The sequence below is a fragment of the Lissotriton vulgaris genome, chromosome 6 (assembly GCF_964263255.1).
Source record: "Lissotriton vulgaris chromosome 6, aLisVul1.2, whole genome shotgun sequence".
NCBI classification, from domain to species: Eukaryota; Metazoa; Chordata; class Amphibia; order Caudata; family Salamandridae; genus Lissotriton; species Lissotriton vulgaris.
The window spans coordinates 1,135,283,493-1,135,427,671 of NC_141694.1; positions in this window are offsets into that span (position 1 = coordinate 1,135,283,493).

A 144,179-nucleotide genomic window follows, 5' to 3' on the forward strand; every position below is an offset into this window, starting at 1 on the left:
CTCATGCTCCCCCTAGTAGCATTTGTTTTATCAACACTGAGGGGATGATAGTCTGAGTCAGCCCAGCCTTACTTGGAATCTCTGCCCTCCGGATTACACCTAATCTCTGCTGCAGCGGTCCAGCTGGCTCTCGTGCACCCTCTACATTAGGGTGTCATTACTAATGTGCTGCAGATTTTGGGAAGGCTGTGGAAGGTGGCTCGATGTGTGCAGCAAAGAGCTCTTGCTTTTCGTGATATTTCAGAGGCGTCACTAGTGGGGTGCGGACAGCACATGGGGTAACACCACATCAATCTGGTTATGCTGTGTAAGCTCTGGCAGTATTTCCAGCAGTCAAACACCTTGACTAGTCTCCCGTCCTCATCGCACACGTGCAAACACACTTCCGAATCAGCTCGTCTCCCTAACAAAGCCAATCCCTTCAGATGCAGCGGTGAGAAGCTCCCCTCCAATTTGAGAGCATCACTCAGAGCTTAAGTGTTGCACAGAAGGAGATAGACGCGCATCTTTAGGCATCCTTGGGCGATCTGCTTCAGGAAGCACCCAGGAGAGCGAAGCTTGGTGTGTGAACACGGAGGTCATTTAACCAATCATGCAACATCGACAATGCCTTTAAATATGCGGTGTATACAATGCGGTGAACAACCTTTTCAACGCAACTTTTACAACGCACTACCATTACAACAAAACTTTTACAACGCCAGTGTATTTACAATGCATGTTTTTACAACGCAAGTACCTTTACAACGCAAGTACCTTTACATCGTAAGTATTATGTTTCTTTATTATTATTTTTTATTTTAGTTGTTTTTTATTTATTGTAATATTAATAATATTATAATATTATAATAATATGTAATATATAATAAAATTATAATAATATTTAAATATTTTTGTATTAGATATATTAATTTTATTTAAAAATAATACTTTAGTATTAATATATAATATAGATTATTTATTTTTTCTATTTATAGATTATTTTGAAAATTGTTATAGGGTTCAAGGATAGGTTTGTGTTTTGGGGTACAGGGGTATTTTTAGGGTTCAGGGCTAGGTTTGGGTTTTTGGGTACAGGGCTATTTTAGGGTTCAGGGGTAGGTTTGTGTTTTGGGGTACAGGGGTATTTTTAGGGTTCAGGGGTAGGTTTGGGTTTTGGGGTACAGGGGTATTTTAGGGTTCAGGGGTAGTTTTGGGTTTTGGGGTACAGGGTATATTTATAGGGTTAAGGGGTAGGTTTGGGTTTTGGGGTACAGGGGTATTTTTAAGGTTCAGGGCTAGGTTTGGGTTTTTGGGTACAGGACTATTTTAGGGTTCAGGGGTAGGTTTGTGTTTTGGGGTACAGGGGTATTTTTAGGGTTCAAGGGTAGGTTTGGGTTTTGAGGCACAGGGGTATTTATAGGGTTCAGGGCTAGGTTTGGGTTATGGGGTACAGGGATATTTTTAGGGTTTAGGGATAGGTTTGGGTTTTTGGGGGTATAGGGGTATTTTTAGGGTTTAGGGATAGGTTTGGGTTTTGGGGTACAGGGTATATTTATAGGGTTAAGATGGGTTAGTGTTTAAGGGTGTTTAATGATCAGTTTTTCTCTACATTTTAAAACACTTCCCCACCCAAAACCCCTATTTTTCCTGCATCCCGTGCCAGGATTTATTTAACAAAAAAAAAAACGACATTTATGCGTTGTAAAGGTATGCGTTGTAATTGTATTCGTTGTAATGGCACTTTTCAATTAATAATACTATCTCGCGTTGTAACAGTTTTCGATGTAAAAACATGCGTTGTAAAAGTATTTGCGTTGTAAAAAATGCGCTGTAAATACATGCGTTGTATTAGCCTGCGTTGTATCGTCATACATCCATACAATGCATACATGTTACGACAACTTCCTCACGACATATTAAAACCTATCTGAGTAGGATAAGTGAGCCACTATGCAATAACATTTTAAAAAACACACAGTTTGAAAAACCTTTTATTTCACAAGTCTATTCGGTGGGTGAAGGGTACAGTCAAAATGTGTGTATGTTGGGGGGTAGCGGCTATGCATCATACTGTGCAAGCTCTTTCTCGGGTTAGTTAATTAATAAGGATTCCAACCGTAGCCCACCCCTCACTCTGAGTTTCTAGTGAACCAGGGTTCCTACCTCATGCAAATAAGTCACTGTTACGAGAAACCCTTCCCTAAAGCAAGGAGTGTCATTAATCGCAAATCTGCAGACGCTTGCATTATCCCGTCCGTCCCCGCCGTTCTCTAAGCGCTGTGAAGCAGCAGGGGATGTCTGACTATTAAGGGCTGTGGTGCGCTGTCCAGTATACGGCAGCTCCCGGGGGCACTATAAGACAGCGCCCCACACGCATGCAGCAGGGACTGAAGCCCCTTATCTCTTCTGTGTTTATCTGCACTTAAAGAATGTTGCTGATGCTGACCCATGTGGACTTCTTCTTCGAGGGAGGGAGAGACAGGGGAGGGCGTGGGAGGGGTCGAGGGAGGGAGAGACAGAGGGAGGGCGAGGGAGGGAGGGAGAGACAGGGCAGAGCGAGGGAGGGAGAGACTGAGGGAGGGAGAGTCAGGGGAGGGTGAGGGAGGGAGGGAGAGAGTCAAGGGAGGACGAGGGAGAGAGTCTAGGGAGGACGAGGGAGGGAGAGAGTCAAGGGAGGGAGACAGGGAGATAGAGGGAGGGAGACGGAAGGAGGGAGAGAGGGAGGGAGACAGAAAGAGTGAAGGATACAGAGCGGGGGAGGGAGGGAGAGAGGGAGGAAGACAGAGGGAGGGATGGGGACAGGGAGGGAGACAGAGGGTGAGAAGGAGGGAGACAGAGAGAGAGGGAGGGAATGACAGGGAGGGAGACGGAGAGGGAGCGTGACAGAGAGGGAGAGAGAGAGTGAGAGGGAGAGAGACAGAGGGAGGGATAGAGACAGAGGGAGGGAGACAGAGAGAGAGAGAGAGAGAGAGAGAGGGGGAAGACAGAGAGAGGGAGGGAGACAGGGAGGGGGACAGAGAGAGAGGGGGAGGGAGACAGAGAGATAGGGAGGGAGACAGAGAGAGAGATGTGTGTATGCTGGGTCTGGTGGCTCCGTGGACGAAGACACACGCAGCAGGGGCCTGTGTTCAACCTCATGGTCACAGGTTTTTTTGGCTCTAGCCCCGCCCCCTCTCTCACTGACCCCGCCCCCACAATTCCGGCCCTCGGCCACAAACCACACTGTAAATTTGGCCCTTGAGAGAAAGTTTGTGAGTACCCATGACCTACACAGATCTCTGGACGAAGGCCAGGCCTGCCTCTTAGTCCAAGTCCTCCTGGACCTCTCAGCTGCCGTTGTATCTGGCTTGACGGCCTCGGTGCATTAAACTGCACATTATCCATCTCTAACTCTGTAAAATCTCTGAGGATTACACTTGACAAAACCCTGACTATGAAAGAGTATATTAATGCCTCAGTTAAACGTGCCTTCTGCCCGTTAAAACACGTTAAAAAAATTAAAAAAACATTCATCCCCATCAAAGACCTAAAGACAGTGGTACAAGTCTTCGTCTTCTCCAAACTGTACTATGGTAACGCAACGATTACGGGCGCCTCAAATACACACTTAGCTCCTTTGAAATCTACACTGCTGTTGGGAAAGAGCCACTTCGACCACATTACTTCCACTCTTTGTACCTCAACAGGCTACCAATCTAGTCAAGATGTATATTCAAAAGTGCTTGATTAACACTCAAAGCTCTGTACATGAAGAAAACAGTTTATCTTGCAAACAATTCATCAAAGCCAGCCACAAGAGACCTATTTGAAGCTCCAAGAGTCTACTCCTGATTCCGCCATGATTCAAGAAAGAAAAATAGTACACCTGCTCCTTCTCTGGGAACGCTCTCAGAATCTGGAACTCGTTGCCTCAAGATTTACGTGACAATCACTCATTCCCTCACTTTAAGAAGAAACTTAAACTTCTTCTTATTAATAAATATTTAAACCCTTGCCACTAAATGACCAGATTGGCCTAATGCTCCTACCCCACAACCTCCATTGAAATGTCAGTAACATTGCCCTTGGCAAAAACTGTTTCTCTATTCTCACCATCTTCGCAACACCCAACCGTAACTACCTCAGAACTATATAATTTGCATAAGCTACTGTCTAGTATATACTTTTTTTTATACAGTTACTAGGTACTTCTACTTACTCTTTTTATGTACACTTTGTGTAATTGCTGCTATATCATTCACATATCCTGCTGTCTATCGTATGCTACTTTTTATACGGTTACTATGTACTTTCATTTGCCCTTTATGTAAATTGTGTAATTGCTGCTGTGCTAACTCTGTAAAGCGTTCTGATGCCTTCGGTTCTAGTTCCTGCTATACAAAACTCTAAAGATAAATAATACATTCTAAAGTTGGACTCAGAGTATTTAGCATCCATTTTAGCGCCATACCATCAAAAGTCCCTGCTGTGAATGAAGTGCCATGAAGCCACCTGAGCAAGAAATGTTAAGAGCAGCTGGTTCTGGCCAGGGTAAAGGACGAACTCTAGGGAGTTGGCAATTGAGTGAGGCTGTGCTGTGTGTTCAACAATAAATTAGTGTGTGCACAGTATCAAACTGTTTAGTAAACTGAAAAGTCAAACACAGATCTAGCTCAGCCAGGCATATAAATGTTGTTCCATTGGGATATTTATTAAAAACGTTTAGCCCCAAAACCCAGGAGACTCAATGAAATACAACCGCACAGCCACTACCAACACACAGCTAAGCTGCCACATGTGGATAGGTTTCAGGTTCTATCTAGCTTGGAAGATAACAATTGACAACTGATTGGGAAGTGTGACCTGGATACAGTTCAGATTAGCGGGGGCTTTGTACGACAATCTTGGACTCCCCCTAGATTCCCCCCTGTCTCAAGTCCCCGAGCAAGTATTAATAATATAGGGCTACTCCAAGAAGTGCTAAATCTTTCACCTACAGTGGACATGTTCAGAGGCTCTCAAGCGTCATGATACACTTTTGGGCCCCAGCTTACCCATGTTTAGTTTGGGTACTCAGTTTGATGGTTTTAAACGCCCAGATACCATCTATACTAACAGGGTCAGCTTGAATACTCATGACTTATCTGCCCACTCCCAAATTTACAATATTGGCATACCTTGGTTATTGTGTACTGGTAATGATTCTCCAGTTCTAGAAGTCTCAAATAGCACACTAACTGAATCCGAAGGCACTTTGGGCCCGATGTAGGTAAATCCCATTTACCGATTTTGAAATACCGAATTTCACCGATTCGGTATTTCAAAATCGGTAAATGGGATGTAGGTCCCAACATCTGGATTCGTTACCGAATCCTTAACAATTCTTTAATTACCGATTCGGTAAATACCGAATCGGTAATGCCCATTCATTCCTATGGGCTTTGAAGCCCATAGGAATGATTAGGCATTACCGATTCGGTATTTACCGATTCGGTAATTAAAGAATTCACAAGGGTGCAGGGGGTGTCACTTTGACACCCTCTAGCACCCCCAAAACGGGCATGTGTGCAATGTGGCACACAGACATGCCCTAAGGGCACGTCTGTCTGTCACATGGCACATGTGTACATGCACAGATGTGCATGTACACAGGAATCGGTATTTTACCATGGATTTGTATTCCATGGTAAAATACCGATTCTGTAAGCCATTTGCCAATAGAAAATTGGCTACCCACGTAGCATTTTCGGTAATTTTACCGAATCGGTAAATATTACCGATTCGGTAATGATAACGATTCGGTAAAATTACCGAATATGTGCACCTACATCTCCCTAGCCCTTTACCGATCGGAAACGGCCGAAAATCGGTATTTTTGGCCGATTCCGATAGGTAAAGGGCTACCTATATCTGGCCCTTTGTCCCCTCCCAAAGTGATTCTTTAAAAATCATGAATTACCACTGATCTTTGTGGTTTCTTGTAATGTGGCTGGCCTCAAAGCCAGGATGAGGCAGCCACCATGGGGTGAATTTGTCGACAAGCATGACATATGCCACTTCCAGAAACTTGGTCAACAGAATCTCTACATAAAGTGGGGTACTTGTGAAGGAAGGTAGGATCCTTCTGCATGTGTACCCCCACGTTTGCCTGGTGCTAAGCTGGTTTACGACTAGTCTGACTGGGATCCTGCTAATCAGGACCCCAGTCTATCTGCTTTCTCCCTAAACAGTTATATTATGTACTTAGGTATACTCCAGATTGGATAATGGTGTACCCTTGTCAGTCCCTAGTATATGGTACCCATGTACCCCAGAGGCCTCCCATTAAGCATGTATAATGCCCCCCATGAAAGGCCATGCAAAATGGAACTACAGGTCTGCCAATGCATCCTGTGTAAGTCGGTGCATGCACCACTTACTTCAGACATAGGTTTACTGTATCTAAGGTTCACTGCAGTTAAAACATATCAGTCACCCCTATAGCAGGCCTTTGCAATCCTGAAGGCAGTGTGCTTGGTTCTAAGTGAGAGGGTGCCACTGCATGAGCAGGACACCCCTGCAGCCTACGGAGTCCATTCTCCCGGGTTGTCAGTGAAGCAGCCATATCCAATATATAGAGGGGCATTACGCGACTGCGTGATGACCAACTCTAAAATGGCTGAAACTAACCCTATTGTGTTAGGTATCAAACATTTTGGAATCATACCCCCACACTGGTAACCGGTGTGGGAGGTATGATTCCACCCCTCAGAAGGGAGCTTCGTGGGGTCCCTGGTGTTCCCGGTACCCGCCTTTTAGTCCTGGACAGCACAAAATGGTTGCTGTCGACCAGAGACACATTTCTGCCCTCCTGCTGCTGAGCCAAGCTCAAGCAGAGGAAGGCAGAATAGGCATCCTGTACAAGGAGGTGTGACCACCTCCCAGACACGGTTTCGGGGATTAGGGCTAGGTGGGTGCGCTTGCCAGTGACTGAAAGCCTGCATGAGGGCCACACTTGGTGTCCCTGTTCATAGCCCAGTTCAAACCAGTCCTGGAAGCTGTTGGCTCCCAATCTGGCACAAAACTAGACAAAGGACATGGGAGTAACCTCCACACTGTCCAGACCATCCCCTGAGAAGGTCCACGGAATCTTTCCAACCTTCTTCCATGGGTACATATGGGCTTACTTGGCTGTTGGACCTTTGATTCGATGTGGACAAGATTCTGAACGAAAATCCACACAACTTTGACCATCTGGACACTGTGAACTTCGCTGGACTTCGTTTGGGACGACTTTGTCTCCCACTCAGTCTGCTGCATCGTCTGTGCCCGTGCACCATACAGGACACATGCAGGACCTGTGGAGCATCAAGGACAACCAAAAAATATCTACCTCGGAGTGAAGGAGTCCCTCCCCTGCATTCACGGGTCACCTCATCACTGTTGACCAGTCTGTTGATCCCAAGCTCCTACGTTCTCTGAAGGGTCCAGCAACACAGGAGGTGGGTTTCTATGTCCCTCGAGGCCCAATCTGCCCTCTTACCAATTTTGAGGCTAGTATCTCTCATGGGGGCTGCAATACCCGAACCTCTGTGCACTGTCTTCATTTGCAAGTACATTGGGCTCTGAGTAGCCCCAACCTCTGGCACCATTTCCTACCAAGAGCTTTGACCTCCTCACACCGAAAGCTCTGTGGGCTGTTGTTTGGTGAAACGCTTGAGGTCCTCTCGCGACTCCTGTGCCTCCGGCCTTTGGGTCCACTTGATGGTCCACTTTTCTTTTCTTGGGGTCCCCTGGTTGCTCCAGGCCTGCCAGGACTCCTCTAGCTGTGGTGAGACTACTGGATCTTGCTAGTCTGAGCCGTACCCATTCTTGACCTTCTGCGTGGGTTGCAGTTGCCAAGGCTTGTTGGTGCTCCTACCAGACACCGACCCCTCAGCACTCTACATCTTTGATGGGACAGCTCATATCCAGCTCCTGGTTGTCCTTGATGTCTCCTGGTCCCAGTAGCTACAGAGTCAAGGACTCCATCCACTCACCTGAAGCACCCGACATCGGTGAGCATTCGTCTACCAAGCCCCTGGTCAATCAAAAGTGACCCAGACTCTGTCCCCTCTGCTTTCAGGTACTTCTCGACAAGAATCCACCTTTGGATTCCAACTGACACTTTTCTTCCTTCCAGCAGCAGCTCTTCTTCCAAGTCCTCCATTGGGTTTGACTGCGGTTTCCGACACCACTTCAGACCTATGCACCCGGCTTCCCTGGGATAGGTAACTTGGGTTTCTCAGTATCCACAGGTAGGGTGGCTCTACAACCTTCTGTCTTCCACTGGGTTTCTTTGAAGTCCAGTGGGAAGGGTCCTTAAACCACAAAACTTCCACTGCGACTTTCCCGTACAATTGTGCAGAGTTCCCAAACTGCACCCGACCTCAGTGGGGTCCCTATGTACTCTCCTTGGGTGGTTCCTTGGGGTCCCAGCGATTCTACGTTCTCTCGACACTGTCTTGACTTGAGTTGTGGTTATTATACCACTCACTTAGTATATGGTTTGGTCCCCCACTGGGGCCCACTGTGAATTAGTGCTATTTACAGTCATTTATGTGCTTAAGTAGTGTGTGCTTTGTGATTATCTCCATGTAGGAGATACTGTGTCATACTAGATAGTGTTATATTAATAAATACATATTTGTATAACTACTGTGTGGTTCTCCTTTCCTTTAACCAATACTATAATACTGCATTCTGGTAAAATAAGCTACTTAACATTCCTTGAAGACTAAGCCTGAAGGCTGCTCTCAACAGCTACTACTTGGAAAGCTTTCTAAGGTCCTCTTTGACCTCTTAAATCACCATAAAGGTTGTTTGGACTGGTGCAAGTTGCCCACTTTAATTAGTGGACAGCATATACCAGGCCAACTTCTCACAACTTGTCTTTTCAATTTTTCAGCTAAGCCTAATAAGTTTGTAAGACCTATGGGTGGTCTAACAATATGGGTGAATTCCTTCCCAAATTGTAAGATTTTCCGATTAACAATTGATTGTACTGACATACTAGGCATTGAAGTAAGTAGGGCGAGGGACCATAGTGTGATGATCTTCAACACATATGCACATGTGGTTAAGGGTAGACAAACTTCGGTGACAATTCAAGCCCTAGAGTCTCATCTGGCTAAGTCTTGTTCAAGTTTATATATGATCATTGCTCTTTCGGGGTTAGATTTTAATGACTGTTTCCCCGGCCTATACTCGAATAGGGAACTCTCACAACCCTCCAATACAGAGATGACTCTACCATCTATAACATGTATTATCCCTGAAAAAAAGGCAACCCAGTCTATTTTAACCCCTGATATAGCTAACTGTCCAATAACAAAATATCATAAGATAGATGCTTTGGTAACGGAACTACCGGCTTCCGCTACCCAGGAAGCTGTAGATCTGATATCTGACATAAACAACCCTGCTGACCCCATACCAAATACCTTGCAGATCCATTTTTTATTTTGGAATATTGCAGGCCTTTCCGCAAAAAAGACAAACCCTGGTTTCCTGAGACAGATCAATTTGAGCGGTTGTATCTGCCTTCAGGAAACTTGGGCTATAAGCCCAATACACATGGTGGGCTTTAAAACTTACTGGTCACCTGCAAAGAAATCAATCTCTGGCAGAAACAGTGGAGGCTTAGGGCCAGATGTAGGTAAGTAACATTTACCGAATCTTAATTACCGAAAATTACCGATTTTTACCGATTCGGTAATTAAGATTCGGTAAATGTGAGGGGTTGGTATGTAGGGAATCCAGATGTTCCCTTTTACCGAATCGGTAAAATTCGGTATTTACCGATTCGGTAAATACCGAATCGGTATTTGCTATTGAATCCTATGGGCCTTGAAGCCCATAGGATTCAATATCAAATACCGATTCGGTATTTACCGAATCGGTAAATACCGAATTTTGCAAGGGTGCAGGGGGTGTCACTTTGACACCCTCTGGCACCCCTGTTTTAGGCTTGTGTGCCATGTGGCACACATACATGCCCTAAGGGCATGTATGTGTGCCACATGGCACAGGTGTACATGCACAGATGTGCATGTACACCTGAATCGGTATTTTACCATGCAATTGTATTGCATGGTAAAATACCGATTTTCAAAGCCCTGTGTCAATGTTAAAATTGGCACCTACATACCAAACATGCATTTTCGGTAATTTTACCGACCGGTATATTTACCGATTCGGTAAAATATACAGAATCGGTAATTTTACCGATTCTGTAATTTTACCGAATCTGTATAATTACCGATTCGGTAAAATTAACGAAAATGCATGTTTTTTATCCCCCTACATCTCCATGGCCATTTACCGGTCGGTAACGGCCGAATTCGGCCGTTACCGGCCGGTAAATGGCCAAAATCTCCCACCTACATCTGGCCCTTTGTTACTTATATTACAAACACCCTTCCTGTGGATGAGGTATTCCCCCTAACATTAGATGTGAACTTCCAGATCATAGTAATAAAGGTCAATAAACAAAGACTTTATCTAATTGTTAATTTTTATAATAATCTTTCTGAGGTAGATATGATTTCCCTTCTCCCAGAGATTTCGGCAATACTACAAGAACAACGTACAAAATACATTAAACAGTCATTCACGGTAATCTGGGGAGGAGTTTTCAATCTTCACTTATGTAGTAATAGTAATAACAATAAATGTGGGATCAGTAATGAGGCTGACGTAAATCTCACGCACTTCACGCACTCTAATGTGGGGGAAAAAATGACTGAACTCATGGCTGAACTAGACCTAAGTTTCGCTAATGAAATAAAAATTCCATCTGTTTCTTTTCAGCCTACATTCAATGGAAGAGGTTTAACAAGCCTTATTGACTTTATACTAATCTCAACACCCGCAGGACGTGCCATAGAAGAATTTGAGGTCCTTAAAAATCCTTTAAGTGACCATTTTCCAATAGCCATGGGTCTTGTTGAAATAAAAACAAATAAATCATACGATATCATGACCGCCTTAAACCAACGTGAGCTAGTACTAGGCTCCTTGAATGGCTATACACTGAAGTGGGGTAGTATTGATAAGGAAACAACAACCAGAAAAATAGTCACACGCAATCAAGTTGACATTATAAACTGTCTGGACCCCACTACACAACCAAGGGAAGTCATAAAGAGTTTCCTGGTAATCCTAAAAAGTATACAAAAGGAACTAACCAGGACGTACAAATTAAATCCTAACACAAAGAAAGGCTGGTTCAATACAGCATGTACAAATGCATCTTCACGTTTAAAGGAAGCTCTGAATAGTGACCATAGGGACAGAGCCAAACTTAGTAGACTCAGAAAGGAGTACACGATTGCCCTAAACAACAGGAAAAAAGAAATAAAAGCTGAACTATGGTTACGCCTTACCCAAAGCTCGGAACTAAAAGACAGTACCACGTTCTGGCAAGTAGTCCGCTCCCCATTTCTAACAGATAAAGACAACTCCCCCTCTATTGATGTCGCAATAAGTGAACAAGAATGGGTGAGACACTTCACAAAAGTCTTCTCTAAAGATCAGAGAGAAGACACAGACCAACTTGAACCCACGTTACACATCACTTACCCAATAAATCTTCAGCTCTCTCATGAAGAGGTTCAAAAAGCTTTAAAATCTTCAAAAACAGCCAAAGCCCCTGGCCCGGACGGCGTTCCCGTCGATATTTTCAAACACCTCCCAGATCTATGGACTCCCTTACTAACCAACGTCCTGATTGCCACTACTGAAGTGGGCCTTCTAGATTCTTGGAGAACATCGACGTTGGTACCGAGATTCAAAAAAGGAGATCGAAACAGTCCATCATGCTACAGACCGATCTCCCTCCTGGACTCGCTAGGAAAGATGGCAGGAAGAATACTCCTTGAGCGTCTCCAGGAATGGGCCACCGACCATAGAATCATTTCAGACTTACAATATGGTTTCCGGGAGGGGCTAGGAACCGTTGACCAGGCCTTAAATCTGTCTCTATTGGCGGGCAAATATGTGGAAGCTAAAGGCTCTACTCTTCATATGGTATATGTAGATCTCTCCGCAGCGTTTGATTGCGTGGCACATTCAACGTTGTGGAGTATCATTTTGAAGATGGGAGTTCCCACTCCAATAGTGGACTTTCTTCGAGAACTGTACACAGGTACTACAGGCAGGGTAAGATTCGGGGTGAGAGGCGAGCTCACGGACACTTTTAGGGTGAAAAAGGGGGTCAGGCAGGGGTGTGTACTGGCCCCCTTTCTATTCACCCTTTATACGAATGGCTTGGAGGCTGCCATGCTCCAAGGCAGTAAAGATCTTCCTTTGATAGCTCGTCGGCAGATACCAGCGCTCCTATATGCCGATGACGCTGTTATTTTAGCAAGAACACTAATTGAATTACAGCAGGCTCTGAATCGATACTCCACCTTCATGGCAAGCCTGAATCTGAAGTTAAACGTAAAAAAAACTTACACAATGCATGCAGGGGAGAAAAGAAACGCAAAAAACAGGAAACTGTATGTACAGGGTGAACAGGTGGATAGGACTACAACCTATCCCTACTTAGGGATTGTCATTGATGAAAAATTCAACTGGAATCCAGCTGTCAACGCAAGGAAACTGTCATTTCTCCGAGAGACATCATCTCTAAAAAGCTTCTCACAAAGACTGGGGCAGCGACCACCGACTGTTACAAATTTACAACTCAAAATGTATAAGTACGGCAACATACGGGGCGGGGATATGGGGTTTCGCAAATGTGGACTCAATATAAAAAATTGAGAACTCTTTTCTGAGATATCTGCTGGCGGTACCAAAAAGTTGTTCCACTTTTGCCTGCCACAAAGAGCTCGGCATTGACTACATCACAGACATTATAAAATTGCAGCCAATAATGCTGTGGCGTAGAATATGGGTCACTGAGCAGTGTCAACTGACTAGGGCGATCATTCAAGACATCTTAAAACTGGATCAATGTAAGAAAATCAAATGGTTGTCCTATGTCAAAGTGCTATTAACAGATTTAGGTTACAGGAAGTATTTTGACCATCCACTACTGATAAAAGAAATCCCAAAAAAGAACTTAAAAAGGGAATGTCTTCTTTACTTGGGTCAGGTACGATTACTATCGGAGATCCACAAACCATCTGTTCAACACTCATTACTAGCGCAGACTGTGTTTACCGCAGAACCCTATTTGAACTTCAAATTAACACAGTATGAAAAAATGCTGCTCACCAGTTTCAGATTTGATCTCTTTCATTTACTGGTTGCATTTCCAAAGCAAAACGTCTGGTCATCTACACTTTCTATGTGCCCCTGTGATCTGCAGTCCCCACAAACAACGATTCATACACTGTTATTCTGCAAGTTCTTTACTGAACCCCGTAAGCGTTGGATATTGCCCATCTTGAAACTCTGGGGCCTACGACAGTGCCGTCCTGCATACCTGGCACTTCAGTACCTTGAAAACGAAAACTATGCCAAAGCGATTGCACTTTTTCTCAAATTTTGTATACGTCATCGTACAAACCTCTGAGTATAAACTATACCGCTGCTTTGCACAACTGAAAGAAAGCTAGCTAACAGGAAAACAGTAGGCCAATTTAAAGTTGAAAAACTCACATAAATTGAGCTGTTGCTGCTCGTTTTTAATTACTTTTTAACAAACGCATTTTTTTAATGATTTTATATTTTGTAATTCTTGTATTTTGCTCATTGTGAACTTTTATGGTGTTTTTCTTAAAACTACCGAATAAAGTTATTATTGAATTGAATTGAATTGAATATGATCATTGCAGGGGACTTAATTCTTCATTTGAGGCCCTAGTCATGGATAATATTGAAATCACTGCTGAGGAGAAAGAATCTTGGGCTATCCCCCAGCTGGAGCCTCACTCAATCACAAGATGGACCCAAGCCATTTTTCAGATGATAGCGCTCTCCATTGAATTGGGGGTCGTACTAATTCCGATACCAAGGGGGCATACACTTTTAAAAACCATTTGCCCAAAATCCGAATTGATTACATCCTAATCGACTTAAGATTGTGGTCCAGAGTGGGTGACATGGTAGTACAGGTAGTAGGAAAGAGTGAAGAGAGACTATGACCCTCTATGTCTTAGGCTGCTAGCTTTCTTTGATAAGTATACAATAGTTGTACATATATATGGGAGATGTCGCCTCAAATGGCATCAGGTTATGGAAAGCCAGAAATCTTGTCAAACATCGACAAATATGTTCAGGCAACTCGGAGTACCATTGCAAAAAGTATGGAAAAGGAAGAAGACCAACTAGACTTTAGTGTGTTGCAAAAAGACTTTTTGCGAGGATTGCACTTTATTTTAGGATTTAAGAAGAAGCCCCCCAAATAAAAGACAATGGATGGTCTAACAGGGAGTGTGGGCACCTGAGGCACACTCTAGCTAGGGCGATCAAGTTGAAAAGGCCATCCATGATTGCAGCCATCAGAAAGTAATACAAACTTAGCATATTGAATGCAAAGAAGGAGTGTGACAATAATGGATAGCAGGAGTTAGCGGAAGCATGTCAATCAAGAGGCTGTTCGCACTTCACTTGGTTACCAGTGGTACAAATCCCAGGGGGGGGGGGGGAGAACCGCAAAACCATGTTCCACCCTCAGAATAGGTTAATCATTTTACTGCCCTGTACTATGAGAAGGTAGTTCCTGGCACCAAAGTTACTCTGTTGTATAGTAGCCTCCAGAATGTTACCTCTTCCCCATTCACTAGAGAGAAAGTTCTAGACTCACTGTCTACATTTGCGAGGAAAAGGGCTCCAGGCCCAGTTGCCATTCCTCTTTATTTGTTTGCTCATAATGCTGATGCCTAGGCTGACAATATACTAGCTTTATCAAATGTGATTGCTCTGGGAAACTTCTATTCAGGAATCTTGGCTGGGTGCCTTAAGTTATACCAATATATATGAAGGGCGACATTATGTCATTATATATGAACATCTATTCCAAAATCTTTGGCAGGGCGCCAAAGTTATACCAGTATATATGAATTATAGGTTCATTAGTCTTATTGTTGTGTTAAAAAAGTCTATTCTTGTTTGGTTCTGGTATGAAATCAAATGTGGATATCAGGTTGGGATATTATAAGCCAACTTCAAGTGGGATTCAGAGCCAAAACCTCTACGATTGAGCAGGAATTTAGGTTTATCCTAATTGTTTTGGAAGATTGATCTGATCAGCAAGGGCAACTTATTTGTCGCTTCTGTCAATCTAAAATGTGTCTTTGACCTGGTTCTATGCTTGAGGCTGTTGCAGGTTTTGAAGGCGATGGGTATAACTCACAATATTCCGTCAATACTGATTAAGCTACATGAGAATAACTTTGCCTGTGTCAGAGAGGGGTAACAGGGCCAACTGATCGACAAGATCCCAGTGCTGAAAGGTATTCTGCACGGGTGTGTACTAGTTCCCACTCTCTTCACTTTGTATCTAAATGGATTGGGCGACTATCTTTCTGACTGCCCAGTGGATGTCCCTGTGATAGCTAACACCAAGATCTGTATATTTGACACTCTTTTAATATTGAAAACTCTGAGTGACCTGAACATTCTTCAAATTTGCTGCCTTTTGTCAAGTTGTGGCTTAGAAATCAGCGCAGACAAAACAAAATGTATGCTGTTTAGCAACCATAAAAAGGTAAGGAAAAGCTGATGCCAGGCGATAAGGTCCTAGAGAGGGTTGATGTGTTTAATTACCTAGGAATCAAATTGTCAGCCAATATGTCATGGTGTCCACATATCAGTAGTGCTTTCTTGAAGCACAGACAGACTATTGGTGCCGTCCTGAAAGAACACCAGGCTTCTTTCACTACGCCAATAGTGCCAGCTTCACAGGTGTATGAGCCCAAGGCCCTTGGCTCAGCACTATATGGTGGTTAGCTGTGGGGCTTTGGTGACGTCTCGGTTGTGGAGCAATTGGAGAATTTTTTAAGATCACTGATTTCCCTTCCACGAAGTACACCATTGCACCTTCTATTTTTTGAAATGGGAGATAAAAAGGTAGCCCGTAATGTCCCACTTTGGTCTCTGTTATTCTGATGAAGATGATGGGCTACCCCAGAGCTTGCTCAATATGCTGCTACCTTACAAGTCATCATTAGGTTAGATAGAATTTAAAACATTCTCTGGTTGACCGCAACCAAAACATTGTCTGTTTTGTTAGGCTTTAGGGATATTTGACACTACTGAACCCCTACTGAACTCCAAATACCCTCCTAGGAGACACAAAAAAACAGTATTGGTCATTTATGCTGCAGAGGGAAGAGCAAAATGTTGCAGGCACTTCACTGACAGGGGAATTTATTATGTTTAACTCAGTGTATGGCCTAGAGAAGTACTAGGACTTAATTATGGGGCCTTTAGACACAATCAATGTAAAGTAGGGACGCTCCATCTGAAATCATTCACTGCAAGATGGTTGGAATCTGTCTCTCGGAATTACCCCTTCTGTCTTGATCAAAAAGAGTCTTTGCCACATTTGCTGTTTACATGCCCAGCTTATATCCAGTCACACTCTGCACTGCTGTCTCCCATTTGCAGACAATTGGACACATCTAGCCACTGCATTGCTTTGAGGCTATTTAAATCGGAGCCTTCAGTTAATGTATACCTGTGCAGTCGTAAAAATTTTAGGGCGGAGGTGGGCGAAGATCAGAACTGTCATAAAATGATTATGTCTTTTATATTGATTTTAGGATTGTGATGCACTGGTATTGGTGTTATCAATTTTTGAATGTTATGTTATTTTTAACAGTTTGGGGGTTCCAATGTTGATTGATACTTGGCATTGTGACAACTTCCACATTAACAATGTAATAATGTGTCACACTTTTCTTTTACCTATATATTTCTTGTATTTCATCAAACTTTTATGGCTTTGCTGAAATAGAGTTATATTTGACGTGAAAATTCAGGATTAAAATTGAGGTGATCTCTAACAAAGAAGGTAGTGTTAACCTTTTTACTGACAGAAATGATGTCATACCGTGGATTATTGGAAATTTTGTAGTGAGTGTTGATCCCTTTGTATTCCCTGTTTGATGAAAAAATCAGACCAAAGGGATCTGGCATTACATCATAGCGCCGACTTTGCAACTGGGAATCAGCTGTGAGTCTCGGCGTCAGGGCTCAGCATCCTGTGATTCTCGGCAAATCTCTTAATCTCCCTGTGCAACCCCTCCCCCCCCCAAAAAAAAAATCATTGCATAGTACAGCTAGTGCTCATATGAAGGACTTGTGTGCCTTCGGGTGTAGTTTACGCTATATAAATATACCAGAATAAACATTTTAAAAATACGACGTTGGAAGCTGTTTACAACTGTGCACTGTCAGTAATTGATGACTGGCTGTAACATAAGAGTAAATAAATTACATTGGAATACCGTTAGGTACCAGATGTTTCTCATGTCTGAGCATCATCTCAAGTCTCTTGTTTTATGCGTTTTGTCTTTGGCATTCTGAAGTTTTCAGGATGATGATTTGCATAGAAACGTACATCATTTTTTCTATGGAGGTAGGTTTGTTTTTGCTCAAATATAAAGGTTCTAAACTACAATATGAGCAGTTTTACCAACAGTGCTTCTTGGTTGATGGGAGATGGGCCATGCAGCACCTGGATATCTTTAGTGAGTCTACTGCTCGCCGAAGGTGACTAGGTATAATACTAAGGAAAGAACTACTCGAGGACTTGGTGAATCTATTTTCTCAAATGCCTGGGGAGCAAAAAAGAAAGTTGCAATAATGTATATTGTAGGTGGTACCAATTGCACATTGCAACTCAGAAAAGAAAAAACAATTAAACATAGTGAAAGCTGTTTAATATTTAACAGTTTGAAGACTCACTCTTTTGATACCTTAGGATGAAAAAGCGAAGGGCAGGGAAAGCGCGGTGCATGCCCCTGTGTGAGAGTCAGGCCCTGACTGAGTTCCAGTCTGTCCCAAGCAATGCCTGCTTTCTCAGCCTTCCAGTCTCTAGTTCCTTGCTCCCCAGCAGTGGTTGCTCTTACTCTTTATATTCCCTTTCGGCCTGGACATTCTTTCCTCAGCAGTCATTGATCTCCCTCTTCCTCCAAAAATTCTTGCCTACAAATCTCCTGCTCTAATGCGTTTCCTCCTTTGGCCCCCTCTATGCGCAGCAGTGCATGCTCTCTCACTGTCTCTCCCCCTGCCTGCTCTGTATTTCCTTATCTTATTTCCTCACTCTCCTTGGCCACTCTCCTCTCAACAGTGCCTTCTTTCTATCCTGTCCCTTCTCCTGAGCACTACTTTCTCTGACGTTTTGCTCTGCGTTGTAAAACAGGGTGCTCCACTTTTCCTGGTGAGACTGACCACAGCCACATCCCAGATCTTGGTGTCACGTATCTACAAAATGAATGTTATAAGGCTGTTGTGGGAAATTGGGTTGTTGGTTGAGGGGAAGGAACAGTCACAATACCGGTCAGAGAAAACCTTAAAAGTTACTAAATTAATCTTCTTTAACCTTCTGGTAGCTTGGCAAAAAACACAGTCAGGCTTAACTTAGAGGCAATGTGTAAAGTATTTATGTAGCATATAAACAGTAATAAAGTGAAACACAAGACAAGAAAAATCCCAACCCAATGTAGAAAATTTAGATACATTTTAATAAATGTAATTACACCAAAACAAATCCAATCAGCACAACTGAAGTTATGATGTTTAAAAGTTTTCAGTAAAATCTAGAGCCTAAAAGATCAAAGTGCCAACCATGGGTATTTGGTTGCGCAAGACCGGTATAAAGTCAAAAGTTAGGGTTTACTGCAATGGAGCACATGTCAGATACACAAGGTGGATTGGATCTGGTCTTGGCTTACCTTTGGACTGAGAAGAAAGTTTGAAGAAAAGAAGAAGGAAAAGGTGAGGTTCAATGGGGCAAGGCAGCATGCTGTGCCAAAAGAGGATTCATCATCGCTGGGGAGCGCTGGACAAAGTCTTGGTGAAGCAAATGACAATGCCAGGAAAAAGCTCTGAGCAGAAAAAGCTGAATTTCCAGGCTAAGGAGTTTGGCATTGTTGATGGAGAGTTGATTGACATTGAGCCAGGTGAAGACTATTTCCTTTCAGCTTAGACAACTTTTTGGGAGCTGAAAACCTCCAGCGGGACAAAGCTACAAGATGTAAGCAAAGAGGGCTCCACAAGGCCAGATGCCATCACTGAGAAATCCAGGTGAACAGGATTTGCTGCTGAGGTGAAGAAATTAGCTGGAGCTACTGCATAGTTAAACCAACTAGCAATGCACCTTGGGTGGCTCGATTGGCTGGTCGGTTCCAGTCTTCTGCAGGTTCTTCTAGCACTTTATGGTGAAAGGTTTTTGAAGTCAAAAGATTTAAGGGTAGGTGGGAGCAGCACCTCTAACACCACTTCTAAAGGTGCAGGATGGGGGAAGGGCAGCATTTAGAGGCTGTAAGGACTAACTCTAGCAGAGTGACCAGGTGAGGGTTCACGGTCTCTGGAGCTCGTTATGCTCCTGTAGCTCACACAGGAGGCCCAATTAAACCATAGAGTCAGATCTAGCTGTCCTGCTTTCAAGGAGATGGTGCAGTTCTCTTCTAGCAGAGAGGTTGGGCTCTAGAAGCAGGGCCATCTTCTGGGAAGCAAGGCGGGTCTCAACCAGCAGTGCAGTATTTTGGTAGCAACGTGGCAGTCCTCTGGGGATCACGGCAGGCCTCAAGCAGCAGGGCAGTAATCTGGCGGTCCATGAAATCCTTCTAAAGTCTTCCACACGTTCAGAAACATACTGAAAAGATGATCCGAGGTTCCAATAGTTATACCTGGTGACGGCCTAGGAAGTGGAGGCATTTCTTATGCTACCCCCACATCTGGTTCTAAGGCTCTAACAATTCTGGGGTGAAAAAGACTAGTGCCAGGTTTGATTGGGTGTGTATGCTAAAGTCAGCCCTTTTGAATCGTAGGTGTGGCATGAAACAGCTCCATCCCCAGCTATCCCGGCAGCATGGCACAACCTGCCAACACCTAATCCCCTTGTGTCTCACTTGGAGTAATATACGAATCCAAACAGCTAAATTACTCACAGTCTTGTGACCCAGAACACTGGCAGCAGGCACCAAATGGCCAGGACAAGAAAAAGTAATCTTTCTAAAAGTGGCAGTCTCTGAATTTTTACTAAAAATCTAACTTTACCATTAAAGAGGATTTTAAGTTACAATTCTTTTGCGTCCAAATTTGACATCCTTACCTGTTCCCCATCAAAAAGCACATTTTAAATGTACTACAGTAACATAATGTTATCAAATGGGCGAGACAGTCCTAACAGTAATGAAAAATTAATGTAAGAGTTTTTTCACGACCAGGAAATGCAAACTTAAAAACATATGCCCTACTTTGTATTTACAATGCACCATGCCCTGTGGGTTTTTTAGGGACTAAACAAGGAATGCCATATGTATTAAAAAAGAAGGTTTTGGCCTGGCAAAAAGTTATTTCACCAGGTCAGATTGGCAGTTTAAAACTGCCATGGCAGGTTAGAGTTCTGTTTTAAAGTGCTACTTTAGTGGGTTGCAAAATCAATGCTGCAAGCCCACTGACAGCATTTCAGGTCAGATTTCTCAAAATGTCATGCAACACAGTGGAGCAAGAAACCTTGCAGTGCTGCGTGACAGTTAGACAGTATGAATGCACCATATTTACCATTACATTGTGCATTCCTGTTCTTTGCTTGCGCTGGTGCACTTGTCGCTGCCTACCCCAGACGTAGATACCCTTGTACCATGGTGCAATGGGCCCTTTGGGGATAGCAAGATTGTTTTTGTGCAGGAGGGGACATCTTCCTGCAGAAATACAATACTGTGAGGCTTGTCCCTCTTTCTACATGTGCTGCATTCTGCAGCACACATTGATAGAGGAACAAACAAGTCGAAATATAGATATTTCTCCTTATTATGCCTCCCCTGGATTTTGACGCATTCCCAGGCCTGCCACTCATGGTAAATCTGGGAAGGCACCCAAATTCATGGGTGGGTTCGCAGGAACTCCCATGCTCCACCCATTGAATTCCTCCCTGGGACAGAGTAATGCAAGACAGCGACTTGAGCTGCTTTGCGTTACTCCAGATTTACCAAGTCACTCAGGCTCATGTAAGCTGACCTTGATTGGCTTCTTAAATCTCAGCCTAGATTTGCATCACCCTGTGTCCCGTTGCGTGGCTCTAGAATGACGCAAAACCTTTGATAAATATGACCCTTAATTTACAGGTCATTGGTACATGTAGTACCATATAGTCAGGGCCGGACTGACCTTAGCCGGCACCAGGCTTTCCCCCAATGGGCCACCAGGACGGGGGCCGTATTTGGACGCGGGTGGGGGGCGTTTTTGTTACCGAGGGCTGGTTTTGCAGCATAGCTGCAATATCGGTAAACTGTAAAAAAAAAAGTGGCCAAAACTGACCCTGACAAACAGCTCCTCCGTCCCCTCTCCCCCTGGTATGCCAGCCGAGCTAGTTGCCAAGGCCGGTTTTGGTTCCCAGTCCGGCCGTGCATATACTAGGGACATACAAAAATAAATTAAATGTACCACTCAGATGTATCATGTTTTAAAGAGAAATCACAAGCATTTAAACACTGGTTGGAAGTAGTAAAGTTGAGAGTCCTAACACCAACAAAAACTAATTAAGAAACATAAGAGATAAAAGCAAAAAAGGTTTAGGAGTGGCCCCGCAAAGAGGGCCAGGTCCAACAGGTACCTTGATTAAGAGAGGACTTTAGTGAAGTCATTAGGCGGCTGACCATACTCGCTTTCTCAATATGGAAGGGCAAAGGTCTAGCAGAGGACCATATTTAATTCTCAAAAATAATTTGGTCAGAGTATCAATGCCAACTGGATGAAATTCTGATCTTAATGTAACATAGAACAGATCAAGCTTTGAATTCACTTATAAAAACATCTTTTTTGGGGGCAGGGCCAAGAATGCACTCGCTAGGTCGTGTCTCTCTGTCTCTTCGCAGCCCGCTGTGGTGAGAAGCAGACTGTGAGGACCCGGCGTTAAAGATACTGGGTGGCCCGAGAACTAGTCCACGAGGGGCCGGGGGAGCAGCAGCGTGGCTGAGAGAGGCCCCGTATAATGCCGCACCAGCTATTGAGCAACACAGACCGCAGACGGAAGAGCTGTGCTGAGTCTGGGGGTTGCGGCCTCCAGTGAGCCTGGTGCACAGGCAGCTGTGGAAGAGAAGCTGTGCCAGGAGAGTTGGTGCTGGGGTTTTGGCGGTGCAGGGTCGCTGAAACCTTGGTGCTGTCCAGCAATGAGGCCAGGGCCAATGAGCACCCACAACGGGCCAGTCGCATCGATGAGGAGCACCACAGGCTGCGGGGCAGTGCCACCATTGCCTGGGGAGGAACTCTGGCCAGCATCCGGGCCGAGCTGATGGCCAGAAAACCTTGAGCCAAAGGGCAGGGGTAAAACAAGGCCTACAGACGAAGAGGAATGCAGATGGTGCAGGGGACTGTGGCGGCTGAGGAGAGCAGCGGAACGGCTGAGTCCTCGTTCCGTGAATTCCTGGAGAAGCAGGCAACACAAGGCCAAGGAGGTGAGGGGCTGTGGTGGGCTGAAATAAGGAGCACAGAGATGGCCGCAGCCTGAAAAACTTTGCAGCGCAACGGCGATGCCACCCCCCAACCCAACTCAAAAGGAAGTCCTTCCATGGACAAGTTCCACTGAAGAGCACCTTGCGGGCCTGGGATCCCCCACCATAACTAGGAGGGCAGTGACACCTTCAGTTATGCTCAACGAGTGGGGAGTGCCAAAGGGGAGAGCGGAGGCAGCAGAAGGGGGACAGACCCAGGCCTGGACTCCACCACACGATCTAGAGGACCGCCTCGTCCCCCCTGAGGGCCCCTTGATTACTGGCGATTCCCCACTGAGCCGAAGCCCTGCGAAGGACATTGCTGCTCCCCTAACTCAAGCTCCTCAACCCCCAGGCAACCTATCTAACATGCAGAGTGCTATAAGCTACCAAGGAGCCTGTGGTTTGGCCAATCTTCTAACTACACGCATACCAAGATGAGGTGGACTATAGCCTGCAAGACGGGGTGTGAACCTGGTCATGGCCTCCGGTAGAGTAAAGAAGGATAGATCGGTAAAGGACATGCTTCTCAAGACAACCCAATCGCAATCTGAGAATCACCCTCCCCTGTAACCCGCAACAGAAGTGGAGGGAGCTGAGGACACGGAGACGCGGTCAGCCGCCCCTTTCTGGAATCCCTTTTTGCTTCCCTTCAAGAAGACCTCACCTCTATGAAGGGTGACTAATCAGCAGACCTCAGGGAGGGGCGCCGGGACTTAGATTCACTAAGAGAGAGAGTCAACTCCCTGTAAGATAATGAATCCAGCAGGGTTAAGGAGTTAGAGGGCCTGTAACAAGAGGTTCTTCGCCTGTGAGAACCAAACCTTGACCTCCAGGCGCACACATAGGACCTCGAAAAATAGGTCCCGGTTCAACAACATACATAGCAGAGGTATTGCATCTGGGATGGAGGATGCAACCATCCAGCCCATGGTGACAGACCTTTTCCACACGCTTCTCAGGGAGCCGAAGGACTTCCACATTAAACTCGATCGTACACATAGAGTCGGTCCTTGGAGGCATGCCCACCCCCTCCCGGCCTATATCCTAACTTGTGTACACGATTAGCAGCAATAAAGAGCAGATCTTATGTGCTGCTAGAGACGATCCCACATTTAAATACAAGGACCAGAAACCTGCTCTATACCAACACCTGGCCGCCTCAACCGTGCTGAAATGCAAAGCTTTCAGGCCTTTTACCATGCATCTCAGATCAGCTGGCAACTCTTACTCCTGGGATCATCCATTTAAATTAGAATCCTGCGTATTGAGGTCCAGTGGGAGGAAGAACCTTAACGAAGCAAGACAAACAGAAACCAAAGTAGCAGCCATGGATGGACTACAATTAAAGCCCCAGCAAGCAAACTGCCCCCCTGACCCAGATACCATGGCCAAGGAATGGCAAGCCATGGGACCCCTCCAGTGAATGCAGTGAATGAAGACTGGCATAAGTGGGAGGAAATAGTGGACATTCTGCAGATACCTCCTCCTGATCCTTTTTTTTAATGGCTGTTGGGGCTGGGTTCAGGCGGGGGCAGGGTGAAACTGGTCACAAGTACCCATTCATTGTTTCTTCTTTGGAGCACACTGCTCCAAACTGAGGTTCACTCCATGATGCTGGACATTTGCCTCATGGGTTCAATTGTTGGGGTTCATTATGCTTCTTTTTTTTTTACTTTGTTTGTCCCACAAATCTCTGTCCTTACCTATAGACACTGCTTCCCACAGGGTGAGACTCCTAGATCTCAAGGGAAGGCTCACAGGGGGGGCGCTGGGAGGACACTGGCGTCCCGCATGGTTTTCAATTGATATCATAGTTACATGCTGGAGAACATTAATAGCCTCAAGCTAAATGTAAAAGGGCTGAATAACCCGATAAAGCAGAAAACTATTCTAACTTACTTACAACCTTCAGGCCCACACATATGCTCATTACAGGAAACTCACATCCTGGCCAGGGACATGCGCAGACTTAGATTGAGGGCTTTCCCACAACAATATTTCTCTTCTCACTCAGCTAAACCAGTCGGAGTTGCTATCCTCATCTCATGCCCGTTTAGGGGCAAAATAGGCAGGAAACAGGCTGAAATTAAGGGGAGACTCCTGGCCCTCTTGGTTACCATTAATGCGCATACTTATACTCTAGGCACCATTTGCGCCCCTACGAGGGGAAGGAGGCATTCCTAAGACGGGCAGTGATGGAACTATCAGCTTTGCCAGACCAGCAACTTATACTAAGGAGAGATATTAGCTCAATTTTTGACTATCAGTTAGACCGTTCAGCGCAACAACATGGGCAGGCCAGGGCTTTCTCACAGGCGGGGCAGGAGTGGCTGCGGGATCTAGGACTATTGGACATCTGGTGCACTATATGTCCCCAGGCAACAGATTACACATTCTACTCTCATGCTCATAAAACCTATGCCACAATTGATTATTTCTTCAGGTCCAGTTCGCCCCTTCAGCACACGCTGACCTCAGATATTGAACCTCGTTCCCACTCTGATCAAGCCGCATTGACACTTACGCTTGTGATTCCCTCCCCAGACAGACCATCATACACATGGCAGCTGCCCAACACACTTTTACATGTCCAGGGGTGATCACACACCTCAATAAGGCACTGAAGGAATTCCTGATTTTTAATGATATCCCCGGCACCTCCATCACTATGCCTTGGGAAACACTCAAAGTATTCGCTAGAGGGGAACTCATCACTATATCCACAGCGGACAATCTAATTAGATGGGACAAAAGAGAGGGCCTCAACAGGCAGGTGCAGGAGCTAGAATGCATTCATAAATGAACCGGGACCCCTGGGTATGGCGACAGTTAGAGGCAATGCGCCTGCAACTCACTCGCCTAGATTTGAATAAGGCGGAGTTTGCAGCCCTTAAGCTGCGACATTCTTTCTACATGGGGGAGATAGGTGCGGACGCCTTTTGGCTAATGAGCTCCGCGCCCAACGCCAAGCAGCCTCCGTGCATACAGTATTCAACGATTCTGGCAATGAGTTCTCAGATGACACAGCCATAACGTGCGCATTCCGTGATTTTCATGCAAAACTATACACAGCCCAACACCTTTCAGAACAAGATTCTCTCACCTACACACAGGGGGCAATTCTCCCCAGACTAACACCGGATCAGGCAGCCAGCATGGAGAGCCCTATTCACATAGAGGAGGTGATAACAGCTATAGCCTCTTAAGTCCCAGGGCCCTGATGGTTTCCCCATCATCTTCTACAAGACCTTTTGCACAACATTGACGCCAATTCTCACCAAGCTTTTCAACGAGGTAGGCAATACCTCGGACATTCCCCCCCATGATGCTAATGGCCTCGGTTGTAGTGATTCCAAAACCTGTCAAGGATGTTCGACTCTGTGCCTCTTACAGACCGATATCCATTTTAAACATTGATTTAAAGCTCTTTACAGGGCTAGGTCCAATGATGGCAGGATTGCTGGATCCCGAACAGTCTGGCTTTGTGGCCACCAGACAGTGAAGTGACAACACATGGAGGCTACTTCACCTTCTCGACAAAGCTGAACACCAGAAAGAGGAACGTGTGGTGCTGTATGTTGATGCTGAAAAAGCATTCGACCGAGTACATTGGAAGAGTCTGGAGACCATCCTTGCGCAGTTTGGGATGGGCGACTGTTTTTGTAAATGGATATTGAGCAGCTGTAGCCACCCCATGGCCATGGTGCGGGTGAATGATTGCTCCTCCGACTCTTTCCCAATCGCCCGCGGCACGAGGCAGGAGTGTCCACTCTGTCCCCTGCTCTTTGCTCTTTACATGGAGCCTGTGGCCCAGAGGGTTCAGGAGAACCCCCTGTTCTCTGAGGTTAGAATCAGGGGGGACCTTCCCACTATCAGTCTGTAAGCTGACGACGCAGAAGCTACACTGGAGAAACCCCAGACTTCCATCCCCGTGTTTTTCGCTTAACTCGAGAGCTTTACGAAGGGCTCTGGGTTCCAGGTCAACGTTACGAAATCGTGAGTCCTAGGGATTTCCCAACGGCCTTCCACCCGGGAGACCCTTGCGCGTCCTGTTCCACTTCAGTGGGAGACGGAATCAATTCCATATCTTGGGATCATGCTGACGCTGTCCACGTGTGCTACGGCTAACCTGAACTATCAGCATCTTCTCTCCCAGGTTCATAAAGATCTGCGGCTCTGGAAGGCATTCGGCCTTTCCTTGCTTAGCCGAGTATCAGCACTCATCTCATCTCACCTAGGTTCCTGAGGCCGAGATTCACTTTGGCGCCTCGCTGCTGGTCCCGCTGGTCGCCCGCTCGTCTGCTCACTGTAAAATTTTTAAAATCCTCGTTTTTTGGATTTAATTTATTTTTAATCACTGCCTTCTCCCCTGGTCTTAATTTTGTTCTGGCCCTTACCTGCACCGTAATTTGTGGAAACATCACCGCTGTTTGGCGGGTCCGGGTTACCGGGAGGTTGTGGGTGTCAGCGCCATCTTGGATTGGGGAAGAAGCGCGAGCGCCATCTTGGAGCGTCCAGGTGACCTGGGACGCCGAGACGACGCTATTTAGGGCGAGCTGGTCGTGAGGTGAGCCCGTTTAGGTTCCTGAGGCCGAGATTCACTTTGGCGCCTCGCTGCTGGTCGCGCTGGTCGCTCGCTCGTCTGCTCACTGTAAAATTTTTAAAATCCCCGTTTTTTGGATTTAATTTATTTTTAATCACTGCCTTCTCCCCTGGTCTTAATTTTGTTCTGGCCCTTACCTGCACCGTAATTTGTGGAAACATCACCGCTGTTTGGCGGGTCCGGGTTACCGGGAGGTTGTGGGTGTCAGCGCCATCTTGGATTGGGGAAGAAGCGCGAGCGCCATCGTGGAGCGTCCAGGTGACCTGGGACGCCGAGACGACGCTATTTAGGGCGAGCTGGTCGTGAGGTGAGCCTGTTTAGGTTCCCGAGGCCGAGATTCACTTCGGCGCCTCGCTGCTGGTCGCGCTGGTCGCGCGCTCGTCTGCTCACTGTAAAATTTTAAAAATCCTCGTTTTTTGGATTTAATTTATTTTTAATCACTGCCTTCTCCCCTGGTCTTAATTTTGTTCTGGCCCTTACCTGCACCGTAATTTGTGGAAACATCACCGCTGTTTGGCGGGTCCGGGTTACCGGGAGGTTGTGGGTGTCAGCGCCATCTTGGATTGGGGAAGAAGCGCGAGCGCCATCTTGGAGCGTCCAGGTGACCTGGGCCGCCGAGACGACGCTATTTAGGGCGAGCTGATCGTGAGGTGAGCCTGTTTAGGTTCCTGAGGCCGAGATTCACTTCGGCGCCTCGCTGCTGGTCGCGCTGGTCGCGCGCTCGTCTGCTCACTGTAAAATTTTAAAAATCCCCGTTTTTTGGATTTAATTTATTTTTAATCACTGCCTTCTCCCCTGGTCTTAATTTTGTTCTGGCCCTTACCTGCACCGTAATTTGTGGAAACATCACCGCTGTTTGGCGGGTCCGGGTTACCGGGAGGTTGTGGGTGTCAGCGCCATCTTGGATTGGGGAAGGAGCGCGAGCGCCATCTTGGAGCGTCCAGGTGACCTGGGACGCCGAGACGACGCTATTTAAAGCTCGCCTGCTGAGCGCAGCGGTGAAGCGCATCGGTCACGCCTTCCCTGCGCCTGAGTCGTGCCAGAGTCCTGCCGGTCTGCGCTCGTCAGTGTCTCGGAGGCGTGCGAGGCGGGACTCTGGCATTCGGCCCATACATCTAGCAGTGGGGCCTCATTGTTCCGGAGGCTGGTGTCGTTTACTGCCGCTCCGGGATGATCACTTACAGCGCTGCTGTTCTGTCAGCTCTGCGCTCTCATCTGCCGGGCTGCCAATGTCTCTTCCCCGGAGGAAGCCTTCTGGGGAAAGGCTGTCCTGCGTGTGGCTGGCGCCCTACGGCTTCGCCAATTCCTGCTCCGCCATCTCCCACTCAGCACTGTCACTGCGCCCTATTGAACACCAGGTCCCTGGCCTGCCATTCCACGGACATTTGGAATCTTCTTGCAGACTCCAATACATCATGTCTATTTCTAACTGAGACTTGGTTGGGGGCAGGTTCTGAACCGGATATTGTCTGTGCCCTTCCCTCCAATTATACTATCCTAAGGAAAGACAGAATCGGGGGCAGAGGAGGTGGAGTGGCCCTGATTGTGGATAAGGCCTTTGGGTGCTCCTCCTTCCCTGTGGAGAATATAGCAGGATGTGAAGCTCTAGGCTTCACTCTTAGTCTATCTGCCTCGCAGACTTGCACAGGTATTCTCGTCTATAGACCACCTGGGCCCATTGGCTCCTTTTTCGAGGACCTGCAGGCAGCTCTTTCCGTACCCTGCATGCGATCAGCGCACTGTATGCTGCTGGGTGACTTAAATTTGCATATGGACTCGATAGCAGACGCTGAAGCGTCCAAACTGCGGGATATCACTGCACTGTTGGGGCTCGCCCCTTTCATCGACAGTCCTACCCATGTTAAAGGCCACACGTTAGATTTAATTTTTTCTACGGTGCCGATTGAGGTGTCCCCGCCGCTTCCAGTCCTTTGGTCAGACCACTTTTTAATAAACTTCGCTATCGCTCATGAGTCAAGGACTAGCCAAAGAACACAGAAGGATGTGACTCGACACTCCAGAGCGTTTCATTTAGTGACAGTAGACATGCTATCTGATGCTCTCTGTCAATACCCATGTAAACTTACAGGGAACCTAGATGCTGATCTGACTTTGGTTCAGAATTGGTTGCAAACAAGATTCGATGAGCTAGCCCCAGTGAAGTCAGCTAGAATAGTCCCCTGCCATGACTCCGCTCCTTGGTTTACCTCCACTCTACGTAAAATGCGCCAAGACTGTAAAAAGGCGGAAAGACTCTGGCGTCGCAAATACGACCCAGTGGAGAAATTAAAGTACTGTGACGCCCTAAAACTGTACCACAAACATATTTCTGAAGCTAAAAAGGAATATCTTGAGCACAGAATAGATCAGGCGGGTAACATGAGTAGGGAACTTTTTAGAATTGTTAAAGAGTTTGTTGATCCTGCCGTAGGTGCCCTCTCACACTCTCATACTGAAGAGTGGATTAGGCAGCTTGCTGACTTCTTTGTCACAAAAATTAAAAATATTCAAGACTCCTTCCCCCCCCTGGATTCTTCCATGGATGCCGACGCCTCAGGTTGCAAATGGAGGCCGGCACCATCCTTAGAGGCAGAGCCTGGGCCCACACTATCGGTCTTTCCCCAGATGTCCTATGCAACATCGCTTGAGCTATTGTCCCGGCTTCAATCTGGCTCACCCCTGGATGCATGTCCAGCAAAGTGCTTGGGCAAGGTGGCATCGGCAGTAAACAGCTTGCTGAATCCCCTGCTCAATCTGTCTTTGAGCTCCGGAGTGGTGCCTCGGGAATGGAAGCACGCACTCATCCTGCCGCTGATCAAAAAACCTCTGTTAGATCCCTTGCAGCTGGCTAACTATAGACCGATCTCCCTCCTCCCTGCTCTGGCGAAGGTGGTTGAGAAACATGTTCAGCATACCCTTACCACCTTTATTGAGAATAACAACATTCTCCATGATTCTCAATCTGGTTTCCGTGCTAACTATAGCACGGAGACAGCCCTCGTGGAGGTGACCGACGCCATCAGGGAGACGCTCGATCTGGGGGGAAAGGCTATGTTAGTCATGCTGGACCTGTCGGCGGCTTTCGACACCGTCCCACACGCAGGTCTCCTTTCAAGACTCAGGGAGATAGGACTGCGGGGGACGGTGTTGGATTGGTTCCAATCCTTTCTATCCGACCGTCGACAGGTGATCTGGGCTCCACCGTTCTCCGCTGAAATGCCATCGCTAGAGGTTGGGGTTCCTCAAGGGTCCATTCTGAGCCCCACCATCTTTAACATCTATATGGCCCCTCTGGCGATGGTAGCGGAGGCTTATGGGGCCCGGGTCATCTCATATGCTGATGACACCCAGCTCCTGTTTACTTGCAGGAAGGGAGAGGTTTTTGACGGCGACAGGATAAAAGACTGTCTGAGTGCAGTCTTTGCGTGCTTTCAGCGGCACAGCCTGAAATGCAACTCGGATAAGTCTGAGTTGCTCTTCTTTGGCTGTGCCCCTGATCCTGGCTGGAAGTCGTGGTGGCCCCAGGACATGTTCCCTCCTGAGAAGTCATCCTCCCAAGTGAAAAATCTTGGAGTTGTGTTTGATGACGACCTTTCTTTTCGACCCCATATTATGGGGCTATCAGGGAAGTGCTTCGGCATCCTCAAGATGCTTAGGAAATTTCTTCCACTGCTTTCCATGCAATATCGTAAAACTGTAGTCCAGGCGCTTGTGGGGTCTCGGCTAGACTACGCAAATACGCTTTTTGCAGGTCTGCCCAAGTACCTTCTGGCTAGACTGCAAATTGTCCAAAATTCGGCGGCCAGAGCCATATTTGGCCTGCCAAGGAGAGCCAGTGCCTCATTGCTGCTAAAAAGGTTGCATTGGCTACCTATCTCTAGTAGAATTAGGTTTAAAATTCTCACGCTAGCATTTAAAGCCCTTCACTCTGTTGGTCCCAACTACATCAGAAAGCGTACCGCTTTCTATGTGCCGCGGAGGATGTTGCGGTCAGCCGATTTGGCTAAAATGGTGGTGCCTGCTGTCAAACGAGTTCGGATGGGAGGACGTTCTTTTCAATATGTGGCAGCTCGCTTTTGGAATGAGCTTCATCTTTCCCTCCGCAAAGCTAACAGCCTCCTAGCTTTCAGGAAGGAGCTGAAGACCACGCTCTTCTCCATGTAATCACTGTGACTGTAGCGTTTCTGCCTTTGTGTCTCTGGGTTTTTTTTGGGCCTCTTTGTCAAAGCGCCGGGACACCCCCTGGGGTAGCCGTGCGCTCTAAAAGTACGGCTTTAACATTACATAACATAACATGATGAACGTGTTACCCAAGATACTATACATCTTTAAAATGCTCCCAGTGAAGCCTCCGACTGGTATTATTAAATCGCTTCAGCTGGAATTCTGTTTGTTCGTGTGGGCTGACAAAAAAGGCTAGAATGAGCAGGAATTGAGCTACAGGCCCTCCCGAGAGGGAGGACTGGGAGTCCCCAATATAGCGTGTTACTACCAAGCTACCCAATTGCGTGTTTTTGTAGAATGGTCCCGTAGTGAGTTGGAGAAACATTGACTGTTTATGGAAAGAGCGATCTCAGGTCATGCGCTGTGGGGGATCCCTTTCCTTCACAAGAATCAATGCCCAGCTGGTTTATATGGCTCGCCAATCACTCACATGACTTTGAGGGTATAGAACAACACTGCAACAAGATATGTCTTAACTTCCTTCCCATCACCCCTCAGACCTATAGTCAAAAATGCAGAATTCACCCCAGATCTAGATCAGAGGGCTTTCGAATGCTGGGATAGAGAAGGGTGTAGGTCAATAGGACACCTTTTTGACTTGGAGGGTCCTTTGACCTTTGAAGATCTTCGTTCCGAACTCGTCTCTGCCATGGTCCGAGCGGTACCACTTACATCAGGTACGACATTGGCTGATGCACCCCTCAATGCTACTAGGGGCAATGTCTACTTGTGCAACAGTAATAGAGTGAAAACACTCCACAAAAGGATTCCACACCAGTTTAGAAAATTACAGTACATTTTTATAAATAAAAGAAGATAAAATCAACAAAAATCAAATAAATAGAACCAGAGATATGCAGGTTTTAAGATTTCAGCAAAAATAGAATCAAAAGTCACTAAGTGTCAACTTTGGATACCTGGTTGCACCAGACCAGGACAAAGTAACAGGTTCAGGCCAACCCTTGATGGAGCGTGGGCCAGCTACAAGAACCCAGTTAGGCCTTCTGAACAAGGTACCTTCAATCCTGGTTTGCACAGCATTGTGTGGTTCTGAGTCAAAGATGCATCGCCCAACTGAAGGGATTCGTCAGTTCTGAGGTGCAGCAACATTGCGGTGCAAGTTCCTGCGCGGTCTTTGACGATACTATTGATGAGGGCTTGCATGCAAATTCCATATTCAAGATAAGGTTGCACTGTCTGGGCAATGCACCAGTTCTGAGGAGCTAAGAGGCTGCGATGCTCCACTCTGCATCGTATTCGAGGCTGCTGTCCATTAGGGATGAGAAGCCCTGCACCAAGAATGCATCGCACATTGGCAGTTCCGATGCGTCAATGGGCTGAGATGCAATACAGCTCTTTGTCGCGGTACTGATCCACTCAGCAGTGGCAAACATCGGTTCTGCTCAGAGTTGTGCTTGGATGCAGTGGAGATGAATCCATTCCACTGGATTCGCAAAACCTGGCAGAGCACCTTAGGCCCATTTACAAGGGTTCGGGACTGAGGTGGCACCACTTTAGAGGGTAGACTCACAAATGGCACAGTCCAAGAGCTGAGTTCAAGATTACTGGAGGCTACTGTCCCTGAGTCAGGATGACCGCCAACTGGCCCATTCAATCAATCAATCAATCAGAGTACTTGTAAAGCGCACTACTTACCCGTGAGGGTCTCAAGGCGCTGAGGGGAAGGGGGGTGCCGCTACTGCTCGAAGAGCCAGGTCTTGAGGAGTCTTCAGAAGGCGAGTAGGTCTTGGGTCTGCCGTAGGTGGGTAGGGAGGGTGTTCCAGGTCTTGGAGGTGAGGTAGGAGAAGGATCTGCCGCCGGAGGTCGTTCGTTGGCTGCGGGGGACAGCGGCGAGGGCGAGGCTGGCGGGTGTAGAAGCTGAGTCTGCTGTTCAGGTAGGCTTGTCCGGCGTTGTGGAGTGCTTTGTGTGCGTGGGTGAGGAGCTTGAAAGTGATCCTCTTGTTGACCGGAGCCAGTGTAGGTCTCTCAGGTGGGGGGTGATGTGGCTGCGGCGGGGGACATTGACGATCAGTCAGGCGGAGGCGTTTCGGATGTATTGTAGTCGTCGTAGGTGTTTGGCTGGGATTCCTGCGTAGAGTGTTGTAGCAGGAGGAGGAAACGGCGTTGACCTGCTTAGACATGGAGAGGGAGGAATCGAGAATGAATCCTAGGTTGCGTGCATGGTCGGTGGGTGTCGGTGCTGTTCCCAGTGTGGTCGGCCACCAGAAGTTGTCCCAGGCAGAGGGGGTGCGTCCGAGGATGAGGACCTCCATCTTGCCCGAGTTCAGCTTCAGACTGCTGCTCCACATCCAGTCGGCGACGGCCTTCATTACCTCGTGGAGGTTGGTTTTGGCGGTGTGTGGGTCCTTGGTGAGGGAGAGGATAAGCTGGGTGTCATCGGCGTAGGAGATGATGTTGAGGTCGTGATGGCGGGCCACTTGTGCGAGGGGGGCCATGTAGATGTGGAACAGCATCTGGCTGAGGGATGAGCCCTGGGGGATGCCGCAGATGATGTCGTTGGCTTCGGATCGGAAGGGTAGGAGGCAGACACTCTGGGTTCTGCCGGAGAGGAAGGACGTGGTCTAGTCAAGGGCCTTCTCATGGATTCCGGCTTCTAGGAGGCGTGCCTTTAGAGTGTGATGGCAGACCCTGTCGAAGGCGGCTGACAGGTCCAGGAGGATGAGGGCTCGCCGTTGTCTAGTTGGCGCCTGATGTCGTCTGTGACGGCGATGAGGGCTGTCTCGGTGCTGTGGTTTCGTCTGAATCCGGACTGGGATGGGTCCAAGATGTTGTTGTCTTCGAGACGGCGGGCCAATTGCATGTTGACTATTTTCTCGATGACCTTCGCCAGGAATGGGAGCAGGGAGATGGGCTGGAAGTTCTTGAGGTCCTTGGGGTCCGCCTTGGGCTTCTTGAGGAGGACGTGGATTTTGGCGTGCTTCCAGCTTTCCAGGAATGTCACTGTTTCGAAGGAGATGTTGATGACCTTCCGTAGTTGGGGTGCGATGGCTGCGTCTTCTTTGTTGAATACGTGGTGTGGGCACGGGTCTGACGGAGATCCTGAGTAGATGGAGTTCATGACCTTGCGTGTCTCGTCGTCGTTGACGTTGGACCAGGAGGTCAGGCGGTTGGCGCTGGTGGTGTTCACAGGGGAGGTGGAGTCTGGCGTAGTCGGGCGGTCGTGGTGTTGAAGCTGTTGTGGATGTCAGCGATCTTGCGATGGAAGAAGATGGCTAGTGAGTCGCACAGTTCTTGTGATGGCAGGATGTCGTTGGTGTTGGTGCTGGGGTTGGAGAGCTCTTTGCTTTCATGTGCGTTGTTATCCAGGCGGTCTTTGAAGGAGGATCTCTTGGCTAATCTGATGAGGTGGTGATGTCTGCGGGTGGCGTCCTTGTGGGCTGCGTGGTTGTCCGGTGTGCGTTTGTGGAGCCATATCTTCTCCAGTTTCCGGCATGCGTGTTTGGAGGTCTGGAGTTTGTCGGTGAACCAGGTGGCTCTCTTGCTGGTGTGGCTGTTGGAGGGTCTCTTGAGCGGGGCGAGGGTGATGGCGCAGTCGTCGATCCACTGTCTGAGGGTGCGGGCTGCGGCGTCTGGGTTGGTGGGGTCGGTGGGTGGGTTCTGAGGTGGTGATCAGCTGGTCTTCTTTGACTTTGCTCCAGCAGCAGCGAGGCAGCTCTTGGGTGCGGTGGTGCGTGGTTGGCTTCTTGAAGGTTAAATGGATGCAGCAGTGGTCGGTCCAGTGGAGTTCGGTGGTGTGGTCGAAGGTGACGTGGGTGCCTGTGGAGAAGATGTGGTCCAGCGTGTGGCCGGCGGCGTGGGTGGGTGCAGTGACAAGTTGTCTGAGGCCGAGGTTGGCGAGGATGTTGATCAGGGTGGCGGAGTTGGCGTTGTTGTTGTTCTCGAGGTGGAAGTCCAGGTCCCCGAGGAGGATGTAGTCCGTGGAGGCGAGTGCGTGGGTGCTGGCGAGGTCGGCGATGAAGTCGCTGAACTGAGCCCAGGGTCAAGGGGGTCTGTAGATGAGTGCTCCTCTGAGGGGGATGTTGCGGTCGGTGTGGATCCGGAAGTGCAGGTGTTCGGCGGTGTTGAGGGTGTCGTCTGTGTGGGTGGTGACCTTGAGGGTGGACTTGTGAATGATGGCTATTGCTCCTCCGATTCCATTGGCACGATCCATGCGAGTGATTTTGAAGCCGTCCGGGATGACTATGGCGATGTCGGGCACCGAGGAGTCTTTCCACCAGGTCTCGGTCAAGAAGGCAATGTCTGGGGTGGAGGTGTCGAGCAGGTCCCAGAGCTCGATGGCATGTTTGCGTGCAGAGCGGGTGTTTAGGAGTAAGCAGCGGAGGTGGTTGGGTCCGGTCCTTGGTGGTTTGGTGGCTCTGTTGCAGGTGAAGCTGCAGTTGCGGCATGAGAAAGGTCCCTGGGTGCGTTTCGGGGCGGCCCGGAAGCAGCTGCGGTCTCGGCCGGCGTTGAGTGCATGGAGGGTGCTGGTGTCGTATCAGAGTCTGGTGTTGTGGCGTTCGCGGGGGCCAGGGGTTCTGGTGCTGGGCGCGGTCCAGGCGCAGACAGGCACAGACGGGCTTGCCTGCGGTGCGCCTTTGGCGCGCTAGCGGCACAGCCGTGCAACGTCCAGCATATATGGAGAGGTGGTAGGGAGGAGCAGCTGGGAGGCGGGAGCAGTGAGTGGGCAGGGGGCGGGGTCGCAAGGGGCACAGCAGCAGGGAGAACGAGTGGCACAGAAAGAAAAATGGGGCAGAAAAGAGGGGGAAATAGTGGCACAGAGCAGAGAAAACGGGGCACAAAGGAGGGGAAACCGAGTGACACAGAAGAAAGACGGGGCAGAAAAGGCAGAAGCAGTGGCACAGAGCAGAAAAAAATGGGGCGCAAAGGAGGGGGAAAAACGAGTGACAGAAAGAAAAAAGGGGCAGAAAAGAGGGGGAAACAGAGGCACAGAGCAGAAAAAAACAGGACATAATGGAGGGGGGAAAACGAGTGGCACAGAAAGAAAAACGGGGCACAAAGGAGGGGAAAAACGAGTGACACAGAAAGAAAAGAAAACGGATGGGCACAGCGAGTCTTTAGCAGCGGCAGCAGGGGCAGGGGCACACAGGCAGAGCTGCGTGGAGGGGGAGCAACCTATGAGGAGGGTCAGGGGCTGCTCTATTAAGACCATTTAATCACTTTGTGGCCCTGGGTTCAACAGATGCAGATCCAGTCCTTCTCACTCTGGCAAGATGACAGCAGGTCAGCATAGCAGGGCAGTGGTCCGTCTTCCTGGCACAGTATCTACAGCTCCAGAAGTGTACTGAAGAGTTTGGTTCTGAAGTCCAGTATTTATATCAAACTGTGCATTAGAAGTGGGGAGGAGCTTCTAGATGTTTACCTCTAAAGTCCTCAGTGATCCTGCCTTCCCTGCCTTGACTAACTACAGGGGGTATGCAGCCCTTAGTGTGGAGTCAGGACACAGCCTATTCAAGTGTAACTAGGGCTGGGTCCAGCCCCACCCTCCAATCCTGCCAGTGATGGAAACTACTAGGCACACCGTAGCTCTCTAGTGTGTGTGCTTGTCTTGGAGGAACATACAAAGCTCATCTGTCAGCTACACCCAGTCATGTGACCAAGAGAAATGTTACAGGCACTAAATGGCTAGGCAAGGAAAATGCCAACTTTCCAAAAGTGGTATTTTCAAAATTGTAACCTAAAATCTGACTTAATCATAAGTTAGGATTTTTCAATACAATTCCAAAACCACCAAACATGAACTGGGTACCTGCTCCCATTTAGACATTACAGCTTAATAAAAGTAATAGAGTAACAGCAATGCTATCCTGTGGAAGAGGTATGCCTTGCAGAAGAAAAAAAGTGAATTTAAGGGTTTTTGACCACCCGGACATGTCAACACTGCACCCTGCCCTCAGGGCTGTCCACGGTCTACCCTGAGGGTGTCTTATATGTATTAAACAGGAAGGTTTGGACCTAGATAAAAGGTTTATTTTGCCAGGTTCAAATGGAAGTTTAAATGAGCTTCCACATTTTGTGATGACAGCCTTAGAAATGTTCAGAGGGCTATTTCAGTGGGTGTCCCAATCAGTGATGTAGTCCTATGAGTAGCATTTAATTTACAGACCCTGAGCAAAGGTGCCACTTTACTAGGGAATTAAAGGATATTAAATATGCCAATTGGGGATAAGACAACGTGACCATGTTTGAAGGATTGAGCACATGCACTTTAGCACCGGTTAGCAGAGGTAAAGTGCGCAGAATCCATGAAGGAGGAAAGCCAAATGTTTGGGGAAATTCCACCTGATGGCTGGCAGATCTATCAGAGCTTCTCACTTCATAACTACTCAAGAGGTAAACTAGGGTAGATGCTTCATGGTGGAGGTGGAAGATGTTTGACCCATCCATCATTTGGTGTAATGTTTGAAATTTCCAAACTAAGACATATGTAAGATTTATTAGAATGTCAGATGCATCTTTCTGAGTCATTATTAGAATACATTTACTAATACAAGGATCACCACACAAAAAAGTAATAACCCACTGAGATGTCCACTTAAAACACAAAGCTATCACACAAGAAAACATACTTGCATGTTACACACTGTGCTTTGCAATAGGCATATTAACCCTTAATAAGATTTAAAAACAATCTTTTATTGTGTATTTAAAGTGAAAAATACAATGAATACACAATAATGCATTTGAGTCACGATTCATTATACAACGCAGCATACGTATCAAGGTGTAAACATCTTGGGGGGGGGAGGGTCATGCCCTCTGCTGGTAGTGTTGGAGCAAGATCTGGTGAGAAGTCTATGCTATTTTATGATAAATGAAACCTGTAACTAGGCTGTACACAAATCTGTTCAGCAAGGACATTAACCTTCATAGATATCTCATCAATGTTATACATAGGAATTTGCTTACACAGTGATCTCAACAGCAAGTGCCTTATTGAGAGGTAATATAAAATGTAGACTATTTTTGACCGAAAAAGTACACATTTACTGTAATATGTCAATTTCTTTGGATCTGATTATATATATAGCAGCATCAGTGTTTATTGAGGAGATCAATGTCAACAGTCTCAATCTGAATTTTACTGGCCATGTCACCAAGGTTTCTATAACCTTTTTGGATGTTGAGGTGTGTTTCCGACAATTGCCTGGCAACTCGGTTACACCACAAAGCTACCGCCGGCAATACGGTCCTTCATGCCTCTAGCCATCATCCGGATCACCTTATACGCAGCATCCCCTACGGGGAGATGTTGTGTATCAGACGCATCTGCAGTGTTGACTCTGAGTGTGTGAAAGCACAGGGTGAGAGCAAGCTTAGATTCCTAGCCAGGGGTTATTCTGCCAACGCATTGGACATAGCAATCAGAAAAGCGAACAATGTCCCCCCGTGCAACAGCTCTCAGCCCGAAACCGGTAGGGTCACCTGCGAGTCAAAGTGATATCTTAGAACCCCCCAGGTTAATCACACAATTCAGTCGCCAGCACAACAAATTGCGTACAATCATTAACAGCAATTGGTCGGTTGTTCAGAGAGATCCGGTCATTGGACATACCCTTCCTAGGAATCCGGAGTTAACTTTCTGTAGGGCACGCTCCATGAGCGATATGCTCGTTAAGAGCAGCCCAGAGGCAACCCCTGCCAGTTCTTGGTTACAGCAAACTAAAGGCTTTATTAAATGTGCTTCTTGTAAAGCATGTAAGCTGGGAAAGAACAAAATGACGTACAAGAGCCCCTTTAGTGATGTCCCTAGGGTGATCAGCAAGAAACTCACATGCAAATCTGATTATGCTGTGTACGTGCTGGAGTGCACGTGTGGCCTGCAATATGTTGGTAGCACCAAGTTGTAGGTCCACAAACATGTACTCCAGCACATGAGGGCCATTAGCAACAACGATGCCACGTATCGGGTGGCCAGACATTTTAAAGAGACCCACAGGAGTAGCTTGGAACATCTTAGCTACTTTGTGGTGGATATGGTGCCCCCTCTTCGTCGAGGTGGAGACCGTGAGGCCCTACTCAGGAAACTGGAAACCAGATATATCCTCTAGATGAATACTAAGAGCCCCAATGGTCTCAACTCGAGTGAGGATTTTTCCCGTTCCCAAAAGAGATGCCATTGAGTTTTTTCTGTATCACAGTAGCCAGTGTGCCCGCATCAAGCACAGATTGCGGCTGAGGTGATCACAGAGTCACCAGATACACTTGCAACACATGCAGTGTACTAAGAATCATCAGTGTGCTTACAACTGGCAGACTATCTGCAGGAGAGGTGACAGGCCTAGTCAGCATGCTTTCCTTCCGAGCAGGATATAGTACGCAAAAGAGTGCTGGCATGGCAGGACTAGTCAGCATCTTATCCTTCCAACCTTGATGTAGTACGCATGGGAGTGATGGCACGAAGGGCCTAATCAGCATCTTACTGTTCCTAGCTCAATAGAGTGTGCATCAGAGTTCTGGCACGAGGGGCCTAATTAGCATCTTGTCCTTCTGAGCTCTAAATAGTATGCATCAGAGTGCTGGCACGAGTAGCCTAGTCAGCATCTTAACCTTTGGAGCTGGATATAGTATACATTAGAGTGCTGGTACGACAGGCCTAGTCAGCCCTCTGTCTTTCCAAGGTCGATACAGTGTGCTTCAGAGTTCTGACACGATGGGCCTAGTCAGCATCTTATCCTTCCCTGCTGGATATAGTGTGAATCAGAATGCTGGCACAAGGGGCATAGTCAGCATCATATCCTTCCGACCTTGGTATAGTACGCATGAGAGTGATGGCTGGAGGGACCTAATCAGCATCTTATCCTCCAGAGCGTGATAGAGTGTACACCAGAGTGCTGGCACAAGGGGCCTAATCAGCATCTTATCCTTCCGAACTCGATATAGTAAGCATCAGAGCGCTGGCACGGGTGGCCTAGTCAGCATCTTATCCTTTGGAGTTGGATATAGTATACATCAGAGTGCTGGTACTACGGACCTAGTCAGCCCTCTGTCCTTCCAAGGTCGATAGTGTGCTTCAGATTGCTTGGACGAGGGTCCTAGTCAGCATATTATCCTTCTGAGCTTAATGTAGTATGCATCAAAGTGCTGGCAAGAGGGGTCTAGTCAGCAACTTGTCCTTCCGAGTTGGATATAGTACACATCACAGTGCTGGCACGAGGGGCCTAGTCAGCATCTTGTCCTTCAGAGCTGGATATAGTAAACAGCGGAGTTCTGGTACGATGGGTCCAGTAAGCCCTCCATCCTTCCAAGGTTGATGTGCTTCAGATTGCTGGGACAAGGGGCCTAGTCAGCATTTTATCCTTACAAGCTTAATAGAGTATGCATCAGACTGCTGACACAAGGAGTTTGATCAGCATCCAAGGTCGATATAGTGTGCTTCAGATTGCAGGGACGAGGGGGCCTAGTCAGCATATTATCCTTCTTCGCTGAATGTAGTATACATCAGAGTGCTGGCACGAGGCGCCTAGTCAGCATCTTATCCTTCCCAGCTGGATATAGTACGCATCAGATTGCTGGCACGAGGGAAATCGTCAGCATCTTATCCTTCCGAGCTTGCTATAGTATGCATGAAAGTGCTGGCACAAGGGGCCTAATCAGAATCTTATCATTCTGAGCTGGATATACTGTGCATCAGAGTGATGGCACAATGGCCTAATCAGAATATTAACCTTCCGAGCTGGATATAGTACACATCATCAGAGTGCTGGCACGAGGGGCCTAATCAGCAAATTATCCCTCCGAGCTGGATCTAGTACGGATCAAAGTGCTGGCACGAGGGCCCTAATTGGCATCTTATACTTCCGAGCTGTTTATAGTATGCATCAGAATGCTGGCACAAGGGCCTAATCAGCATCTTATGCTTCTGAGCTGTATATAGTACGCATCAGAGTGCCGACACGAAGGGCCCAGTCAGCTCTCCGTCCTTCCAGTGTGCTTCAGAATGCTGAGACGAGGGTGATAGTCAGGACCTTATCCTTCAGAGCTGAATGTAGTACGCATCAGGCTGCTGGCACAAGGGGCCTAGTCAGCATCTTATCCTTCCAAGTTGAATGTAGTACACATCTGAGTGCTGGCACGAGGGGCCTATTCAGCATCTTATCCTTCCCAGCTGAATATAGTATGCATCGAAGAGCTGACATGAGGGGAATTTTCAGAATCTGATCTTTCTGAGGTCAATAGAGTGTGCATCGGAGTGCTGGCATGAGGGGCCTAATCAGCATCTTATCCTTCTGAGCAGAATATAGTACACATTAGAGTTCTGGCTCGAGGGCATAATCAGCATATTATCATTCTGAGCTGAATATAGTACGCATCAGAGTGCTGGCATGAAGGGCCTAATGAGCATTTTATCATTCTGAGCGGAATTTAGTATGCCTCAGAGTGCTGGCACAAAGGGCCTAGTCAGCCCTCCGTCCTTCCAACAGTGTGTTTCAGAGTACTAGGATGAGGGGGCTAGTCAGCATCTTATCCTTCTGAGTTCGATAGAGTGTAGATCAGAGTGCTGGCATGAGGGGCCTAGTCAGCAACTTATCCTTCTGAGCTCAATAGAGTGTGCATCAGAGTGCTGGCACGAGTGGCCTAGTCAGCATCTTATCCTTCCGAGCTTGATATAGTATGCATCAGAGTGCTGGCAAGAGGAGCCTAGTCAGCATCTTATCCTTCTGAGATCGATAGAGTGTGCATCAGAGTGCTGGCATGAGGGGCCTAGTCAGCATCTTATCCTTCCGAGCTTGATATAGTATGCATCAGAGTGCTGGCAAGAGGAGCCTAGTCAGCATCTTATCCTTCTGAGATCGATAGAGTGTGCATCAGAGTGCTGGCACGAGTGGCCTAGTCAGCATCCTATCCTTCTGAGCTGAATGTAGTACGCATCAGAGTGCAAGTATGAGGGGCCTCGTCAGCATCTTATCCTTCTGAGTTCAATAGAGTGTAGATTAGAGTGCTGGCATGAAGGGCCTAGTCAGCAACGTATCCTTCTGAGCTCGATAGAGTGTGCATCAAGGTATTGGCATGAGGGGCCTAGTCAGCATCTTATCCTTCCGAGCTTGATATAGTATGCATCAGAGTGCTGGCAAGAGGAGCCTAGTCAGCATCTTATCCTTCTGAGATCGATAGAGTGTGCATCAGAGTGCTGGCATGAGGAGCCTAGTCAGCATCTTATCCTTTGGAGTTGGATATAGTATACATCAGAGTGCTGGTACGATGGGCCTAGTCAGCCCTCTGCCTTTCCAAGGTCGATAGTGTGCTTCAGATTGCTGGGAAGAGGGTCCTAGTCAGCATATTATCCTTCTGACCTTAATGTAGTATGCCACAGAGTGCTGGCAAGAGGGGTCTAGTCATCATCTTGTCCTTCCGAGCTGGATATAGTAAACATCACAGTTGCTGTGATGTGGCAAGGGGCCTTGTCAGCATCTTATCCTTCGGAGCTGGACATAGTATACAGCAGAGTGCTGGTACGGTGGACCCAGTAAGCCCTCCATCCTTCCAAGGTCGATGTGCTTCAGTTTGCTTGGACGAGGGGCCTAGTCAGCATTGTATCCTTCCAAGCTCAATAGAGTGTGCATAAGACTGCTGACACGAGGGGCTTGATCAGCATTGTATCCTTCTGAGCTGGATACAGTACACATCAGAGTGCTGACACTAGGGGCCTAGTCAGCATCTTATCCTTCCAAGCTGGATAGAATATGGATTAGAGTGCTGGCATGAGGGGCCTAATCAGCATCTTATCCTTTGAAGCTGGATATAGTATGCATCAGAGTGCAGGCACGAGGGGTCTTATTAGCATCTTATCCTTCCAAGCTGGATATAGTATACATCTGAGTGCTGGCATGAGGTGCCTAGTCAGCATCTTATCCTTCTGAGCTGGATATAGTACGCATCAGAGTGCTGTCACGATGGGCCTAGTCAGCCCTTCGTCCTTCCAAGGTTGATACAGTTGGCATCAGTGTGCTGGCGTGAGGGGCCTAGTCAGCATCTTATCCTTCTGAGCTCAATAGAGTGTTCATCAGAGTGCTGGCACGATGGGCCTAGTCAGCCTTCCAACCTTCCAAGGTTGATACAGTTTGCATCAGAGTGGTGGCACGAGGGTCCTAGTCAGCATCTTATCCTTCTGAGCTCAATAGAGTGTGCATCAGAGTGGTGGCACGAGGGGCTTGGTAAGCATTTTATCCTTCCAAGCTGGATATAGTACGCATTAGATTGCTGGTACGAGGGGCCTAGTCAACATCTTACCTTACAAGCTGGATATAGTATGCATCAGAGTGCTGGCATGAGGTGCGTAATAAGCATCTTACCCTTCCAAGCTGGATATAGTATGCATCAGAGTGCTGGCAAGCAGGCCCGGACTGGCCATAGTGGGCACCAGGCAATCCCCCGGTGTGCCGCATGGGTAGGGGCCGGTTTTGGGCCCCTAGGTGCCATTTTTGTTACAGGGCCGTTTTTGCAGCCCAGCTGCAAAATCGGCCCTGTACCAAAATCGGCCGAAAACCAGCCCCGGCAAAGAGCTTGGCGGCACCTCCAACCTCCCGAGTTGGGAGGGGGGGGGGGCTGGTCAAGCACTTTGCCAGGGCTGGTTGGGGTTCCCAGTCCGGCCCTGCTGGCAAGAGGGACTTACTCAGCAACTTATCCTTTTGAGCTCAATAGAGTGTGCATCAGAGTGCTGGCACGATGGGCCTAGTCAGCATCTTATACTTCTAAGTTCGATAGAGTGTGCATCAGAGTGGTGGTACAAGGGGCCTAATCAGCATCTTATCATTCTGAGCTCGATAGAGTGTGCTTCAGAGTGCTGGCACGACAGGCCTAGTCAGCCCTCCATCCTTCCAAGGTTGATAGAGTATGCATCAGAGTGCTGGTACAAAGGGCCTAGTCAGCATCTTAACATTCTGAGCTCAATAGAGTGTGCATCAGTGTGCTGGCACAAGGGCTAGTCAGACCACCTTCATTCCAAGGTACAGTGTGCATGGGTGTTCCGGAAATCTTCTGCATACTGACAACAGCCAGATTGTCTGCAGACTAGCTAGCCTCCCATTCTTCCGAGCTTGATACATTGTGCCTCTAAGTACCGGCACGATGGGCCTGGTGAGTCTCCCATCCTTCTGAGCTCGATACGGTGGTCTGTGCCGTGATGACTAGATAGTTAGATGGATAGATAGATAGATAGATAGATAGATAGATAGATAGATAGATAGATAGATAGATAGATAGATAGATAGATAGATAGATAGATAGATAGATAGATAGATAGATAGATAGATAGATAGATAGACAGATACACACTGCACACCTTAGACACACCACCCTAGTTTTTTAAAATCTTCATAACTTTATAAAGGAACAATGGTTCTAAAGTACTGGCAGCATTTTGACTTGCTGTCTTCAAATAAACATCAGGGACGTGGTTCTTCATGGATTTGCAATGTTATCTTCCTTGAGAATCCCTTACCCCATAGTCTACCTGCGTCTCATGAAAGAGCTCGACCTTAGGACCGCTTATTTTGTACATGCCAGGCGCGCAGCGCCCATAGGACTGAAAGGGCTTCAGCCCTTCCCGTCGTGTGTCCCAGCCAGTGCTGCTGCAGCTCGAGCTGCTGTAGGCTAGGCTAGGAAGTGTCTGGAGTGTCCGGCACGCCCGAGTTTTTCACAGGTCTTTAAAGACCATTTGCATATATACATACCTTTGTAAACTGGTCACCAACGCTTCGTTTATTTTCTGGTTTCAGTACCCCCTGGGCCCCCTTACATTTGTAAGCTGCAGCTTACAAATGTAACGCTTCGTTTATTTTCTGGTTTCAGTACCCCCTGGGCCCCCTTACATTTGTAAGCGGCAGCTGCAGCGCTCTATAAGTCACATTTTCATTTCATTTCATTTCATTTCATTTTACATTTACTGTCGTAGTGTAAGAATGCATTTCATGAAAAGGAATGCAATGTAGGGTTGCCGAAAGAAAAATGCCAGCCATGTGTTGCTTAAAGAGCCTGCAAAGACATTGTCTTGACCCTAAATAGGGTTATAAATAAAAAAGTATGTATTCATTTGCAATGTGACTTCTCTGTCTTTGTTCCCTTTAATTATCAGTCATGGATCATTCAGGCAGCCCTAGAACACAATTAAAAGTGCTTCCTATATATATTTGCTGTTTGAAGTATGCACAGATAAATGCTGAAAATACAGCGTTAAGTGACTGTTCATTTTTGTACCGTCTGGGACATCAAAATAATGAGCTGGCAACCTTAATCATAAGACTGGACGTTTGTTGCAGGATCAGCACATTATTTATTTCCTCCTCCCTTGATCCCTGGTTAAGGCCATAATAGCAGGGCTTTAAGTGGGCCAGGACCTGCCGGTGCTCAGCACTGCAGTTCTTAAAAGCAGGTGCCGAGACGGTGTCTATATGGCTCTATATTTTCACCTTCATACTCAGAGTGGAAAAAAATCTTAACTCTGCAGCAGTTCACTGTTTTGATGTAACTTTTATTTTTTTGCTGTTCTGTATTGCCAAACTCAAAGTGCTTTACATCAACACCAACATGGACGTCTTCATTTAATTTTTGGTGGGCACAGACGATTAAGTGATTTGCCTTTATAACGCACGTTGAGCCGATGTTGAGACCCAAACCTGCTTACTCAGCACCAAAGTTGACAGCTCTAGCCATTACGCCATAACTGCTTGCGCAAGAACTAAATCATTTTCTATTATAATATACCAAAAAGCCATAGTTGTATGTATGCATGTAGTATATTTATCTTATGCAACTAACAACCTTTGACAAAGCCAATAGTCCTGGCTTATTGTAGGTGCAATGTTACCTATTTAGAGGCAATAACAGAAGCAGTGAAATACCAGTTGGGCGGCACATTATGCTGAGCACAGACTTTTAGCATAAATGTTTTCATCATATCATCCCCGCCCCTTTGAGAGACCCCCCATTTTTTTACCCCACTCAAAGCCCTGCATATTAGCAATAGTTTAACTTTTATCTGAAACCCTACGCCGCCATCAATAATATGCTAAGTTACTCCAAGTGTCTGGGAATGCACCCTGCATTCAGACAACTCACTCCTCATTCTCGCCCCTTCACTTTCATGCTCACCCTGCACTCATAGCGATCACAATGCACTCACACTGATCACCATGCACTCACACCATTTACCCACTCACCCTGCACTCACAGTGATCACTCTGCACTCATAATGCACTTGCGCTGTTCACCCTGTACCTCACCCTGCAGTCACACAAGCACACTACACCCTGCACTTATGTGACACTTTACTCACCTTTCAGCCTCAATCCTCTCTTTGCAATCTAACTCAAACAAGCCCGTCACTAACCATGCATTCATCAGTCCCACTTTGCACTAACATGCGCGCCCAAATTCATATGGTCACCTCACTCACCCTACTCTCACACCATCGCTTCGCTCACAGTGCACTCACATGGGCACTATTGCCAACCACACAGCGCAGAGGATTAATGTGCCTGCTACCAAGAAAATGTACCATGCAGATCATAGAACTGAGTGTAAGTAAACTATAAGTATCGCTATAAAAAATGAAATTTTTGTCAGAAAGGTGCTACAGCGAGATGAGGTGCATTGTTGGTGAGTGGTAGTGAGGGAATTCATGAAGAAGGAGGAAATGGGGCAAGGGGCCCCCAAAAAAACGGTTACACTGTGCCAACCCCTCCCTCCCCCGCCTCCCGAAGTTCGGGTCTTGTTGTGCCCAGGTGCGCAACGCCCATTGGACTCAAAGGGCTTCAGTGCACCCCCCCCCAGCCAGGGATGAGACACCTTCCCGGGCACACACACAGTAGCCCGAGTACTTTAAAGGTCTTTAAAATACCTTTTGCTTGTTAATGAGGCTTTGATGTTTTTCACCCCTTCTTAGAGCCCCTGCAGCTCGCCTCTGCCTTTTGCTTGAAGAATCAACTCCCCAGAATTTTTTTCCTAACCCTCCCCCTCCCCCTCCCCCCCCCCTTCGCTCCCCCCCCCACCCCCACCGGAATTTGGCTCTAGTTGCGCCTTTGGTTGTGCCCCTGGTACATGTCCACACCCAAAGCGCACTGGGGCAGGGATCTTGTGTCTAGTAGCGCTTTACCAAAACCCTTATTAGTACAATAAACTAAAACATTATCATTCTGCAAATGACAATATACAACATAGCGCTGTGCTTACAAAGATGTAAAACCCTCTATTAATAAAAAAAAAAACGAATGTCTGCCAGAGAGTTTCAAAATTGGAGCAAGGTACACGCATTTCACTGTACTAGTAATGCCACGTTTCTGTTGCTTTTAAATGAGTAAAAGCGTGTCCTAAATACAAGTTAGAGGGAAAACAACTCGTACAACAAGGGCTCATAGTGAAAATAATACGAACATGCCACCAAGCCTTTCAGGTCATGTGCACTGTTTTAATCATCCTGTTTACGTACTACTTCCAATCATACGATTTCTGTTCATTTGTAAACTGGTGGTTTCCTTTTACAATTGCATTGAGAGAATCAACATACGGCGTCTTAACCCTGTATGAATGAAATGGCTCCTCGGCTTTAGAGCAGAAAGGTCCAGTCCCAACAGCAGTTTGGCTCGGCACGCTGCTGCTTCTGCCTGCTAAAGCCGAGGCTCGCGTCTCCAGCGGTGGGCGGGGCTTCCGTGGGCTCGTCCGAGGTGTCCAATAGACAGGACCTCCGGAGGTTGCCGAAGGCCAGGGGATACCCGATCCCAAGGGGATACCTGATATTACACAACACCGGCACAATGAAAGTGCAATGTTGGGCAGCAGGGTTATAGTGTGCCTACCGGGTGCAGTCGCCCCCCATTCCCATAAAAGACATGAAACAGGTTGTTGTCATTCACCGCGTAGTCTTTTATTTATTAAACTTAAACTTCAAGCAGTGACATTCATCTTTTATTCCTCTTGATTGAGGTTTAAGGTAAATCTTCAAAATTACTTGCTTATCAACACATATTATTAGATAACCTCAAAGTTATAGATTGCCATTATATTTAGACCCCACTCTCCAAGGGGGCCTTTTGCTTGTCCTTCGGGCTGTGCCAGCAGGCCACAACCAAAATAGCCTGCTCTCCTTAAGTTGACCGCCCTCCGGTCAACAGAGCCGCAGGTAAATAATCTGTCACTACTGGTGACCAACATACCGGGGTATACCCCCTCCAATGTTTATAAACCGACACCCCGTCATACGGGTAGGGCAGGAGTGGTCAGGACCACCAGCAGGTCAGTCCCGCCTCTCCCGCCAGCCCAGAGTCCCACAACGACTGCTTGCCCTTTTCCATGGGCAGCCAGTCCATACCAAAAGGGGAAGTCCACACCCTTTTCTTGCCTGGGACCCCGCCGTTCTCTTCCTTGTTGCAGGGATGGGTGGGTGGGTAATTCTTCTGCTGGTCTGCTGCCGCCGGAGCTGGAAGAGGACAAAGAGGATTAGTTCAGCCTCCCCCGGGGCTTTGTACCCTCGGGGGAGGGACGGTCAGCCCTGCCTCCCTGACGTCGCATGCTGGCTCTTCCCTGCCCTGATTGGCTACCACTTTTTAAAACTTCCCTGCTGGCTCTGCCCCCGGATGCCACTAAGGGCGCCACGCCTCTAGGCGCGGGTGTCGCCGCTCATAGTGTGCCTACCGGGTGCAGTCGCCCCCCATTCCCATAAAAGACATGAAACAGGTTGTTGTCATTCACCGCGTAGTCTTTTATTTATTAAACTTAAACTTCAAGCAGTGACATTCATCTTTTATTCCTCTTGATTGAGGTTTAAGGTAAATCTTCAAAATTACTTGCTTATCAACACATATTATTAGATAACCTCAAAGTTATAGATTGCCATTATATTTAGACCCCACTCTCCAAGGGGGCCTTTTGCTTGTCCTTCGGGCTGTGCCAGCAGGCCACAACCAAAATAGCCTGCTCTCCTTAAGTTGACCGCCCTCCGGTCAACAGAGCCGCAGGTAAATAATCTGTCACTACTGGTGACCAACATACCGGGGTATACCCCCTCCAATGTTTATAAACCGACACCCCGTCATACGGGTAGGGCAGGAGTGGTCAGGACCACCAGCAGGTCAGTCCCGCCTCTCCCGCCAGCCCAGAGTCCCACAACGACTGCTTGCCCTTTTCCATGGGCAGCCAGTCCATACCAAAAGGGGAAGTCCACACCCTTTTCTTGCCTGGGACCCCGCCACAGGGCGAGTAGCTTACTGGCGGGCTCGCCCTCCCCCGACCTACCAGCCTTCTCAGTCGGCACCGCACACTTGTTCATGTAAGCCTGGGAACCCTGGACCCATGGTGCTTGCGGATCAACCCCCGCTCTTACCAAAACATGACAATACACAGCTGATGGCATACTGGGCCATCCATCAGCCCTTCCCATAGGCTGCAGGTGATGCTTTTCGATCCTTTCACAGTCATGCTTGAGCATTGAATCTATCTCTTTAGGCAGTAGTAACTCAATTAGTCACTCTTATCTTTCCAAGTGAGAATCATATACTTCTGGTATAACGGAAGAACTACCTTAGTGTTTCACGTTCCCCTGCCTGGAATACTTGTACCGTTCGAGCAGAATTCTATACAATTGCTACTATTTTTAAGAAGCGATATAATTGAATGGCGTATTCCCGCCTTAACAATTTCCTCGGCTAGTACTAGGTCAACCTACTGGCTTTACCGACGCTGTTGCTCCTTAACGCAACTAGCAATGGATCTAGGGAGGGGCTTTTAGCCCACAGAATTACTCATACAAGGAACCATAATTACCTTGTGTGTCAATTCACTTTCTAGCGACCCAAACTACGACATTAGGACTGTTGGAAAAAGATAAAGGTGATGCGAGTGGCATGCCGTATGCCGTCCCGAAATTTCCCTGGAGTATATTCATAGTGGTGACTTAGCTGTGCAATTCCACTGTGATAAGCGAGGTTTAGAATGAACACCACACGTCCATACTATATACTAGGAGCCAACCTGTCTTGTCTGGCAATGTAGATCTTCCTAGCGCAAAGGGTGCCATTAAGGGGGGACGGCCCTGACCTAAAACACATACCTCTGTTTTCAAAATTAAATGCAATTGGTTCTCCCTAGATTGTCCGATTTCCTTTGTTTGGTTTTCTAATGAGTGCGCCACTGAGTATGAAACACGGGGAGTCAACAAGAAAGCCATTCACCGAACGTGACCTGGACCTTTCAGAAAGGCGCATTAGACAAATTTTTTTTTAACAATTGCTGGATACTATGAGTCATGCAAAATAGCTGTCACAGTTTAGCAGGGAGCCTCACTTAGGTATACAAAACATGCCAGATAACTGACTTATGCAGACGGATAGGTGGGGTGATGCCGGGGGGCGAGGCTACCAGGGAGGGATTTAGAACGCCAGTCTTTATTAAGGAGAAGAATTTTTTTTTTTTTTTTTTTTTTTTTTTTTTTTGAGTTCGACTGATTACTGCAGAGCTTTAAGGAGGGCATTCCAAATAAGGCAATATATGGCGAGGTCAGGCAGGACCAAAGGTTGCCGTGCCTGCTTGAGATATGTATCAATTATGTTACTTCAGGGAGTGGCATCATGAGAGCTGCTGCACACCTGTAGCATATAAAAAACAGGCTCCAAGTTCATGTTGAACCACCTAATAAGGACTAATAAGCCTACCGAGGTCCTCGTGTGTCTGCCAATTCCTGACTCAAGGGATATGATTACCAAAGAAAACATGGATTGGAGTCGAAACATCGGTAGCAATAACTCGTCCCGGTTTCCCCGGTGTAACCGAATAATAGAATGCATAGCAATACTGAACTTGAAACTGGGAAACAATGGAATCCCTTCACCTGTTACGTGATTGTTCACCCATTTGTAATGAATCGGATAGCCGTGAGCCTATGGGTACTTACTGTGCCTAATAAATTGTCATCTTACGCCAAGACATTAAATGACACCAGGAAAAACGTTATAATAATGGCAGTTATAAACATTTGCAATATTGAGAAAAAGTCTACTGCTATGCTGCTGTAAAGGGTGTCTAACCGCCCGTTAGTTCTGGTCATGCAACCTGTCTTAAATCGCTAGTTATTGGCATTATGCCCCAATGTTTTCTTAAGCTGCTCTGTTATGCTAAATGTTTCGCATCATATATTAGGTATCAGGTAAAGGCTGCCCCTAATCTTACCCGTACACCTCCAAAGGTTCTTTCCAATCACCGTACTTTGTGATAATGCTTTATGCTTAATGGTTTAACCAAGGGCGTATCCTTTTTTTTTTACACAAAAACGCAACTCATTGTGCAATAATAAGTGGCAACCTTCACTGAAGTAATTCATACATCGTTAAGCGAACACTATTAATACGATCCCCCAGATCACACATGATTGTTTGAAAGTAGGAGACAAGGCAGATAAACAGTTCACCGATTGTGTAGACAATACATCAGCGTCACGGCCTTCCTCTACTGAGGAACATTTCAAAGGTTCATGGCAAGTGCCAGCAGGCCCCTTACCTTATCCATATTAATAACTTCCAGGGCCCCGCAGCGCGGTCCATCCCTGGCAGAGTTACCTACCACTCGGTAACTCCCCCAAAAAATTCATTTTATAGGTATCCCGGGGTAGGGCCGAAAGGTCCGGGACCACCAGCAGGCCAGTCCCTCCCCTCCTGCCAGCCCGGTGCACATACTAAACCCCCTTCTCAGGGGAAAATTCAAGTAAATCCGTCCCTATTTGGAGTATCCCCATTTCTGCTGCAAGAAATTACGCCACCTTCTGCCTTCTTGCCCGGGTGGGGAGTGGTTGTGCGAACCGGAGTAAATTGCTCCTGGAGCTCGGTGGAGAGAGATCGGACTGTATTTATTTATTTTATTTTATCTTGAGAGTTTTATATAGCGCGGACAAGATCTTTGCAGATATCAGAGCGCTTTACATAGTAGGGGTTCATGAAGGAGGATAGATTACGGGTAAGTCAATAAGGCTAACAGTACAAATGGTGGCCAAAGGAACAAATATGCCCTTCCACGCACCCAGACCCAGTAGCGGGCCGCAAGCGCACCATGTATGCATCACAATTAAGCTCGTGACACTAGACTGGGAGCTGCAGAAGTAATCAACAAATTGCTGCGCATCTTGAGAAAACATTAAATATGCACTGCAAATCTTAGGCTATTCGGCATTCATGGGAAATCTTAGCGCATGTATTTAGGTCACTTCAATTGAAACCTGTAGTGGGTTGTTTATCTCATTTGTAAATCCTTAGCGTGATGTGCGCTTCACTCTTGCTTATGGAGTTCTCTTCTTTATTACGTCTTGCCGGTGTCGCGCTGAGAAGGGTAATACTTCCGGGTTTTAAATTCTAACATGCCCTTTCCCACACGCTGTAGAGAGCCGGAAAGATAACTAGGTTTGGTCGGGCTGCGTGTGAGTCATGACAAGAAATAATTGAATTACGATTCAGAGGCAAGCAGCCGTGCCTCCTCCGACTGAGCCCAATACTAAATGTGTCTTCTTGCATGGACCTGCACTTAGGCGCAACAGCCCAAGTTCTGTAGCTTTAATTTCATGCATGCTTGTGCATCTAGTTACGTGACTGAAAAATTATGTGTGTGCTTCGCTGCTCTAGGGCAACATAATTATAGCAGAAGCATTTGAAGCTCTCCACAATAATAAGCTTCTCCTGAAATAGTCAAGAGTGAGCTGTACGTGCACCACTAGCGTATACCTTTTAAAAAACCTTTTTGAAGCACACAATAGAAGAAAACCGCGACAGTTCAGCTGGAGACGTAAATTAAGTTGTTGATAGTTAACACTAAGGATGCAAGTTGTAAACAAAAAAGAACACTTTGCCTAAAACCGGCATAACCAGAAATATTCGTTCTTTGGTTACTTTAGGACGAAGAGTAACAAAGCGTTGCTTTGGCAGCTCTGACTATGATGATAGTTTCTCCAAATAGGAGCCCGAATATAATTCTTGCCCAAGGCCCCCAAAATGCTTAAGATGAGACTGGTTGCTATCCCAGCCCAAAGTTTAAAGCAAACGGTCACAATTGCCGCTTTGCATCAAGTAGTTTAACGATTGTTTCAAAATTGTTTTATTGTCGTTTCCCCTGTGACATCAGCCGTGACTGGCGGGCCCATGTGATCCGATCCTCTGCTATCTATCTAACATTCCCCCTCGGTCATTGCATAGCACAGAGGCACTGGTGCGCTACCTAAAGCACGGGAGGAAGCCTGCCCTTATCTAACCCCCGGGTTTTAAATTCCACAGCCATCGTCTATTTCAGGTCACACACGGCCACCGGCACTTACTACCAACAGATGTTGGTTATGGCTGCCCTGAACTGCAAGAGACACTGAATATCACAGCTGCTGGGTGGGTGGGGTGTTCCATTAGTAGCAACCATGTGGCCGGCAATTCAAAGCTAGGCAGCACCCGAAGCAGCTTAATTCATTTATCGGTGTGTTAGCCATACTCGGCCCTGTAGGTAGGACACGTGGCCATTGCTGACAAGTAACATTTTTTAACATGCCTGCCTTCTTCGAAGGGTATTTAACGCACAAAGGTAAGGTCCCTCGCGACAGAGCTTATTCTGTTCGAGGACCACATGTCATGACAAGTCGATATATAGCTCCTGGCCCCCGAGGGTACTGGCGAAGAAATATCCAATAAGGAGACAAAGGCTTTGCAGGGTATTCACAAAATTAGCATTGCTGTACCTATCCATATAAGACCGGGTATCAAGCTTAACAATTTCGTTTCAAAAGGTGGATAGTTTAATAGCGACCCCTGGTGGACACAGACTGCGTAAGTTATGATCGGTTCTAAAGTACGTGCTACCAGATGCATCCTTTTTCACGGGCCACAGTCATTTTTATTCATTGTGTGTAAACGTGAAAAATATTGCCGTATAAATCAAAATCTTGTTCATTTTACGCTATTTTTTCAATCCTAGAGCGCCTCCGCCCTGCGCATTCGTGTGCTCACCATTCCGTGCTCTGGAAACGGATTTGACCTGACCTTATGTAATGTTACTGTCACTCTTGCGAAGCGCTTCAATACCTTTGGGTCAGTCGAACTCGCGCTTTATAAAATTTGCCAAAACGTAAAACCAGCATGGTGTATTGTAACTAGTGCTCATGAAAAAACGCTCCAACAATTAAATCTAACAAAGCGAAAGTGCATGACTACTAAATTTAAATTAATGCGTGGTTCTTAACCCACTAACTGTAACGATCCCTGTGTTTAACGCCTGCAGTTTTCATACCCTTTGTCATTGCTGTCCCCGCAGTGGACATCTTCCGAAGTTCGCTGGCCGGACTCTCCATGACTGTATTCCCTTCTGTGAAGCGTGTCCTCGAAGGGAAGGAAAACAGAAAAAAAATCGATTAGGGCTAAATAATCTCGCACTACTGACCGTGTACCGCTGCTGGTGCTCGGTGAGCGTTCTTCGTAACCAACATACAGACATATACTAACACTCGCCTAATGACTACGCTGTGAGGCCCTCTCCTTTCCTCCACGTGCAGTAACCCAGCTACCACCTTAATTCTTCTGCTGGTCTGCTGCCGCCGGAGCTGGAAGAGGACAAAGAGGATTAGTTCAGCCTCCCCCGGGGCTTTGTACCCTCGGGGGAGGGACGGTCAGCCCTGCCTCCCTGACGTCGCATGCTGGCTCTTCCCTGCCCTGATTGGCTACCACTTTTTAAAACTTCCCTGCTGGCTCTGCCCCCGGATGCCACTAAGGGCGCCACGCCTCTAGGCGCGGGTGTCGCCGCTCAGTACTAGGGGTAGAGAGGTAAAAAGTTGGCAAGAGAAATGAAACACCCATAGATCGTGAGGTGCAGGTCATAGAACCATAGGAGGTTAGAAGAAAAGCAGGTGACTAGAATGTGGCACGAAGGGGTAGGTCAGAGCATCGGAAACTGAGAAGGGGAAGGGACTGACAAAATACTGCATTGTCTTTCCTCTGACATTTGGTGTGACCTTTAAATTGTGAGCTTAAATTATCGGACAGAAGCTTTACCTGCCACCCTCCAGAGAATGGTAAGTGGAGAACTGTTATATTGAGCAGTAGTTGCATCTGTTATTTCCAGTGCTTTGTAACTGCAAGAGTGTGGCATGGAGCTCTTTTGAAAATAAGTTATTAGGATTACTAATCATAAAGAACTCTAGTGAGGGATGTGTGTGGCAGAACTGGGAAGAGAATAGTACAGTGAGGAAGCAAGGGACTGGTATCGGGCAAGGTTATGGAGGTACAGAACAACATGAAGAAAGTTATGGGAGGACAGGAATTTGTAAAGGGGTCAACCAGAGTCAGCAGTGCAGTGTCTAAGGTAGGCGCAGAAATACTAGAGAGGCCAAGCAAAACAGGCTAGCACAAAGCTATACCCAATATCTGCAAATCAGGTCCAGTGTGGGCAGTGAGAGCAGGGCTTTTAATAGCCAGCCAGCCAGCAGCGGACCGTACTTGGGGGTAGAGAGGAAAAAACATACAGTGCTTTATGCAAACTGTTACCGTTTCCTGGCCCTTACACAATCTCAAATCCACAGGAATGTCTAAAATGTTTCTCTGAGGAACGGGGCAGCGCTTCCTGCAAATGTTCAAGTAAGACAGGGTATCAAGTGGATGCTCACGATCCTGGTTAGAACCCACAACCCGATGCACTCCAATGGCACCAATGGACAGGTACACAATAGTGGGTGTGATTTTTGCTTCTGAAACATGAGGGGTAGCTTCAGGGCAAGTTTCTCTCCCTCAAAGAATAGGTACAGCACATCAGCAACAGTGCAAGTATCACTCACAGAACCAACACGTAGTGGCATTAGCAGTGCAAGCTTTCCTCTCACACAGAACAGCTACACAAGATGCATCAGTTGACAAGTTTCCAAGGTCCATAGAAGTATGCCTCACCATCCCTCAAATAACAGGCACAGCTCAGCATCACCATTGCAGGCTTCCATTCCTAATAGAATGGATATGGCAAAGGGCATGAGTGCAAGCTTCCCTCCTTTGCAGAACTGGCACAGCATGGTGAGAGCAGTGGGAGCTTTACTCTGTGACAGAAAACCTTTATAACAGTATATCAGTGCAGACTTCCTACAGTCACAGAACCAGTAAAGCTTAGGAATTATCAGTGAAGCTGTCTCTCTCATGTAACGGGGGCAGCACAGTCTGCAACAGCAGGGAAAACACCCTTTCTGTTTGATGCGTATGTTTTAGTATGATTGTGTGGATTGTTAGGTGCTTTGATGGTTGAGCAAGTAAATGGCCCACCCCATATTTATGTGAAAAGGCATTCTTAAATCTTATGTACCTAAAAAATAGGTACAGAAATCGCTTGGTAAATGTTGAATCTGACCTGAGGATTCAACTTTCTGGAATAAAACTAAACATTGAAAAATAAGTCGCCGAGACGCAGCATCATTCTTCCCATTAAAATGTTTTGATTTTTGCATATTTTTCAATATAAAATATTAAACACTTTAGTAATGCAAGTATTTGTTTGGTATGTACTTGTATGTGTATTTTTTGTAAATTACTGTTTAGTGTTTTAAAACTTAAATTGTACAAATTGTTTGGGGGTCCCCGGCTTCCAGTAGTGATTCCGTGGGGGTCCTCAGGAGTCAAAAGTTTGGGAACCGCTGACGTAGCTCATTAGATGTCCTGAGATGTTTAATTTTGGATAAAGGAATAAACATGACAACTTCCAAACATTCAAGTCAAAACAGCAGAGAGGTAACGCGTAGTTAACCATTCCAAGGTCTAGCTGTGTACAACATGTGATCGCACCACTTGGTTATATATTTCGCAGTAGTCATTATGTGAGCAGTGCAGTGTAAATGGGTCACTTGCCACTTCTAATTAGCTGAGTTAACTTCATGCCTCACAAATATTTGAGCCACACACTTGGTATGGTGTCACTAATTGCATCAATTGTTTCAGTTGAGGAGACCAGGACAAAATAAAACAAAGTCAGCAGACGTGTCTCTGAGTAGAGCATTGTATGGAGATTGCTCACTCCATTAGAAATGAATATCAGTGGTAATACATCAGACTAGCGAGAATGGGCAAAATCACAATTTCATATTGTTCTCAGTTACAGAAAAGGGGCTTCATAGCAATTCTAGTAATTTCAATCTCTACTTGCCAACACTTGCAAAAGGAGTAAAACCATGGGAAAGGAACACCAATTATATTATTTCAGACAATTGAGAATGGGCTCAATTACAATTTTATCTTTTTGTGACTTACAGAAACAGGCCCTAATGATAGTTGTAGTCATTTCTACCTCTACTTGCCAACACTTGCAAAAGGGTTATTATAACATACTTGTTGACAAAATGATGCTAATATGGACCATACATTCGCATATTAACACATATAGTCCAGGAATTACATTTTTATAGAAATACCCTTATACGCCATTACCACGCGTGGTATGTAATGGAGAGTGACACATGTGATCTTATATGCAACAATAGACATTAACCCAGATAGTACAACATCTATGATACTTTGAGGATTGCATATTATAAATTAGGGACACAACATGATGGTAAAATCTGAGTTGAGAGCAAGAGGACATTGAGGTATTGTGACAGTTAGTGAGGCTTAACTTACCAAACTCCACTCCCCTAGGTATTTTGACCTGCAAGACCTTCTCCTCCCATGGAAACATTCTTATTGAGGTATTGGGAGGACCAGGTGTTTCTTGGAGGCCAGGGAATGCACCTTCGCCCTTGGGTCATTCCACCTCTTCCTAATCTCTTCCTGTGTGCACAGGCTGGTACCCACATAACTCACTCTATCTACTATTCTGGAGCACATGTCCCCTTTCTAACTGATAATAGTAATTTGGACCTGGGATCCAACAAATTATGGATCTAATCCTATGATTTAATCCATCATGACAGACAAGTCTGCCTCTGAAAAATGTGGACTTTTTTGTCTGACTATTTCCCAAAATTAAAGTCAGTGACAGCACAACCAAAAATACACCAGGGGATGAAAAGAAAATGTGCTGTGAAAGTGTGTGGAGAGTGGTAAAAGGATAGGGCAAAAAGGCTTGACTTCTCTCACCAAAATGTCACCTCAGAATTGCTGTGCTGCAGTTGACTTTCAAGGGATTATGGCCTGAAATAGGATGTGTTTTATAGTGTGATTTGCAGGTGTAACCGTTTGGCCAATGAACATTAGGTGTGCTGTATTAGTATCTATCCAACGACTACTACCCCGATAAGTGAAGTGCCAGACAGCATTTTTTGTCCCAGGGAGACCCTTGCACATTGGTTACAGATACATCTTAAATTTGATATGGGATTGTCTATTACACATTTAATTTAGAAACAAGAATCTGAGAATAAACAATAGACTGTTGTTGAATTTACAAACTCAAACAGCCGTCTCACTTGTATGTATATATCATTGTAAAAAATGCACAATATCACACATTTGAACACTGTGCCATCTGCACTTTTTGATTTAATGTACATGCCGATCTGTACCTGTTGTTGGAGAACAAATGTTGATCAGTGATTAATATAAAACATTTCAGTCACATTGACCATAAATTAAAAAAGTACTATGGAACCATTTTGTTTTTTTACATTGGAAACTCCAGTTCCCAGTTTGGGCATAAGATACTGTGTTTTGAGTATACATGTTTTGAGTGATGCACAATATTTTCAATGATGAAATAGATGCACCCAGATAGAGCACATTTCTGTAGTCCAGATGGGGTGTAAACATTGCATGGACTACTATTTTCTGGGTGGAGTCAAGGAGAATTACAATAATATTTATCAGAGTTCAAAGAAGGGCAAAACAGCATGCTGGGAGATTCTTCACATGGACTTTAAATTAAAGTTTATCATCCAGACTCCTAAGTTTTTATTAGCAGTTGTCGACTGTGGCAGAGGCCTTAAACTAATTGGCCAACAATTAGGGGTCCAATATTGAACATTGTTACCTACTAGTATGAACTCTGTTTGGCTGTGGTTAAGCTTTATGATGCTGTTACCGATCCATTTTGTAACCACTCTAATGAGGTCCTTTACCTCACCAGCATTGGATTCATGGTTGGGCTATAGAGATATAACCATGAGGGTGTCATCAACATTTGAAAACAAAGGTAAAATTGAAGGCCCATAAAATAGCTACTAATAGCGGAACATAAATGTTGAACAGGGTTGGGCTCAAGGAACACTACTGAGGGACCCCATACATCACAGGTTTATCATCCAAGAAAGAAAGGCTTATCAAAGACTTGAAAGCTGCAGTTCTGTTGAAAGGAAGCAATTAACTCCCATGGCTTGTCTGTTACTCTGCAAAGTGGGTCTGAGGTTACAACTACCCTGTCGACTACAGTGGATATTGCTAGCAAATTGGTAGGGGTTCCTGAATTTGCCACAAACTCTGTCTGGTTCATTGGCAATAGCTTATTGTCCTTTACCCATAACCTTAGGTCCTCTAATAGAAGACCTGCATAGTGCTTTGCTTCAATGTCCAGAAGGGCAATGAGTCTGTAATTGCTCGGTTGTGCATGGGATCCGGATTTATAAATCGGGTGTATTATGGCTCCCCGCCATGACTCTGGGATTGTGGCTGTTCTTAATGCGTAGTTGAATAAATTGGCCAATGTTCCTGACCAGAGGGCAATATCTGAGTTAAACAAAGTCTGTGGCAGGCCATTTGGGCCTGGCGCCCCATCCGATCTTGCTTTTGACAATAATTTCGAGACCCTTTCCTGTGTTATACTCCACGTGGGGCCATGTCCATGGCTAGTCTCAGTTACCGTGATGTTTCCAATGGAGCTTGGATAATCAGGGGACTTGAAGTGATGGGATAAGAAATTGGCCCAGACTGATCCCGGGATATTAGCCGATCCCGTACACACTGTTCCTAGGCTGGTGTGGTTAATAAGCGCCCAGAATTTCCTTGATTTTTTTTGCTTACTTTCCCACACCAGTTTACTCCAAAATTGAATTTCATGTGCCCGTTTGTCCTTTTGAATCGCTCGATTGAGTGATTTTTGCCTGCTTTGATAATTGGATATGCACTCACTATTTCTAATACTATCACTATTAAGAATAGCATCCTATATGAGCAAAAAAGTGATGTGCATTCTATCAAAATCAGTTCCAGAAAGACATTAGCACTGTCATTTGATGGGCTGTTCTAAATTTTCCAGGTAATAAATACATACACTCATTGACATCACCTAGAGACCCATAGTGCAATAAACACATTACTTAAGCGCTTTGTGTATGTTCACTGCAGCAAGAAAATGGGAAAAGGAAGGAAGGAAAAAATCAAACATTTTATAGCAGATGCGCACAAGACTTTTGCAATTCATTTAAGGAAATGGTTGCGAATAATATGCAGTCTCTTCCCTTTTTATTTGTGGGAGTCATGTTACATTAACAAATAAACACATAATGTAAAGTTAAAAAATGCAAAACCCATGAGTATCTAAGAACTACAAGCCTCATGAGATGAGCAACAGCAGACAATCAACTCTGAGATGTTCATTTAAAGAATGATGAGTAATTAAGATCTGTGTAGTGATGAGGTCCGTAGCCAAGATATAGTTTTATGTAGATTTATTAAGTTCAGTTAGAAATAGATGAGTTGTAGAGATACATCCCCACGAGGAGCAGTCTGCCTGCTGCTCAGCCCATACTCAAACTGTCACACTCAAGCATCCAGGCACCCAAACATTCCATTCACGCCCATCACACCAACATTCCATGCATCACATTCACACTGGCTGAGTAGCTGGGGAGTAAGTAACCAGATAACTACAACACAGGATACAACATACCTTCCCTTCTTCTACAAAACGAAAATAGAAACCACAAAGAAGAACAAGGAGAACTCCACGAAATAGAAAAATAGAGAAAAAGCAAGAAGAGAGTGAACTCAAACGTGAAAGGATCATAGCAAAGATACCAAGAAAATCAAGCGTGAGCAAGGAAGAAAATACACCAGAGATATGCAAGAGTAAGTGCAAGAGAAAATGAAATAAAAAAGGTTAAGATCAAAGAACAAGAAAAATGTAAAGAAAATTAAGAGAAAATATAAAAGAGATGTACAAGAAATACATATAAGATGAAAACGCAATGTATAGGAGATGCATAGACAAATATAGATAATATGTATATCACCCACTCATCATCCTCCTATAAAATGATTTAAAGAACATTAGAAATGGGTGACAGACACCCAAACTGACTTTCCCCAAAAGACAGGTGAATACATAGGCCAGAAACATGTAGCATCTACACCCAACAACAACCTTAAAAAACATAGTTACGGGGAAAGAAAGAAACAAATATTGACTGCCAGCCATGCAGCCACAAAAAGGCCTAGGGGCAGACAAACTTGAGTGTGGCACACAGTGAAAATGATATACCAACGCATATATATTGTGAAGCACAGAACAAATTTAACACCGTTAGCAAACAAAAGTAAACATGTGCCATAGTGTGAGCAAAACAAAGGCACACACGGAACTAAACACATTGAAACCCCTATGCGGAGGTTAAAGTGTGAACGAAAGAAAAGAATACTTGGGACTAGTACTTATTAGAACCCCTGCGAGGAGGTCAGAAACGTATGCAGAAACATAGTACACATGGGACTCGTACCCACTAGAACCCCTATTTGGAGAGTAGAAACATGCAAAGAAAAATGAAACACATGGGACTCATGCCCACTAGAACCCCTATGTGGAGGCTACAAATATGCAGAGAAAAATGGAGCACATGGGACTTGTACCTATTAGAACTATAAGGATGGGATTAACACCCACTAAAAATTGCGTAGATGGGACTAACACCCTCTACAAACAACAAAGTGTGAAGCACAAAGTGACCACACTCATGAACTGTGAACATTACGTTGAAAAGGACTCAAAAAAATTAACAACTGTGACAAGGTAGAGACACCCCTTAAAACACCCCTCTTGTAAGGGTATAGACTAACTGTCTATCTCTCTTGTATATTTTATTCCATTAAACTAACCCTTCGCCGGTGAGTGGCCCCTCATCCGAGTAGTACTGCCCTGGGCACACTCTGGTATTGTGCACCCCACTAAAAAAGAAGATGGAAAACCATGGAAGCAGATTGAAGACTGATAATGCTACCTGAAAAACCTAAATAACCACCAAAAGTCCCAAGTGAGCAACATAATACAGCATTTTACAGATGTGTTGCATTCCTCTTGTGTGACCCTCTCACATGTAATATAGCCTGTAACTTGTTCCACATGAAACCGATCATTAGTGTTTAAGAGACCAGTCTAGTTATATGCCCCACGCCTCACTTCAAAGTAATCTGTTCCACGCTTCTGTCCCATGACGTTGCCTGCCTACTTGATAAGTGTGCTGATTGGCACAGCTTGACTGCATATTTCCATTCAGACTAACCGTGGTGGCACCCACAGATAAAACCAATGCAAAACACTGTTAACAGGTGTGAGCCCAAAATAAGACTGAATCACAAAATGTACTCACGTAATTCACCAAGCGTTCAGCTTAAAAACATGTTCAGCTCCTCAGATGCGACAGCGTTCAATAACAAAGAAACACAGTGATTTAGTGCGGCACCACAAAGGAATGCGACTGGTGTTTTTGGGGCTGCGACAAATTGCCAAAACAGGACATATCTAGACCTGCTCCGAATGTGATACAACAAAATCCAAGATGGCGTCACGCAGATATGCCAGGACCGAGTGGCTCAAGGTATGTGAATGCACCAAACAGTTGCACTAAGGAAGTTTGGACGACATGTCACAATGAATCCTTGAGAAGCTCTGCGTGGCATAATACAGGTAAGATTGCGCATGCTGTGATCTTCACGCACCCCAGTTTTTTTTTATATTGCAAGGCAGCGGTTAAACTACCACAAGTCAAGTGGGCTGCAAGAGGCTAAACAACAATAAAAACAAGGATTGTCTCACCCCCAAAAGTCTACAGTAGCAGTCGACTGGCCGATCCTTCCTGTAGTACAATGCGTACAAATGTAGAATCCACAGCAATGACCCCAACGTAAAAAAATCACACCGGTGGAGCAAACACAGTGACCCAAACACCAGAAAAGCCAGCTGTAGATTTTGAGCCCTAGTTCTGCCGGCACCTTGGGAAACCTAACAAACCTATACATTTTTGAAAAATAAACACCCAGGGAAATCCAGGATGGGGTGACTTTACTGGCCCTCATCAGGTTCTGTTACCCAGAATCCCTTGCAAACCTAAAATATTGTCAAAAAAATCAAATTTTTCGCACATTTCTGTGGTGGATAGTTTTGGAATCTGTGTGGATCCATAAAGTTCCACCCACCGCACGTTCCCCAAAGTATTCCAATAAAATTAGAACCTCACTTGTGTGGGTAGCCTAGTGCCCCCAGTTGAAAACTGCCCATAACGCAACATGGACACACCACATTTTCACAGTAAAAACGGACCCTTTTTTCTGAAGTGCCTAGCTGTAGATTTTGAACCCTAGCTCTGCCCGCACCTAGGGAAACTTAGCAAACCTATGTATTTTTAAAAACTAGACACCCAGGGAAATCAAGGATGGGGTGACTTGACTGGCTCGCACCAGGTTCTGTTATCCAGAATCCCTTGCATACCTAAAAATATGTCAAAAAGACCACATTTTCCTCATATTTCTGTAGTGGAAAGTTTTGGAATCTCTGTGGATCCACACAACTCCACTCACTGGGCATTCCACCAAGGTCTTTTGAGAAAAATAGTACCTCACTTGTGTGGGTAGGCCTACTGTCCACAACTGGAAGCGGCCAAAAACTCAACCTGGTCACACCATATAGTCACAATGAAAGCTGACCCTTTTTTTCAAAAGTGCCTAGCAGTAGCCTTTGAACCCTAGCTCTGCCGGCACCTGAGGAAACCTTGCAAACCTATACATTTTTTAAAACTAGATATCCAGGAAAATTCAGGATGGGGTAACTTGACTGGCTTTCACCAGGTTTTGTTACCCAGAATCCCTTGCAAACCTAAAAATATGTTTAAAAAAACACATTTTCCTCACATTTCTGTGGTGGAAAGTTTTGGAATCTGCATGGATCCACAAAATTCCACTCACCACGCATTCCCCAATGTCTTACGTGCCCGCAGGAGGAAACTGCCCAAAACGCAATGTGCACATTTTCACAGTGAAAACGGACCCTTTTTTGTGAAGTGCCTAGCTGTGGATTTTGAACCCTAGCTCTGCCGGCACCTAGGGTAACCTAGCAAACCTATACATTTTTTAAAACTAGACACCCAGGGTAATCAAGGATGTAGTGACTTGACTGGCTCTCATTAGGTTATGTTACCCAGAATCCCTTGCAAACCCCAACTTTTGTCAAAAAAGTTTTTTCACATTTCTGTGGTTGAATGTTCTAGAATCAGCGTGGATCCACAAAATTCCACGCACCCTACGTTCCCCAAAGTCTACCAAGAAAAATGGTACCTCACTTGTGTGGGTAGGCTTAGTGCGCGCGCTAGGAAACGGACCAAAACCAACATGGACGCACCACATTTTCACAGTGAAAACAGACCCATTTTTTGAAAAGTGCCTAGATGTAGATTTTGAACGCTAGGTCTGCGGGCACCTAGGGAAACCTAGTAAACTTACACATTTTTAAAAACTAGATACCCAGGGAAATGCAGGATGGGGTGACTTGACTGGCTTTCACCAGGTTATGTTACCCAGAATCCCTTGCAAACCTAAAAGAATGTCAAAAAACCCACATTTTCCTTATATTTCTCTGGTGGAAAGGTTTGGAATCTGCGTGGTTCCACACAACTCCACTCACTACGCATTTCCCAACGTCTTCTGAGAAAAATAGTACCTCCCTTGTGTGGGTAGGCCTCGTGCCCGTGACAGGAAACGCCCCAAAACGCCCCAAAACGCAACACGGACACGCCATATTTTCACTGTGAAAACTGACCCTTTTTCTGCAAAGTGCCTAGCTGTGGATTTTGTACCCTAGCTCTGCTGGCACCGAGTGAAACCTAGCAAACCTATACATATTTTTTAAACTACACATCCAGGGGAATCCACAGCGTGGTGACTTGACTGGCTCTAACCAGGTTCTGTATCCCAGAATCCCTTGCAAACCTAAAAATGCCACTAAGCCTGCATTCCCCAAAGTCATCCAAGAAAAATGGTACCTCACTTGTGTCGGTAGGCCTAGTGCCCATGCCAGGAAATGGCCCAAAACGGAACGTGGACACACCACATTTTCACAGTGAAAACGGACCCTTTTTTTGCAAAGTGCCTAGCGGTAAATTTTGAGCCGTAGCTCTGCTGGCACCTTGGTAAACCTAGAAAACCTATATATGTTTTGAAAACTAGATACCCAGAGAAATTCAGGATGGGGTGACTTGACTGGCTCTCACCAGGTTATGTTATCCAGAATCCCATGCAAACCTAAAAGTATGTCAAAAAGACCACATTTTCCTCCCATTTCTGTGGTGGAAAATTCTGGAATCTGCGTGGTTCCACAAACATCCACCCACCCCGCATTTCCCAAAGTCTTCCGAGAAAAGTTGTACCTCACTTGTGTATGTAGGCCTAGTGCCCGCACTAGAAAAAGCCCAAAACGCAACGTGGACACACCACCTTTTCAAAGTGAAAACTGACCTTTTTTTTGCAAAGTGCCTAGCTGTAGGTTTTGAACCCTAGCTCTGCCTGCATCTAGGGAATCCTAGCAAACCCATACATTTTTTAAAACTAGACATCCAGAGGAATCAAGGATGGGGTGACTTGACTGTCTCTCATGAACCCCTGGGTGTCTAGTTTTCAGAAATGTATGGGTTTGGTAGGTTTTCCTAGATGGCTACTGAGCCAGGGCCAAAAACTCATGGAACCCTCTTGCAAAACCAGGTTGTTTTGCGATAGGTAATTTCAAAGTGGCCGCAATAGGTTTTGGGCCCTTGCCTGTCGCGGTTACTTGACCCACCCATGCGAGTGAGGTACCATTTTTATTGGGAGACCTGAGGGGAATGCAGGGTGGTAGGAAAATTGTAGTTTTTCTGACAACAGAATATTATGACACAGTAATGCCATGAAAATGAGTGACTATAGTTACATTTTGAGGTGTGCATGGCGTGAGTAAAAAACATGCTGGGATCCATGACAGGCAGGCCACCCAGTACTTTTTTGTAAAGTAAAAAAAAATGGGGAGTGGTGTGCCTTAGCACCTGTTCCTCAAGTACACACACATACTGATTGGATTTGGCAGGAAGGTGAGTGAACGGTTCAAAATTTATATTTTATTAACAAGGGAGTTCACATAAATGAAATGCACTGTCAATAATTAAAAGGTTAAAAAACAGAACCAATGACTCACAGCTTGTGAGCTGTAAAGCCACGACAAGGCATCAACACCTTTACATGCCATTTACAAGCCTTTCATACTTGACACACACTTTCACACCACCAACTGCGGCCCCAGCACATTACAAACACTCACATTCACAGACAATGTACACCCTGGCAGAGAGAGACAAAAAAGACAAATATTCCTTCAAAATGAACAATTCCTTAAGTAGTCATACATACTGGTTGGATTTGGCATGTGGGTAAGTGAAGGTTCACAGCAAAAAATTCTATTAACAAGAGATTTCACAAAAACAAAATACACTGTTAATAGTTAAAAGGTTAAAAACCTGAACCGATGACTCACAGCTCGTTGGCTGTATAGCCACGGCAAGGCACCAACAAATTTAGAGGCCCTTCACACACCTTTCATAAGTGACACACAAGACCATTCACACTGCCAGCCGTGGGTCAAACACATTACAACATTCACATCAACAGACAGTGCCCTTCAAGGGCCCATCACTTTCATACACCCACATGACTGACACAGCAATCACACAAGCTGGTGGTTGACGTAGTCTCTGCAGTGGCATTTGACTAGCAGAGTGTGTAATAACCAGCAGCAAGTCACTACTCACACACTGCCAGCCAAATGCCAGCCCATGAACACAGCCAGCCAGGCACCATCTTACCCACACTGCCAGCCAAGCACCAGCCCATGCGCACTGCCAGCCAAGCGCCAGCCCACGCACACCGCCAGCCAAGCACCAGTCCATACACACCACCAGCCAAGTTCCTGTCCACACATACCGCCAGCCAAGCAACAGTTCACACATACCAACAGCCAAGCGCCAGTCCACACACACCGCCAGCCCAGCACCAGGTCACGCACACTGCCAGCCAAGTGCCAGTCCACTGAAACTGCGAGCCAAGCACCAGTCCATGCACATCGCCAGCCAAGCACAGTTCACACACACACACCGCCAGCCAAGCACCAGTCCATGCACACCGCCAGCCAAGCACCAGTCCATGCACACCGCCAGCCAAGCGCCAGTACACGTACACTGCCAGCCAAGCACCAGTCCACGCACAACGCCAGACAAGTGCCAGTCCACTGACACTGCCAGCCAAGCACCTGTCCACGCACATCACCAGCCAAGCACAGTCCACACACACCACCAGCCAAGCACCAGTCCACACACACCGCCAGCCAAGCGCCAGTCCACACACACCACAACCAAGTGCCAGTCCACGCACATCACCAGCCAAGAGCCAGTCCACGCACATCGCCAGCCAAGAACCAGTCCATGCACACCGCCAGCCAAGCACCAGTACACGCACACAGCCAGCCAAGTGCTAGTCCACTCACACCATCTTTAAAAAAAAATGACAAGAGAGAAAACACAAACCAATTGCAACTAGATACAAAAATACTACAAAAACAACAGTAGTATTTAAATACATAATTCTATTGCCAAACATGAAACTGAACAACAACTGTATAAATCCATACAGACCAGGCAGTACACTATTAGACTTGTGGTTGCTCCCAAAAACTCTTTTGAGTGTGATACAATCTGAAACATGTGGACACACACATCCCAGGATTAGAAGGACAATCGGCACAGTGCATATGACTCTCCTTCTGCATACCTCTTTGCAACCAAATGCTACATCTCTTTCAGGGATTGCTTTTTGGGGGCATGGGAGGAATTAAATCAGGAAAGTGGTGATCTTTCAATCTAGCCACATCCTCCTCCACTCCACTACTCCAACCCTAGGAACACTTGCCTTTTCCACAACAACAAGGCTGCCTATCACAGACTCCTGAAACTGAACAAAAGTCATCTTTGACGCAGGAGAACACTCCTTAAACACAATAAAAGCATTGAAAGTTACTAAATTGAACGGATGGATGGCCAACTTCTTATATCAAATGTAAGCCTTATGAACAGCAGTGTAAGGTTCCAACCTCTGATCTACTCCATCAACAACACCTATGTGCTTATTGTAGTCTACAATGCATACAGGTTGGAGCACTTCAGCAACCTGACCCCAAACAGTCACAGGTGAAGTATTCTCATCAAGAATGGTAGTCAGCATCCCTCCTGTCAACAAATTTCACAGCTAGCAGGTCCACTTTGAACAATTTCTTAAACAATTGCACAGCAGTTTAGAAGTTATCAAGGTACAAATGGTGGCCTCTGTTAACAGTCCTCTAGCAAGATCCCCCAAATTTTCTCTAAAACTCCAAAAGTGGACGGACAACCAGGGGGGTCAATATTTGAATCCCTGCCAGTGTATGCCCAGAAATTATAGACATATCCTGTCCTACTCTCAGACAACATATACATCTTAATACCTCTTGCTAGGACTGTACTGCCTAAAAACCAAACAGCCCTTGAACAGGACCAAAGACTAATCAACAGCTATTTCTTTGCCTGCAGTATAGACGATCACAGTCAGGCTGATCTTGTGGCAACGCCAAAGCATTATCAACAAAATGCAGCATCTGAAGCAAAAGTAAGTGTTGATCACAACTCATAACTGCAGGAAATATGGCAGTTGCCATCAAGGGACTAGTAGACCAATATGAAGCCATGGATGGCTTCCTTATCAAGCCTATAAAAAAAAAGTCAAACACAAAAACTTCTTAATCTCATCCAGATTTGTGGGAGTCCATCGGGTGGCTCTAGAGCAGGGCGTGGGTCTGGCACTATTGGTCCTCAAAAACTGTTCAGCATACAAATTAGTCTGCTCAACAATCTCAGCCAAAAATACATCATCCATGAACGACTGAAAAAACTGTAAATGCAAAAACTTTCACAATCCACTCTACACCCTGCATCACCACTAAAGGCAGGCAACACCGGCTGCACCATATTTGAAGCAACCCAGAGTCCAGCGCTTCCAATGGAAAGCCTTAAAGCCCCAGGCTGCATTCCAGCTGCCTCTTGCACCATCAGCACATCAGTGTCCTCCTCTAAAACGAACACTTCATCCCCACTGAGAGTAGTTTCATCCGCACTGAGAGTAGCTTCATCATCCAATGATTCCATGTGGAGAGAAAACTCACTGCCTGAATCTCCCCCCCTCCTTCCCCTCATGACCCGAGCAGGATTATGAGACCATCAGTCTCATAATCCTGCTCAGAGGAAGATTCAAAAAGCATACCAACCACCTGCTGAGCAGTAAATCTACGGTCAGCCATAATGCTCACTAATAAAGGTAACTTGTCAAACAAGTCAACAACAACAAACCCTTTATAAAAAAAAATAGGCAAAATGTAGCTTTATCACAAATACCTACATACTCCAACACTATACCACCCACTTGCCAGAAGCAGCTAGACTCACGACCACCTACTATGCACAGACACAGTAAAGACCAACAGTAGCCCACTAAAAAGAAAAAAAAGAAAATTACACATAAGACAATGCAAAACACAATGCAAAAAATTACATGCACAGAACACTAACTAAATATGCTGCTATTATGACACCACTTACAAAAAATTCATTCACATATGACATTAATTCTCATTTGGAGTAAACAAGGCAAAAATATATTTCTTACTAAAAAAATACAACTACGCAAAACTGCAGATCAACCACTGCCGAAAACCGCAAACAAGAATCAAAAACTTTGCACTAGAATAAAAAGGAGAAATAAAACATTACAATCAAATATGCAAATGATACACTAGTCCACACACAGGGGGGCCTAAAAGCATAAGGCCAATCTGTCCCCACAGGGAGCAAAAACTGTCAAAAAATTCAACCTCATAAAGGGGGAGCGACCCTTGCCCAAGGGGTCACTCCCCAACACCAACATATAAAAATGGTGTCTAATGGCTTCTGCCCCTCTAGGGGACAGATGGGCCTGAAAATGTATGGCCGATCTGCCCCAAGGGGGGCAGAAACGGCCAAAATTAATGATTCCGAAAGGGAGCAACCCTTGCTCAAGGGGCCACTCCCCAACAACACAAACAATCCCTGGTGTCTAATGGCTTTGGGCCTAGAATAACAAGGCCGATCTGCCCAAGGGGGGCCGAAACGGCCACAATAAATGATTCTCAAAGGGGAGCGGCCCTTGCCTAACAGGCCACTCTCCAAAAACATATTTTTTTTAAATGATTATCCCTGGTGGCCTAGTGGGCCCACAGCAACTCATTTATGAATAAATATTAATTCAATCTGCCCCTTCCCCCGGGGAGCAGTCCCATACACAAAAATGTATCCCCTAAGGGGAGCAGCCCATGCCCAAGGGACCGCTCCCTGACACAAAAGGCCCTTTAACAACAAAAAAAAGCATTCCTGGTGCACAATCGCGCCCCATGTGTGATTGTGCGTCAAGAATGCTTGAAAAAGACATCGCAGGAAAGGAAACTGCTTTCCTTTCCTCCAAAGCCTTTTTAAAAGCCCCCCCCCACCCTCCCTGAGGACAAACTTTCCACTTGCTCGCCAGACGCACAAGGAAGCAAATTGCTTCCTGTGCGTCTGGTATCATGTTATGATGTCAGCGCGCGAGGCACGCTGATGTCATTACATGATGTGGTGGGGGCGTGGGAAAGTGGAAGGGCTTCCCCTTTGATTGTGGGTGGGGGCAGCTTAAGGGGGGCCCACGGGATGAGTGACAGTGCTTCCGCCATGGGTGGGAGCTAGGACGGCCGGGAGCTTGCCAATGCACACACCCACAGTGAAGTTGGACGGCTCCCGGCTGTCCGATGCATGGAAAGGGTTAAGTTCACTTACAAATATATGAGTTGTAGAGATACAGCCCCACCAGGAGCAGTCTGTCTGCTGCTCAGCCCATACTCCAACTGTCACACTCAAGCATCCAGGTACCCAAACATTCTATTCATGTCCATCACACCAACATTCCATGCATCACATTCACACTGGCTGAGCAGTTGGGTAGTAAGTAACTAGATAAACACAACACAGGTTACAACGATCTGCTTCTTCTTGCTACAATGACTTATTCTCATATGGAAACTGTAACTTTTCTTATAATTCTTGCTTCTGTTCGGAAACTGAGGAAACACAGTTTTAAGTAGACTCTTTCAAGGTGTGTTTAACTATCAAATTGAAGGTAGGCAACAGTATGCAGACATATTTCATATCAAATGAGTATTTCCTAAACTACAGTAAGAAAGGTTTGTGGGTTGTGATAATTATCAAATCTGTGCCCTTAATAGAATTAATAATTCTTGTTTATGTGTGCTATAAAATATTTGATTCTATGAAATTGGAGATAGGCTTCATATTATGCCAGTTTGACACTGATTGACAACCGTAGAAAAATGATTACTTACTGTTTTGTAATAGAATTCCTTAAACATCCTATCTGGTGACTAATCTGCCATACAGATGATGTCTTCAAGACATGTGCCAGCATTAAAGAATTTGGAGACTAATGCACCTTTAACTGAATGAGCTCCAAAACACAGAAGTATCAATCCCTGCTTCAGATAAAATCCATCCAAACTATTGAGATAAAGTAGGACAGGAGACCAGGCCATAAGGCAAACCAAGGAAATAAGCAATTGACCTGTAGACTTCAATCTGAGTTCTGCAGGGACAGATTCCTACGCTAATAAAAACTGTACCAAACACATTTATCTCCTGGGAAGGCATGCAAGCAAACTTGTTGGGATGCAGACTTTGTCCTCCTAAATATGAGAAAGGAAACTAATTTCAAAGTAAACTACCTGCGAAATCTAATGCTCAAACAGCTGACATTCTTTTTGCAAGCGGCTAAGCAAAAGAGAATTACAAGTTTGCCATATAATTGTTTTTTTTAATAAACATTTATTATCAGGCCATGCTTGGAGGAATTTTAGGACCAGAGAAACATCCTGTAAGCCATAGTATTTTGGGCGAAAAAAAACTCAGATACCCTGCAACAACTTTGAAACTTGGAAACAAGAGACTGCTCTCCAATAGCGTGATCTGCCACTGGAATATGACGTGCAGAAATAGCTGAGCTATCCAAATTCACAATCATATAGACAGGCCTTCAGCTGGCATCTAGAAACTCACTCCAAAAATTACATCCAAAGCCATGAATTTCAAATCCATTTCCAAGCAACAGCGAGGTCATCAGCCCCATGCGATTGGTATCTCTTGTGAGTACAATTAGACGAGGCCTCATCAATATGATTGAGTGCATGCTCTGAATGTCCTAGCCCTTACCATTGTCTCCAAAAGTCTCCAAGCTACTAGCAGGAGTTGTTGATGAATGATCAGCAAGTGAGTATAGTTGGAAAAGTTGGAAGTATCCAGGGTTTTTGGTAGGAAAGTTCAAGAAGGGATGGAAACCAACTATGAGTCCTCCACAAAGGATAAATAAAACCATGTCTCTTTTCTGTTTCCTTATCTGAGGACCTACTCTTGACACAGAAAATAAGGGAATGCATAGTTCAAATCTTTCCAGTTTTGATGAAATGCATCAGTCACCACAGTTAAAAAGCCTGGTCTCCAACTGTAGAATAGTGGTAGTTGGAAGTTCAGGCAACATACAGAGAGATCTGTTTGGCATGGCTATCATGTCTCCATTAACTTGGCAGACTTGATGACTTTAACTTTATGTCACTAGAATCTCTGAGATGTTGGGAATTCCAGTCTGCTATGCTGTATCTCTTTGCTTGGGAGATTAACCAATCGATCAGATACGTTGTGGGTCTGGCAGTATTGACGAAAGTCTTTGTGACTCTCTGCCAGAAGGCATGAACTCATCCCTCTCAAAAAGTTGACGTACAGCAGTACGGAAGATTGGCCATTTTCCAAAGAATACAGCAATGAGATGTGTGGGAGGAATATATGGTGGTGTCACGATATGCCTTCACAGCACCATCATTAGAATGAACCTTGTTTTCAGTATGCTTTCTTTGAGCGCACAAGTCGTTATATCGTCTTACCTTAGAGGGCACTGGAGTTTGGAATAGGTCAATTTATACTAATCCAATTCCAGTCTGCACAGCAGTAGGGAAGGTGTTGGACTTCAAATTCAACACATTCCACTAATGCACCCCCCTCAAGCAAGTTGTTATAACAACTTACATGCTTAATGAGTGCGTACTAATGACGCGTTCATTGTATTGCCTATGCTGTGAAGGCACAGAGGCATTCTGGCTTTGTTCTAATAGATGTTTCACATCTGGGTCTGAACACTTAACTCCCTTCCTCATCCTTTATTCTATAAAGTGAAGATGCTAGGATGCATACTATTCTAGCTACCCAGCTGAGAGTGACCCTGTCCTTCATTAGAACTGTATGAATCTCTTTCTGGATGTCGCCTATCTTTTGAAGTGGTAAGAATGGAAATGCTGAAATGGAACCTATGACAAAGCCTAGGAAAGGTTATTTCATTTGAGGAAAAAAAGATCTAAATTGTCTTGAATGAATCTAAGATTCCGAAGGGGAGTGATTGTCAAGTTCCATTACTACGGCAGGATGAGTGGGTCTTGAGACTTGATCAAGATATTGCCTAAACGGTCGCATGAATCACACAAGCTCAGAAAAATTCCATCTCTGATTTCAGCAACTTTGTGAAACCCCAAAAAGCTGTAAATAGCTCTATTAGCAGAGCCAGAAACTTGTAGGTTATCCAGCATAACTAGAACTGAACAAACCATTGGTCAGGAGAATAGACAGGAACAGCTAGATTGGTATTCTTTAGGTCCAATTGAACCATGAAGTGAACTGCTCTTATTAATAGGACTTTCATTAGATGGAGTCCTTCCATCTTGAAGTATTTGATAAGGATCCAGGATCTGAATATTTTATGATTGCTTATAAGACGAAAACCTAAGCCTTTTTTGTATGACAAAATGATGTTTCCGAGGAAACCTTCAGGATGTTGAGTAGATTGTTTGGTGGCTTGTTTCTGAAGAAGTAAAGAACTCTCTTGATCAATACATTTTTGCTGCTTTGGTGTGGAAAACCAAAATTATTTTGAAGGATTGGTCTGAGATTGGGTGGAGTATACCTTGAGGTGGAATTTCAAAACTGTTTTGAGAATCCACTCATCCTGTGCAATTTGATGCTAATCTTGATAATATTGACACACCCTTCCACCAAATACAAAAGGAGATTAAAAAAAGGAGATAAAGATTGATGGCTTACCTTGAAAGGTAACGTTCTTTGGATTTCCATGGTAATATCCATGTAGGAAATAAACCCCAAATCCAAAAGAAAAGGAGTAGCTCTTTGGATGTTGTTCAAACCCTTTATCAGGAATTTCTTGAATGAGGAGCTTGGTGTGTTAAGTGACCGGATGAGGAGCACCGGTTTCTGCCAGCTTTTGTGAAAAGGTGTGGTCGAAATACTTTTGTAAGGGAAGTTTGGACTTTGCTGAGGGATGAGAAGGTACTCATATATCTAGCCACCTCTTTTACAAATGCGTCTTTAAATAGTAGACCTTCAGTTGAAGGACCCGCCTAAGACATTCAGGGGAAAGGGAGCATTCATTGCCCAACAAAGAAATGGCTCATTAAGTCCAACATGCCACAAAATCAGGGTCAAAATAGTGCCTTGCACTTTAGCTGTGAATACTAAGTCTAGAATGTTTGAACATGCACATGGCAAATCAAGAAGTTTATCTTGTAATGTATTCCAATATCTGTCAATGCCGTTCATAGGATCTTTTATGAATTTTCCCAAATGGGTTGCTAACTTGCAGTCAGTGTCTGGCATTTGAGTTACTTGCCTGGAAGAGTAGGTTGGCATTCCACTCAAAGTCTTTCTTGTTCTTGTTTAAGGAAAGACTTTCTCAGACTGCTTTACATGTATATTGCCATTACTGGTGGAGATATTCGCTCAATAGAGAGGGTATTGACAATCTCTTCCTGAAAGTATTATGAAGCAGAGTTGGGCTTAAAAGGGGTTTAGAGGAGCCCTCTCCTGCCTCATAATCTATTAGCTTTCTCTTCTTTGGCATGGGACACCAGGATCTTTTCTCCTCCTTTTCCGAGGCATCAGAATTGAAGTTCTCCCTTGGGATATCTGGGTTTGAGAAACATTTGTCTGTTCCCTCTCTCTGATGAAAGGGTTAAATATAAAGTTATTGTGGCTCAGGCAAAAGGTCACGAAAATATTGGGGTGGAAAACTCCATTAACAGAACAGACTCCGCTCTGGGAATGCGACCTTCTGGGTCAGGTTGGGCGCCTGCAGGGCTTTCGTAAGTAGGAGCTCATTGAGATAGAACATTTGGGAGATGTGTGGTGTGGTGGGATTAAGATCTCTTTAGAAGAGTTACAGATGGAAACAAGATGGCAAACGGGGTGCGATTACCTCACCTGCATTTGAGACAAGCCCTCTAACGCCATATGCCGGAGGGAGATGAAATACCAGTGTATTCCCCACTACCGGACAGGCTCCTTCTCAACCCAATGATTGACAAATCTCCCTGACGTATCGAAAAATTATGAATACCTCTCCTGACCCACTGGGCGCTCTGAGGGAAGCATGGAAAAAAGACATTGGGCTCCAAGAGGTCGCAGTTGGGTGGAGGATACACAATGCTCGAGGGAGATTGCCATACAGCGCGGTTTCAATGGATTCAACTGCAAATTCTGCACAGAGCCTATGTCCCTCGGACACTTCAGCATCATATGGGCTGCTGCAACCAGTGCGCTAGGGGATGCGGGGAGATGGGTACTTTATTTTACATACTTTGGACTTGTCCCAAAATTATGTCATATTGGGTGGGAGTAGCCAGAGTCATGTCAGCCGTAATTGGTCTCCAGGTCCCAATGAAGTCACAATAGCACCTACTGGGAGTGATAGGGAAGACAGATTGGCCGAAATACAATCAAACTTGGCTTAGACTGCTAGAAGGGGTGGCGAAGAGGAGCATTGCGTAGACTTGGGGGGCTGCGGCTGCTCCAAAGATCCGAGATAGGAAGCATTATGTGGCTTGGTGCCAACAGCCGAAAAAATTATTTACCAAAGAAGAGGCTGCATCAAAAGTGGGAAAATATATGGGTTGCACGGGTACAGTATAGAACGTAGCCATGGGGGGCCCGAAATGGATGGAATAGGCAGGGGGTGTAAGTAAGTGGTATAGAGCTTAAAGCCGATAGTCTCCTTTACCTACTGTATGCTTTTCTGTATGTGATCTATATATGAATTACTCAAATTACTGCCTGCCATATTCCACCATGTAACTGTACTAAATCGAAGGTGTATGAAGCAATTGCTTAATAAATAGAATGTTTAAAAAAAAATATAAAACTTGACCAACACCACTCCCAAAAGGCAAGGCTACTGCCTGCGGTGCAGCTGCAGTCCGCACAGGTAACAGCGGTGGGGCCGTGTAAGGGGCGAATCCGATGGACAATGCGAAGGGAAAATGAATTAATAATTTCATTATCCCTCTGCATCGTCCCTCAGAATCCCCCCTTACACAGCCCCAGCGCCCCACCGCCTCACTGCTGTTACATGCACGACTGCGGCTGCTGAGGCGGCATGAAGAAATGAGTATTTCTAAATAATAAGCCCTTCCTTGAGGGCTCAGAAAGGAGGGGCGGGGGTAGGGCTGAAGAAGGGTTAAGGATGGGCTTGAGAATTGAGGCGGTCTGGAGAGATTTTAGCCAGTTACACTGATATGAGTTCTTCGGAACAGAAAGCAACAGTCAAGAGCAGAAAATTCTGTGAGAGTAGTGTGGGCCAGCATGAAATCTGAGAGGAGGAGACCACCGTTGGCTGTTAGGACAGGGTCTAAATGTGTGTGCACTAGCTGAAGTAAATCAACAAAATGGGGGCAGAGTGATGACCCAGTGCCAGAATTGATTAAGAATAACCTGCCCAGCAACGACCAGACGTATCACTAAGGTGAAAGGGGATGCTGCTGATCTTGACCTTTGCAGAGCCACTGCTCCAATAAAAAATGTGTAAAAATAAGTGAGCATAAGCAAACAATGGGAAGAATGAAATAATAAAAGGTGTACTTAACACGGACACCGAGCAGTAAAGAAGAGGTGGCCTTTAACTTGTAATCATTGTTTAATGGGCATCTGTAAATTGATTGCCCTCTGCTTACTGGTGTCTTGGGATATGTAGTTCATAGTTATTCAAGGGTATTGTTGTTTTTTAATCTATATTACGTTCTTATATCTTAATGTAACATGGCCCCTAGAAACAAAAAAGTGAGGAAAAGACTGCATAATTGTCACCTTTATGCCATTAATAGAACTGAATATTCATTTTCAATTCTTTATTCATTTCCCATCCGCTTTTGTTTCTTTTTTTATGAACATACACAGAATATACGAAAGGTGCTGATACAGTATATAACAATCACAAAAAATCCAAGTAAAGTGTTCATGGCACTATTGGGTCTATAGGTGATGTCAATGATTTGTGGGCATTTCTTACTTGGAAAATCTAAAACAGCACTTCAAAGTTCTTATGGTTTTGTGGTAGTTAATTAAGAGAGGCTGTGCATCCCATTTTTATCAGGCAGGATACTAATGTTAACATAAATTTGTGGAAGTGGCAAGAAAAAAAAGTATTATGTGTTCATGTAGACAAGTGGTGTTTGAGGGGCATTCTTCAAAATTTAAGAGATGCCATATTTGCCAATTTTGTGGGTTCCACGTCTGATTTAGAGATAGGTCAACCACTTTGTTGATAACAGTGGAACCCCAGGAGGCTAAGCTCAAACGCCAGCTTGAAAACTTCAGATGAATCATCTCTTATGTAGTTCTTTTCACTGATCACGATCTTCATGTAAACCATTATTTCAGAAACAACCCAGCTTCTGGAGTTTGTTGTGGCTAACTAGAGAAACATGCTGGCTGATCCCTGGCAAAAGTTATAGTTTTGCTGAAAGTGCTCCTGCTATGTCGGTTGGAGCACTTTCTGACAAATTATCCCCCACCAAGGCAATGGAGGTAAGGCATTCTGCAGCACACATATTTATTTATTTATTTAGCTAGTATTTTACAGAGTGCGAACCAGACCCGTGAGGGTATCAGAGCACTTTACAGTAATATCAGGTGGGATACAGAACAAAGGGGGGAGGAGAGCCAAGGGATAGGGAAACAAATAGATACAGAAGGTGGCAAAACAAACAATTATAATATCAGACTACTATAAGGGATAGGAGCAAAAACGATGCAATAAACTAGAAAAGCAGTCTCATCACCCTGAAAGATTGTACAGAAGTGCAGGGTGGGTAACATTAGGGGAGGCAGCCAAGGAATAGTGCAGGGACGATAGGTAAAGTCAGGTTGAGGGGGTAATTGTAACGTGATGTTTTAGTAAAGGAATTTGCCCATTAGGAAATTTTTGGCCTCCTTTTTGAAGTGAGCTAGAGACGGTAATCTTCTGATTGGCGGATGGGAGTGAGTTCCATATTCTTGGGGCGCCCCAGAGAAAGCCCGATTGAATGTTCTTTCTTTCTTGAAGCGTGCGGGTTGGAGCAAAAAGGGCTCTGGCGGACCGGGAGTTTCTGGTTCCTCCGGATAACACAAGTTTCTGTATGTGAAAAGCAGGGGAACTGGAATAGAGAGCCTTGTGGGTGATGCAAGCCAGCTTGAATTGGATTCTGGCCTCAAGAGGAAGCAGTTTAGAGCTTTAAGGTGGGGCGAGATGTGGTCGAACTTCTTAGAGCCAGTTAGAAGTCTGACGGCGACGTTGAGGTAGACTTTTTTTTTTGGCACTGCCTCTGATTCACAGAACCTTGTAATTCTGGGGCAGCATAAAAAAAACAAAGGGTTTTGCGGTGGAACGCCCACAGCAACACACACTGCATGTCTCCCTTTCATGTAGAAAACTGCGTTAAAGGGTACCATATTTCCAAGCGGTGTTAAGCCATGCATTGTGGCTTAATGCCACTTTGCAAATTAGGAAAGTTTTGGCCTCCTTTTTGAAGTGAGCTAGAGACGGTAATCTTCTGATTGGCGGATGGGAGTGAGTTCCATATTCTTGGGGCGCCCCAGAGAAAGCCCGATTGAATGTTCTTTCTTTCTTGAAGCGTGCGGGTTGGAGCAAAAAGGGCTCTGGCGGACCGGGAGTTTCTGGTTCCTCCGGATAACACAAGTTTCTGTACGTGAAAAGCAGGGGAACTGGAATAGAGAGCCTTGTGAGTGATGCAAGCCAGCTTGAATTGGATTCTGGCCTCAAGAGGAAGCAGTTTAGAGCTTTAAGGTGGGGCGAGATGTGGTCGAACTTCTTAGAGCCAGTTAGAAGTCTGACGGCGACGTTGAGGTAGACTTTTTTTTTTGGCACTGCCTCTGATTCACAGAACCTTGTAATTCTGGGGCAGCATAAAAAAACAAAGGGTTTTGCGGTGGAACGGCCACAGCAACACACACTACATGTCTCCCTTTCATGTAGAAAACTGCGTTAAAGGGTACCATATTTCCAAGCGGTGTTAAGCCATGCATTGTGGCTTAATGCCACTTTGTAAATTAGGAAAGTTTTGGCCTCCTTTTTGAAGTGAGCTAGAGATGGTAATCTTCTGATTGGCGGATGGGAGTGAGTTCCATATTCTTGGGGCGCCCCAGAGAAAGCCCGATTGAATGTTCTTTCTTTCTTGAAGCGTGCGGGTTGGAGCAAAAAGGGCTCTGGCGGACCGGGAGTTTCTGGTTCCTCCGGATAACACAAGTTTCTGTACGTGAAAAGCAGGGGAACTGGAATAGAGAGCCTTGTGGGTGATGCAAGCCAGCTTGAATTGGATTCTGGCCTCAAGAGGAAGCAGTTTAGAGCTTTAAGGTGGGGCGAGATGTGGTCGAACTTCTTAGAGCCAGTTAGAAGTCTGACGGCGACGTTGAGGTAGACTTTTTTTTTTGGCACTGCCTCTGATTCACAGAACCTTGTAATTCTGGGGCAGCATAAAAAAAACAAAGGGTTTTGAGGTGGAACGGCCACAGCAACACACACTGCATGTCTCCCTTTCATGTAGAAAACTGCGTTAAAGGGTACCATATTTCCAAGCGGTGTTAAGCCATGCATTGTGGCTTAATGCCACTTTGTAAATTAGGAAAGTTTTGGCCTCCTTTTTGAAGTGAGCTAGAGACGGTAATCTTCTGATTGGCGGATGGGAGTGAGTTCCATATTCTTGGGGCGCCCCAGAGAAAGCCCGATTGAATGTTCTTTCTTTCTTGAAGCGTGCGGGTTGGAGCAAAAAGGGCTCTGGCGGACCGGGAGTTTCTGGTTCCTCCGGATAACACAAGTTTCTGTACGTGAAAAGCAGGGGAACTGGAATAGAGAGCCTTGTGGGTGATGCAAGCCAGCTTGAATTGGATTCTGGCCTCAAGAGGAAGCAGTTTAGAGCTTTAAGGTGGGGCAAGATGTGGTCGAACTTCTTAGAGCCAGTTAGAAGTCTGACGGCGACCTTGAGGTAGACTTTCAAGGATGCCTGAGAGATCTTGGGTAGGCCTGTGAGGGTGGAGCAACCCTATTCTAGTCTAGAGATGACTAAGGCTGGATTGCCTATTTTAGATCAAGGAGGGTCGAGGAAAGATTTCAGGCTTCGTAGGTAGTTCTGACCATCGCGTTGATATGGCCCGCATGTTCAGGTTGCTGTCTAAAGTAATTCCCAGGGATTTAGCAGAGTCCACAATGGTGGGAGAGCAGTTTAGTGCTGTGATAGCCTTGGTCCAAACTTGAATGTCTGCATTGGCGTTGGGTGGGGAGATTAAGAGGAGCTCTGTTTTTTTGGCATTGAGATTTATCTGGTTAGATGTGAGCCAGTGAACAGTTAGTTTCAAGGCCTCATTCAGGGAACAGATATCCTCTGGAGAAGAGATATTGATTTAGAGCTGTGTGTCATCAGCATACATGTGGTAGGAGATATTGGCAGTGCGCAGCACCTCTGAGAGCAGTTTGAGGTAAATATTAAAGAGGGTAGGGGATAAGGTTGATCCTTGAGGAACTCCAACGGTGATTGGAGAGGAAGCGGATAGCTTGCTATTGATCAGGACTCTCTGAGAGCGGTTCTGGAGGGAGGATTGAAACCAGGCCAGAACGGTGCCATCCAGGCCCATCCTAAGTTTGAGGTGATTCAGGAGAATCAAGAGGCAGGTTTTGCCTTGGTCAAGGTCTTGTAGGGCAACATCCACAATGTGAAGGAGTGTGGTTTCTGTGCTGTGCCCAGGTCAGAAACCAGACTGCAAGTCATCTTCAAGGTGGAAGTTGGAGATGTGTTGGCTCAGCTGTTGCTGTACACATTTTTCCAGCACTTTAGCTGGGAGAGGGATGTTAGCGATAGGTCTGAAATTGTCAGGATAGGCAGAATCTAAAGTGTTTTTTTTACAATGGGGACCACATGGCTGGCTTTGAGAGAGTCAGGAATCGATCCCTGTAGGAGAGAGGAGTTGATTATAGTCGTTCAAGAAGAGATGATAGCCTGAGAAGCAGAGGCAAGGCAGTTTAAGGGGAGAGGCTCGTTGAAGTGAATGTTCGAGCTTAAGGAGGAAAGAATTTTTGAGATTGAGTGTTCATCATAGACTTTGAAGTTGGACCACAATGCCTGGTTTTTGGGGGAGGTCTCGGAGGGCAGATATTTTATCACAGAAGAAGAAGGAGAATTGCTCGCATGGGACTGTAGAAGTAGGTGTTACTTTGGAAGATTTAGCAAGTTTGTTTGATTGGCGTTTGATCAACTTGAATATTTTGCGAGGTCTATTCTTAGTGTTTTCCAGTTCAGCTCTGAAGCATTCTTTTTTAGAGTTGATGATTTTTTTGTTATAGGCGTTTCTGGCCTGACGGAGAAGTTTAAGTTGGTCTGTGGAAGGGTGCTTTTTCCAGTTCTGCTCTGTTTGTCGGAGGGACCTCCTCTCATTGTTAAGGGATCTGTTGAACAATGGGTTCCTGTCTTTAATCTGTGTTCTTTTCAGTTTTAGCGGGGCAAGGTCATCGATTATATTGGCTATCGTAGTGGAATAATTTTCAGTGAGGTGGTCGACGGTCTGCAGAAGGGTGCTTTTTCCAGTTCCGCTCTGTTTGTCGGAGGGACCTCCTCTCATTGTTAAGGGATCTGTAGAACTATGGGTTCCTGTCTTTGATCTGTGTTCTTTTCAGTTTTAGCGGGGCAAGGTCATCGATTATATTGGTTATCGTTGTGGAATAATGTTCAGTGAGGTTGTCGACGGAGGTGATATGGGCGGGAGGGGGGAAGTCAGTTGCACAGCGGGCAGCCAATTTCTCATGATCAAGGTTCTTGGTGTCCATGATCCATCTTTTGGGGATCCCCAGTTGCAGTGTCCATGTCTTGTGAGTGTCAGGAAGATGGAAGGTGATTGCGTGGTGGTCAGACCAGTCGTAGGGATCTAAGGAAATGAGTTTGACCACAGATTACTTGGAGATGATCCAGTCTACAATGGTACCTTTTGAGTGAGTAGGGAGGGAGCAGGCTTGGGTAAAGGCCTGGTCAGCCAGGAAGTCTCTGATGGCGTTGACCTGCAGGTCCTTGGGGTCGTTCCAGTGCAAGTTGAAGTCACCAAGAATAATGTCATTGGTGTTCTGGGAGGCCTTGGCTGTGATGATTTCCATGTGGTAGTCCGTGAAGGTGTCATTCTTGCCTGGCGGGTGGTAAAAGATGTGCAGTCTGCACTGAAGGGAGATTTTGTTGCAGACAGATAGGGCAAGATATTCGCAGGAATCAGTAGGTTTGGCCAGAAGTTCAGTGATAAGGAGGATGGAGCGGTAGATGCAGGCAATGCCACCTCCTTTTTTTTGTGATTGCCTGTCCAGCCTTACGATGATGTAGTTGGGCGGGACTAAAAGGTCTAGGCAGGGTGAAGAGGCTTCATTTAGCCAGGATTCCATCAGGATCGCTACATCTCTGATTAGGTTCAGGATGAGATTGGCGACATCGGCAGCAGGTTTTACAGCAGAGCAGCAGTTGAGAAGGAGACCGAATACCGGACAGAGATTGGGACTAGCGGTAGGTTACTGTTGACTATTTCTCTGTTGTGGAGAGTGGTGATCTATAGGGATTGATTGCAATCATGCTCATAGGATGATCTTTCTTCGGGTCTGAGGAGCATGAGTGTTGATAGCTAATGAGGAGGTCAGCAATTTCATCCTCCGAGAGTTCCATAGTGCTAGTCATTGCAGGGGTAGGTTTGTAGGTAGCACATTGCCATTATTGAAGGATTTCTTATGTGCAGTAAGGGACACCCTGCACATAAACCATCATTAAAGGTATTTTGCATTCTGCTGCACACATAGAAAAAATAATATGAGGATAGAGTATTTCTCCATGTTGCGCCAATTTAACACCTGCTTTTGCATGGTGTTTTTGGCACTGCCTCTGATTCACAGATCCTTGTAATTCTGGGGCAGCATAAAAAAACAAAGGGTTTTGCGGTGGAATGCCCACAGCAACTCACACTGCATGTCTCCCTTTCATGTAGAAAACTGCGTTAAAGGGTACCATATTTGCAAAGCGGGGTTAAGCCATGCATTGTGGCTTAATGCCACTTTGTAAATACGATGAAGGGCATGGCACCACATAAACATCGTAAAAAGTAATATTCCAGTGGCACCATCCACCTAGAAATATGCTCCATAATCTCATACCACGATGTCTACATAATTTGAAAGAAATCAATTAAATGTACTAATGCCTTTGTGCTTTGTGTTCTCGAGCACACATTCGTCAATGTCCAATTTAATGGAACCAGCTGAAAGAAACATATCACAGAATTCTGTCAAAGTACAGTTTGAAAAATTGCAATTGATTTCTTATACTAAAGTTATTAAAACAAAATTTCCTACACTGAAACCTACTGTGCCAAACAAAACATTTTTCTTTTTGCAATTTTTTGGTTAAAATACGCTAATTGCTTTTAACTCATTTTGCTTCCACCGACCAAGAATCTTTCTTTCTACTTCATTCTATTTGTAGAGCATTATTTTAAAAATAGCACGAATACATTTTTGAAAGGACAGTTTGAAGGAAAATAAGACTTGATGTTCCCAATGCAACTGGAAAAAAAGCTTGTATAACTCATCTCAAAGCACCAAGCATATTCTATTATATGGAAACAATAATTCTACTTTGAACATGGTGAACTAGACTACATTCCATATTGCTACAAGCAAGATTAAATCCTTTGCTGTTTATGAATAACCTTCAGAAGTAGCATTGCTTAAACCTTTCCAATCTGAATGTTAAAAGACTGGGGCAGTGCTTAATTTGTAAAATATCAAGTGCCAGGGCTCTGACCAGGAGGCCACTGCAGCTTGCACCAACCATCGCCCTTGTCATCACTGCCAAAACAACTACTAACCATCTCTCTTGCATGTAAATGCGACCGTTCACATTATCCCACCTATCCAAAACAAAAGGAATGGCTGGGAAGGCAGGTAGTAGCAATTTTATTGTGTATTGTAGTCTTAAACTACCGTTGTTCTGCTCATCTTTAAATGAGCAGCGCCACCATGTGGTGGACTGTTCCATGTATGGCGTTGACAATAGGTGCCAGTGCAGAGCACCGGAAACTATTTAAGTGCCAGTGGTGAGCAACGCAAAGCCCCGGCTCAAATTAAGCCCTGCCTGCATTCCAACTGCTTAATGTCCTAGAGTGCAAGGCGCAGTTTTAAAGCGCAATGTGCTATCTACTCGGGCCAGATGTTTTAATTTAGCTGCCGGTCAGTGCTCACCAGTAAGATTATTGAATCGTAATCTAATCTGATGCTCTTGTGCAACTGGAGGATGGCCCTTACTGTGCACTTCTTCTGTGCTTAAAGTGAGGTATGCAGTGCCGCCACACATTAATAATAAAAAAACCTAATGCTGATTAGAATTGCTTGTGTTGATTTATTGATGGCCTGAGTCCAGCTGCTCATTGTTAGGTTCGGGTTAAGAGGCACTATGCTGGTTTTGATTTTCTATGTTTTTGTCTGCCGAGGGAATATGTGATCTCTGGCGATCATTGAGTGCTAATCTGATTAAATGTGTAAACCTTAACACTCTTGTGAGATTGCAAACCTTTGTTTTTGTAAACCACAAGTCTGAGGCCTCCTTTCAGGTTCTCACACCCATGGCCTTGAAAATGGGCGAAGCAAACAATGGCGATCTTCAGCCAATTTGGGACAGCAACATAAGTGCAACCAAGATTCACTAGGATATGAGCATAACCTGCAAGAGGACACGTCCCAGCATGCCCAAGCTGGATTTAAATCACCAATTCTTGATGTAATGAGTACCATGTACAGAATTTTCCTACGGGCCTGAGCTGACAGTGCTCAGAGATTTCTCCAGGATATTTGACATGTCCAGTGTCGCAGTGATTGAATTGTGGTGAAATGTCGCCAAGTACTCTTCAAATGAAATGGTCAATACCTGCCTCTTCATTGCAATTTTCCAGGCAGATACCAGGATATCAAATAAGTGAAAGCTTAATGCTTCGATCTTAAAATTGCCAATTGCCTGCCCCAGCTTGGAATGCCAGGGGGAATCTACTTCCTTGAAGATAGTTTCGAATTGATGTTTAAGTGTGTTTTCTTGGGGTCTCAAGAACCTGATGTAGAGTTTAATTAGGTCCCTCTGTAGTGCCAGGTCTGGTCAGCCAAGACCGAGCTTCAGCCTTAACCTTGCGTTCCTGGCTTGTCTCGGAGCTAGCAGCACTTATTTGTATGCTTTGACCTGTGTAGCTACTATGAACTTATCCATGGCACCTTGGAAGGCCAGATGGACATAATTAACAGCCGGTATTAATTTCACCTTTAGGACTGTCTACAGTGGCATGGCGGTTGGGCTTGTCAGAAGCAGACTCAGTTGCTCCGGTGTGTGGATTTCACAGTTTGCCTGTGCGCTGGGTGTTGTAGGTGAGTAGCCGGTTTAGCCTTCGACGAGAGCCAAACCCCAAGGTAGCTCCAAGCAATTGTTGTCCCTATTTGATATTTACCCAGTTGCCAGTGGGTTTGCCATTTTTGTAGGCATTTACTAGACACAACTATCTTGATTTTACTCTTGTTAACTTGCAGTTGTTGTTCCTAATTATAACCGTAGAGTGCACTGAGGGTTCTCAGGAGGAATACCCTGGCATGGTCCAAAATTCCTGTGTCATATATTGTAGGAAGGGGAGTCTCACCTTACCCAACCTTGGGGTGACTAAGCTGGCTCCTTGAAGGGTGACCCCCAGGTCAGTAGTGGAAAGATCAAAAAGTAGTCTGGCCAAAATGCAGCCCTGCTTGAGCCCATTATTACTGGCGACTCTTGATGTTACTGTGGTGGGCTTGTTGTGACCTAGAACCATGTTCCCTGATATAAGGATACAATATCCCACATGCAGTCATCTTTTCCAAAATCCTACCTCAGTCCACACTGTCAAATGCCTTGCTGTAAACTAAGAAGCAGCAACACAAGGGTGGGTGTTTTTCTTTGGCCACTTGTTTGGAAAGATATGCTAATGCAATGATGGTATCCATGCTTAAACTGTGGCCTGAATCCAGACTGAAAAAATAGGGGGATTCTATTGTTTTTTTACCCATGACTCTAGTTCCTTCAATATGATTCAGGTGTAAGCCTTAGCTTGTAGGTCAGCAGGGCAACACGCCTATAGTTTGCTGGATTAGAGGAGTTGCCTTTTTTTATGAATAGGGAATAGGATGGATCTTCTCTAGGACTGCGACATCATTGCAGTAATAAAAACATGGCTGAAAAGTTGTGTCAAGTTCGAAGAAAGTAATGCCTGAGTGGATTAACATACTGGTGTGGGGATCATGTTAGGTCCTGGATCTCTTGTCATTTCTCATTTTGCTAATGACCTTGATTACTTCCCTCTCAGTGAATGGGGACCTGTGGTGGTGAATCAGACTTCTTCTGGGCTGCTCTTTTCGATGGAGCCATCGTCTGGTAAGACTTTTGAGTACAGATGTTTTTCGTACCTTCCCCAGTCACTTTCAGCGACTCCATTCTCTTTTGTTGTTCCCTGGTTATCGAGCTGGTTACTGAACCTCTACAATCTGGAATGGTTATTTCTTTCAGCTAGGCAAACACGTTAAGCCATCTCCCTTCCTTGTATTTCCTTTTGCACTCCCATGCTTTCTTTCTATATGCTGCCATCAGAGTGGCTTTGGAGTAGCCGTCAGGCAATTGGCTGCCTCTTTTCTTGACTTCCAGTGCCTTTCGGAGGGCATGTTTGCACTGAATTAAGCTCTTAGGATGACATAGCACCTGAGGTGTCATTTCAAAACTTATTCTCTTGGTCTTGCATTGAAACTTCCCCAAGTTGTGTTGTAATTCGGCAATGAGGGCTTCCCAGTCTCTTATTACTGTTGTTGGAGTGGCTACCTTTGGACTGTTTTTTCTCTTTTCCACCCACTCAGTCAGGGTACACATATACCGCATATAAATATATTTTCTTTACCCATGCACCATATGTGAAAGGTGTGATTCCCTGTTCAAGCCTGATCTTTTTGGCAAAAAACTCAATATTAAATTAAAAAGCAGAGAGAGAAAGGTCAGCCCGGCCTGGTTTTTATTGTTATTTTCAAGCTTAGTGTAAGGTTGCCTTTCAGCAAATTTTTTGACAATAGTCCCCTTATAGATGCCTTGTATGGCCCTACAGAACTTATTACCCATTTTATAATGGTCTACAAGTGTGTATAGATACTACCAATTTATCCTGTGGAGTTGAGCGTTATGATCACCAATATTACTTTATTTGCCAATGCCAAGTCAATAGTCCCTATTAACTGATGAGTTAAGTGATGCATAAACCTCTCTTTCATGAAGCCTTATCGATTTTCTGTAATCAGCCCTCCAATTACTTTATTCAACCTATTGGCGAAGAACTTATCATAACAGTTCAAAAGTGAGTTTGGCCTATAAGATTCACAAACTAGTGGGTATGTTACTTGTAACTTGTTTTAAAATTAAGGTAACCGCTGCTTCCTCTCAAGATTTCAGGAGAGAGGCTCCTTCTTCCCAAATTTCTGCAAATAGCTGGGTCATTTCTGGGTATATTATTTTGGGCAATATTAAGTCAAATTCATTAGGAAGCCTGTCGGGTCCCGCTGCCTTCCCTCCCTTACTTTGATTAATCAGCAACATTATCTCGCTTTGAATTATCACCTCATTGAGGGTTTCCTTATCCTCCACTGAGCGTTTCCCAATTGCCTGCCCTTCCAGCCACTCACTGACCTGAGTCTCAGACACATTAAAAATACTCTGTATATAGAGTCTCCGAGAATTCAACGAGGGCTTGCTCCTCCTCTTGAGATTTTACTAATGTGTTCCCTGTTCTTCCACATTTCATTTCTCTGATCTAATTTCCCGCAAACTCTGTTTTAGATTTCCATGCGAGGAGTTTTCCCGCATTCTCAGTATCCTCAAGGTGTGCAGCTTTACTGGCTTCCCAAGGCACCCTGTCCCATTTCATCCAAATGGCACTAAAGTTAAGTTTCTGCCCCTAAATTTCTTTCAGCCAGCTCACTATAGATTCTTGCTCCCATCGCTTTTTTTCCTAACATGACAGTCGCATATTCCAAGTCTTCTACCACTTACTTGCACTGCTTAGCCTTAGGAGCAGAAAGGCCAATCAAGACACCCATATATAGATTTTGAAAGCATCACATACAATATGTGTAGTGACTGACTCACTATTAATTTAGAAAACATCTACTGTCCTTGTCCTTAAAATCTCTATTAAGCCCGGATCTTTTAGTGGGGAGCAGTCTAATGTCTGTCTGTCTTCTCTCCTTTTTACACGAGGCTACTTTAAAATGTAATTGCCAAAGCCACATGATCTGATAAATGGACGTACAAATGCAGTATATCTTTGGTGTCCTCTCTGAGTGACTGATCTATAAAAAAATAATCAATCCTTGCACGACGGTTATATTTCTTATTGTGATAAGTATCACCCTTTGTAGCGCCATTTATCTCTTCTCAAATGTCAGAAAAGGTCTACCTGTTTCATCAGAGATCAATTGCACACATGCATTTTGGGACAGAAATATGATCTGCTGTAACTTGACCTGTCCAGATGGGAGTCCATTATGATATTAACCACTTCACTGCTGGCCCTAACTGCCAGTTTGATAGCATCCTTAAATCCCAGGCAGTGGACTGGTTCTGACCACCTAGCCAGGGTAGTCGCACCACACCCCTTTGCCGATGCTGAGGTTGACTCTCGTCCACCCAATGAATTTTGCTGTTTCACCCTTAACTGCTGCTCTCTACCCGAACATCAGCTTCATTTATTTAACTTTCTTGTTGATACTGATCCAGATGTGTTTTTTTTACTGAAACCTGGCTTCATGATGGATCCTTGCCTGACGTGATTGCTGCACTCCATGCCAACTTTGCATTGCTGGGAATAAATAAACCCCATAAAATAGGCAGTGGTAATGGCAATATTTTAAATAAATTCTACAATTGTAAAATAGAGGAACTACAGATCCTTAATTGTGAAGCCTTGCTCTTCTCTATTCCTTTATCTCCTAGATTCACCTTCTCTGGTGCTCTTATTTATTGTCCCCCGGGGCCTTCTAACAACTTGGGCTCAGTTCTTTCTGACTCACTGCCCCCCTTTTTGTATGGGTAGGCAATATTTCTGTGCTTGGTTATCTCAACTTTCATCTTGAGGACTTCTACAATAAATCAGCATTAGCTCTCATAGACAACCTGAACACTCTTAACCTTTAGCTTCTAAATTCATCGCCTTCTCCTCACTTAGCGTGGCACCTTTTGGACCCCATGTTCTCCAATCTTTTAACCTTGTCTACTGTACCTTAGATCCAACTCTGCTGGACTGATCACTTTGCAGTACCCTTTACCATCAAATATTTCTTATCCACTCTCACCCGGTTGACTTTACCACCTAAATCTAGGAACTGATCCAACCTCGATGTGTCGGCACTTATTGAACAGCTCTTAAATAAAACTCCTATCCTTACATCCCAACCTGACTCAGACCAAATCTCAGTGCATCAATGGCTTTCGTAGGCTGTTGATTCAACCCTTCCACTGTTAGTAAAACCTCAACACAGAATGCATCCTCCTGCCCCATGGGTGACCTACTCCATGAATCAAGACAAAAACATTGCAAAGTTTTAGAGAGTCAATGGAGGAAGCACTATGTGCCAAAGGCTAATTTAGTTTACTTGGCAGCATTGAAAAAATACCACGATCTCTGTAGATATGCTCATGCCAACTTCTTTACCAAAAGGATCACAGATTCCCGACATTTCCAGAAAACTGTTTAAAGTTGTGAAGGAACTTTCAGCAGCTAGTACTTTCCTGCCTTCTCTCTTACTTTCGCAACATCAATGTAAGGAGCTAGAGACATTTTTCTTAATAAAGTAGAGTCCATTCACTGCCAACTTGACTAGGACATATCCCATCAAGGTAACTTTACTTTTCCCGTTACTTTAAAATGTGGACCAGGCTGACACATCTTCCCAGGCCTCCTCTGCTGATGAGCTTTGACAATTCAAGGCTAGGCTTTCACTTCTGGATGAATCGGCCCTTATCGTGATTCGTAACCTTCTTAATACCTCTCTAAGCTCAGACCTCCTACCTCAGAAGTGGAAATACCCTCTTGTGCTTCCTTTACCGAAAAAGACCGATCTTGATCCTCTCTGCTGGACAAATTACCATCCAATATCCTTCCTTTCTGTCTTCTCTAAGGTATTGTAAAGACAAATCAATTCCCAACTCTGTTCTTTTGTTTCAATTCGCAATTTATTTCATGCATCACAGTCTGACTTCAGATCTGGCTACAGCCCCTCTGCTTGGGGTAACTGAATGTCTCAGGCAGCATCTCAATTGTGGATGTATGACAGCTCTCATTCTTCTGGACTTGAGTGTGACATTTGATACAGTGTCATATTCCATCTTGGCAGATAGTCTTGAATCTGTTAGTATTGAGGGTGTGGCTCTAAGGTGGCTGATCTCTTTTTTTAAAAGAGCTCTCGTTTCAAGTTTATTCTCAAACCACAAAGTCAAATCCTGTAGCATTATCTTCAGGAGCACTGCAGGGTTTGATATTAGGCCATCTCCTTTTTAATTTTCATGTGCACTCTCTGGCGGACATTGCTGAAAAGTCAGGACTGACAATTTTTTCTATGCAGATGATACCAAGATCATATTTTCTCTCTCCGCTGCTCAACATCAGGACCCTTCCTTGCTCCAGCTTGGACTGTGTAATATCTCTCTGTGGATGACCAGAAATGCCTTGAAGTTGAACAGTACTAAAACAGAGGTCCTTGTTCTGGGAAACAACCCCGAACTGTGGGGAATTAACCATTGGCCTGACACTTTGGGACCTTAACCTGCTTCAGGCCCTAAAGTTAAGAACCTGGGTTTTACTCTTGATAACAACCTCTCCCTTAAAGCCCAGGTGTCTGTGGTTACATCAACCGGCTTCACGATTCTCAACTGGCCTAACAAAATTCTCTGGAAATTCCACCAGCAGCCCAGAGAACGGTAATGGAGGCGCTGGTGATTTTCAGACTAGATTATGGAAATCTATTGTACTTGAGTGCTGATAAAACTTCAGTGCATCGCTTGCAGCTCATAGAAAATGTGGCTATTCACCTCTTTTTACCTCAACATGTTTCAGTCTCACCTTTGCTTCATAAACTTAATTGGCTCATGGTGAACAAACGCATCGAATTTAAAGCCTTATTTTACATGTTCTGGGCCAAACATGGTTTGGCGCCTCCCTAAATAAAAGTCTAATCAAAACTTATTTGCCCATCCGACAGCTAAGCTCAGGTAACATTCACTTTTTTTCTGTACCCAGATTCTGTCTTACTCATATGAGAGGCCGCTCATTTTCTTACCTTGGTCCAAAACTGTGGAACTCTCTTCCAATTGAACTTAGGATGTGTCACTCATTCCTAGCCTTTTGCAAGAATTTCAAGACTTTCCTTTGTAGCCAAGTATAACTCCTTATCCTGTGCTATCATTTGCAGTCTGTGGCTTTTTTGTTGTCCTGCTCAGTGCCAGAAAACCCTTTTGGGTAGCTGTGCGCTCTATAAAACTAAAATGATAATAATAACAGGCTCCCCCACCCCCCCCCCCCGCTGAGCCTTTTTTGGGATGATTGGGATAGTTGCCCTTAGGCCCTTGTAACTTTTTGTCAACATAAGGTATTCATGCCAAATTTGCGTCCTTTTTTCCGAACATCCTGAGACTTCTAAAGGCACCCAGGGTTTGTGGATTCCTGCAAAGGGGACCGAACATTTGCCAAAATATGGGGGGAAATGGTGTAAAAGTGATGCAGAAGAAACCATCTGATTAATCCCCTGTAAATGGTATCAACAAATGGCTTGTGGTGCAAATACCACCATCTTCCCAGCTTTCAGGAACAGGCAGACTTTTGTCAGAAAACTAAACTTTTCTATACAGTTTTGGTATTTTACTGGGACATAGCCTATTTTTCCTATTTTATGTGCTTTCAATCTCCTTCCAGTTAGTGGTAGAAATGGGTGCGAAAGCAATAATGGATCCTGGGTAGCTATTGATTTCCACAACATAGACAAACGTCTGAATTCAGCAAGGGTTGATTTCTGTGGATTCTTCAAGGTTTTCCTATAAAAACTAGCACTTATAAAAGATATTTGAAATTGAGTTGAAAAAAACCCACCAATTGTGCCAATGTTTTCACCTGTAACCGCATGTAAGTATGACAGACTTTTAAAATCAATATACCGTTATGTCTGCTGGACACTTCTGGTTGCAGTGATATATAGGACATGTAGGTTTAGCAAGATCCCAAGTTGTCCAGAGCCAATAACTGAGCTGAGCCTTGCAATGTTTTTTTCATTTTGTACTGGGTATAGGGAAATTCTTTTGGTAAAATATAAATAGTGAATAGTGAAAAATAGGTATCAAGGATAGATATGTATTTCCTAAATGTGAAAAAATATAGAGTCTAGAAGCAGTGGTTTTTTAACAACCCTGAAATTGTGGGTACCCGTACTAGCATTTGAATTTCAGGACATTATTCAAAATTACTTCTTGTTTATACATTGTCTTACATTTGGAAGGCATAATGCATAGAAACTTAATTGGTAATAGCACTTATTCTACTCTTCTCTGTTCCCTAAGTCTCTTGATAAAAATGGTACCTTACTTGTGTGGGTGGCCTAGTTCCCATGAAATTAAACTGCCCAAAACGCAACATAGACCCATCATATTTTTTCAGTGAAAATTTACTTTTTTCGTAAATGTGACTAGTTGTTGATTTTGAACACTCACTCAACTGGCAAAAAGGGAAACCTAGCAAACCTATACATGTTTTACAACTAGACACCCAGAGAAATCCAGGATGAGGTGACTTGTGTGGCTCTCACCAGGTTCTGTTCCCAGAATTCCTTGCAAACGTCAAACTTTGTGAAAAAAAACTCATTTTCCTCACTTTTCCGTGATGAAAAGTTATGGAATCTGTGGGGAGCCACAAACGTCCATGCACCTAGCGTTTCCCAAAGTCTACCTACAAAAATGGAACCTCACTTTTTTCCACCCTTTTCTCACAATGGATTTTGGACTCTAGCTTAGCCGGCACATTTTGGAAAACTAGACACCTAGGGAATTCAGGATGGGGTGAAGTGTGTGGCTCTCACCAGGTTATGTTACCCAGAATCTCTCACAAACCTCAAACTTTGTAAAAACAAATTATTTTCCTAACATTTTGGTGATGTTAAGTTCTGGAATCTGTGGAAAGTCACACATTTCCACCTATGCAGTATTCCCACAAGCCTACCAATTAAGATGGTACCTCACTTGTGTGGGTAATGCCAAAAGAACAATTGATGGATAGAATGCAGAACAATGTCATACATTCACCCCAGTACCGAGATCTGGACCTAAATCCATTGTTTTTTTGCTCACCATGCCATTCCAGTTTGGGCCCAGCCATATGCAAATCAGCCTTGACCCTGCGCTCAATGGGAACAGCCCAGCCTGAACGACCAGGCCAGGTCCTCCCTGGATTGGGAACAAGCATCTTAGCACCAGTTTTGGACTTTCATCCCTCATCAGCCAGGATAGCTTGACTCCAGTGGCATGGAGAGCACAGGACCCATGTCTGGGCATACCCATCCCACTCAGAGTGGCAAAAAGAATAAGTGATGGACAGAATACAGAACAATGTCATACATTCACTCCGGTGCAGAGACCTGGGCCTAAATCCATTGGTTTTTTAATCACCATGCCTTTTCACTTTGGACCTAGCCTTATGTATATCAGTCTTGATCGTGCACCTAATGGAAACAGTCTAGCCTGAACTGCCAGACCAGGTCCTCCCTGGACTGGAAACAAGCATCTAAGGACTGTTTAGGGCTTTCAGACCTCATTAGCCAGGATAGCTTGACTCCAGTGGCGTGGAGAGCACGCGACCCACATCTGGGGATACCCGTTCCACTCGGGGTGACAAATGCAACAAGAACAATTGATTGACAGAATGCAGAACACATAGTACAGAGATCTGGGGCTATATCCATAATTTTTTTTCTCACCATGCCATTACAGTTTGGACCCAGCCATGTGCAAATCAGTCTTGACCCTGCGCCCAATGGGAATAGTCCAGCTCGAACTGCCAAGCCAGGTCCTCCCTGGACTGGAAACAAGGATCCTAGGATCAGTTTTGGGCTTTCAGCCCTCATCAACTAGGATAGCTTGACCCCAGTGGCATGGAGAGCACAGGGCCCACTTCTGGGCATACCCGTCCCACTCAGGGTGACAAATGCAAAAAGAGCAATTGATGGACAGAATGCAGAACAATGTCATACATTCACCCCAGTACAGAGATTTGGGCCTACATCAATCCTTTATGTGCTCACCATGCCATTCCAGTTTGCACCCAGCCCATGAGGCACAGGGTCAAGACTCATTTACATATGGCTGGGTCTAAACTCTGGTGGCATGATGAGCAAAAGAACAATGGATTGATGTAACCCAGATCTCTTGACAGGGGGTGAATGTATGATTAATTCAGCATTCCGCACATCATTTGTTTGCGTAGCACTTTTCACCCTAAGTGGGATGAGTAGGCCCAGACATGGGTCCCTCACTCACTGTGCCACTGGATTCAGGCAAGCCTGGCTGCTGAAGGGTGATACCCAGAAACTGGTCCTAGGAGGCTTGTTTCCGGTCCAGGGCGGACCTGGCTTGGTTGTTTGGTCTGAACTACTGTTCCCATGAGGCACAGGGCCAAGACTGATGTGCACATGGCTGGGTCCAATCTGGAACGGCATAGTGAGAAAAAAAATGCATTTAGGCCCAGATCTCTTGACTGGGGGTGAATGTATGATTAATTCAGCATTCCGTCCATTATTTGTTTGGGTAGCACTTTTCACCCTAGGTGGGATGGGTATGCTCAGACGTGGGTCCCTTGCTCACGGTGCCACTGAATTCAAGCTAGTCTGGCTGATGAAGGGTAATACCCAGAAACCGGTCCAAGGATGCTTGTTTCTGGTCCAAGGAGGACATGGCTTGGCAGTTCTGGCTGGACTGTTCACATGAGGTACAGGATCAAGACTGATTTGCATATGGCTGGGTCCAAACTGTGGTGGCATTGTTAGCAAAAGAATAATATATTTAACCCAGATCTCTTGACTGGGGGTGAATATATGATTCATTTATCATTCCTTCCATCGTTTGTTTGCATAGCACTTTACACCCTAAGTGGGATGGGTATGCCTAGACGTGGGTCCCTTGCTCACTGTGCCACTGGATTCAAGCTAGCCTGGCCAATGAACGGTAATACCCAGAAACTGGTCCCAGGATGCTTGTTTCCAAATTCAAATTTCAAAAGCTTTATTCGACAGATTGTTTCCAGTCAAGGGAGGACCTGGCTTGGTAGTTCAGTGTGGACTGTTCCCATGAGGCACAGGGTCAAGACAGATTTGCATATGGCTTGGTCTAAAGTGGGGTGGCATGGTGATCAAAAGAACAATGGATTTAACCCAAATCTCTTGACTGGGGTTGAATGTGTGATTAATTCAGCATTCCGTCCATCATTTGTTTGCTTATCACTTGTATAGGTAGGCCTAGTGCTCACAAAAGGAAATGGGTTAACACTCAACGTGGGCACATCACAAGTGAAAGCTGACCCTTTTATTCGCAATGTGCCAGGATGAGGATTTAGGACCCTAGCTCCGGCGGCACCTAGGGAACCCTAGCAAACATGTACATTTTTCAAACCTAGAAACCCGGGGGAATCCAGGATAGGGTGGCATGTGTGGCTCTCACCAGTTTCTGCTACACAGAATCCCTTGCAAACCTTAATCTTTGTAAAACAAAAAGCACATTTTCCTAATTGTTCTGTGATGAAAAGGTCTGGAATCTCTGGAGAGACACAAACTACCACCCTCCCAGCATTACCCCAAATGTCCTGATTAAAATGGTACCTCACTTGTGTGGGTAGGCCTGGCACCCACAAAAGGAAAAACCCAAAACGCAATGGGGGCACATCACATTTTTCCAGTGAAAATAGACGCCTTTTCACAATTTGCATAACTGGGTTTTGGACCCTCGCTCAGCTGGAATCAAGGGAAACATAGCAAACATGGATTTTTTTTTAAAGCCAGACATCCAGGTTAATCCATAATGGGGTGACTTGTCTGACTCTCACCAGGATGTGTAACCCAGAATTCCTTGCAAACATCAAACTTAAAAAAAAACGAATTTTCCTCACTTTTCTGAAATGGAAAGTTCCGGAATCTGCAGTGATCCGCAAACTTCTACCCACCCAGCATTCCTCCGAATCTTCCAATAAAAATTGTATCTCACTTGTGTGGGCAGGCCTATTGCCTATGACAGGAAACTGCCCAAAAGGCAACGTGGACACATCACCCTTTTGCAGTAAAAACGGACTCTTTATTTGCAATGTGCCTAGCTGTAGATTTTGGACCCTAGCCCAACCAGCGTCTAGGAAAACCTAACAAACATGTACATGGTTGAAAACTAGACATGCATGAGAATTCAGAATGGGGTGATTAATGTGACTTTTGCCAGGTTCTGTTATCCAGAATCCCATGCAAATCTCAAACTTTGCCCACAAAAAACATTTTACTCAAATTTCTGTGATGTAAAGTTCTGGAATCTGCGAGGAACCACAAACATCCACCCACCCAGCATTCCCCCAAGTGTATAAAAAAAATGGTGCCTCACTTGTGTGGGTAGGCCCAGTGCACGTGACAGGAAATGCCCTAAAAAATAAAGGTGGAGACTTCTTAATTATCGATCACAAAAAGACTCAGTTTTGCAAGGGAGACACCTGTGTTTTTGGTCCCGGCTTTGGCGGGCAGCTAGGGGAATATACCAAACTCAGATATTTCCGAAAACCAGAGAGCCTGGGGAGTACAGGGAGGTGTGGCTTGCGTGGATCTCCCAGAAAATCCCTACCCAGATTCCCCTGCAAACCTAAAATGTAGCTAACAAATCAAGTTTTCCTTTCTTTTCTGCGTGGAAAAGTTGTGGGATCACAGGCTGCCACACATTTCTTACCACCCAGCATTCCCCCAGGTCTCCTGATACAAGTGGTACCTTACTAGTCTGGGTAGGCGTAGTGCCCACAACAGGAAATGGCCCAAAATATGCTCTGGAGACTTCAAAATTATAGATCGGAAAGCTTTGTGGCTTTGCGAGGTAGTCACCATAATGTTTTTTGGCCCGGGCTCGGCGGCCATCTAGGGAAACCTACCAAATCCAGACTCCAACTTGTCTTGGCTTTCCTTGAATTTCACTGTCACCCTATTGAACTCCTACCTCCCATGAGTCGTGTTCCCTTTCAACTCAATCACTGACACATCCAGTGCTTGTTGTCTTTGAGATAGGGATTCACATTTCTCTGCAAGCCCCTCGCAAACTTCCTCAATGGCCCTTTGATTGGCTTGAGAAGTAGTAAACCCATTTTTCACCTCTTCAGCAAGAGATATCAATAACTACTCCAAGGAAATTTGGTGGGAGTGAAACAGTTGAAGACTTCCCCTATAAAGCAACCGTCAATTTATTGTAATTTTTCTTCTCGTCCACCTTCTCCTGATCCAACAGGTGCAATGTTGGGTATTGATCCTACTGTGGTATTGGTGTCGACTTCAACCTCTATCTCCAGACTGCACTCACTATTGAATCTCCTTCTGCCAAGCACTGGTACCAGTTTGGACTTACAGAGTTCTGAGACACATCTAATGCCCTCCTACTGTAGTCCTGAAGCTTCTCTTCCAATTTGTCCTTGGGCCTTTTATCCATTTTAGAGGTTGTTAGCTCAGACCTTGAGTCTAGGTCCTCTCCGAAGGGAGCCTGAAGGGTATTAGGAGGAAGGGAAGACTTCCCAGGCTCAGGGCTTTTTCCATGTACTTTAAAGTAAGACCTGAGAGGGGGGGAATCTTCAAAGTATTAAATTGGCAAGGTCTTACCCGAACTTCGTGATTGAGATTGCCAAAACAGGGCTTGCTGCTCTGGTGGGTGAAGGGGGAACAAGCATCTCTTCCTACAATTCCAGGGTAATTTTCTTGCCCACCCTTGGGACTTTCATTTTTTACTTTTATAGAAACCGCCTCTGACTTCCTTCCCTGAGGGGCTTGAGCCTTAGCTGCAATATGTGAGGTATCTGTTGTGAAGTTTAGATTAATTGAAAATGTTTTATTTGTATTCTTGTAATTTCAGCCCTGAAGAAGTGGCATGTAAATGTAAATCCAGTACTTACATAGCACACGCTCACCCATTAGGTATCCCTATGCTTGGGGGCTGTTGGGAAGATTAAGCGAGCTATTGCCCAGAGTTGCATGGTGCTGGTCAGACCCCTGCCATCGGAGCCGGGGATCGAACCATGATCCCTGGGGCCTCATTTATGAAAAGTGACGCATCGCTGCATGAAAACAGCGATGCGTCACTTTTCACTGCCCACTCCTTACGACATTCCTGATGCGTCATATTTAATGTATGACGCATCATGTTGCAAGGAGTTACAGATACGTCAGTATTTCTGACGTATCTGTAAGCGCAAAAGTGACGCATTGCTGTAGTGTGTCACAAAAGTGACGCAACTCCAGCAATGCGTCCTTTCACATGGGGAAAGCCCCATGTGAAAGGGCTTGCGTCAGTCTTACGCCTGCTGTGAGGCAGGCGCAAGATTTTGACGCAACAGCGTCCTAAAAGTGATGCAGTGAAATTTCATAGATTTCACTGCATCACTATTACGAGGCTTTTTGCAGGGGGAACGCCCCCTCTGCATACATTATACCTGACGCAGGTATAATGTGGCGCAGGGGTTTAAAAAGTGACGCATCTACCTAGATGCGTCACTTTTTAAATATGGCGCACCGAGGTGCATTTTTTACACCGCTGGTGCGTCACAAAAAGTGACGCACCGGCGGCGCAAAACTGACGCAAGACCTCATAAATAAGGGCCCAGGCTTTCAGCGTCAGTCGCCCTGGCCGGGGCGCCACACCTCTTCCCTTCCCTGTGAATGCCGCTAAACACATGTTGTGTTTGTTATAAACAAGGGAACCCCATACAATAGAACCTGGGGTAGAGAGATACTTTAAAAGAACAATGGTTCGAGGTAGGCCTTATAAGGTCCTTAGGAGAGAGCAAAAGCGAGTGTTTAATAAGTCGCTAGGGAGCAATGGTAGTAGGTACAGGTAGGAGATTTTTATTTTACTCTTCTTGCTTAACGATATACATAAATATTTATACTGTATTGCAGGTGCTCAAGTGAATAGTACGGTGCAGGACGTGACATAAGTGATCAAAGTGAACGGACTGTCACACAACAACAAGGATAAAAACACACAACAATTATGTACAATAGAACGAGTGAAATTCCTTGGGTAGGTCGACGGCGTTTCGATCTATATAACTTTAGATCATCATCAGGACAGATGAGCCTCCTGAAACTTGCCGATGAATTGGGGCAAGGATGGTTATTTGTGCAGTACAGCTGATTGGATGGCGCTGTTTTCCAGAGAATATTGTAGTTAATGAGTAGGGTCTTCCAATGGGGAGATTCAAGTAGCGCTCACTTCTAATTAGGCAAGGGTCCTATTTGAATCAGAAAGGTTTTACCAAGTTAAAACACAATTACTGTGGGAAGGGGTTCCAAGAGCGCATTTGTCGCTATGGCACTATGAAGTGAGCAACTGCAAAAGAGGTACTCGGACCCCCTTTTCCCGCCACGCCGAACTGCCACGATTCATTTCAGGCGGCAATATCTTCATAGTGCCATAGCGACGAATGCGCTCTTGGAACCCCTTCCCACAGTAATTGTGTTTTAACTTGGTAAAACCTTTCTGTCGACCTACCCAAGGAATTTCACTCGTTCTATAGTCATGGGCCATCACTATGAAATTACAAACTCCAGATACCACCCAGGAAGACCCTTTGTCCTCGTTTTTGGCCTGAACCCTGGGCAGCCATGCCCATTTAGGGTCCCTTTTCCTTGCCACTTCTCCATGAGATACACATTAGGCCTGGGTGGAGCTTACGGAGATTCCCTCCACGGTATTCCATGGAGTAAACAAACAACCATGCCAAACTCGGCAGAGTTCCATGCGTGGGCAGTTATCAGGTGTCCGTAGGTTTCCCAAGAATAGGTGTGTATACTGTTTACAATGTCCTATAGTTACGAGGTAGGGTAGAAACTGGTGAGCTGTAGTGTTTTGGAGCTGCAAGCTGCCTAAAACTAGTTCACTCCTCACTTCCTCATGACCAGACAACTGCCACAACAAGCAACACCAGCTATGCTTGCAATCTGCATCCTTCTGTGCCCCGTCCTCAACCCATACGCGGAGAGTGTAAAAGTCAAATGATATGGCAGTCTGCCCCTAACCTCTGCTGGTTGTGGGCCTTGTCAAGTCTGCTCTGATATTTAATAATTTGATATGTTTATTTATAGAGTTTTATATAAAGCAAAAATGATCCGAGAGGGTATCAGAGCTCTTTACAGATGATCAAGGACAAAAGAGAGGAAGACTAGTAGGTCAAAACAACAACCTGAATGTGCAAGATACATGAGTTCACAAGAGGACCAATATATCGGAACACCACATATCCAATATACTACCGGGAATTGAGGACACTGACTCTTCCTGGGCACCACTCAATATGAAGCCCTACAAAGGTGCTCTGAGAAAGTGATCTGCTCGACTGTGGGAGAATGCTGGGAAATTGTAGACTCAGGGGCAGATTTATGTTAAGTGGCGCATCTCGAGGGATGCGCCAGTTAATGTGGGCCACAGTGCGCCACAGCTACGCCACCCATGGTGCGCCGCATTTATAATGCACGCACCATGGTGCAAAAACAGCACAGATGCGTGACGCATCTGTGCCGGAAATGTGGCGCCTTGCTGGAGTTGCGTCGCAAGCGCGATGCAGCTCCAGCAAGGCTCGGGGGTGCCCCATTCTACTAATGCTGCATCAAGACCTACACCTGCTTCAAGCAGGCGCAGGGTTTTGACGCAGCATTGCCCTGAAAGTGACTGAGTGAAATCTCATAGATTTCACTCAGCCACTTTCAGGAGGCGTTCCTGCGCAGGAACGCCCCCCTGCGCAGGACCGCCTCCTTATGGCGCAGTGCTTTACAACGTGACGCATCTCCTAGATGCGTCACGTTGTAAATAGGGTGCATTGTTTGCGCCGCAGTTGCGTCAAATAAAGTGACGCAATTGCGGCGCAAAGAGGCGCAACGGCCTCATAAATCTGCCCCTCAGTGTTTGGGACTACCTTGGTATGCTGAATGAGATTCTGGTATTACACATGTCCGACTTGTTGGATTGATCCAGCATGATTTTCTCATGTGTTCTAATTGGAATCTGACCTACAACAGCGGGTGCATGAAAGGGTCTCATTAGGAGTTTCTGCTGCATAGGAGGACGCTCTTTGGTCGATAGGAGCCATGCACTCATGGCTGATCCAGTCTTGTCCTGTTAAGGTATAGTGTTGAATGAAAGCATGTGATAAACTGATATTGAAAAGGACTGCTCAGTTCTGCACACATGCATGCACCACTATGGTGGATTTTGGTGTATAGCTTTGAAAGTGAAGCCAGTGGAGGGTAACAGCGTACAGGGGTGTTAATGGCCTGCACACACCTCATATGCCTACAATTTGCTATGAAACTGTGGCATTGGGCCAATCTTCCTTTTTTCTATGAGGATCTCTGGCCCAATTGCTATGCCACTGGCTAAAAGTCCTTTCTGGAAGAGTTCATAACCTGGTGCCATGATTTCTGAACCCTGAGACGTCTGCATGCAATCGCCTTCTTGGCCTAGCTGTCTCTAGGACATCCATTCAGAGACAAGTGCCTCTATCTGTCTGCCCTGAAGCAATAGGATCTCAAACGCTCACAACCATGACATGTTGGCACAGAGGAGCAGACGAATAGTCTTTGATGTAATCAGAGGCTAAGCAGTATCTTGAATAGGACTGGGCAATGGTTCAACGTTTGAAACTGCCAAGGTTAATCAGGGAGTTACGTTTTTGTGATGACATCTGTACAACACTTGGAGGTTATTACTTCAAAGGGTAAACCAAAGGAGGGACCAGACCTTTTAATATCTAGGCCCTGTCAAATATCTGTACACAAAGGGTATGCAGTTCCTATGGGGAAGGAGTGGCAAGGAATAGAGGAAAGAGATGGAGGACAACCAGATGGAGTAGGAACACTAGTAAGGAAGGGGGTGCTCCAATCTGAGCAAGGGTCCTCACACACTCCAATGGGTGTCATGCTTCAACTCCAAGGGGTGTCATGCTTCATCATAGGGCAGCTCCTTGTCGGGCTTGCCCTGCAGTGCCTGTTGGGGCCCGCGGGGGGCTCTTTGCCAGAGATCTTTATGTTGTAAAACCGTTTAGCGCTATATGGTGTAGCAGTGGGTCAAAAGTGTGGTGAGTAGAGTGGTGCAGTGGTGTTTAAAAAATAGTTACAAGTGTCCAGAATGTCCTTTATTTGCTGGACACTGGTGCTACGGCTAAAAACAGACTACAACAGTCCTGGCTGGCAAGGGAAATAAACTTGCTACAGCTCAAATAGTGAAGTGTGAAGGGATAGTGTTGGTTTTAAAAAGTCAACATGTTTCACGCCTTAGTTCTCCTAATGAGTGAGTGGCGTTTCTACAGGACCGGGATGGAGGGGGTACCTAATCTACTCTCTAATACAGTTTCCTAATTGTACTGTCCCTCTAATATCAGATTCCAAAGTAATCTGTGGAAGGAGTATGTAGAAATGTCAAGTAGGGTAGGAAACGTCCTTCTCACAGACCTGGAGGAAAGGAAGATAGGGAAACAAAGGCAATTAAACAAAAAACTGGAAACAGTTGCAGTGAGAAACCATGTACTTGCCACACATGGAGAGTAGAACAATCGTGACACAAACAAACATCTGCATCCAATCTGTGTGTACCCTTTTTGTACCACACCTTTTACTTTTATTCCAGCCTATAAACACCGGCACAAGTCCCGCTCTGGACGAATTTGGCCCACCAAGGAGCCATTGGTAAGCTTTGGCGTGGCTTTATTACCAACACAGCCTGTGAGAGATCGTTGGCCACCCGCATTTTCACAGGACTTTACTTAGTCCTTGTTTCCGACATATCCTTAGAAGCGCTTCTCGCTTTTTACCCGTGGATGGGTATTTTTACTTTTGGAATTGCCTGGGCAACATGCCTCGACCCCTGTTAAACAAACCCCTCCAATCCACCTTGTGCCCCCCCTTTTTGAGCGTGTGTGAGGAGTTTGAAGGTGTTTCTCTTGTTGACCACGAGCCAATGCAGATCTCTTAGGTGGGTGGTGATGTGGTTGTGGCGAGGTAGTCTGAGGATGAAGCGTGCGCAGGCGTTTTGTATGCGCTGGAGTCTCTTCTGGAGTGTAGCCGTTGTTCCTGCATAGAGGGCATTGCCATTGTCCAGCTTGCTGCTAACAAGTGCTTGAGTGACCGTTCTCCTGGTCTCAGTGGGGATCCATCTGAAGATCTTGCAGAGCATGCAGAGGGTGTTGAAGCAGGAGGAGGAAACTGTGTTGACTTGCTGGGTCACAGAGAGCGTTGAGTCCAGGATGAACCCCAGATTGCCTGCATGGTTCGTGGGTGTCGGGGCGGCTCCTAGCGTGGTCGCCCACCAGGAGTCTCCATCTTGTCTGAGTTCAGTTTCAGGCGGTTGGTCTTCATCCAATCTGCGATGGTCTTCATTCCTTCGTGGAGGTTGGATTTGGCGGTGGTCGGGTCCTTGGTGATGGAGAGGATCAGCTGTAAGCATGGGCGAATTTTGCGGATCTCGCGTTCGCGAATTTTGCGGATTTGCGAATTCGCAATCCGCAAAATCCGCGAATTCCCGCGAATTTGCGGATTTTTTTTTTTTTGTGTTCGCCCGTGTTTCTGCCATTTCGCGAGGGTTTTTACAATTTCGCAATTTGCGAACTTACCTGTCAGGTCGCAAGTTTCGCGAACTTGTTGTTTCTACGTGTCCAGCCTGTTTGGGACACTCTTCTTCATCACTGCCACTCTCTGTCACCACTGCCACTCTCTGACTACTCATGCCACCCTCTGGCCCACCCATGCCACCCTCTGTTTCATCACCACACCCTCTGGTTGTCCAGTGTACATTATTTTCGGCAAAGCAAAGCACACCTTCCCTGCCTCAAGTGACCTGAATTAATTTGGGGCTGATTAATGTGTCACAGAATATTTTTTTAGCTGGCACCTGCTTCCTTAGTGCGCCCTGATTAGTGATCTTTTGCACTTGCTAAGTGCTTTCATTGTTGCAAAATTAGTTACAACACCTGCCCTGCCCCAACTGACAATAATGAATTAGGGGCTGATTAATGGATTTTAACTTCCAGCCTGGCTCCTGCTTGTCTCCCTTAGCTGTAATTCAGGACCTTTGTGGCATATGTGTAACTATTCTGAGGTTCAGAGCAGGGTCACATAATAGTTGCAACTGGCAACTGAACTCTGGAGGGGCCCCTCAGGAAGCACTACAGGAAATGGCTACTAATGATGAGCCTGAACTTTTGAACCTGGCAAGTAGTTTCAGTTTTGCTAAGATCGTATTTCTGCAATTTAGCACTTATTCGCGGGGCGCGAAGTTGTACTGGGAAGCCGCGAACTCACGCGAACAGTGCGAGCAGTGCGAGCAAAATCCGCTGCTCGCGGATTTGCGGATTTTGCGGGAGATTTGCGAATCTCGCGGATTGCGGATTTACCGAAAATCCGCAAAATCCACGAGCGGAACGGATTTTCCGCCCATGCCTAATCAGCTGGGTGTCAGCTGGGTGTCATCGGCGTACAAGATGATGTTGAGGTGGTGTGCTTGGACAATGTTGGCGAGCTGTACCATGTTGATGTTAAACTGGTTCGGGCTGAAGGATGATCCTTGGGGTACGCTGCAGGTGATTGTGGTGGCTTCGGATCGGCAGGAGGCGGATTTTATGAGTTCTACAGGTGAGGAAGGAGGTTACCCAGTACTGGGTTTTGCCTTGGATCCCTGCGTCATGGAGGCGTGTGCACAGGGTGGGGTGGCAGACGGTGTCGAAGGCGGCTGAGAGGTCCAGAAGGATGAGGGCTGTGGTTTCACCCTTGTTCAGTATGGTCCTGATGTCATCAGTGGTGGCGATGAGGGCAGTTTCGGTGCTGTGGTTGCTGCAGAAGACGGATTGGGAGGAGTACAGGACGTAGTTCTCCTCCAGGATGGGGAGGGACGAGCAGCAGGGAGGCGGGAGTAGGGCAGAAGGGGAGGGTCAGCCGCGGAGGGCAAACGTCGGGTAAGACAGGGACACAGCTGAGTAAGTTAGAGAGCAAACACGAGCACAATACAGTATACAACACAATAACAATAAGCAAGCAGATAAGAGCAAGAAGAAAACGCTCAGAGAACTGAGACTGCGGGAAAGAAACAACTTAGACCAAAACGGGTTAGAGGGTGTCTGTGAACCCTGTGTGGCGGTGCTGCTGGCTTCAAGGCAAGCAGAGCACCACAGAGCTGCCAGGGAGAGTGAGGTCCTGGGACCAAGGTCTTAGGACTAGGGGTGGGCGGAATTTGCGGAATGGACTATCGCAGAGAGGCACGGAGATTGAACAAGTTTCCGTGCCTCTCCGCGATATTTCCGTTTCGCAGAGCCCGCCCGCCCACCTCCCGCCTCCCACCAGCCTCCCGCTTCCCGCCCGTCTTCCCGCCCACCTAATTAATTATTTACAGGTTGGAAATAAAGTTAAATAAAACTTACCTTATTATTGAACTGCAAACTTGCAGATCGCGGCTTCTTCGAAACTGCGCATGGGCGGGTGCCTGCGCATGCGCATTCCTGGTGAGAAATGCGCATGCGCTGGCTCCCGCTCATGCGCAGTTTCAAAGAAGCTGCGATCCAGAAGTTTGCAGTTCAATAATGAGGTAAGTTTTATTTAACTTTATTTTTAGTCTGTAAATATAATTATAAGGCGGGCGGGAAGGTGGGCGGGAAGCGGGAGGTGGGCGGGCGGCCACCTTCAGTTCTACCCGGGATTGTTCCGGAAATTTGCACCGTTTTCAGCCTTCTTTATGGAAGGCGGAAAGTGCAAATTATTGCACATTCCGAGGGCGGAACGGAAATGTCCGCCCACCCCTACTTAGGACTCACGCTTGCTCCCCCGCATCAGTCAGCATTTCTAGGGGGGAGGGAGGGACGAGCAGCAGGGAGGCGGGAGTGGCGGAAGGGGAGGGTCAGTGGTGGGGGGCAAACATCGGGAAATACAGGGACACAGCTGAGCAAGTTAGGGAACAAACACGAGCACAATACAGAATACAACACAATAACATTAAGCAGGCAGATAACAGCGAGAAAATACGCTCAGAGATCTGAGACTGCAGGAAAAAAACAACTTAGACCAAAACGGGATAGAGGGTGGCCTCGAACCCTGCGCGGAGGTGCTGGCTGGCTTCAAGGCAAAGCAGAGCACCACGGAGCTGCTGGGGAGAGTGAGGTCCTGGGACCAAGGTCTTAGGACCCACCTTTCAAAGATGTCCAGTAACATGAAGCAAATGGTAGGGGCTCTGGGCATCAGATATCCATTCCTCATACACCACATAGTATAAAAGCTTAAAAACATGAGTTTCTCCAGAACACGAGGGATGGCTATATTTATTTACCAGTAGAGGACAAAACCCATTACCTGGACTTCACCTGCCTCCAGGCTACTACCTTCCGTCATTGTTGGGGTTGGTGTGGACGCACAGGCTGACGTACCCGCTCCGGAACCAATAGGTAAGTCCCCTGTGTCATTAATGGCACTACACTGTAAGGATGATTTGTTAGCCTTTGGTCCAGGCTATATAATTGTGCTTCTTGGTTGAGGGCATTTGTAATGAGTAGTGGGACTGTACCATGCATGTTTTTGATGTTACCTCTTCCTATTGATGCATGAAAAGGGTTCACCGACTGCTGTGGGCCACAACAACGTGCAGATGTTTGTGTCACGATTGTTCCACTCCCCACATGTGACAAATACATGATCGCTTACTGCAAATGTTTACAGGTTTTTTTTTAATTGCCTTCGCCTTGCCTTTATTACCCTATCTTCCTTACCGCAAGGTCCCCGAGAAGGATATTTGCCACCCTACTTGACATTTTTACACCTCCCCCCCACGGATTTCTTTGGAATCTGATATTGGAGGGACAGTACAATTCTGAACCTCCTGCCTGTCCCCCTGTATTACAGAGTAGATTAGGTACCCCCCGCACCCTGATCCCGAAGAAATGCCACTCATCCGTTAGGAGAACTAAGCCATGAAACATGTTGACCTTTTAAAACCAACACTATCCCTTCACACTTTACTTTTTGAGTTATAGCAAATCTAATTCCCTTGCCATCCAGGACTCTTGCAGTCAGTTTTTAGCCATAGCACCAGTGTCCAGCGAATAAAGGAAATTCTGGACACTTGTAGCTAAACACCACTACACCACAATACTCAACATATTTGAGCCCCACTGCTTCACCATCCAGGGCTAAATGGTTTAACAACATCAAAGATCTCTGGCAGAGAGCCCCCACACGGGGCCCATCGGGCACTGCAGCGCGGGCCCGATGAGGAGCTGCCCTATGATGAAGCCTGACACCACTTGGGGTGTCTGAGGGCCCTTGCTCCTATTGGAGCACTACCCTTCCTTACTAGTGTTCATTCTCCATCTGGTTGTTCTCCCTCTCTTCCCTCCATTCCCTGCCACTCCCTCCCCATGGGAACTGCATACCCTTTGTGTCCGGTTATTACTTCAACCATGTGCAGGGTCAACTCAGTTTGTCATCCGTTAGAAGTCGATAAATATGATACCTTTAAACTGAATAATGGTAACACCTGCTATTCAAGAGTGTTTTCTTTTACTTATTAAGTGTAACCCATAAAGGTACTTCTCAATGTTTAATCCTTATTAGATCAATCAATATAAAAAAATGTAATTATGGAGTAGTAACATCCAAGCACAGTGAAAGTAAACCTGCAGGTAAATGGTAGGTTATCAGGCCCAGTGGGTTCTTAACTAACTTAATGTGCTGTAAAGGCAAGGCTATGAATGTATTGGAATACGGACAAATGATGTCAAGAGCCTCTCCTCGCCCTACATACAAAACACAACCCTTTGTCTCAGAAATTAATGACAGAAAGGCTGTGTGGCATTGCGTGCCTCACAAAGGAGCTGTCCTCATCTGACCTGGAGTTTATTTGCTCAAGCTGTCTTCCCCTGGAACTTAGCACTTGCGTCCACTCCCTGTTTCCCTATTCCTCACAAGGTTTAACCTGATTTGTACTGTACTGTTTAAGAAACCCTATATGAGTATGACCCCAGCAGATCAGGGCTTGACCAAGAAAAGAAAAAATATTCTTTGGAATTCTAATGACAAACAGAGTGTGAGACGGCAACTGAGGGCAGCTGTGTTTTATTCTCACTGCATAGTATATGTTCAATGCTTTGTTTAGTTACATTGCTTTATTTGTACAATTCGTTTTCAGTTATCACTCCTGATGAGTCACAGGTATCGATTCGAGATTAGGCAATGGAGGTTAAACATATGGAATGCGGGTGACAATCAGTGCCTGTAGGTGGCAGATTATTCCAACTGCTTTAATTCAGTAGAAAAACTCAGCAAACTCCGCTGGCGGAGTCGAGTCCACCGCCCACCCCTAATATGCTTGACACACTGTGGACAAAAGATTTTTTGAAAGTATCAAGAAAAAGAAATATCAGAAGTTAAATATTGTGACACACAAATAATGTGAAGCAGGAATATCGTTGACAAGAATATAATCTTTTAGGGTAATATTATTGGAAGTCATACTGATACTTTTTCATTTTCACTAATGTAGGGGTTGAAAATATACTTTAAAAAATTATTTTAATGTGTTTTAGTTGATATATACATTTTTGAATGTTACTATTGTTTCTAAAATATGGCTTGTAATTTTATTTGAATTAGAATTGTTACTAATTTGTAATTGTAATGTATAGTGTCATGGGGTTGTATGTAGTGAATAGGTTGGGAAATTAATTATTAATAAATAATGAGCAATTATTTATTATATCTAATTTAAATAAAGAGTTGGCTGGCTTCATTGCCCACCTCTTATAGCTTGCCTTGCCTTGCTCTTTGGGGGGCATTAGCCTCTTGCTTGTACACAAATATGCAAATATGGTCTCCAATTCCCTGCTGTCCCTGTCTTTCTCCCTCTTTTTACCTGTCACATGTGCTATTAGCTGATCTCTTATAGCATGTTATAAGTCTACCACAAGTCTGCCTCTGAGTTCACAGTTCCTGAGTTCTCTCTAAAGTAGAGTTCTATGGTCTCCGCAGTTACCTTCCTGGTGTTCCAGTTGCCTGTCTATATAGTTGTGACAATGGGAGAGTGATCCGATACGCCCTGCAGCAGGGAATTTGTGTTTTGCTGTTTCTGAATCTACCCAACTGGTGATGCAGCAGCAGATGTAATCTACTCTTAACATTGTGTACAAAGCGTTGGAGACCAAGAAATACTGTGGTGACCAAGAATGATCCTCCAGCAAGAGGTCCATCATCCCTGTCACCTCCACAAACAAGGCCGGGAGTAAAACTGCCCTGAGTCAGTTCCTGGACATAGTAACTCTGTCCAGTCCCCCTCCCTAAGGTTAAGTTAAAATCACCTCCAACTAGCAGGGCCTAGAGTACTTCGTTAATTCATTTTTTTTTGTTTAAATCTGTTTTATTGAAATTTTGAAGGTTACATGTATATGAAAGGCATCATAGGCTGTGTACACTCCACGCAAGGCGGCACTCCATAGCGATAGATACAGATTTATGTAGCACACAGGCTAAACCTCATATCCCTCCATGACATGCCTGCCACACAGATTAGATGTAGGAATAACATTCAGTATGATCATGTATGGGGTGTCTCACTATTTAGCGACTGCATAGTTTCGAAAGTCCAATATATAAAGTCCTTCTTCTATTTCCGCATGGACTGCTAAACAGACATAATAGAGTAAAAACAGTTAACACCCAACAATCCCAACTCAGACCGGCACTAGTAGTAGTAACTCCAACCCCCTCCTTTTTTTGGGGTTTCCCAGTTAGCCTTACAGATTGATTGTTATCCCTTTCCAACAGCAATTCTCATTATCTCCACTGATGATGATGGTAAATAACCCAGACATGAAACATCGCGGTCGCACCAGAATATAGACTTCGGCTTCTACCCTTGCCCTACGTCCCTCCCCTCAGGTTGTCCCCCCTGAGTGTTCCTAGTCAGGCCTCTGGAGTGTTTGGAGGAAACTTTCCTAATGAGCAGCTACAGGCTCCTTCCATAATCCCACCATTTCCTCCCTTTTGATGGCGGTCCCCTCCGCTCTAGCCTATGCGTAGAGCGAGTGCCTCCATGCCTGGACGTGGGGTAAGTCCTGCACCTTCCATCTTCTAGTACCAATCATTTGGCAACCACTATTCCCAGATCTAGAAACCGAGATGAAACATGTTACTTTCGTGTCTGGCGTTCTGCAGAACTGGTGCAGCAGATATACCTCCCACTTGAAGGGCAAGTTGCGGCCTGTACTACTGTTCAGCAAGTCGCTGATCGCACACCAGTACATGTGTAATCTGTGGCAGCTCCATATCATGTGGACAAGACCCAACCCAGGCTCAGTGCATCTGGGGCACACTGCATCCGCCCAGTGGAAATACCTATTGATGGCCTCCTGTGTAAGGTATGCCCTATGTACTATAAACAACTGAATATGGCAGAGCCTCATGTTCCGGGGGATGCACTTTATTCCCTTCAATACCCGTTCCCATTCCCTAGTTTCCAATGGCCTCCCCAGGTCTACTTCCCACCTGCGCTGGAGAGGTTCCAGTGTGATCGCTGCATGTGTGCGTAAGGAAGCCGCAAACCAGCTGACCAAATGTCTACCTCGCCCCATAACGTGGAGATATTGTATGGTGAGATGCTGTTTGGGTTCTGTGGACATGTCCCCCCCATGCAGCAGCCAAGTTTGCAATGAATGAGCGGTGCATTAGGAACTGCCCCGGCGGTAGCCCCTCGTCTTCTACCAGCGAGTCATACGGTGCCAGCGAGCCATCCCGGTACAGTTCTCCTAGGGTCTGCATGCCAGCATGTCGCCAAGGTGCCAGAGCAAGAGCGGTGAGTGTCCGCGTCCCGCTAGGGGAGCCCTCTAATGTTAGCGCAGGCGCATAGGGAATCAGAGTTCTGGTAATGAATAGGCTTCTGCAGTAGCATTTGTACGTCACCATCATTGCAGCTGTGTCGCTAAGTAGTAGTGTTCCAAGCAGGGCGCCGCAAGTGCCCCCTGATCTGTGGGTAGATATAATTTCGCTAGTGACAGCCTATGCCGGCTACCCCCCCAGATGAAGTCCCAGAGGAGCAACTTAGAGAAGGTAGCGAAAAAGGACGCCGTTATATATATAACAGCAGATTGGTGAAGTAATACAGTAGTCTAGGGAGGATCGCCATTTTGGACAGTGCCACCCTGCCCTTGACTGTCAGCAGCAATGTGCCCCAGAACCCCATCTGAGACTCAATAGCCGTAACAGCCCTGCCCAGATTTCCGTCACAGAGGTCTAATGGTTGACGGTATATCTGCACTCCCAAGTAGCGGAAGGTGTCCTCTTTCCACTCCACTCTTGTTCCATTGAGGATATACCCCGTATCTTGCCTATGGACACCGAACGCATGAAGACAGGATTTACTGGTATTTACTTGTAGGCCAGAGACAGCCGCGAAATCCTGCAGGATGAGGGCCAGCTGAGCTGGGATATTCTAAATGTCCCTCATGTACACCAGCAGGTTATTCTCATATAGTGACACCTGGTGTGTTGTGTCCCTCAGCGGTATACCCTCTCCCTCCAGTGCATGGATGGCCGCCGCGAGAGGCTCATTCGCCAACGCAAAAACAGTAATGGCGACAGTGGGCACCCCTGCCTGGTGCCCCTACATACCGGCACTGTTTCAGATAGGTACAGACCCAACCTTACCTGGACCGTGGAGTTTCTATACAAGAGGCCTACCATCTGTAGAAATTCCCCCCTAGATCGTAGCACTGCAACAGCCACGACAAGAATCTAAACTCCAGACAGTCAAAGGCTTTTTCCAGGTCCAACATTAGGCAACCCGCTCTCGGCCACTCTTTTACGCTTTCTGCCGCCACTCTAAAGAACCTCCACAGGTTCAGGGATGTGCTCCGCTTAGGCACAAATCAGTTTTGGTCACTTTGGATTAGGGCTGAAACCACTGGCGCCAAACGCTCCGCTAGGACTTATGCGAGTATGTTATAGTCTGCTTTTATAAGTGCCAGCGGCCTATAAGATCCCAAATTTGTTGGATCTCGATCTGGCTTCAGCAGGGACACCAAGTATGCCTCGCGCATTGAAGGGGGAAGCATCTTTTCCTCCAAAGCTTTCAAGTAGAGCGCATGTAATTGCGGCACCAAGGACTCTCGGTAGGCCTTATAGAATTCGGCCATCAGGCAACCCTGGCATTCTCCCGGATGCTAGGGATGCAACAGCCTCTCCTATCTCTTCCAGGGTGAGGGGAAGTTAAGAGTCTCATGGTGCTCGACCAAATTCACAGGCAACTGGATCCGCTCCAGGAATCTCTCTAGCTCGGGGTCCAAACAGCAGACTCGGGAGCGGTACAACTGTATGTAGTGGTCCACCATGACCTTGTGGATCTCTCTTTGTGTGTACACCAAGTTCCTCCCCGCGTGCATATTGCTGCGATCAGAGCACGAGCGTTGTCCTGTTCAGCAGCCACACAAGCAAACGGCCCCCCCTGTGCGCTGTTGCGTGTGTGCGGGCTGTGTACGCTGTTTGGGCCATGTCTGAACTGGGGTGGCAGAGTGGGCTAAAGAACGGTGATGGATTAAACCCAGATCTTTTGACTGGGTGTGAGTGTTTGATTGATTCAGATGCTCCGTCCATCACCACCCCCTTTTGTACCGCTTTTGGCCGCCATAAGTGTGGCAGGGTATGCTCAGACGTGAGTCCCTTGCTCACTTTGCCACTGGATTCAAGCAAGCCGGGCTGAAGACGGCTGGAATGCCAGAAACCGGTCCTTGGAATTATGTTTCCGGTCCAGGGAAGACATGGCTTGGCAGTTCGGGCTGGACTGTTCCCATGAGGCACAGGGTCAGACTGATTTGCATATAGCCATGTCTGAACTGGGGTGTCAGAGTGGGCTAAAGAACGGTGATGGATTAAACCCAGATCTTTTGACTGGGTGTGAGTGTTTGATTGATTCAGATGCTCCGTCCATCACCACTCCCTTTTGTACTGCTTTTGGCCGCCATAAGTGTGGCAGAGTATGCTCAGACGTGAGTCCCTTGCTCACTTTGACACTGGATTCAAGCAAGCCGGGCTGAAGACGGTTGGAATGCCAGAAACCGGTCCTCAGAAGTTTGTTTCCGGTCCAGGGAAGACATGGCATGGCAGTTCGGGCTGGACTGTTCCCATGAGGCACAGGGTCAGACTGATTTGCATATAGCCATGTCTGAACTGGGGTGGCAGAGTGGGCTAAAGAACGGTGATGGATTAAACCCAGATCTTTTGACTGGGTGTGAGTGTTTGATTGATTCAGATGCTCCGTCCATCACCACCCCCTTTAGTACGGCATATTTATGACACCGCAGCCTCTCTAAGAGCTCCGCTAGCTGCATACTGAGGTCCTCTCCCTTACACTCGTATTGCAGTGATTGGGATTTGAGACGGGCAATGTCCGTCGCCAGCTGTTTCCGTGCGTTCCAAGTGGCTCCCAAGCTGTGACCTCTGAGTGTTACATTGAGGATATCCCACTCCACCAGTACGCTACTCGCTGTGCCCTCCTTCAGTTCTAAATATGTCAGAATGGCAGTCCCTAGTGACGAGCGGAACTCTGCATCTTCCAGTGCGTTAGGCTGAAGGTGCCATGTGGGAATAGGGGGTCGATCAGCTTCCCAGCTGATCTGAATCTGCAAGGGGTTATGATCGGAGTAGGTATTCCCAGGTCTCAATTAAGGGCAGCATAGACTGGGATCCCACCACCCTGTCGAGTCCGACATGCAGGTCGTGTGTCGCAGAGTAATCAGAATAAACCTGTTCAGCTGGGTGAAGTACCCACCACACGTCCAGCAATGTCCAGTCCATGAGCGCCTGTGCATTGGACCTTCCTGACATGACCCAAAGGGGAAAAAGTATCTATGGATGTCAAGTACTGAGTTAAAGTCGGCGCCTGGTAGCCAGGGGAGGCTAGAGTACCGAGTTAGCACCTGGACAGCCGCATCAGGAAAGGCATTTGATAGGTATTTGGGGCATAGATCAAGGCCAACAATATCTGTTGACCATTGAGCATCCCACTTACCAGGGTGTATCTGCCTTGCGGGTCTACTACTGTGTCTGCGCTAACAAATGGGAGGCCCGCTCTCACCGAACTGAGTGTGCCTCGAGCATTTGCGGAGTACAATGTCCCATACACCTGTCCTCTCCAACGCCTGCGCAATCGGTCAAGCTCCAGCTGTGTTAGGTGTGTTTCTTGTAATAGAGCGATGCTAACTGGGTGCCTTTGGAGATAAGCAAATATGGAGTATCTACGTGAGGGTGTGTGCATTCCACGTATGTTCCATGTGATTATATTTACTCGGGCCATTGCGGGTGTACATCTTCTGCTGGAGACCAGGGGTGGGATGTATCTCAGTAGGCATCGGGTGTGCCCAGGTGCATGCGTACCGGTCTGTGGTAACCATAACAGCTTGTGAACTATGAAGTACAGAACATGTGGGGTGAACATCGCAAGGTTGTCTGTCCAAACTGTGTGACCATGCACAGAGTAGAACAAGGTCAGTGTGTGACCTGGTGGGATGTGTGCACAGAAAGGGATCCCTCTTTGTGTCCCACGCATGCGGTGCACCACCCGGAAGCCCATTATCTCAGTTTGTGAAGATAGCAGCCCGCAAGCGTCCACGTGGATTGACTATGTGTTCGTAAGGGGCACCCATACCAAGACCCTGTAGGTGTTTTGACATAAGTGCAGTAGAGCCCAAGCAACAGCCCCTCAGAAGGCACGCATAGTGTCCTGCCATTCCCCTCCCGCCCTTCCCACATCATAAATAAACCAGCACGGCCTACTACATGATACTTGCATGTGTAGTTCTTTACAATGTCCGTGTTATCGGTCTTCTTATCCTAGAATACTGCCTGGAGTCTGCGGAGTGACCACCGGCATACTGAGTTCCTCGGAAAGTTCAGTCGACAGTGTTGACGATCCACTCAACACCACTTTACTTTGCCTGGAAGCTTGATTTTTCGGCGTGCCAAGAGTTGTGACCGCTTCCAAGACATTTTGATGTTCTATTCTCATCCTCTCTGGGCTTGGGGCCACCGCTCTGGTCGTTGCTCCGCGAGCTGCCCTACGGCGCAGTCGACATCTGTTTCGCCTTTCTGTTTCTCCTCCTTCGCTGTCGTCCGGTTCTGATGGCCTCTTACCCGCCTAAAGACCCGATCCTTCCAGCCAGCCACATGTCTCCGCTGACGTGTCAAAGAAGTGCGTTTTACCCTACGCAACCACTCTCAGCCTGGCAGGGAACAACAGAGAGTATGGGAGCTCCAGCTCTCTGAGTTGACGCTTCACCGACGAATAGTGATGTCTACGGTGCTCCCTCAGGGCTGTATAATCAGCAAAAAGCATGATGCGGTTGCCACCTATTGTCAGATCGTCCAATTTCCGAATCTCCCATAGCACTGGGTCCCTGTCCCTGTAGTTGAGGAGTTTGAATAGGAACGGGCATGGTCTGGCACCTGGTTGAGGTCTCTGGGCTGGCATTCGATGGGCTCTTTCCACCGCAAACTGCTTCAAAAGTGTTCACTACGGGAGTAATTCTCACAGCCAGTTCTCTGTATACTGTTCAGGATGTCTGCCTTCTTCCCCTTCTGGTAATCCCACTACTCTAATGTTGTTTCGACGTGAGCGTCCTTCCGCGTCTTCCGTCCTGTCTTCTAGAGCATGTATTCGCTCCATCATATCTTGTAATGCAGCTGCATGTCTGTTAGTTACCGGTTGGAGATCTTGGAGCACTTCACCTTGAGCAGTGACCCTGTCAGTTAGTTTTCGGGGGTCCGCATGCAAAAGCGTGAAGTCTGACATGACCTTGTCAATCCTCGTTTCCAAGGACGTCCCGGTATGTTCCACTGCCGCTAGGATGGAATTCATTTTGGCCACCAGTGTTGCGAACGCCTTTTCCATTTTGGTCCTTGCTGTTGTTTGGCCCCCATGGGGCCCATCATGAGTTGTTGCGCCGTGGACATTCTTGGCTGGCACTTGGGGAGACCCGCGGCATACAATACGACCGCTTAGGGAGTTCAGTTCACAAGTTGTTGCGCCATGGGCATTCACATTTGGAGTTCGCTGTGACCGGTACTATTGTGCGAGGGAGTCCCCAGATTTAGTGCCTGTTGAAGGCACCATGTTGCAGCAACAGCTTGGATTAGCGAAGGCGGCTCCAGAAGTGTGCCCGTGCCCAGTATTCCGGGTAATTAGTTGCACACTGAGGGACTATTAGCTGCCTGATGTTTCACTCAATGTCAAATTTCCTGCCGCTTCACTCATCTCCAAAGTCCCTGGTGAATTTATCTCATTGCTATTGGAGTCCTGTGTCTTGTGATTGCAGCAGCTCAGTTCAGTGCGTGTCAGGCCCAAGTTACGTACTGACTTAATGGCGGCGCGGGCCAGGAAGGGAAACTCTCAGATTGCTCTTTTGTCTATTTCTCCCAGGCGGTTTATTGTGTTAGGAGGAACTGTTGACCACTTGCAGCAGTTATCGTTGCCAAAATGTCCCTTACGCTCCTTAGGCTACTGAAAATATCCATCTCACTGCAGTTAGAGTCCCGCAGCTGCCAGGGCCTATGTACGGTTCGGTGCGTGGGATGGCAGGAAGCACCAGTCGGTGAAGCGGGGGTGAATGCTGTCCACGTGTGCAGTCTACTCCGGATAGGCCTCACCCAGTATGGCCTCCCGGGCCGTCATCGACCTTGTACTCTGAGTACTCTCCCAAGCGCTTGAATCTTGGGCGCCGCCACCACCATGTAAGCCGCTTGCCCGATCGGCAAGTTTGTCACCTCAACCTTGAGTGCGATTACAAGCTTGTACTGTCGTCAGCTCCACTCGCCTCTTACTCGCGCTGCTTCTGGTAATCCACAGTCCCAGCACCTAAGCATGCACCACCGGGAGGTCCATGCACGGGGCCCCCCCAGCACACTCCATTCAGTCAGGCCCAGCGGCGCTACTCCCCGTCTCCACTTCCTCCCTGTCGTCATGCTTACTGATGGGCCCCGCTTCAGGCCTGGGTTGGTCTTGTGGGATCCGGGCATAGGCTAAGCTTGTAGGCTTGTGGCGTTACACTTGTGGGATCCCAATGCCCGAGAGGGTGCCACCGGGAGGTCAGCTCATGGGGACCCCCCTCAGTGCGCCCAGTTCAGTCAGGCCTAAGGGCACTGCTCCCAGTCTCTACTGCTACTTTATTGCTGCACTCTTTGAATGGCCCCGCTCCGAACCTGGATGCACTTATGTGGTCTGGGCCTGTACTAGACTCGTGGACTTGTGGGGTTTAGCTTGTGAGGTCCTGGCACCCGAGAAAGTGTCCAGGCCAAGGCCCAGCTACTCGGCGTGAGTTCTCACTGAGGGATAGTGCTGCACCCTATACAACAGCCTGTCAACTCTGGGCTCTGTGCGGCCGCCCCCATGAGTTGAACAGCAATCACCAGGTGATGTGTGTTGGGCACATAGAAAGGCCAGGTTCGCAGTATAGCTATTGTAGATGTCCCCATAGCATGCCGACCGCCCGCACAACACAGCTGATCTCAGCTACTCCGCAGGGGTTTACCTCAGTTCGTGTTGCAGCTCAGCGCTCCTCTCATACTCTCCAGCCACATTCCGCTGGTGCCCAGGAAACGCGGCCCCGGCGTGGAGCCAGCGATGACAGGGCCGCACCACTCAGCACTGCGCAAGCCCCAGAGCACATCCTGCACTGCATACAGCACTTCCCCAGCGCTCACCAGCTATCTAGGGCCAAAGCACCTTAGGGGTAACCTGTTGCAGGCGCCCGCTCCCTGTCTCAATTTATCCGAGATGTTAGATGGCCGCCGTCGTAGGGGAAGACCCCAATCGCCTCACCTGGGCCTGATTCCCTGCACACTCCCAGTGAAGTCCGTCCGCGGCGGTCAGCGGGCCCGCAAATCCCCTCATAGCCTCTACTCCAGGCCCCTCTCAGCTCCACTACTGGATGCCACACTACAGAAGTCCCCAGCACAAAGGGAATCTCTGTGGCCACCCACTTCACTCGCCTCCTGGGCCTTCACGCAGACCCGCTCCTGGCAGGGGCCCGCCCCGGGTGGTCTGCTTCTCTCCTCCATCGTCGCAGTGCCCCACCTAACCTCAGCAAGAGCTCCACCTGTCCACTGTCTCTCCTTACCCTCCCACGTCGCTTACAGGCCACAGTTGAGTCACTCTGATTGTGAATTACAAAATGGCGTGAATTTCAAAATGGCGCCCACCAGTAACGTACGTTATTGTCGTGCTTTCATATCTCACAGCAACCACTAGGCCTCAACTGCAATCAGCAGCTCCCATGGCCTCGTGGCCTCTAACGTATGACAGTGCTTTGATGCTTCTCACCACTGCTGGTGTCAAGAGACGTCTTCACAGCACCCTGATTGCAGCTCTTGCTGAGATATGCACCCCGCCAGGGGCCCGCTCTGCTCCCCGGGCAGCCAGGCACTCCGTTCACCACCCGCCCTAGTCCGGGCCCAGGCCCCCCCTTCAGGGCCTTGGCTACAGAGGAACGTATATATCACCACAGGTGCGGACCTCCCAGTGCCCCGCGGCTTCCTCCTAATTGCTGCCGCTCACCATTCGCCGCTTTCTGGAGCCTGCCAGCCACTCCTGGGTCTCATCGGGCGCCGTGTCTCTCAGCTCATTCCCGCTGGTGCTGGTGTGCACAATCCGTAGGTACCGGTGTGAGTGGCGCCGGGTTATTCAGCCGCAGCCATAGCGCTTCTCAGCGCACTTTCTCCACAGCCTGGGCCGCGCTCTTTCCCAGGATTGCAGCTGCAGTCTCTATCGGTGATCTGACTTTCCTTTAGGCTTCAAAACTGCCACCTCGTCGTGCCACGGCAGCCCCGCTATTCACCGGTACAGAAGGCAGCACCATAGGATCATTTTGGCGGATAATGGGGGAAAATTGTCCGGAGCTCTACATACTCACGTCTGCCATGTTTGCTGGCTAGCCACGCCCCCTCGAGTACTTCGTTAATTAATTTCCTCAACCTGCCCAGACCACCCATTTCCAGGCCTGAGAGGAAGTACCATGATGCTAACAGCAGTTTTTTCTATTCCATCACCCTATCACTGCTGCTTGACACCTAGTTTTGTTAACCTAGGACCCAAAGAGAACCCTCTATGAACAAACAGTTTGTATCTGCCACAGGTTCAGGAATGCAAAGTAGTTACTAAAAGTGGCCAGCACTCATAGAGTTGAACTCTGTGGAATTCTGCAGAGTTTTGCAAACTGACAGAATTCCTCACATCATGTGATTTTTAATATCAGGAGCTTGTTCCTTGCTGTAAAATCAGTGTGAATGGCACCATGCAGCATGCCGGAGGGGTGCTGCTTTTTTTGACCTGCTGTGACTGCAAAATTTGAGAAATCTCACCAGAAGGCATTCTACTACCTGTAAATCACACTAAGGTATGCAAATTCTCTCTCGCCAATTAAACGCTGGGAAGCCACGTGTGAGAAAAACCTCAGAGGTTGGAAGAGTTTTGCTGGAGTTCCATGTTACAGGTGGATCGGGGCTTGGGCAATACTCCATGAACTCTGCCAGATGAGTGGAATTATTCGCCTACCCCTAGTTTTTACCCAGCAAGTGGGTGTCCTGAAGCAGAATGAAGTCTGGGTCATGTATAGCAAGATATTTTTCCCCAGATCTCTTCAGTTTGCCACCCAGGCCTTTAACATTCCAGGAGAGTATCTTTAATGCCAGTCCTTGGGGTGACTGTCATGTGAGATATTTACCAACTTTGGACCACACCAGAGCAAATATGCCGCAATCAGCTTTCCTCACCTCCAAACCTCCCAACAAACTTTTGCTCAGATCGAAAACTGCCTGCCACCCCAATGCCAGAGCTGTCTCTTGCCCCACCATGTAGAACTAGTGAACTGAATTGCAATGAACAAGCTAGCATATACTGGTGCAGGGGCATACCCCCACAAGCAATCAATAAACTGCCTGTGTAGCCCAGTGTAGCCTGTCCCTGCCCAGGCCTTGGCCCTGGGTCTGGCGCACCAGAGGCTGTGAGCAAACCTTTTCAGGTTAAATAATTGTATTTTCCATCAAAGGTGTTACAACGAAGAGGATTACATATACCAATATACACTAGAGTCTTCAGATACCCCCTCAGTGTCCTCGAAGTGTTTCATCAGCTCCTGCCATCTGTTGACAGCAGCCATGGACTGATGAAACAGTATATAGATGCCACTACTATGACCCTTTCAGTCTCTTCCCAGCCTTTAGTTGGGGTTGCGTTAGGACATCTGCATTGTTTATGCTTCAATTTCTGTCTCTGTCCCACTGGAGGCTTGTCCTTTCTCCGCAACTCAGGAGCCGATGGCATCCTATCTCCAGCCAATCCCACCTCTCAGCTACTGATGAAAAGAAATTTGATCCATTGTAATCTTCAATTCACAGTTTTGCAGGAAAAAAACAAGCATACTTTAAGCTCAGTTTTCTCAAGTGGTGTTTGACTGCATTAAAGGTTTGTCTTTGATATTGCACTGTTTTAGTGTAGTCTGGGTATATGGTAACAGATCCTCCTTTCATCTGCGTGTTGCCATGGGCACGGACTACCTGCAGGATGTTATCCTTATCCTGAAAGTTTAGGAGTCTTGTCAAAATAGCCCTGGGTATAGGAGCTTGCGGCCTACCCTGTATGCTGTGTTCCCTTTCGACTGTAAACTGATACAAAGTGAAAACACCATTAAGATAAGGAAAAGTCTTCTTTATTCCAACACTGCTCCTCTCTCCACCACAGTATGATCAGAACCTCACACAACATTTTAAGGTAGACTCTCGGTAACTGGAGCATACCAAATGTAACTCAGGAGAAGGGGGGTGGAATATACCATTATCAAACGAGCAGAGTAAGGGTATGAACAAGTACAATGTGATTTACAATGTTAAAATAAATGGGTAAAATACATGTACTTTGAAACTGACGAGAATGTAACATATCTTCCCCCTTTCACAACAATGCCAGATTATTTGTACTTAATAAAGTCTTTGTGCCAACCTGGAGTTTTGCGTGTTCTCTGGGTGGGGTAATGGTTGCTCGAGGGCGGCACTGTGGGGAGGCTTTGGTTTGCTGGTTGGTTATGTCCATCTTGTGATCTGACCAGCCTATCCATACTCCATAACTGGTCATTGTCTATAATGCCAGTGTTGTTCTTTATATCTGTTATGTGCGTGGGTTTAGAGAACTTAGTCTCCGAATTGATTTTTCTAGGATTCTTGATACAAACCCAGTCCCCCACTTCCCATTGTGGAATTTTGACTCCATGCTTGTGTCATACTGGGATGTGTACTTGTCCTGGTGAATGAGCATATTGTCTCTGAACTCTTGCATGTCAATGGTGATGTTGGATCCCCCCCCCAACCAGTTGGGGTAGAATTTGGGGCAAGGTTTCCTACCTCTTAGGGCCGAAAAAGGGGAAATTCCAGTGGTAAGATTAGGGGTGGTATGATACGCCCACAACATCTCTTGTAATGCTTGCTCTGTGGGGATACTATTACTATTAGCCAGCTGTATGCACCCTTTGACCATACGGTTCATTCTTTCGACAAGACCATTTGCTCTGGGATAATAAAGTGGTGATATTACGCGTGCTATATTGAGGTTGTTGAGGAAATCTGTCATGACATGAGAAGTGAATTGTACTCCATTGTCGGTGACGATGGATGCTGGAATTCCCTCTGTTGCAAAAGTGTCACTGAGAAATTGAATGACATTAGTGGTTGCTATTTGATTAACCATCCTAACCGTTGTCCAATGTGAATGATAATCCACAATGACCAAGGCAAACTGCTTAGTCACCCTTCTGAGTTTGAATGGTCCCATTATGTCCAAAGCTACCTTTTCCCATGGTTTGTCAGGTACATGTACAGGGATGATAGGGGTTTTCCTAGGCATCTTCGTTTTGTCGCTGTTGGCACACGTTTGGCAATTCTTGACTTTAGTTTCTACTAATGAGTCCATGTTAGGGAACCAGTAGCGTTCACCTAACCTCGTCTTGGTCATGCTTCGGCCTAGATGACCTTCGTGAACTAGGTCAATTATTTTATCCCTAATGGCCATAGGTGGAATTATTTTATCATTCCTGAATAAGATGCCTTGATTAATACTCAGCTCATGGCGTACCTCCCAGAATTTCTTTACTTCGGTAGCCATCTGATCTTGGGTGTCGGGCCAACCCTGTATAGTGTATGAAATCAGTTGTGACATTGTGTTGTCTGAGTCCATGCATCTTAGCCATTCCTGGGAAGATATGGTGGTAAGACTAATTTGGAAGATATGGTGTTCATTTACATCAAACTGCTCTTCCTTGCTAAGTGGACTTCTGGACAGGATATCTGCTGTTAAATTTTGTTCGCCTGGCACATATTCCATTCTGAAACAAAAACCCTCAAGTCCCAGTATCCATTTGGCTATGCGGGGGTATTGCAAGCATTGTTCTTTGGATTAAACATAAAAACCAAAGGTTTGTAATCAGTACGTACTGAAAAGTGGATGCCCCATAGGAAGAACTTGAAATGTTTCGCCCCCCAAAAACAAGCCAAAGCTTCCCTCTCCACCACCGAATAGTTCATTTCAGCTCTGGTTAGAGAACTTGAAGCAAAGGCAACAATTCTTTCCTTGCCATCAATCACCTGTGAGAGGGTAGCCCCCAATCCTTTTCCACTAGCATCTGTGGTAAGAATTGTTTTACGGTTATGTTCAAAATTACACAAGTAAGGGGCTGAAAGTATACCTTCTTTCACTTTATCAAAAGATACCTGGTGTTCTTCTGACCACTGGAACTGAGTGTTCTTCTTGGTAAGCTCCCTGAGATTGGCCGATAGTTCTGTGAAATGATTGACATATTTGGACATATACTCGGCCAACCCCAGAAAGGACTTGAGCTCTTTATTGGTAGGTGCTGGGGCTTCTTTCACGGCCTCAATTAGACAATGTTTAGGTTTAAAACCTTCTCTAGAAATGCAATGGCTTAAATACTACACTGATTCTACCCCGAGTTGGCATTTCTCTCTTTTCAGTGTGAGTCCTGCACCTTTGAACTTAGAAAGAACTTGTCTTAATATGCTGTCATGTTCCTCAACGTTGGTCCCGTATATCAGAACATTATCCAGGAAGCAAAGTGTTTTAGGCATTCCCTTCAGGATTCGCTGCATTATCTTCTGAAATACCGCTGGCGCCAATGCTAGCACGAACGGCATAGGGAAGAACATGAACGTCCCTAGGGGTGGAGTGAATGCAGTGAGCCTTCTCGAATCTGGGTGTAGTTCTACCTGGTGGTACGCCATGGATAAATCCAGGACCCTGAAATGAGTGGCTTCCCCCATTGAGCTTAGCATTTCATGAATGCGGGGTAAAGGATGTCTTTCTACCAGTATGCTGTTGTTCAAGTCCCGAAGGTCGATGCACATCCTAATGTCTTGGCTCTGGCTCTTTTTGGCAATAACAAAGGGGGGCCACCCACTCTGAACAATCAACTGGCTGTATGATGTTTAACTTTTCCAGCCTCGTCAATTCTTTCTTTAGCGGCTCCCACATAAGGTGGGGAATGGGTCTGGTTTTGTGGACCACCGGGTTGGCATTGTGTTTCTACTGAATCTTATGTTGAAAATCTTTAAGTAGCCCTAAACTCTCTGAGAAAACCTCTGGAAATTCATTAGTGATATGCTCAGAGTTGTTATTATTATTATTATTAAATCGGTTTTGTATAGCGCCCGGTTACCCTAGAGCATCCCTGTGCTTTTGCCACAAACAGAAATCAGAAATAGCAGAGACGGAGAAAAATTAACAGAAGAGGAGAGTCTTAAGTTGTTTTCAGAAGCGCAGGAGACATGGTTCCGCGCGTAAACCAAGGGGAAGGGCGTTCCAAAGGGTGGAAACATTGACTGAAAATCTCCTTCCTCCTGATCGGGCCTTTTTTACCCTAGGGACGGCAGTCAGGTGTTGCTGGTCTGAGCGTAAGGTTCTGCTCGCTTTGTACGGGATCACCATCTTCTGAAGGACGGGGGGGCCTTTGCCTTGCAAGATTTTGTGTGCAAGGCATAGGGATTTAAATTTCACTCTTTCCCGTATTGGCAGCCAATGTAGTGCCCTCAGTGCTGGTTTAGCAGAGCGGGACATGGGGATGTTATAGACCGTTCGTGCTGCCGCGTTTTGAACTTGTTGGAGTCTGTTCAGAGTGCTCTCAGGAGCCCCAAGGTAGATCGCATTGTTAAGGTCCAGCCTGGACATAATTAGACCCTGGATCAGGAGCTTTCTCGATAGGAAAGGAATGAGGGGCAGTATCTTACATACTGATCTGAGAAGACCAAAACAGACACCCGCTAGTTTGGATGCCTGGGTTCTAAGGGAGAGATCTCGTTCCATCCAGATACCCAGGTTTTTGATCTCATCCTTAGGTTCAGGAAGACACCCTAGACAACTGGGCCAGGCTAAGCTGGAGAGGGAGGGGTTTTTTGGTCCCATCACCATAATCTCCGTCTTGGACCCATTCAGTTTGAGTGCTGAGTCCCCCATCCAGGAATGGACCTGTGAGAGGCAGGCATGGAGTATCTGGGAGTTCTCCGAGGATTGGGAGAGGGCGAACACCAGTTGGGTGTCGTCGGCGTAGCTCACGATCTTGATGTTGAATGGAGCCACCACCTCCTCCAAGGGAGCCATATACACGTTAAATAGTGTGGGACTCAGGGAGGAGCCCTGAGGCACACCACAATGGAGGTGGGTGGATGCCGATCGTGCGCCCACTTCCCATACCTGAAAAGATCTTTCACTAAGGAATGACCTAAGCCAGTTTAGTGCTGTTCCTCTCACTCCGGCGTCCGATAGTCTCTGGAGTAACACTTGGTGGTTCACAGTGTCGAATGCTGCACTCAGGTCCAGGAGGATCACTGCCACTGATCCCCCCGAATCTAGAATGCAGCGTGCCTCCTCCATGACTGCCAACAAGGCGGTGTCAGTGCCTTGGCCCGGGCGAAAGCCTGTTTGGGAGCTTTTTAGCACACCATTGGTCTCCACAAAGTTGGATAACCTAGAGTTGACCAATTTTTCTGAGATTTTGCTCAGCCCTGGGAGGAGCGAAATGGGCCTGTAATTGGCCATGTCTAAAGGGTCCAGAGAGGGTTTTTTCAGAAGGGCTTTCACTATTGCGCTCTTCAATTAGGTGGAACAATACCAGTGCCTAACAAGGCATTGATGACTTCGGTGATGGGTTCCACAATGGAGGGTGCAACCTGTTTAAGAATTCTCATAGGGGCAACATCCCGGGGGGAGCCACTCTTAATTGAACATAGGACTTTAAGGACTTCATCCCTGGTGACTGGCCCAAAGGATTCCAAAGATGTCTGGGGACATCCCTCCTCCTCCCATTGCTCGGGTCCTATCTTGGGCGGGGGTAGTGAAATAAGGATTTTTTCAAACTTTGTTTGAAAATATTCCGCCAGGTTATATCATTTGGCCTCCAAGTTCTCCGTAGGGGCAGAGGGTGTTGGAACTTTCAGGAGTTCTTTGACCACCAGGAAGTTGTTAAAAATATTAGTGAACAGAACTTGTTCAGGGTTGTTGGGATCCAATTTGATTCCTAACTCTCTCTGGTGTTGCCACCCCAGCAAGTTGGAGCCATTTTCCACTACATATACTTTGCCTACTGTGGAACGGTTCTTAAAAGAAATGATAGATTTGAACATCCCCTTCATGGGTATAGGGTCCCTATTGTAACCACTTGGAGCTATGTCTGCCTTACAGAGTTTACTTTGGTCTTGGCCTAGCATAGCTGTAAAATCTGAAAAATTAATCAATGTGAATGGGGAACAAGAGTCTGCAAACATTTTGACAATTTTCCCGTTAATGAAGACCTCACATTCTGGATATTCTTGTGTGTTATCAACCCCCACTTCCTTAATTTGTAAGATTATCTTTTTGACTTGAGTTTTGTCTTCACTGGGTTTGTTGTTTCCCATTCTCCTTGGAAAAGATCCACAAACCCTAGCTAGGTGACCTCTCCTATGACATTTTCTACACCATGCAGACTTTGCCTGACAATTAGGATTGTTGGACAAGTGGTTGTTGCTACCACAACGGAAACATTTTAACTTGTGAATTTCAGGGTCTTCTGACTGATTATGCCAATTGTCATTCTTGGGTTTGGATTAGGTGTGAGCGGGAAATCCGTTACGCTCGCGGATTTTGCGGATTTTTGGGAAATCCGCAATACGCGAAGTTTGCGGATTTCCCGCAAAATCCGCAAAAAAAAATCCGCGAACGTAACGGGTTCAAAAGTTGAACCCCCACTCATGCAACTATTTTACAATGGCGCCAGCAAGCTGCCAGCACCGTTGTAAAATAGTTACAAAGTTAGCTTGCACAGGAACCACTAGATAAAACGAAGCAGGTGCTGCTTTATTTTATCTCAGTGCTTCCTGTGCAAGCTAACTTTGTAACTATTTTACAACGGCGCTGGCAGCTTGCTGGCGCCATTGTAAAATAGTTGCATGGCTGGGCACAGGTCTGCAGCTCACTCAAGGGACCCCTGCGCCCTTCGGGGTGATTGCATAGTAACACACACATGGTCGCTCAAACTAGTTGATGCTCAAATTCAGTGACTCATTCATTAGCCCAAAAACAATTGTGAGCGTCGTCGAGGCTGGACAGGTGTGCCTTCTTCCCAAATCTACCGTGGAAAATCAGCTGTGATGCTGGATAGGCTTTGCATTCTTGACTTTCACGAGCGCAATTCCCGAGCTTCTTTCTCTTCATCTGCTGAACTGATCTTTCTCTGACCTTTTATTCACACAAGAGGCACATATCCTACTGGGCACATTGTGTTCGCACGGGTTTCTGCAAGTTCACACGCGTTTTGTACAATTTCGCAATTTGCGAAATTGTACGAAACCCTCGCGAACTTGCAGAAACCCGTGCGAACATAAAAAAAAAAAAAATTGCGGGAATTCGCGGATTTTGCGGATTGCGAGTTCGCAAATCCGCAAAATTCGCGAACGCGAGATTCGCAAAATTCGCCCATACCTAGTTTGGATACCTCAGTTTTGATTTTGCAGACTTCGGGTACTTCTTCTGTGTTAGATATTTCTACTACTCTTTCCTTATAATCAGAGGAGTTTATTTCCTTAACACAAATATCTGTGTGCTCAAAAGACTTTGCTATCTTGACTGCTTCTGGAAGGTCTGGTTGTTTATGTAACAACTTCTTTTGAATTTCCTTGTTGTTAGTGCAGCGTACTAACTGGTCCCTGATCAAGGAATCATTTAACTCTTGGAAATCGCATAATTTGCTTAGACCCCTGAGGACTGCAACATATGTAGATACGCTCTCTTGTTTTCCCTGTGACCGACTGCAGAACTTATGCCTTTCTAACACTACATTTACCTTGTCCCCAAAGTGAATGCGTAATTTGATTAATGTAGTATCCTATATATACTCATCCTCTTCTCCTGCTTCTGGTTCAGGAAGCAACTCAAACACTTTCCTTCCTGTAGGGCCTAGATTATGCAACAGTATGTGCTGTTTCCTAAAAGCACTGGACCTCATTTATGACTTTTTGCCGTAGGGAAGCGCAGCAGGCCTTCCTGCTGCGCTTCCCTACGGCAAAAGAAAAGGGCAGAAATGCGCCGTATCTATAAGTTACGGCGCATTCCTGTCCTTTTCCCCTCTGCCGGCGCACAATGGGCTGCCTGCGCCAGCGCAGGCACCCTTGCACAATGGTGCAAGGGTGCCTGCGATGCGGGGAAGATTATTTTTGTACAGGAAGGGAAACCTTTCTGTACAAAAATATTCACAAGAGGCTTTTCCTCTTTCTATGTGTGCTGTAGAATGCAGCACACATAGAAAAAGGAAATACGAGGAGAAATAAAGACATTTCTCCCTGTTGCGCCTCCCTTACGCCTCCCCTGGGGAGGCGTAAGCTTTTGGCACTGCTTCAGAGTTACGATTTTTCGTAAATCTGGGGCAGGGTCAAAAGGCCATGGATGTTGCTGGGAACGCCCCCAGCAACACCCATTGCATGCCCCTTTAACGCAGTACACTGCGTTAAAGGGACTGATATTTATCAGGCAGCTGTACGCCACAAAAACTGGCGTACTGCTGCCTGATAAATACCACGCTGGCTTCTGCGCCACGAAACTTCATGAAAAGTGAAGTTCCGATGGCGCAAGGGGCCTCATAAATGAGGCCCACTGAGTTTCCCCCCACCTATGGCTACTAGATATGATTCAAATATTTTCTCCCATTCATCCCATGGGACGCTGGGTTCCCCGAATTCGTTCAAAAATGGAGCTGGTTGCGTCATGCTAGCAGCCGCCATGGTGTGGGTTCACAAGAAAAATAAAAAATAAAAATATGGAGAGGATGAAGGAGAACTGGAACCAAACAGAATTAGAAATGGCCCAAGCTGTCTGCCCTAATCAATGACAAAGTGAACAAGAGAATGTAAAACTTTACTGACTCCCAGTAATGGACTGCTATAAATGACACCTTAGTATGCAATAGTAGGTTCCTCATACAAGTAATGAACAGAACAATCTATGTTAAGGTACACAGGTAGATGAATTGTGTTTAAGGTGTGTGTGTCACCGTGGTTGATAGTAACACACTGTACATATGCTGGTGAGTGACACACTAAGTCCGATGAATGACATGCTAAGGAGTGTGTATCTCCGGAATGATCATAGAACACCTCTGTGCATCTGGTGTGTGTCACCGCTGAATCCTCGCTGACACTTGAAAAACCCAGAGTGAAGCTCGACCAAGTCCTTGAAAGGTTCAGCTGGGTGCCGAACGTTGTCACATAAATCAGCTGACAAGGTCTGAGGCAGCTGAAGGACGGAGCGCCGAACGCTCTATCCGTGAAATTGACGGAGCAAATGCCGGCTCCTGGGTTGCTGAGGTGCGCTAGAGCGTTGTCACATAAGTCAGCTGACAAGGTCTGAGGCAGCTGAAGGATGGAGCGCCAAACGCTCTATCCGTGAAATTGACAGAGCTAATGCCGGCTCCTGGGTTGCTGAGGCCCTTGTAGCAAGGGCAGGGCCGGCAATGAGGCGAATAGGCGTTGGGGGCGTTTCACAGAAGATCCCCGGAAGAATTCTCCTCAGGGGCGGACCTCCGGCTAAAGATCCGGGCGATGTCAGATGTTGAGGAAGCTGTCAGGTACACCAAACGCTCTCTGAGAGGAAACTTTGCCCGGCACCCCAACGCTCGGGAGATAGCAGGGAGGTGCGCTCTTTGAGGAATCCCTTGTAAAGTTCTCAGGGGTGAGGAACGCCGCTTCACTTTGAGAGAAGGCCCCCCCTCCGATGTGTGAAGCGTGAGCTGAGGCGCTGTATCCAGTGCCCCGCAGAATGTCAAAAGAGGCACACAACGCAGCACTACGCTAGCAACAAACGCTACCAATGCTGGGAACAGTCATGTTGAGCAAGGAGGTGACCACAACTCAAACATTGGCAAGATAGCGCCGAAACAGCAGGCAAAATAGAAGCAGAAACTATGCTATGCCAATTTCGAATCCCTCCCGCAAGGAAAAGGAGACCTCACCAGTGTTGGTTGACGAGATGACACAGTCTCTTGCAAGTTGCCTTGATGAAGCCGGTGGAGTATATACAGAAGGGGAGGAGCAGGTAACATCTGTCCCCTTACACAGATCGTCGCCAGTGATACAAAGTGAAAACACCATTAAGGTAAGGAAAAGTCTTCTTTATTCCAACACTGCTCCTCTCTGCACCACAGTATGATCAGAACCTCACACAACATTCTAAGGTAGACTCTCGGTAAATGGAGCGTACCAAATGTAACTCAGAAGAAGGGGGGTGGAATATACCATTATCAAACGAGCAGAGTAAGGGTATGAACAAGTACAATGTGATTTACAATGTTAAAATAAATGGGTAAAATACATGTACTTTGAAACTGACGGGAATGTAACATAAACATGTTGGAGGCCTTGTCTTCCAGAACCATCGACAATAGCCTTTCCTCAAAAAACAGCTCAATTCTTGAGCCCTCAGTTTTTCCAGAACCAAACTAACTGCACACTGTTTCACCGTGATATGCCTTCAGCTTCTTCAAACTTTTCAGGCAGTGTGTTCACAATTTTCTGTATTGATTGAATACTGAAGTTGCTTTTGGATACTGTGGACTTCATCTAAGTTAGCGCAGACTCAGAATCCACGAATATTTCTGCCAGCTTCTCAAGGCCTGCACATAAGACCCCCAATTCCAGTGCCACTACATCAATTCTTGGCTCCTATGCAGTTTTAGTGTCCTGTGTTTGCGGATGGGATTAATGTCATGTGGGCCTTCGATCTGTAGATTCCCTCTCATGGCCATTGTTTTCTTTCCTGTGGTTAGGGGAGGATCAATGTCAGACCCTAGTTTTGTGTCCTTGGGCCACACTATTATATACCCTGAATCATGGGTCCGGATCCTGCCCTCCACCTAGCCTGGCTAGGTCTGGTCCTTTTGTATGCCCCTCCTGTGTAGTACCCCTACCAGTGGTTTTCAAGATTATCCCTTTGTACCGAGGAGGATAAAGTCACCTCAGTGCTGCCCTTCATGGAGTCTGCTGCAGCCCCCACTGAGAAGACAAGCCCCCCTACCTGACTCTCGACCCCTTAGAGACAGCTGCTAGCTTCCCTGAGGCCGGGCCCAAGCAGGGAGATAGACCAGACACCGACAGGCTGCTGTGGCCCCACTCACAATCACAAGCACACCAGACTCACCCCTTATATTGGTGTGGGAAAGTTGTTAAGTTATGTGTATTTGTAAAGCTCACTGTCACCCGTGGGGGTAACCTGGAGATTGTGTGCTTAGTGCTGCATACAGTAGGTTGGTTACTTGGAAAGCCAGGCTTTCAGCTTCTGGTAGAATTCAAGAAGAGAGGACAATGCTTTGATGTGAAGTAGGAGGTGGTTCCACTCTGGGACTAATGTATGAGAATGCATGTACTCCTAATCTGGTTCTGAATATGCATGGGAAGTGTGTAAGTAGGAGTCCTGTGGAGTTGATTTGTTGAGTGGTTGGTGGAAGGAGATTTAACTTTTGAATTATGCAGGGCCTAAGTTGTTTGCGGTTTTGAAATTGTGTGTATTGAGTTTGAACTAAGCATGTTTGTGTATCTGGAGCCAGTGTCATTCCCTGTGGTCTAGTGTGATGTAAGTTCTGGTAGGAGGCTGAGAACGGGGCTAGCCTAAGAATAGCTCTGAACTTTCAAACTCCTCCACTTTCTTGTGCCTACCTCAATAATTTGTAACTGTGCACCTATAGTTCACAAAACACAATGTCATGAATATTTTGGTCCAGTGTTTCCCAAACCATGTTCAGATGAGCATAAATACGATCATAACAACATATTGTGTCATATAGTCTGCAATGTCTTTCCAAATAAGCATTTGCATGTTCAAGTTGATACGTTCAACCTGAAAATATTTAAATTCTTTTTGTTAACATGCAACCAGTATTCCTCTAATATCCCACAGTGCTTTTATGTCTCTTATGGTGAACCTGCTGGATCATGGATGCAAGTACAATAATGTTGTATAGAACGGTTTTAGATGTGTTATACAAAACAACTCATAACCTTCTTGTCGTTAAGACCTATTGGTGCCAGAGTATTAAAAAATGTAGAAGATCTCTTTTTGTAATCATATTTTCGTAGGCTCCATGCCTTTGTTGATCATTTCTACTTCCATTAATAGGAACCTGACCTGAGCAATGTTGTTACATTGCTTTAACAAATGTTCCACTACATTTGAATTGGTGTTATTATTCTGAATCATACTCTTACGTTCAGTGATGCTAATCTTAATGTTTTTTTCCGTTTTGCTTATGTACATCATTCCACACGGGCACTTCATACAATATATCATATTGGTTGTATTGCAATCTGCTGATTGCTTCAGTGTTACTGATTCTCCAAGTCCTTGGATGGGTAATGCTATTACCGCTATTACATTCTTAATGTATGCAGTTTTGACATTTTTTCGTGTCCTCCATTTTCATGTGTTGTACTCTTGTTTTTGATGCCAGAAATTCCTTCAAATTCCTTCCAATTTCTTGTTCCGGTGTAAACAAACAATGGTCTAGATTCAAAAATTCATCTAAAGACTCAATCTATTTGTAAAAGGTCCTACCATTTCAAAATGAATTTTTGATACATTTTGATATAAATACTGCTTGCTTCTTTTCTGGTTTGAGCTGTTTTCTTAACAAATCTGTTTGTGTACACTTTTTTGTGCATTCTTCTGATTGATTCATTATAGTCTTTAGGTATGCCCAATTTAGATATCTTTCTCGGATCTTGATTATTGCCTTTTCACAGGTTGTGGTATCTGAAGAAATTCTTTGTGCTCTCATCATTTGAGAGTGAGTTAAAGTCTCAAGTAGTTTCAGGGGTTGAAATCTTTGGAAATGTAAAGCATTATTGCGATCAGCATATTTAGTGTATACACCTGTTCTTAAAACCTGCTTTGTTTTTTTTCAATCCACACATCAAGGAAAGCTACATTGGTATTGCTCATATTATGAGTGAATTTTATCCTGCCATTTTTGGTGTTTAATGCTGAAATATTTTCAATGAGATTTGTTTCTGTGTTCCGCCATATAAGGACAATATCATCACTGTATGGACAATAACATACTAAATTGTAACTCCAAGAATTGTCTGATAGAATATGATCTTGTTCAAACTTGGCCATACAAATATCTGCATAAGCAGGTGCCCCCCAAAGCCTATTGAAGTACCACTAATCTGTAGGTAAAACTCCTCTTGCCATTTGAAGTAGCTATTTTGGAGAAAATATTGAAGACGTTCTTACAGAAACACCTTGTTTTCTTTAACATTGGATCGCTTGAGTAGTGCCCATTCTACTGCTTCTATTCCCTCTTGTAAAGGAATTGATGTATACAATGAGGACACGTCATTTGTGCATAACAAATAGTCATCCATATTTCTATCTGGTATATAATGTAATTTAGTTAGAAAGTCAGTAGTATCTTGTACATATGAGCACCATGCCTGTACACTAGGTTGTAAACAATAATCCAGGTATTTGCCTAATGGTTCAAACAAAGAACTACAACCGGACACTATTGATCTGAATGAAGGATCTTTGTGATTTTGATGGATTTTAGGCAACATATACAGACATGGTCACCTGGGGTATGATGTTGTTAGAAATGCACAAGTTTTTGTGTGGATCCATTCCATATTTGTTGCTTTCTCTAGAATTTTAGATAGAATATCTCCAATATCCTTGGTGGGATTGTGATCTAGTCTCAAACAGTGGATTGATCTGTAAAATGTTCATTGACTTTGATGATGTACTAGCTTCTATTAATTACTACTACTGTTCCTCCTTTGTCCGTCTTTCTATGTGCTGCTAGGGGGCATGAAGGTACTCCTGTCCTTTAACCCTTCATATTCACCAGCTTCCATTGTTTCCTTGATAGGAACTATGTTCTCAAAAAAATGATGTAGTTGCAGTGTCCTCATAAATTAAATAAAGCAATATCTGTGTCAAATAAACTTGTGCTATATTTGGGTGCCAAAATTTGTCCCTTTATTAAATCTTTTCAATTGTTTTCATGTCAACTTATAAGAGGAAATGTTGATGACTAGGTTTTCTGACTCCACAAATTCTGCCTAATTGTTTCTTTTTCTTTTTCCTCAACGTGGTCTTGACCTGTTCCTCTTGTAATGGATGGACTTGGATCTGGCGGTTATCCCAAGTGTTGGATAAAAAAATCCTGTGTTTGTATTTGATACCGTGTCTATGTTCTCCACATTTGTGGTCCTGCTGTTTAATCTGTCACCTTGTGCAGAATCTTTTTTGTATAGGTGTTCGGTGTATTTCTATCTCAAGGTCTGATACCACACTTTCCTCAGATGAAGTGTTTGGTTTACGGAATGGTCTTCTTTGGGCACACACCTCTGCCCATTTTTACACTTCGTTGAGTTCGTAATCTTTGCTATCTCTTTTGAATTTTCTTAGTTTTCTTTCTTGTAATTCCTTACCATAGTTGTCAAGCTTCCATGTGTCGGGTTCTATTCTGATGACCAGGTCTCTTTTGGTGTTATACACCTCTTCTTCGGAGAACAGAGAACTAGCAGATGAAAATGAGTAATGCGTGGGAATAACGGCTGAATTAAGGTATGGCTTTTTGTTGACGATGAATGGAAGTTATCACTGTGCCCTCTGTGTATGAAGAATTGTATTACTTCGTAGGAATTTTAGGACAACAAGGGGTCATGACGGTAGTCAGTCACAACTTCATTCAGATTGTGAGTGAATTATAGAGCAAACTACTCACTGAGAGAGACACGTGGTGATATTGGCTTAATGAGCAACACAATTACATGCTGAAATGGGGATTGGTTAGCTGTTCGTACACTATAGATGACCATTGAAGGGTGATATTTGATGTAGGTGTAAATATTCTGAACTGTCATCAAATTAAATTGTATTAGGGAGCTAGTTATTAACTATAATTGATTCCTTGATTGTGATGTGAAGTTTTCGCTAATTCAACCATTTTTGCTGTTTGATACAGAGACCCCTGAGGAGGGGACCAATGATCCTAAAATGCATTGCTCCATTCAACAATCAAGTAGAATCACCAGGAAATATTAAATTGTGTATTTCTGTATTATGGATTTAAAATTGTTTTTTGAACTGTGATATTTTGCTTAACATATAGAACATTGAAAAAAAATAAAAGGAATGAACAGAGCAATTTGTTATTTGTGAAACTGTTTAAAGTATTTGTACATATATATTACCTACTGGCGGTCGCCAATAGGTATATATAGTTAGGATTTTTTCTCTATGGGACTTTTGCAAATTCTATGTCTAATAACTTTGGCGTTTGTGGACGGAATCGGCTGAAATTTTCAGGAAAATGGCACATCTTGTTTCTGAGCAGCCCCTGAAAATTTGGAGGGGTTTCGTCAAGGGTGGGCCGAGAAAAAAGGGGTGTCCCAAAACGCGTTTTCCCATTCATTTTTCCATAGGGCGGTTGGCCTCATTTTTAGCTCGAACGGCTGAATGGATTTGCACGAAACTTGGCAAAATTGTAGGGACTCTTAGCCGATGTGCCTTTGCTAGGTCTCAATATATGTGCTCCAGTGGATTTTGAGAAATTAACATTTTAAAAAACAGATATATCTGTGACAGCGTCCCGGGTAGCACTCCGGTTCGCGTACTTTTCGCGTAACGGAACTTTGCGAAGTGAAGCTGATTGGCTCTCCGGTGTCTGTCAACATTCTAAACAGTCCGGAACGGCCGCCATCTTGTCTCTCAGTAGGATCGAGAGACAAGAGGAGGAGAAAAACGAAGGGGGAATTTAATGAAAGGGGGCAAGGTAGACCCCTCTTGACCCCCTAGGAATGATGTTGGGGTTATTAAAGAGTCCCGTGGGGCAAATTAAAAAAATTAGATTTTTCGCGGTAGAAGCGCTTCCCGGTTCGCGAACCGGTAGCGAAACGGGAATTCGCCATTTTGTGTTTCGTTTCAATTAAATTACAAGATGGAGGAAAAACAATGTGGGAAATGGGTATAAGGGGGTACGGGAGACGTATCCTGACCCCCTATGTTTTCTGAGGGTGGCTGAGGATGCTCATATATGTTGATACATGTCGTCCAGCGGCTGTGCGTGAGCGGATTTTTTTTTTTGCTGCGTGACTTCTGTTAACGTTCGATTCGAAGGAAATCAGGAAGTGTTGACCGCCATTTTGACACTGCGAGTAAATATATTGTTAAAAATAATTGTTATAAATTAATCCGTATTGATAAACATTGTCTGCGCCATCTTGCCTTTTTTCCAATGCCACACTTTTGTCGTGCACGGCAGCCATTTTAGATGCCTTGACCAGACCCACTCTCTGCACGCCGCCGATCCTCAGCATGGCTCCCCACCCTTGCAAGCATCTCCCCCAGGCACTGGTCACCCACGCTCTCTCTCTCATGCATGGGCCATAAACCTCCCCCCATCTGCGCTGCTCTTCCCTGAGAATCACACCCTGTGCCCGCCTGACCCCTCCCTTTCACCCTATTCACTGCCGCACCCTCTGACACTCCTCTTCCTCTGTGTACGATTGTCCAGGCCGGTCCCAGGCTATCACCTAGCCCTGCGGATGTAGTTTATGGCCCCAACTGTAAAGAATCACCCCTCTTCAAAGGAGTTACAGTAGATCAAGGCCCCCACCCCATGAGATCCGTCACACCACACACGTTCCTACTATCTGATAACGATCCTGTATTGTGATTGGGGAGGGGATTCTCACTGTAAGGGTGTGTGGGACCGAGCCTGAAGCGGAAGATTCCAGGGATGCCTTTTTGTACATCAACGTCTTCACAATTATGTGTCACATTAAAAATATATAGCACTCCAACAAAGTAGTAGGATTCTAACACTTTAATAACTTATAAATATATACAACGCTCCAACAAAGTAAACACGTTAAAAAAAACCATTTTAAACAACTATTTACATGGCAGCCTGCTGCAACATCCATCTCAAAGCATTCACCGTCCGCTTGATACTGTCCTTGCCCCTCCTTCCCTGGAGTAGCAATAATGGGCTGCTTTGTTCTGTCTTTTAGTCTGCTTTGGGTTATAAAAAGCCTACAAAATCCGTCGGCCTGTGAGGTGGCGTCAGTAGCGGACCGTTGTGCGAATAGGCCGAAGGCAGCACAACGCGCCGAGATCCGGACGGCAACCAGGTGGTGTCCAGCAAGTTGCCGCACTGGTCTGGCCATCCTACAAAGCTGCGCCGAAAAACGGCGTGGGGCGCCCCGGGGAGGGGGGAGGCGGCGCGAACGGGCCTCCCCGCCTCCCCAGGTGGAGGCTCCTCAGCTGCAGTGGGGCGCCCCTTGGCATCCAACTGAGTTGCGCCCGCTCTTGCGGCACAGTGCCTCACCCGCCATCCAGTTGAATTGCGCCCACTCTTGCGGTGCAGCGATAGGCGGCTGCCACAGGACTCTCAAAATCGCGACCGGCTCTTCGGATTTGGGCCTGGTCCACTAAAATGGCCCTGGGACACATTTGAACTCGGACATTTGCCTGCTAGGGCATGGGCCCCATTCCCGAAAGTGACCCCTCAGCCTTGAAGATTCTACAAAAGTCATTGGGGCCCCCGACTCCCGCAGGCTTCTGGTGGGGAGCGGCTGCCATGATTGCTTCCGGAATGACCACGACGGAGCCACGAGATGGTGGTGCTCTCATGCTGATGCCAGCTTCAGTCTGAAACATCCAGAAACACTGTAGACTACCAATTCGATGACTTCCGGTGGAGCCCCAACGTGACCCGGTAGGGAAGAACTTGCCCTCCCCTCTTTTGACTGATGGTTCTTGTTGCCTGTCCCCTCTGTTGTCATCTATCGGAACCTTTTTGGACTGCCGAGTGAGAAAAAAAAAGGTGGGGCTTTCATCATTTGGGAAAAAAAAATGTTCCAATCCAATGAAAAGTGTTCTTTTTAGGTCATATGATCAAGCCTTCCATCATTAGGAAAACAAAAGTAAAATGAACCAATGAAAAGTTTTATAAACAAGTCACATGACCTGTTATGCGGCTTTGGGCTATAAAAAGCCTACAAAATCCGTTGGCCTGTGAGGCGGCGTCAGTAGCGGACCGATGTGCGGATAGGCCGAAGGCAGCACAACGCGCCGAGGTACGGATGGCACCGAGGTTGGGTCCAGCAAGTTGCACTGGTGTGGCCATCCTACAATGCTGCGCCGAAAGACGGCGTGGGGTACCCCGGGGGGGGGGGTGGCGCCGCGAACGGGCCTCTCTCGCCTCCCCAGGTGGAGGCTCCTCAGCTGCAGTAGGGCGCCCCTTGGTGTTTCACTCGCTATCCAGCTGAGTTGCGCCCGCACTTGCGGCTACAGTGCCTCACCCGCCATCCAGCTGAGTTCCGCCCGCTCTTGCGGCACAGTGCCTCACCCGACATCCAGCTGAGTTCCGCCCGCTCTTGCGGCACAGTGCCTCACCCTCCATCCAGCTGAGTTCCGCCCGCTCTTGCGGCACAGTGCCTCACCCACCATCCAGCTGAATTGCGCTCGCTCTTGCGGCACAGTGCCTCACCCGCCATCCAGCTGCATTGCGCCCGCTCTTGCGGCACAGTGCATCACCCGCCATCCAGCTGCATTGTGCCCGCTCTTGCGGCACAGTGCCTCACCCGCCATCCAGCTGAATTGCGCCCGCTCTTGCGGCACAGTGCCTCACCCGCCATCCAGCTGCATTGCGCCCGCTCTTGCGGCACAGTGCTCACCCTCCATCCAGCTGAGTTGCGCCCACTCTTGCGGCTACAGCGTCTCGCCCACCATCCAGCTGAATTGCGCCCACTCTTGCGGTGCAGCGATAGGCGGCTGCAACAGGACTCTCAAAATGGCGGCCGGCTCTTTGGATTTGGGCCTGGTCCACTAAAATGGCCCTGGGACACCTTGGAACTCGGACGCTTGCCTGCTAGGGCATGGGCCCCATTCCCGAAAGCGTCCCCTCTTTTGACTGATGGTTCTTGTTGCCTATCTCTTCTGTTGTCATTTAACGGAACATTTTTGGACTGCCGAAAGGGGTTCTGGTCCGACCGCTGGTTGGTGGAGACATTTTGACTATATCCTGGACCTGCCCGGCCTCGCCCAAAATGGCGCCGGTATAAATGGGACTCGTAACTCCTTGTTGTGTACTGATTGCCCAGCCTTGATATCACGAGATACGTATGCAGTTTTGAAGCACATGGCGGGCGGGGACGAGTACTGATTGAACATTTGGACATCCCTATTGATATTAAGTTCTGATGTGTTATTGATTACTGTACTATTGAAAGTTCGAATTAACGTCACCCATTGTACTTGCCCGCAAATGTATATCTAGATAATTTTATTGTAACTGGCCCTGTCATACTTTAATTATAAAATGTACGTTCACCGATTCCGCAACTGTTAGACACCTTAGTTCTGGCAACCTAAAGGCCCGCCCGTTATGTTTTTCTACAGTTTAAATGTCCCCTCATCATATACGATTACAGTTTGCTCCGTGGCCGGCCCACATGGTTATAGGCCCGTATTTGTATACTGACATTTTCACAATAAAGGTTTTTAAAACAAAACATGGTAGTAGTACTTAGATTGGTAAAGTTTTGAATAATAGCCACTGTTTTCGAATCAGTAAAAGGCAAGTGAAATAAAGCAGCCCGATTACATGACGGTTAAAAGGTATAATACGCAGGAAAGCAGTAAAGATAAATGGTCAAGGGCTGTTGTGTTTTCCACTCCTGCAACATAAAGTGATCGATAAGAATCCGATATTCATACCTATCAGCGACTAAGACAGCAGGTCGAGCCTCTTTTGTTCAACGGCTCCCTCATGGGATGAAGAAACGCCCTTTTTCTCAAAATAGGAATATTTTACTTGCAGGACAGTTGTAAATTTCCCGGGAAAATACATTAGCCTGGAACATTGTTAGTGATAAACTGTAAATGCATCTGGGTCATTTTCTTTACAAGTCAGAGTGAGAAAAAAAAAAGGTGGGGCTTTCATCATTTGGGAAAAAAAATGTTCTAAACCAATGAAAAGTGTTATTTTTAGGTCATATGACCAAGCCTTCCATCATTAGAAAAACAAAAGTAAAATGAACCAATGAAAAGTTTTATTAACAAGTCACATGACCTGTTATGCTTACGTTACGCGCTGCGCGCCGCGCCCTGGATCGCTTCCGGGAAGCTGCGCCTCGCGCACCGGAGCACTTCCGGGTGCGCTAACGCGGCGCGTCATATGACGCATTACGCGACAACGCAGGTCCAGAATATAGTCAAAATGTCTCCACCAACCAGCGGTCGGAACACAACCCCTTTCAGCAGTCCAAAAAGTTCTGTTAAATGACAACAGAAGGGACAGGCAACAAGAACCATCAGTCAAAGAGGGGAGGGCAAGTTCTTCTCTACCGGGTCACGTTGGGGCTCCACCGGAACTGATCGAATTGGTAGTCTACAGTATTTCTGGATGTTTCAGACTGAAGCTGGCGTCAGCACGAGAGCACCCCGTGGCTACGTCGTGGCCATTCCGCGAGCATCATGGCAGTCGCTCCCCACCGGAAGTCTGCGGGAGTCGGGGGTCCCGGTGACTGTTGTAGAATCTTCAAGGCTGAGGGGACTCTTTTGGGAATGGGGCCCATGCCCTAGCAGTCAAGCGTCCGAGTTCCACGGTTGCCCAGAGCCATCCTTGCAGGCCAGGCCCAAGTCTGTGGAGCCGACCTCCATTTCGTGAGCTCCGTAGCACCCGCCTGTCGCTGTACCGCAAGATTGGGTGCAATTCCGTTGGATGGCGGGTGAGACGTTGTAATAGCAAGAGCAGGCGCAATTCAGCTGGCCGAGCGAGGCACTGTGTCGCAAGAGCGGGCGCAAGTCAGCTGGTCGAGTGAAGCGCTGGGGTGTAGCTGAGAAACCTCCACCTGGGGAGGTGGGGGAGGCTCGTTCGCGCTGCCTCTCCCTTCTAGTGCACCCCACGCCGTCTCCTGGCGCAGGAATATGTGATGGTCGGACTAGGGCACTGCAGGACGTGTCTTCTGGTCAAACGGATTGTGGGACAAGGTCCAGAATGGAAGAGTCACTAAAAGGCAAAAAGTTCCGCCTGACCCCGGGAGCCGGCCGCCTATGTCGGGGGCGATCTTAGGCCACACCAGGGCAACAAGACTTGGGGAGGGGGCAGGAGTCATGCGCCCCCTCCGAGTCCGCGCCATCACACCGCTCCTCGGGGGCCTCCGTCAAGCGGTTCAGGGAGGCACCGCATCACATTGTTTTCCAATGCAGTCAGGTCCACAAACAGCCCCCACTTACTTTGAGAATAGTGAAGCTGCAGCAGGTGCAAATAAGCTGCAGACAGTGTTACAAGCGCTGCTCGGAACCCTCAACTATGGCACCCAACATCCAGGACTTATGCCATTTGTGCAAGGCAGTGACATCGAAGCATCTCAGGGACCAAGCAACATACCATATCCAGAGTCCTTCCCACAGCCTCTGCCTTCCTTCTTACCTAGTTATTGTTCTTTCACTCCCACTCCAGGCTTTTAGTCTGTGGATGGAAAACCATGAACCTACACTCACCTATGAAAATCTTACTATTGATGGTTGATTTTGAGCCCCAAATACAAAGGCTTGTTTGGATTGATGTTGCAGCAGGCTGCCATGTAAATAGTTATTTAATAAAAGGTTTTACCCTGTTACTTGTTGATTTTGAGCCCCAAATACAAAGGCTTGTTTGGATCGATGTTGCAGCAGGCTGCCATGTAAATAGTTATTTAATAAAACGTTTTACCCTGTTACTTTGCTGGTGTGTTGTATATATTTATAATATTTGCATAGGGTTTGTCGTTATTTTGGGTGAGGTGGGCGGCGGAGCCGAGCTGTCTTGCAGCCATCATGGTGTCGAGCTCAGTTCATCTCACTAGTTTTGTATTTCTCATGAGGGGTTGTTCATAATGTTTCTATTTTAGCGAGGTAAAAAGAGATCCCATTAGTGGCCTACTGATTTTGCTTGATTCCTTTTTTTTTTAACCATTTTTCACTATCTGCAAAGACTAAACAGAGTATTGCGACTCTGTGCTTGTTTGTAAATAGAGAATGAACCAAAGAGAACCAATTCCAAAACAATAAATGCTAGGATAACTATCAATCAAATGGAGAGGGAAGCAGGCACGACGGATTACAACGGGGGCAAAGGCCTGCGTTACCTACCCTTCACTATCTGCATAGAGAGAATACTCCTAAAAGAAAAGAGGGGGGGCAGCGTTCAAAGCACATCAGCGTGCATAAACGCGAAAATGTTTTTACCTACCACGTACTTGACATTTTAAAGCTTTTGATATTTGCTATTAAAAAACCATTGAAATTCACTGAAAAAACCATAGGTTATAGACCATATATATTTAGGAATTAGCATTTACAAAACCTTGAAAATTCACTGAAAAAACCATTGGTTATAGACCATATATAGTTAGGAATTAGCATTTACAAAACCTTATTTTACTCACACAAAACCATTGAAATTTCATATATAGTTAGTTGCACTAACTATATATCGCGCACCCGCAATCCACTGCTGATCATGTCACATATTACATCATTCATGACATGATCAGTGACATCACCGATGACATATCAAATGACATCACTGATGACATCACTGATGACATCTCAAATGACATCACTGATGATATCTCAAATGACATCACTGATGACATCTCATTTGACATTACTGATCACATCACTGATGACATCATTCATGTGATAATACGGTGAACCTCTTCAGACTCTAATATAATCTTAGATACACTCAGAGTAAACAGACACTCACAGACTGTCACTCATCCATGGAGTTACTCACACACCTAGTCAGTCATGCAAAGAATCAATCACACTTCCATTTCCTCAACTATACAGTTATACACACCTTACTTATTCAAACATATACTAACACATATTTACTCTGTTATACGATCCCTGATACAAGTTCACAATGATCCATACAGCCACTCACACATTCACTGGCTCTTATGCACAGTTATTTATATATGTCAACTCTCACATGTACTATGTTTTACATATGTACTTACTTTGACATGTAGCACTGAGATATCTATTCACTCACTAATACACTAATGCACACAGTCAACCGCCCATACAGCTGTTTCCACATG